Genomic DNA, 144,179 nt, shown 5'->3' with positions numbered 1-144,179 from the left:
TACACAGTAAACTGGCCTTGGATGTAGCTTTGCAAGAGGTTACAGTGCACTTCTCACTCCCTCTCAACCAGCCCCATTCTGACACCATAAGATAGAGCAACTTGGGGCGATTCTGAATTAGGCCAGTTGGAGGTAGCTTCTCTATAACTACACACTACTTGGGAATGATGTTACAGAGTTTGTACACTGTGATGCTCTTTAGGGCAAACCATAGCAGATCACTGCCAAAGGTGCCCATTCCTCCACTCCCTGCCAGCAGTGACTGCTTTTGGGCAACTCTGAAGTATCTTTTTGCTCTTCCAGTGGAGCAACATGGAAACAACGTAGGATGAACCATGTGCTCAGATGTTAACCCAAGATTTTATTAATCTCCACAGTTTGCTTAGAGACCCCTCAAACCTAAAAGCAGAACAACCAAAGGACTTTTGCTCACAGAGTTGTGCCAGGCAGCCTTGTGTGCATTACCAGAGTTGTTCCAGTTGTGCTTAGGTTAATAACAAGGAACTTGGTATATTTTCACAGTAGGACAGAGAACTGGACAGACTGCAGCTAACAGACAGTGCTTGCATTCATCACATAATGCTGAACACTAAAGAGTGCTATTACTTAATATGTGTGCTGGCTCTGTAGAAAATACTTCTCCTGCATAATATTCATCTCAAATGATTTCTACACTAAGCACTTACTTATAGATTCTCTAGCGTGATTCAGTAACTTGTTTACTCAGCCCCCAGACACTGCTATTTATAATTTCTAATTAAAATTTATTAATTATGAGTTCAATGTGCCATAGTTATTTTACAGAGTGTTATACCAAATATGGTATTTCAAGAAGATGATGAAAAGGAAAAAAAATCAGTTGATTTTGCTCATAATCTATCCCAGTTTGGTCATATGTGAGGGTACTAAGGATTTCTAATGTAAGAGGTTTCATAGCTAACCTTTTTCTTATCCTTATCCCTCTCTTTGGGCCCCATTCCTCTACACAAAACAATCCTCCACCCTGACAGAAAGTGTCCTTATGAATTCAAATGCCTGTGGACAACTTTTTGTTTTGCAGCTGTATAACATTATAGACTTACTAGCCGTGAAAGAGTTCTGCTTCCCGCAAACTGGAATTGAAGTGCATTAGGAAACCAAGAGAAACGTTGTTCTTGAATGTCACACTCAGTCAGGCAGCTTTAGAAAACCCCCAGAAGGAGAAAACCATTCACTTTTTCCCTGTACCATCAGTATCATCTGATTGACTGTTAATTGTACTGCTGAGGTTTTAAAGGCCTCTATTCAGATAAGTGCTGGCCTAAAAACCCAGCTCTCATTCATCAAAGCACAAGTACTTTCAAGAGTAGCCTGGTAACACAGAAAAGACTTGAAAATCCTCAAAATCCAGCCACCTACGGAGAGACCACGTGAAAATACGTCAAAGAATCACTGTTGTAAATGCTGAAGACAACTGCTACCGAGCTGTAAATACAAAATACTGTTTAATTGCAATTTTCAAAAATTCTTCCTGCTTTCAGTCTTTATATGTCTGTCCCTCTGATGGAAATGGGAATTCTTTCAGTTTTCAAGCCTGTGTTCTCCTTTCATTGCGATGAGGACCTGATTCAGAGCTTTAAACTGTGTTCTGCAATGCATAATTAATCTGGCTTCATAGAGACCTGGACAAAAGACCCCATTCAATCTTCAGCTCCTTCCTCCTGAGATATTGTTATTTCTAAAAACTCCTGCCAGCTGGGCAGAAGGGAAATCTCAGCACTGTGGGAGAATGAACAAACTACAGACCTCCGAGGGATTTGAAGTAACTATCTGACTAAACTGGATTAGAAAGTAAGGAAGGGGAGGGGCAGGAGAGCTTATTCTGAAGTCTACAAAAGCTGATAAAAAATTCTTAGAAGATTTTCATATGGTGAAGGGGGAGAGGAATATGCAAGCCTTTATAACAAAACAGAAGGAATTTTAAAACATGTGTGAGCCAATACACTTGGGGATGTTTGAAGGGATTACTGCTGGTATTATTTCAGGAAAACTGTTGTGTCTGCCTTAGAGCTTTGAAATGGCATTCCTCTGTGAAATCTGTGCTGCCCTGCAAACCAGAATAGTCATACTTTCCTTCCAGGTATTTGATACATCTCCCGTTTGAACCTATAATGCACTCTAACCAGAAGCTGCTTTAAATTCCCTCCTAAGAACGTCACAATTAAGAGCCTTTGCCCTGCAGGATTTCAAAAGGCTATGGAAAAACAAATTCAGTCTTGTTTGGAGAGCTAGCACCCTGCTCTCATTCCCTGTGAGCTCATTCTCCGATGTATGGTGGTGATGCTGCCCAGATAACCTGGCCACTTCTCACACATTGCTCTGTATTTTTAGCAGCCATGCACATACTCAGGGATATTGCCCCACTGCCATGGGGCTTTCTGGAAGAGCAAGTGGAAAAAACTCACATGCCTGTTGAACAAGTGGGTGACTGGGGAAAAAGATGTTGTGTGGGCTCTCTGCCTCCTCTGCCCCGCTCTGTCGGCCCCTACTGACATAAACCTGCTGCTCCCAGGCTCCCTGATCCTGCAACACTGATGCTGCAGTTGAATGAAGTTATGTGGGTATAGCCCTGGACAATATGTGACTCCCTAGATTTAGAAATATTTTCAGAAGCCAGATCTTTTACTCACCCCAATCTTATTTGGATGATGGGCATCCCTTATGACATCAACGATGATGGGCATCATGTTATGACAGGAGTGACCAGGACAGGCTGGTCTTAGGTTTTTACCTTTTACAGGAAGAAAGGCCAGCACCCTCATTTTTAGTCCTTCTGCTGGCACCGCTGGAAATTTAAAGGGCAATAACCACAATAAGATCCAGATAATGGGCCCAGTTTCCTCTCCTTCCCCCTGCCCATGCCTGCCCATTGTGGAGGTAAGGCTGCATGGGATGCTGAGCTGCCCAGGCTGTTGCTGGTGGGACCCCCTGCTAGAGCAAACAGTTAAAAGCACCTACACAATACAATGAAGTTCTCCACGGTAAAAAGGAATTAAAATACTCCCTAAAACTTGATCTACTTGGGACTTTCGTGTTGCTATGGAGTGAAAACTGGGGTAGGTCTGGCATGAGAGCAGCATGCACGATGAAAAATGCACCCTACTGGACAGTGCATCTGTGTAAAGATGGGCACCCAACAATTACAACCTGTCAGAGCAATCCCAGTCAAACATCCCATTTGTGCTCTGACCTCATCATTATTTGCCATTTCCAGAGCTATTATCACAAGAATGATTTTCTATAACCTCCCTTTGCCCTGGGAGGGAAGTTCATGGAGGGAAAGGGGGTGTAGGAAATAAAAGCAAGAGAGGGGAGAAAATAAGATTCAGCAAAAGCTTTCAGACCAGCAGAGGCTTTTAAGGGTATCATTTCATAAAGAAACACATGTAACTTAGCAACAGCAACAACAACAAAAGTACTGGTAGGTCATATTCCAGACAAACAGAGCAATGTTTAAAACATTAAGCTGGTATACAAAATCTATACAGCTCATTTCTAGTTCCTTTAATTCCTGGGGTGCAGGAAAAGCAAGCCAACACCACCACACTTTCTTTCATAACCAAAATAATGACCCACTTGTGACATTTATCCAAAGTCACTGGATGTTGTCAAATCTATGTTGAGGCGTCACATCAAAAATCATGACTTACAGCAGCTCTGGATAACCCTGTGGCATTTCCCAAAAGGGACACTAAATGTTTCACATCTGTGAGGGAGAAAACCTGGTAGAGGAAAACAAAATCAGTGTCATGACACTCAGCTAAACAGATCCTATTAATGCTGACACACTAGTAAAAGCTCTGACTTTTCCTAACTGAAGGAAAATCTCTACCGTCACTTAGTGGGTTTAACAGTGCAGTAAGAGTATTAGACACATCCTTTCTATTGAGAATACCTATTTCTAGGCACCCTACCTAAAGCTGGTGCAGAGACTGCAAGGAGCAAAGAACAGACAGTCTAACCCAAGGCAGCAAAAAATCAGTGTGAAACCCCATCCCCACAATCCAGACTTGGCATTGTGTTGCTGTAAGCATGAGACTGCACAAATAATCTTCTGGCAGATGACAGTTCTGCCACAGGCCTCTTAGCACTGGACTCTGCCATGGTCAGGACCTTTCCTAGCAATGCAGCCTTCCTCAAGTCTACCTTTGTCCCATCTCTTCCCTGCCACTCATGGCACTGGCACTGCATGAGGAGCCTCATCCTGGCTGTGCAGGAGTCCTGCAGCACACCTAGGGCAGAAGCAGAGTCAGAGCAGCCATTAAAGGGGTACAGGCAAAACCCATGTCTGCCACTTTAGGGAAGAAAAACCCCACTTGTTCTCCCTGCAAGGATGATGGAAGCCCTCCAGCTGCACTAGGCAAGTGATAGAGGAACTGGGGAGCCTGGCAAAGCTGCAGGTAAGGTTTCTGCAGAGGGTCTGCGGCTTGCTTCTGCTTCAAGGAAGGAAAAAGGAAAGGAAAACAGCAGAGACCAGGGTTTGCTGCTCCTACTGCTGTGTGAGGGATGGAGTTGGCATGGAGCAGAGCTGTCTGCCTCCTGAGGAGACAGGTTCATGCCACCATCCCTTCCACTGCATGGAGTGGGAGTGGGGGCACGGCTCAAAACTTTCATTCACACATCTCTAAGAGCATCACAAGAACGAGGATTTGTCCCATATTACAGAAAGGGTCAGGGAGGAACCTGAAAGTTTTGGACACAACTTCTTCATCCACATGCACTTGAGTAAAATTGGGAGGCAAAATCGACATACTGCTGTTCAGCCTGCACTCTGTCCTACGTGCTCCCAGACCTACTGCTCAGCACGCACCCTGTCCTACATGCTCCAAACCTAGAGATCAGCCCATACCCTGTCTTACCTGCTCCTAAACCTAGGGCTCAGCCCACACCCCAACTCTTCCAGCTGACCTGCTCTCCGTTGCTCTTTACCTGCTCCATGTTGTAAGCACACACCCTCATCTGTGCATACATATGAACCCAATAGCTGAAGTAGATCAGCCACACAACCACAACACAGTCTGACTCACTTTGAATGACATGAGTGAACCGCCCCAGCCCAGCCCCATGGGGCCAGCAGTGCTGTAGGCATGGTGGCTGCCTCCACCACCCCTGGCCACAGCCGGCTATCCCAAAGGCTCTCATCCAGCTGCATTTTCCCCCACAGCACTTGCACTTTAAAATCCTACCCTACATAAACATAAGGGGAAATTCTGTTTTCACTCTGTGTCAGCCACCAGATTGAGAATCTGCAAAAAACCTCCTAAAAATCACTGAGTGAATGTCAGAATTGGAAGCAGGGCTCTTCAGCAACAAGTTCATCTGCTATGGGACATCAGCGTTATTCCTTGGAATCTACAGTCTGCCTTGTCCCACAGAAATAGGTTATTAACTTTCTTTTTCTCAATGCTTGCTCCATCTTTAGAAGTATACTCAGTTAACTCTCAGACTTTTGAGTTGAGTTCCTTGGTTTTCCCCTCCTCCCTCAAAACCTTCAATTGACAGTAATCCCTAGGATAAACTAAAAGTACAACTCAAGATCAAGGAAAAAATGTGGAATAAATCAAAGACCAAATTTTCCTGACACTCATCTGATATCACCTTCCATTTACAGAGAAAAATAGTAAGAAACGTAACCATTCCATTCTCAAAAGGAGGCAGCAACTTGTCTGCCACACAGATCTGAAGAGCCAAAAAAAGGTCTATAGAGGGACTCCCACAGCATGAAATGCAGACCTGGTTATAGTCCCCAACTCTGTCCTCAGGCATACACTACTGAGCACACTTTCTGTGTAGCCCTTATTGTTTTAACTGTCTACTTCATAAATTACAAACTGCGCTATCCCACCTACACCATCGTGTCCTAATCCCTATGTTGAAATGTAATCCTGAAGAACTTCGAGTCTAGGAAACACAGTTATTCAGTGTTTTCAAGTGGGTTTAACACTGTTCATCAAAATCCCAAAATGTTGCTTAAATGGAATACAAAAAAATGAATATCAGACTTCTCATTCAGCTATACCATTTAATTGTGCACAAGAAATAAAGCTCTACAGAAAGCCAAACAAGAAGATAGTAGTGTAAATGTAACATTAGTTCCACTTTTGGGCAAAAGCATCCTTAAAAATTTGTCCTTTTTACAGGTGTATTCTTGTCCACTATTATAGTAATGGCAATTAGATCCAGAAGAAATATTTTGGCTTGTCAGCTTCAATAAAGATGACATCGCAGAGACTCTCAAGAGAGCACAGACCCAAGCACAGAGTCTTGGGTCAGTGAACCACACTGAGGTCAGTTTTCCATTTGCTTGGCTCTATTAGCCTAAGCAGAACAACCTGGAGCAGCAATGTTTTGTGCTCAGTCTAGGATGCCTCACATAGCCCATGACACACCAAAACCAAAGTAAAACATAGTAAGCCCTTCTATTATCAGAAGTGTATCTCTTTAAAAACTTTAGAGGAAGCATTTTAAATTACACAAGGAGAGGAGACAGAATCCAGTGCCAACTAATCTCTTTGATCAAACGTTGAACAAAAACATTAACGTCATCCAAATTCCTTTTTATCCCAGGACACATTCTTCAGATTACATCAATATATTACATCTACCTATATTTTGGCATGGATTATTGACAGATGACAGTCCTAAAATGCAGGATAGACCTTGTCTTCTTATGCTGTAAAAATACTGTGGTACCCATGATAGTATGGGTCTGTGGGCAGAGACATCCCTTGCCCTGCTGCTATCCAGGTACATTGCAGTCACTACAGCTTTGGTGAGCAGCTGATTCCAAGACCACCTCAGTTAAAACACACTTGCATGGACTGCTCAATGCACTTGTGCAAAGCACTGTAGGAATCCATGGTTTAATCACCACAGCTACACAGGCATCAACCTTTCTCCAAGCCATTTGTGTCACCTACAGCCACAGATACAGCAACCAAAATGCTTAAAGAAAAGCTGTAATGTAAATGGTGCCAATATATGCTGTTCCACAGATGTAGAAACTAAGTGGCAACTTTAAAAATGCCTTTTTCTAGCAGATATTGTTTTATCTAACTAACAGGTTTTATTTTAAATGCTGACTTGTAATCAGTGCTAAAAGCATACATCTTCCCCATTTCTTCACCAAGTCTGAGCTGAGGTACCAGAGCTACAAGAAACATCACCTCTGGTACCACAAAGCCACAGCACAAGTCTCCTCCCAGGAGACCAGATCAGCTTTATGGATGCCATGAAATAGCTAACTACAAGTGGAAGGGAAGTGTTTTCCTCAGACATTTTAAGAAAAAAAAAAGGAAACAAAAACAAGAAAAGAAAACCCCCTCTGCAACAAGTTTGTGAAGTTTATGAAGGTTTTGGGGGTCAGAAAGTCATGTAATGAATGCCACTTTAAAATAAAAAGCCATCTACATGATATTTTGAGTGCCTTGGTAGATTTAATTCCTTTTTCAAGCATCCTTAAAAAGCGGATTAGGAAATGGAGATTAGAGTGCTGTTGGCATAGGAAGAAACAAGAAAACAAAACAAAATCAACCACTCATCTGCTATTGAAACATCTAATCTAAACCTTTTTTTGGTTTAAAAATAGAAACTACTTATAAAACAATGTGTGCTTTAATCAGCATGCAAGAAACAAGCCAATAATTAAAAGTTCCAAATAAAGGTTTAAACTCATAGTTTTGTAACTGCAGTTATAGCCAGATTACAAAATTCCTTTCACACAATGCACATAGCATCCTTTGAGACTTCATGAAATTCTGCAGCTGCGGTAGTATGATCTGAGTTCTTTCTGTTCTGAGTTATTTACTTCTGCAAGAAAATTCCCCATGGCAACTGGCCAAAGGCACTTGTCTCCTTAGTCTGTGAAATGTGAACAGATACAAACTTGACACCATATTTCATACCTTCACCTTCCCTTATGTCTGCATTCCTAACTGTAAATTAAGGGGTGGCACTGACTGTTCTGTGGTGGCAGGAAGCAGCTTATTCAGAAAGATGGGAAGAGGAGGAGGGGAAAAAAAGTACTGCAATGCTTCAAGGCAGTTTCTGAAACTAGAGTGGGATTCTTCACACCCATAATCAAGACAAGCTGAGATCAGACAGCAACAGCTGACTCCCTTCTAAAAATGTATCATTTATTCTTTTTACTGACCTTTTAAACATGCACTTATCATCTAAACAGAAATCAGAGGAAATGTGTCAATATTTGATAATGCATGTCTATACTTGCAGCAGTGCCCTTGTCGTTTGCGGTCTCTTTTCAGGAATGCAAGTTGGTTTCTTTCTGTATGGAGGGTCCATGAAAACACAGAATCCTTCTGTAGCACCATCTGCCAAAGCCAATTATGAAAGAAGCAATTTGGAACACAGAGCCTCAAGCTGAGCTTCAGAAAACAAGAGGCACCTAGAAAATGATGTGAAACTCACTGAGACTCTGTCAAAACCAAAGTTCCCCCTAGGGAACCCCAGCCAAGGGTGAAGCAGTGACCTTAGATGTTTACCCTTCTTGGAGCTGATCGGCATAATGCATCTGCTATTTTAGCTAAGGGATACCATCAGTACACTCGCTTCCTTTTGCATCCTGGTTTTCGTTCCAGTTCCTGAGTGCAGTTGTGTGTGATTGTGACGCTGGCAAAACACACAAGACGTTAGTTAACAAGGTTCTTTTCCTGAGAAAGCCTGAAAGAGTCTCAAAATATTGCTATCAACTTCTGAGTCCACTCTGCAACATGCCATGGCTAGGGGCCTACGTCCAGCTATTGCATCCCATACACTATTTACACAAGTTCAGGCTTCAGGCTGCCCTGGGGAGAATCCTGTGATTCCTTCTGGGATTTGCTGCAGAGACACCCTTCAAATTTTATTTCTAGACCCCAAAAATGTAAATTCCATGGGGTGCAATAACATCTGAATTAATTTCACTTAAAATGAGGGGGTCTTACTTGAAGTTTCAAGCGATGAGACTGATAAAAATTCAGACAATCCAGCTACAGTTTGCTTCTTCCTATTTTTGATTAAAAACCCAGCAAGATCAAAGGCTTTTGCTCACTCCTGTGTGCTCTCCATAGATTGCAGAGTGAAGAGGACTCTTCCTGTCAGTGGGACCTCACAGCAGTAGCTGTGCTCACACTCTTGCTCCCCACCGGAGCTGGGGCCTTGTTCAGACTGGTTGCAAGGGGAGAGACATTCCAAGGCAGGGAAGCTGAGCAGGGTAAGTACACATCTGTGCATATCCACAGATCCCAACATGCAAAACACTCCCCAGGCTAGCCCAAGCAAGTGGGAACAGATTAGTCTGTACAAAAATCATGCCAGAAAAGCTGTCACTGTAATCAGCATTACTTGGAATATTTGCAAAACAAATCCTCATTTAAATAGATGGAAAAAAAGGCTGGAAGTTATGAAGGGAAACTCAGGAAACTGTTACCAACAGAAAGAATCAACAGGACAAACTGAAGATTTCCCTCTGTCTGTGAAAGGCCTGCTGCAGAAAACCTCCTTCTAACATCTGGGTGACAGCTACTGGGTCTGTGAGATGTAGCAATCAGACATGAGTGAGATTAAAGCCTGCTTGGCCAGGCTTTGTGACAGAAACAGAAATGCAAATGTCGAATAGTGAATGGCAAATTACAGCTCCCAGAATGATTTTTGTCATTTCGATAGTTCTCTGGAAAATGCAAAAACAAGTGATGTAAGCATGTTGAGAGGATCAAACTGTAAATTCTTCTGATACAGCCAGAGAAGATACAGTCCCTTAGGTTTCTAGGAGGATACTGCTGAAGTAACTGCTCACCAGTGAGAAGAAGGGTTAACTATCAGCTGACGAAAGAAAGAGATTTTAAGACTGCTCAGAGAGGAAGCTTTATGTGCAGTTTTATTCTGGAGAGGGAATGGAGATGGGTGAAGGAGAAGGCTTTTATAGCACCTTCTGAAATAGGTGGGAAGGAGGAAGGAGAGGGGAAAGATTATTTTCCCTTCTCTCTGGGAAAGATTATTTTCCCTTCTCTCTGGGAAGCCAAGCAGCAATGCAAAGGGTTGCAAGTGTAGAAGCATCACAAAACAGGACATTTGGTCCTGGCTATCTGAAGTTCCACCTCACCCCACACAGTAGCACTGCAGAAGTTGTCACGCACCATTTTGGTGTTGCCAGCAGTGCATCAAGGGTGTGCTACAAGACGTGCTTAATCTGAGGGGAGAAGAAGGACTGCAGCATTTTGTGCAGCCTGGTAGACATGCTATTCAGGGAGATGGTTACACATCTGGTCCTTCCTATCCTGTTTCATTCAAAAGACCAGATAATATAAGCAATTCAAATGTCGGTGTGTGCCAAAGCAGCTCATTTTGACTGAAATTGGTACGTGTGAATAGTATGAAGAGAAGCACGGCTAGCAGCACAGAGTAGTTTGTAGCCTTCAGTAGGGCTTAGTCATTACAACTGATGCAGGGTACAGAGGTGTTAAAACTCTTCAGCCACTTCAGTTGCTGCCATGAAAAGATCCGTGGGGCTATTCAGGGGTTATTTTAGCAAATATCACCCAGCCACACTGACTTCAGAACTGCACATCAGCTTAAACCGACCAGAGCACTATATAACTGCTGCTGGCTCTGAAACATTTCAAACCCAGACCCTCCTGCTTCCTTGGCAGGAAAGAGATTGCAGTAGTTACTTAATCACTTCACACCTAAGAAGGCTTTAACTGGCCAAGTGGGACCTGATTCTGATCCTTCGCAATAGCAAAAAGGTCAGAAGAGAGTAAAAAGAACCTGCTGGGAGGCTGGGATATAAGAGCAGAGGGTTATGTATGCAAAGGAGTCCTGCGTCAGTGCCTAAGCAGCATCTCTTGAAGGAACAGTTCAGAAAAGGACAGGCTTATAGGAATGTACATGATCTCACACGTGATCTGCAATAGTGAAAGAACGTTTTGGAAAAAAAAAAGAAAAAAAAGAAGAAAAAAAGAAAAGAAAGATGGAATTAAGGACAGGCAAATTGTTCATCAGTTCTAAACCAAGAATTTGACAATACGGAGTCATCTGTTTCATATCATTTCAAAATGGACAGTTCTGGTTTACTTTCTTCTTTGCAAAGATTCTGTTTTCCTCTCCCCAAGCACCATTACCCAGAAGAGATCCAAGAAGCTAACAAAGACAAAAAAAAAAAAATCAGCTGAGGATCAAAAGGCAATTACTGTATCAGAAAATTATTTTGGCTTTCTGTTGAGGGACCTGCTTTTACACAAATCCTGAGATGGCACACCTTGGTACTAATAGACTTGTGTCAAGAGAGCCACTTTGGCTCACTGTACCTGAAGATCTGTTCCAACTACTCTTAGGCTCAGGCTTTATGGGACCTGTGTCTCTAGCACTGAGATTAATCAGATACATTATTTTCAGATACTGAGCTTTTGAGAAGACTGATCACTAGCCAGCTTTTCCAAAACAGCTTTCTGGTTTTAAAGAGGTCTCTACTTGAGAGAAAGGGTGTGCTGGTTTTGTGTTTGTTTTTTTTTAATACAGGGAATATTCTAAGGGAAAGGGTAGCATGAGCTTACTGAAAAGCACCACCTGTAGATGCAGAGTCTGAAGAAAGTATCAGGTACCATAGAATATATGCTCAAATTTATTTAATACACAGGTTCATTTTTCTCTCTTTACATTACAAAGGTCTTTGAAAATAACGTGCAGTGACTAGGATTCCACAACTGACTGAAAACAACTCGGTGTACTGTGGGCGCTTGTCCCTGCGACTTATATGCAAATAAGCCTTAGCCCTGCCTAAGTTCACAACAGTGACTTTAACAGGCCATGTACAATCCCCCAGGTGCCACTTTCTGTCCCACGCTTCACTCCCATTCACCACTTCAGTCCATCCTTTGATTTCTTGACAGCCTGTGTTTCACATTTACTATAGTACTTAGATACGTGATGATGGTGGACAAAGCTGGTAATGGTCTCTAGGACAAGGAAGCCACTGTATTTTTCCAGGCAAGGCAGGAAAATGCCATTCCAGAGTGCTGAAGACTCAAATTTAAAGCAAACTTTTACAGCTTCCCATAGGCAGCAGGTGCCTACAAAGATGTCCCCTCAGAGGTGTCCTTTGGTGGACACATCTTTCAATAACTCCATTCAGGCTCACCACACTTTTGCACTCAGACACTACTACCTTTGGATGAGCCAAGCCCAACTGGACAAACAGGAACACCGAAGTTCTTATGACCTGCATAGCAAACAAAGTTTAAAAAAAACCTTTATCTTCAACAAAGATAAAAAGCTAAAGAACTTTCAGAAGACTCACCTCCATTCATTAAGCACAAAGAACCTACCAAACAAAGAATCTTGCCTTAATAAGACTTAATTTTTAAATTACAGGGAAAAAAACCCAAACCTCAGGTGCTACATATTCTTTACCCCAGTGTTCTGCTCCCAGGGAACAGAAGGTGGAATCATTTTTATGTCATTTTCACTCTTACTGATACTATCAATTGGCATTTATACCACTAAGACCTATGCTATCACCCATGAGCTTGGCACCTCAGCAACCCACCCCAGCAGAGCAAGTGGTCAAATCAGAGGTGAGACTCTTGTCTCAGCAGCATCCCATCAAAGAGCACACAGATGGGAGAAACATACAGAGATGCAGAAGGTGCAGGAGGTGCAGAAGATACAGACGGTGCAGGAGATGCAGACAGTGCAGAGATGCAGATGGTGCAGAGATGCAGAAGGGGGGGATCACTGACAGTCTCCCAGATTGAACATAGAGAAATGCACTGGAGTGTGGGCATTCCCCTTCTTCTCTGCTTCTGCTGTCATTTGTTGGACTTCTTTCAAACCAGTCTGACACATTTTACCCTGAGAAGGACACTATTATTGACAAGAGATCTTGAGCAATATCAAGTTGCTGAGATATCAGTAGAGATGTCTGTCTGCAGAGCAAGAGCTTCCTTCTCACATCTTTTTTGTAGTAGTCTAAAACTGTATTCAGCTGCTGTAATAGGATTTCAGAGCATTTCAATTCTCGTTCCCACATGTAGCACAGGAGTGGATGTAGAGCCAAAAGAATTTGGGCCAAAACACTAAGAGTTTTCCTCTTCGTTAATACATTCAACCACATACTGCTGGGCAAGGCATGTAGTCAGCACTGCTTGTATCAGTTTTCTGAAAAGACCACAGCCCTGTAGACTGTGAAGTTTCTTCCTGCACAGAATTTGGAAGGAAAAGAACTTATGCTGAGGATGTGCTGCGTATAATTTTATTGTTTTTTTTTTTTTTCCCCAAAAGCACAGTCTCCTTTTAATATAACATTGTCAGATGTATTCACTACCAAGGTCATTGAAGCACTTGCATTCCCCTTTTCTGTTATTTGTATCTTCCACCACAATCATTTTAGCAGTTGAGCAAACATCATTCCAGATTTGAGGATCAAGTTGAAAATGTTGTCTCTTGCTCAAAAAGATGTTCTGCTCTTTAGAACAAGACTGCGCTACAGCTCTCCAACACTTCATATCCACTGGTCACAAAGCACTTCTCAGAATGAGAGTATATGCAAGTTCACATCTTTCTTTCTGCATAGATAACCAGTTTTAGAGATGAGGAAGTATCTAGACTTATTTTCAACACTAGAAGCCTAGAGTTAGACTTCTAAACTTTTTTTTTTTCTTTTCCAGGTATAGAAAATTTCTATTATTCATTTCCAAAAATATATATTGAGCATCTCTGAATTTCAGCACTTTTTAGATATTAAAGTTCAGTTTGAAAACATTGACACTCAAACACTTCCAGATTAACTCAAAGTTCTCCAGCTAAATTAAAAGACAATTTAGCTACAAGTTTGTTATTTAGGCATAAGCAAAAATGTTTCACCTAAACATTTATTAATATGTACAGATACACATGTAATAGTTTGCACAAACAAGACAGAGACCAATGAACACCCTGTACAACTGAATGTTTGACAACAAGCATAAAAGGAAAGACACCCTAAAAGAAGCAAGATGACCCATAAACACATAGGCTTGTGCACACCCATTTTTCAGGAGAAGGACCAAGGACAATGGTACCTCCCTCCACTGCTCCCCCCACCCAGGTAATCCCAAAGATTGTTCTCCCTCACAAACCCTTTACTGAAGTTAATAACTTTCTGAGATTTATGAGAAAATACAGCATAACAATCTCATTCTGGGAATGTTCTTATTCTGAATAAAAGGAGTTTCATATAATTAAAATCTATCTTAAATTTCCCTTACAAAAGATGATTTCAAATGATTTCTCAGAAGTTTTCTTCATTTATCAGAGTAGCAACAATAATGTTACAATCCCAAGCCCACAAACGAAAAGTATCAGATCAACCCATAAACCCCACCTTTCATCTTATTGTTCCAATACGGACTGTTTCAGTTTGACTGCTTTCTGAACTTGGAAGAAATGAAGAGCTGAAAAACAGCCTGTGCATATGCAATGGACTTAATTTACGTTGTAAATACTGTGCTATGTCGGACCAGCTGGTTACAGAAGTTTAACACTATATTGGTAGACATAGCTGGATCTAGGATTTAGCTCAATGTATAGGAAGATTTTAACAGGAAAATAAACAGGAAAATAAACAGGATAGGGAGATAGGTAGTTTGCAGAAATGCACTGTAAATTTCTCCCAAGTCCACAGCATCTTCTGAGTCAGGTTTTGGTATGAGCCAGTATCCACAGGAAATGGAACACATTATGATTTTTTTTTCACATGATAAAGATCAGAAATTGCTGTGTTCATAGAAGCATTCATTGTCTCACTCTTCCAAGACCCCCATGATGGCTAGGAACTGACAAATCTAGGAAAATGTCTCAGCCTTCCATTGGGATCCTCCAATAATGCAAATCTATGCTTGCCATCTGCAAGGAGTCCACGTCTAAATGCCTCAACACACTGTACTCTTGTGAGAACTAGCAACAAGTTTCCTTTGCATACCTGGCTCTTTAAATGCTAGGTTATAAAACTAAAATCAAGACCAACATTTGTTTTCTGTTTTCTGATGGAAACTCTTCAATAATTTGCAATCTTAACTAGCACACAGGAGTATAGTAAAGTATTAGGAAATAAAAACCCCAACATAACAAAAGCAGGATGGGTGAAAAAATATAAACAACTTGATTCAGTAAGCATGCAAGTGACTGAGGCCTGTTTGTCACCAGATCTCCCCAGACTTCCCCCTGGAGTGAAACTCAAGAAGCGTGCATGGATGAAAGCATGTCAGGACTTGGTGGGGAAGCCAGCACAAGAATAGCTGCAGTAGAAAAAGTGTTCCACATTCGTGAAGGTCTTGGGTTACTGAGATAAATTCAGCTATGAGACTCACCCTTGTGCATTCTTAACAGCTTCACTACAGGATGCCCTCATACAGGGCAGCATGAGGGATGTGAAAAGAGAACTGGGCTATTTCTTCTGGCTGACAGTGATATATATGTTACTATCAGATTTAATCTTTTCAGAGGTTTAAAAAATCTCATTTAAGTGATAATGGGTATGGCTGTGACTATAAAGGCTTTTGCCATTAAACCATACTGATGTGATGAAGACAGCCTCATTTTCCTCAGATATTAAGGCATAAAACATGCTCATCCCAGTCTCCCCAAATGCAAAATTAAAATAAGTAAATATAAACTAGAAATGGTCAGTTATGCTACTGTTGAAGTATGCTACTGCTACTGGTCATTGTTGAAGGTTTTCACTTCCTTCAGCTAATAAATGGTACCATTTGAGATAAGGGGTTTCTTTTCCAGTTTCCAGATGCGAGACTAGCTGCAGTGCTAACAAACAGGCAGCTGTGATTTTCTTACCTTTCTGGATCATAATATTACAAAACTATTATACCAGGGTTTTGAGTTTTACACTAACTGGAACCTCTAATCTTCCTTTTCCATAACATATTAGTGCAAACAATACTGAGGAAAGAGCATTCCCTCACCAACATGTCTCATTAGAGTTCCTATTTTAAAAAGGTACTAAATTAGAACTTTTAATAAACTCTTGACTTTTTTTAAAAGAAAGGTTCAAAAGCTATTAAAGGCTCACATTTCAGCCATGTTTCTATCAAAATGCAACAGAAGCTTTCTCCATTCTTGCTTTGCTGGAATTTTGCTTTGTGATTGCTCAGTGAATATCAATGCCTCAACTTCAACATGGGGATACAAGAGTAGTTCTTTCCATGACAAGGGAACTATAGGAGTAAAGCCATGAATTTTGGTGTGATGAACGCACATTAAAAGGGGACATCTGAGAAACAAGACTATAAAACTCACAGTAAGTACTGAGACTTGTGGTCCACTGAGGAGACTACAGAATTAAGAGTCAGGTTCCTGCCAGGTAACTTGCAAGGAAAGCATTGAAAGCTCCTTTGTCTGAACTTGTGTCTTCTTAATAAAAGGGTAGGTGCTGGTGCATCTTCCTCCTGAACAGCTTTTCTAAGGCTGCAGAGGGAAAAGCCATGTTAATAAACTGAAAGCAGCACCATGTACATGAACTGTGAAGGCCATCGCAATCCTAGCAGCAATCAGTCCTTCCTCACTCAGATCCAAGCACTGCGATTGAATCCCAGTCTGAACTCTTCACCTCTCCAGGATGCTTCCTCTCTAAATATAAACTGCACTGCTGATGTGACTGCAGCTGGCATTAATCTTTTCAGATGCCTTCCATCCAGATGTTGTCCTTCATTTTGTTTACCGTGTTAAATCAAGGAAAATTCTGATTTAAGCAGCAAAGAAATAGCAAAAATATATGTAGATGAAAAGAAAAAATAGATTAAAAAAATCATAGGAACAAATGGGTTGGTGTTAGGAAAGCAGAAGGGATTCATAGAAAGTAAGTGACCTGATAAGCCTGAAGTAAACTCAGCTAGTAATGCTAATCTGAAACATTAGGTATCCAGCAAGTGTTGGAACCTATTTCATCTGTAATTCTAATAGGAACAAAACTGTACACTGCAAACAAACGTCTTTGTACCAAAGGTCTTTGAACTCTATTAAACATTAAGAAACTCTTCAAAGCTGAAGTTCCCCTGGTATTTGAGGCCCAGAGAAAGAACCTGCAAGAGAACACCACAGACAGCAACTGTCTGTAGCTTGTGTTATTCAGGGGACACATGCGAACTTACACTCAAGTCTCTGTACACAACTGTGGGACTACGTAGAGATTTCAAATCACGAAGTCTTTTTAAGAACTCACAGCAAATTGCAAGGCCAGTATGAGTAAAAGCAGGGAAGTGCTATGTACCATAACAAAGGAACTTCATCCCATGCTGTTAGATCTCTAGATTCTTCATGAAAACACAAGTAAAGTGATAGCAGTAAAAGGCTGCTTCTTTCCCTGTTGCAGCATAGTGAATGCTGCGATGGTATTCAGACAATCCAGGTGTGGTACAACAATCACAGTCATCTTGTGTGTCACTTCTGATTTTTACATGTCAATAAGAATGGCTAAGGTGTGAGGTTTGGAGGTGAGGCAGCAGGAACAGGGTTACGAGACAAAGACAGGGAAAACAGGGAAACGCTGCTAAAAATCCTAAACCAAACCCACAAAAAACATGCAAAAAATGCTGGTAGGAGCAGAACAGCAAACAGACCAAGCAGAGCTGGAAAATACCAGAGACTTACTTTCCCAATGTTATGAGCTGTCAGTAACTGCAGCCCTTCACAGAGAACAAGGGTCTGTACTTCAAGGGCAGTTTAGGAGGCAGTGTGCTTGTAGTGACACCCACTGCATGTCACAGTTCCACTCATGCCTGCATGATCAAGCTGGAGAGCAGATGGGTGTAAAGGCATAATCAGGTTCTCATTAAACAGCTATAGCCCAAATACATACACGCTCTACACGTATTTAGCCAGCATACTGTGGCCTGCTGTGGTTTTCTCCATGACTACCAGTAAACAAGTTTTCCATTAATGAATTTTCTTACATCTACCCCTTCTCTTAACATTATATGCCATTTAATTCACCTAAACACTTGCATATACATACAAGGATGGTGGATAAGAGTGCTGTTTCTGTTTAATGAAGTGTATAGAGTAAAATATTTCAGCAGAAGCTAGTGTACAAAAAAAAAAACGCATGTATCCCCGTCAAGCTCTAATAAGCATAAATATATGCATTTGTATGCTCTCATGTATTTGCTGTGTGCTCAAAATTAACTTTAAACCTTTATCACTATGATGCTTTCTGTTTCTCTTTGATCAGATGGACATTCATCTCAAGGACTAGCTATATTCATGGGAAAGACTTGGGACAGAGAAATGTCATTTAGCTGCAAGGACAAGGCAGGAAGAGGGATAACAAAATAATCCTAGCAAAACAAGAGTATTTGGTTGTTGTGCATTGGAAAACAAGAATAATGTCCATAAATTTCTAAAGGACCTTGTTCCAATGACACATGCCTGTAAACAAACACATACATGTACATTTGGGGTTTCAGACTATGCCAAGAAGAAAAAGGAAGCTTTTCCATGTGTTGGCTAAAATCTTAATATACAAACCATCAGTCAACCTCTAACTGCCCAAATTACTAAATGTGCCTTGCAAAATCACAGCAAACACTCTAACTAACGGCTAACATGGAGATATTACATGACAAATTAACGATAACTCTGCTACAGCATTAACATAGGAGACTTGAGAAAAATGAAAGATAAGATCATCCCAGAGAGCAGACAGGAACATGCACAGCTTTCTTGCACTGCCTACATGTTTGCAATGAAAACTGCACAAAATTTGCCTGAGTTCAGATTTCACTGGAAACATGAAACTGAGTTCAAGGGAAAGTTTGCTAATGTTTGCATAGCTATTCAGCCAGCTGGGACCCAGCCTCAAGCAGAGCTTTGTGATATAAAGAGCCATGAGAACTGTGCAGTTTCATATCAAAACTAGGTGAAATGTGGAAAAATTTGACAGTTTCATTTTGAATTGTGATGACCTTTTAAATGAAACTTCAGATGCAAATACAACACCACAGATCACACAGGCATAAATGATGAGGATAATATCCTGTGCAAAATAATACCAATCAAGAAAAGGTTTAACCTTGCTCTAACAAGCACTATCAGAGTAAAATCTGTTCTTATCCTCACAATACACTTAAGGGATGTCGGGCACGCTTAGTTCCATGTTGTAGGTGGGAAATTAAGGCACAGTAGTTACATGTGAGCAATAAAGCTTGACTGCAAGCTCAATTTCCCATTCAAATACCCTTCCTCTCATTCAGATTTACTTCTGCATACAAAGCCAACCACACATTAGTGGTCCATTAGCTCCTAAGACAAATCATGTCTCACCAGTCTCACTTTGCACAGACTCAGAGAATATCATTCAGTTACCATCCTTGCATCTTCCTATCAATGGCTGATGCCATTTATTTTCATGCAGTACTTCATAAAGCAGTTTTCATCCATGTTTTCTGCTTCTGTTATTGAATCATTCTGGGCTTTGAAATCACTGCAGTTGAATTCAGCCTGCCAGGGATCTTCAATGATGGAAACAATAATGGGCAATCACACTGGCCTATGAAATGATTGACAACCCCATAGGTGCCAAAAATCGTATGTTGCCGTATTGAGCATGTCTCTTTATACTGAGCCACTAAAACACTCTTCCACACCCTATACAATCAGAGGCTCTCCCTTAAGTAGTAAAATATATATTTTGTTAAGTCAAAATAGGATTTTACATTGTGATAAGTAACAGAGAAGAAACATTGCTTATTTTTATTTCAGTATGCATAATTACAGTCAGACATATAAGCTGTCATCACACTGCTGGGGAGGAGGGGAAGAATAGAAGGGGCCTTTTTTGGCAGAGAGAAAGGAGTGATTTTCTGGTAAGCTTTGGTTTTACAGTGAGCTGGTTATCTCTAGAACAATATTCTTATATAGGGAAATGAAATAAATTCCCCATTTTATGGTGAAAACATAGCTTTTATCCTTTACCATATGAAGGTAATGGTGGAAACGTGAACAGCCACTGTCCTTTGAGAGTAATTTATTCCTGGAATAGATCAGGCTCTGCCAGCAAGATTACATTCAAAAGTGAACAACATTAGAAAACCCCAGTAACAAAGACTATTTAGCAAATTGCACAGCTAAGAAATATTTTCTGATTCATTTATACCCCAAGTTAAAATCGTGTTAAAAGATTGAGCTCCCCAAACAGAAATACCAGTTGGCCCATATTACAAAATACTCCAGAGCTGCTCCTGGTTGTGTTGTAAGGTCTAAACCACATAGGAAAAGGAATACTATTTTTCAGAAGCATTTTAAAACGAACAGGGCAATAGCCATGCTGCAGCATAGAATGTCCGACATAGCACCAGCTCAGGCAGGGACCTCTGCACAGCCCAGCTGCACAGACAATTACACCCCAGAACCAGTAAAACTGCATTTGTACAGTGATTTAGCAGGTCCTGTGTGATCCATGACAGCATCACCAATCCAGCTATGTATTTTCCACCCCCAACACCACCTCTGCTAACTCAGGCATCTTTTCACTGCCTTCTTTTGCATGGTGTAGACCTGTGCTTTGCGCTCAGAAGTATAAAGCAGATCCAAAAGCAGACAGACTCTGGAGTCACTTGGACCTAGCAACTTTGATGCCTAAACTTCATTTAAAACTCTAGCCAGGGTCACCACCTGTCCTGATTCACTTCTCTATTGTATCAACCCAACAACAGCTGGTAGATGTGCTCTGAGTAGCTTGTCTCTTGGCATCTAGTGGGTAACTTTCCTTGTACAAGGACTTGTTCGTTCTTCCCTCTTTATTCTGTGCAGGGTCACCTAAACTGACAGAAATGTTAATATCTACAGAACAGAGAACCTGGTTCTGAAATGAGACAAAGTCTCAGTGACCTACCGTAATCCCATTTAGATCCCACCCTGAATCAAGGCCACATGATGTTGTGAATTGTGGTATGAAACAAAGAGGCACTGTCACTAACCATGCTTTTCTAAACAGTTTCAATAGGTCTTCAGAGTGTTTCCTTAAACTTCTAAGCATCTCAAAACCCCTGCTCAACTCCACACTTACAGTATGTCATAGACACAATTAAAATAACTCTTCCTTGAGATGACTGACACTTGGCAATACCACCTAGAGTTTGTCAAGGCAAGTTCAAGAACAGACAAGCTGAACAGACTGTTTGAGAGTCATAAGATAAAGATAAAAGTGAAGTGTTCAAAGGGAGCCAAAGCCCTGACATATAGAGTGCATCCAATTTTAATGAACAAGTTCAATCGCAAGCCCTGAAGATTCAGGATTCACCAAATAAACCCAGATTCCATGCCCCAGATGAGCACTCACCAGATATTTCAAAAAAACTTTAGTAAAGTCTTCTGGGCAGAACCTGGCCATCATTTTATCCTCTGTTTTATTTTGTGGTTGGGTGTTTTTTTTTTTTTTTTTTTTTTTTTCCTGGGGAATAAGTAAATCAAAAACACTGTTGTCCAGAATCCAATATGTCTTATATACATAAATGATCATAAGAAACAAAACACAGAAGGCCATTTTGCACTGGGGCAATTGCAACTGATAAACTCCAAAAGAATGGGATGTATGACACATAAGATAAATGTGCAAGCTTAAACAATTAACTTGTTGTGATCATCATAAGACATGCTCTAGGTCTTGCTGACAGCTAGAGCCATCAGCCAAGATCTACACAATTCTTCTAGCAACATACACGTAAGAACAGAAAACTCATCAAAATCCATCATTGCCTCTTTAAGGTACTTTAAGGTACATCGCCTTCAAGGTACTTTGGAAATGGCTGTAAGTCACCTGCCTGCCATAGCAGAGTCACCTCTCAGCCCTAACTACTGCTTCCATAATACAAAGTATCTAGAATGAGCATCTCTTTTCTATCATGTTGAGCTGGCATATCCCTGACTTCACCTCATAAAAGGGCCTCTCTTCACCCTGTCACTCCTTCCTTACCACAATACCAAGTAATTCTATTTTTAACACAGAGGGAAGTGTCAAAAGACACTGCCAAGAGTGGTGTACCACAAACTGACCTACCACAATATTACATACATTTAATGAAACAATTGTCTTCCCGGCTCTTTGTTTTCTCAAAATAGAAGACTATAGCCAGTGAGAAATCATTAATGAGAAACAGCACAATGGATAAAGTGAGAGAAATGCAGTTACTGGTGAGAAAGCAGATAGTGAGTTTGCTGCTGCCAAGAGGGGGCAAAAAAAATGCTGAAAAGTTGAGAGGTTTCTTTCTGTTATTATTTCTATGACATCTAAGTGAGAAATCCCTGTTTGCTTTATTTTAAACAGCCTGCTAGCAGCATTTCAAAGCTGCTGGCAAAGAGTTCAAACCCCATTTGAATAAAGCAATGCAGATTTAAATTTAGCCTTTTGTTGTTTTGATCCTGCCAATCTTTCTGTCGCAAATGCCTCTCCAGGATCACTCAGGTCTGCATCTGTGACTTTCCTCATTTATCTTGCTTTCAAATAAAGGAAAATCCAGTTTTGGAGAATGGGCAACTAAAACGTTGGATCCCTGATCTTGTAAAGAATGACACAGGCAACGCCACTGAAATTAACTGCATTGATCATGTCCATGAGTAAAATGCACAGGGAGAGACTGTGACCTCACATTCAAGAACTGAATTGAACGAAAAGCACAAGCAGGATCTTACCAAAGCAAGTCCTTTCCATGCTGCCCTAAGAGGACAAGGGCATGTATTATAGAAAGCCTCATAACCTTTTCCAGCTGTAATCCTATTGTCAAGGTTCCCAGCAGAAAGCACAAGAACTGGGCTGAGTCCTTGGTATCCCTGGATAGGGTCATTCAGCCACCTATCATTTATGGACTCCTGTAGACATCTTGGTGACAGCAAGTTTAAATGAAGAAGTTCCACAAAAGCATCATTACTACCTTGACATTGCTCAGGTTTCCTGAGCACATGAAGTTGAGAAATACTCCATGTAGTGTTTTCACATGGATAATTCAGAGGTTCTGGGTAAAAAGCAAACTGTTTCTTCAAGAGCACAATAGTTTCATGTTTGCCAGAGGCACAGAGGGGAAATTTATCCCCAAGCTCCCTATGTTTTGATCTCCAATACCCGTAGTTGTGCCGTCACACCTTCACTGTCCCAAAAGCTCTCCTGCTCCTACTTTGCCCTGCACCCTCAGTGTACAGGTATTGGAGAAGAGGAAATCAGATGCAGGACTCATTTTCGATTACTGCTGAAAAGTTGAGATACAGGAGAGATGCACAAACCTCATATTACTATATTTTATATTAGGTAAGAGCAAACAAAGCCCATGCTTTACTGGAGCAGCAGAGTAGCTGCAAACACATGACATGGCAGAGGCTTACACCACCACCTCCAGCTGTAACACAAGAAGCTGACAGAAACCTGGTAAATCCACACCTTCACAGAAAAGTAACTACAGAGGAGTCAGACTTACCAAAATTATTTTCATACTGTAATGTCAGCAACATACACCATGGCATGGCATGGCATGGCTAAACACCATCATTATGACACTTCAGGATCTTTCAAATACAGGGTGGGAAAGGCAGGCTTCCCACTCCAGCAAAACATTGGAATTGAAGCAGCTGTGTTGTTTCTTAGCTTGGCTGTGGGCAACATTTGAAAATGAAAGGATCAGAACTATAAATCTGGATGTCACAACAAAGTGTTCACCTATAAACAGCAGCCTGACAAATCTGAAAGACCAGTCTGGTAACTGTGGCAAACTGAGAAATGGAATCTCCATGCAGACTGTTTGCAGAACTGGCTGCATGAAGCTTATCTCAGTGGTGTCTGTATATGTTTATGTGCACGTGCATACATCACTGTAGATATGAAATCATTAACATACAAGTTTATCAACTTTATTCTCAACTGCAAGAATCCAGTGAGTGGTGATACATTTCAGATAAACCACTGGCAGTGCAGAGGCAAGTCACTTAAGTTTAAATAAAATGAAGGTGTTGCTGACTTTTCATTATGCTTCCCCAAATTTGGAGATAATTATTCCCAGCAAGAGAGGGATTTCTTTTTTACACTCTCCTTTTAATAAACAGAAAAGCCTGGATGACACTTAGAATCACAGAACAGTTAGGGTTAGAAAGGACCTTAAGATCATCTAGTTCCAACACCCCTGCCATGGGCAGGGACACCTCACACTAAACCATGTCACCCAAGGCTCTATCCAACCTGGCCTTGAGCACTGCCAAGAATGGAGCATTCACAGCTTCCCCAGGCAACCCATTCCAGTGCCTCACCACCCTTACAGTAAAGAACTTCCTCCTTATGTCCAATCTAAACTTCCCCTGTTTAAGTTTGAACCTGTTACCCCTTGTCCTATCACTACAGTTTCTAGTGAAGAGTCCCTCCACAGCATCCTTGTAGGCCCCCTTCAGATACTGGAAGGCTGCTATGAGGTCTTCACACAGCCTTCTCTTCTCCTGAAGGCTGAACAGCCCCTACTTTCTCAGCCTGTCTTCACACAGGAGGTGCTCTGCTCCAGTCCCCTGATCACCCTCATGGCCCTCCTCCGGACCTGTTCCAACAGTTCCATGTCCTTTTTATGTTGAGGACACCAGAACTGCACACAGTACTCCAAGTGAGGTCTCATAAGAGCAGAGTAGAGGGGCAGGATCACCTCCTTCGACCTGCTGGTCACACTCCTTTTGATGCAGCCCAGGATATGGTTGGCTTTCTGGGCTGTGAGCGCACACTGAAGCCAGCTCATGTTCATTTTCTCATTGACCAGCACCCCCAAGTCCTTCTCTGCAGGGCTGCTCTGAATCTCTTCTCTGCCCAACCTGTAGCTGTGCCTGGGATTGCCCCGACCCAGCTGTAGGACCTTGCACTTGGCATGGTTAAACTTCATGAGGTTGGCATCAGCCCACCTCACAAGTGTGTCAAGGTCCCTCTGGATGGCATTCCTTCCCTCCAGCGTATCAACTGAACCACACGGCTTGGTGTCACTGTCAAACTCGCTGACGGCACACTCAATTCCACCGTCCGTGTCACCGACAAAGATGTTGAACAAGAAGAACTTTGCATTGAATTATCTTTATATATACTGAAATCTTTATTTTCCATGCTCTAAACCTACAGTCTGTGAATCGTGCAACCTCAGAGTTATTCCAGCTTGCTGAATTCTCTGGTGTAAGTGGTGATGCTGGTATACTGAAGCTGTGCTGCCCTATCCTACAATAACAGCAGAGATAGCTTTAGTAGTTTCTGTGTCCTGCATCACGTCATAGCAACATCCACTCATGACTATTGCTATTATTGAAACGTAAAAACTTGAAGCAGTCAAAGCCCTCCCCACTGCAGACACAGCCATAGGTGCTTCAGTCTTCTACATTTACTCTGAAAAGACGTTTTAAGAATTGATGTTGGTCTATTTCTTAGCTTCAGGTAGTGCCTCTGCCCTTCTGATTCTCCTGTAGCAATTATAATAGCTTTCCAAACTACAAGTGAACCAACTGGTAAATACTGGGACAAAAATACAGCAGAGGAATAGTCCCATAGACATAAACGCCACATGAATGCTCATCTGTCTTCAAACCGATCAACATGAAGTCTCACAAGGTCTTGAAAGAAATGCTTCATTTTCACAGAAAATATCCCTAATTCTTTTCTTTCTCAGGACAGAATGGAAATGTGGGAGGAGGACAAAGGAAGAGGGATAGAGAGATGCTTTTTTGTTTGTTCCACTGAACATTCAGGACCTTCAGTTGGAGCTTAAAACATATCCATGTTTTTTTTTTCCAATTAGTTATTAATTATTCCTGACTACTGGCACCTACATAAAATTAGATAGCAAAAATAATAATTACATAACCATGATTTATTTGTGAGGCTTTAGATACAAATCCAATTCCTCACTTTGCCAGAAAAGCCACATACAGAATAAACAAAGCTCAACAACTCTAATCTGCAGCATTTTAAAGCCAGTTTTCATAAGATATTTGCAATATAGTCAGGTAGATCTCAAAATCTGCTGATCTCCATTTAGATTTCAGGAGTGCTTTACGTCAAGTACCTACTGAACAAGTTACAAAACTGTTCTTCTTTTTCCAACTCAATATTCAAAGTTCCTATCAGCTATGCACTACTGCACTATGACCATTAGAAATATGTTCCCACTTTATTTCCCCATATCACAATAGGGTACACAAACTTGCAATAGTTTCTGGTGCATCTGCCAAGGGCTCAGAATGCCACAGACCTATAAGGCAGAAAATATATACTGTGTATTGAAAATCTTGCTCAGGTATATTTATTATTGTTAGCTTCCACCCCCTTTGTGTGTTTTATTATGTAACAGAAGGTGCCAACATAAGTCTAATCCTGCAGTCTATCAAGTAAGCAAAATTCAGAGGAAGGCAATAAAGGCTGATATTCATAGAATCATAGACTCACAGAATGGTTTGGATTGGAAAGGGCCTTTAGATCATCCAGTTCCAGCCCCCTTGCATGCTCAGGGATACCTCACACTAGACCAGGTTGTTCCAAGCCCCGTCCAACCTAGCCCTTGAACACTGCCAGGGATGGAGCATTTACCACTTCTTTGGACATGATCTGCTCTTAGTGAAGCCATGTTAGCTTTCACCAGCCACCTTCTTGTTTTTATGTGCCCTAGCATGCTTCTGCCAGATCCTGCCAGGCACAGAGGTAAGACTGACTGGTTTGTAGCTGCCTAGGCCTTCCATTTTCCCCTTCTTGAAAATGGGGCTTATATTTTTCCAGTCATTGGGAACTTCACCCGACTGCCATGAGTTTTCAAATATGATGAACACTGGGCTCCTTAAGGACCTGCAGATGGATTTCATCAGATCCCATAGACTTGCGCACATTCAGGTTCTTAACATGATCTCGAACCGCATCCTCTCCTACAGCAGGCAGTATTAGATAATGAAAACAGTATAAGAACCACAGGGAACTTCCCCCTGAATTTCACGCCCTTTTGTCAAGTGTGCTAGGACTGAAGATAAAAACAGACTGGTTCACAAAGCTTTGAAGACCAGACTTTCAAACCCTTACTCAGCTCAACAGTCATAAGCTTTAACACTCAACTCAGGAGTATCTAAAAACCACTTCTCTGTTTGAAGAGATGTGTCCAAGTCTCACCCACATGCACGAGAAGGCAAAATGTAACAATGAAGTCGATTAGTGAAGAAAGAACAGAAATGATGGAAAGATCTGTGGATCTGAGGCTGGTGTAAAAGGCTGCTCCCCTCAGGCTTCCAGCAAATCATGACAGAGGCAGCCGCAGCCTGCGGATTTCAAGCAGGAGCACTGTGTAGAGGCAACATCTTTCTGATGCAGAAGCAGTGGTACAACCTCAATTCCCAGCTTTAGGAACCCAGTCACCGTTCCTCCAGCCATGCTGAGCTCAGTACACCCGAGTCTAGTACACCTGGAACCCGGTACACTCGAGCTCACTCTGCAGAAGCTTTGTGCCCTGCTGTCTCCCACTATTCAAGTGTTCCTGGTTCCCTGATGATGGTCTTGTTTCTTTCATCATATAGGAAATAGGCAGCTCACAGGGTCAGGCAGATGGATCACCCCTGAGGCAGAGCCTCTTACTGTTCTCCAGGGGAGTTTTGTTCAATCCCAAGTTTTATGACACCTATTCCAGAAAAAGTTGCCTTAATCACAAGGCCTGATTCTTCTTCTGTTTAGAGCTTTACAGTTATTTATGATGGTGAAGGGTGTTGTCCTTTAAACCATTTGTATGGCCATTTCTGTCTTCTAGAAGAAAGTCATCAGCTCTAATGGGTTTGGAGGGAAGGACAATGTACTGCAAATTTGTGACTATCTGAAAATGTCATTTCTCACCACCAGCATTACACACCATATGTCTTAACTCAGTGCAAGGCAGGAGACATAGCTTCAGACTGCAGTGAGTGCACAGCCTGTTTTTCAGCACTTCTAGCACTAGTGCACTCTAAACCATAGTTTCCTGCTACAAAACACTTATTTTCCCTAACTTGCAACAGACGGGAGCAAACAGACTCCAATGCAGGGGTCAGGAGACTGTCTGAAAAAATAAGGAAGGCCTCACCATGGTTTCCTGCAGCTGTCATTGCAAGAACAGACTCGCCTAGGAGAGGCAGCATGGTAACTATATGTTTCTTTTGAGGTCTAGTGATAGCAGTTTCTCATGTAACATTTTCAGACTCTTGCACCAGGCATATCAGGCATCTTTGCTATTTCAACAGCATCAGCACAAGCAATTTCCTATGTAGTCCTGCTCTGCTAGCTCTAAAAGATGATTTGTTTGCTCATTCAGACTCATTAAACTATCCTCATGTTGGCATTGACTTAGAAAACACTGTATAATTATTAGCCAGCCACAAAATAAATGATCAGGTTTGCATAAATCTGCCTGTATTCTGAAAAAGACATTGTGGTTTCTAGCATAAGGCCAGGGGGGATCTAGTGCAATGCAGCTTGCAATCTGAAGATAGATACTAGGATATGATCAGCCTATACAGTTTTGTTTTTCCTCCAAGTGTAGGGACCTAAATCACAGGGGAGAAAAGACATAGTGCATCTGAAAGGATTAAAACATCCTTCATTCTTCCTATAAATCTGCAGATATTTAAAAGATATCAAGAGATGAGGGTTTGTGTACCTTAAACCAGTATGGGAGAGGCCATGAAGAAGCAGCTGTATTCTAGCATCTCGATATCTCTTTTGTAGTGAGAGGCTGAGAACTGAATACAGGATTCAAGGTGCAGCCTCGCCAGTGCCAAGTAAAGGGGGGCAATCACTGCCCTGGTTCTGCTGCAACACTGGTGTTGATACAGACTAGGATGCTGCTGGCCTTTGTGGCCACCTAGGCACAAGTTGGCTCATACTCATAATCCCTTAAAAGTCCATTTTAATTCTTCTACCCAGCTGATATGTACCTGCATCCAAAATTTAAACCCAGGAGGGTAATATGAGATCAAGGGGTCATTTTACATAGCTTGCAAAGCTCTGTGCCTTTTTACACCCTTCCATAGCACCTTTTTTTTTTCTTGCAATTGCACTACACTCTTGGCTCTGGTTCAGCTACTTAACCATGACAGCACCAGACTCTCTTCCACCGAACAACTACTTAGATTATTCCCTGTCCTTCATCTGTACTTCTGCCTGTTCAAATCTTCTGAACTTGCTCCTACACAACTACATCCCATTTCTTCAGTTTTTTCAGTTTCTCTTCAAATTGTAGTCATTCCTCAGCAGGTTTAGTTTGGGGGTTAACTATAGTCTTAAAATGCACTGTGCAGATTATGTAAATTTTCATCAAAACAAAACACAAGAGAGACCTCCACAGAGCGCCACTCAGGGCACAATATTATGACAAAGGATCACTGATAATGTCCTCCCAGCTAGTCTCTGTCTGGAGTCATCTTATCTGTTTCCTTCACTTCCTTATGTGGGTCTCATGTAAACCAGAGTCATAACTCCAGCAAATTTGAAGTATTTTAAGTTATACAGTAACTTTCAGCAGTTTTTAGCCTTCCTTCCCATAGCCACCAAACTAGGAGAACCAGAGCTTCTGAAACTGGACTTGTAACCAGAAGCAGCAGGAACTTGAGTTTGTGGTTGCACTTTCAGCAACAATAGTGCACAAGTCATCTTAAACCACCTCTGCTCTTGGCCACTCATTCACACCTTCATACTGCTTACAGCCAACTGCGTGCATCGCATCACACTTGTGTGTGACAAACAGTATCTGAAAGCCTAACCACCTAAATGCCTGTGCAAGCACAGGGAAGAGGCAACATTATGGTTACTGCTGGGGGAAAGGAAGAGGAAAAAAAAAAAGGTTTCCTAAATTACACCAGTATTTTCATACCAACCTGAAAATCAAACCTAAACTTCTGAGACTGAAACTCTAGTGATCCAGCTCAGATATAGATCACAAGGAGAAATCCAGAATTGCTGATGTTGTCACTTGCCACTGAATTAAATGGTAGATCTTTAAATATGCTGTTGCATCTAACAGCAGTGACAGAGACATTCATTTGTCTTCTGCTATTTTGGACATGACAGCAACTATTTTATAATAAAGTTTCCATTCATAATTGGGCTTCTGACATGTGAGTTCAATATTCTCTATATGATTATTTGAATGGTCCCTTCTGTAAGCCAGCCAAGGCTACTATTACTTTTATTTCTCTGTGTGAAAAGGCAAAGACTCATGAAATAGCTTACATTCCTAGAGCCTGTTGTCTTTGGGCAGGAGTGCTCCAGATCACCAACACTAGCAACAATAGGCAGTACTGTAAAAATAGTGTGTACACATGCAGTACAACAGACTGGCTAGCCATCTTAGGACAAGAGAAATGCAGCTTACTCTTATGACCCCAGTAATAGTTGCCTGTGCCAGTTTAAATCTCCAGTAGAGAAACTGAATGAATGTTGATAACTGCCCAAATAGATCCTACCTTAAGTACTGGGGTGAATTATTCTTATTATTGTTTCTGTTTATAGTAAAGATGGAAGCTCTTTTTAAGTAACATACGGAAAACCATTATAGCCACAGTCCAAAAGTAACTGCCAGTGGACAGATTTACTTCCAGACTGCTGCTTCATCACTTCACCTATAACCTGAAGGAATAATTTCTCTTTCTGCAACAAAGCAGCACTTTAATTTCCACGCTCAGTATGTCTGGTGCCTCTTACAATTATAGTTCTCAGAAAATCTAAAAACCATAAAACATCTTAATGTATGGAAAATTCTATGTCCACCATGACCACATGGTACTGAGTTCTCAGTTTACGTTAGATTTGCTAAATGAAATGGTACAATACATTTGGCTTTTGGAAACAAATTTGGAAAATGGGGTAGTCCATTTGTTAGGAAAAAACCCAGAGAGAAAATCATACTGTATTGGCAGAAAAAGACACAGACAATATGATTAGAAAAACCAATACGCATAGTTCAACTTCACAAAGATGATCATGATAGCACCCTCCATGAAATGGGGCCAGCTTCAAAGTACATTTCCTGTGAAATAAAAAGCTGTGGGACATCTGAATCTGTGGGCTCAATTCAAAGCCACACTCTGAACTGTTAAATCTTTCACACTTGCAGCTTTTAAGATTTTACCGGGTGTCAGTTAGACACAGAAGAGGATGAGGCTTAGACCTGACCATCACCAGGCTGGCTGTTGCCCTCCTGCCTGTAGCATTCCCCAGGCAGTGCTGAATGGGATGGGCAATTTCAAGTTTAGAAGCTGGAGCAAAATCTGAAAGATCAAGTTTCATAAAAACCTGTGTCTGACAGATTTCATTTAGTGTTCTCCACTTGGGGAATAGCAAGAAGCAGCTAGCAGCAGCAGCAGATCTGGGCAGTCAACATACACCCATCTGAGTTAACATGGTGCAGCAGTCCCTTGATCACTTGGGGTTTCTAGAGGCATCTAGGGAGAAGGGAAGAGCAAAAGGTGTGAAAGGTTACCTATCTGTAGCAAATGCTGTTCCTTTTAACCCTATTATTTAGGAATCCAATTTGTTAGTGAGGCTATTAATTTAAAAGGTGGACAATCAGAGTCACATTCAAACACTATGGATGGGATGACTCTCAGAAACTCAACTTAAAATCAAGACTAGAAGATTTCTGCCTCTATTGTTTTTGAAAGACTTCCTCTAGTTCCAGACAGGAATAATCAAGGGAAGTCTTACATAAGAGACCTGATGAGGTGATTCCAGCAGTCCTCTCTGTCTTCAAAACCTATGAATCTGCTTCCAGACACAGCACAGAAATTAAGAAACTGAGCAACATAAAACTGATATTGAGGATACTTATATCAAATTAAAATGGGTTTGCATGTTTCTAAGTCAAAGCACATGCAGAAAAATGGTCACTATCAAACAACTGAGAAATTTTAATTAAAAGAAAATAAAAATTAGGGATAAGGAGATAAATTTAGGAGACTAGGGATAAACTTAGGAGATAAGTTCACATTCTGAAAGGACTGATGTATTGGTTTCCAGCACTTTACAAATAATCTTGGCTATCTTTACTTCAAACCAGGCTACCGTACTCCCTTGTTCCAGCATACCCCCACCTGTACCTGTCCCTTCCAGTGAATTTAATATTCACTTACAGCCTAATCTCTGGTGCAGGTACTAAGAAGGTCCACTGTGATCTGCATGTAAGTGTTCACACAGCATCTGTTATTTCAAAAGAGGAATAAATACTTTCTTCCCATTTAAATTCTGAATTCTGAGCAGAACCCGTAGTTACAGCAGCCATTTTTATTGAGAAGTGTAAGGTCAGAAATAGCACGCCTTGAAACTCCAGACAATGATGCAATGATTCAGTATAGCCACATACTGTTGTGTTACATGGAAGGAAAATATGTTGTGAATGAGTATGGATGTTACTAATGCATGGAAAAACATGAGACAGGAATAAAGCTTGTCCTTAGTATGCCTACTTGAGGAAAAAACAAAAGGTACTGTAAACATAAAGCTGAAGACACCATTACAGCTGAAGGTCTAGGAATTCTTCTTGGCAGTAATTTTGTATAACCCTGATACAGGTGCAAGGATCCACACCCACAATTGATTTTCTAATTGTTTTTCTTTTAAATTCTTCCTTGTCAAGCCATCTGACCTGTTTAGAACAGGAAAAAAGGCTTAAATAGCACAAGAGAATTTTAGCCTTCCTGAAGAAGCTTCTTCCAAATGTCATTCGTTATAGTGCTACATGAAATCATCTCTCTAGACACTCACTCCAGAATCCAGAACAGAGTGAACTTCAGCCACAGCCCACCACAGAGAAATGCTGCATTCCCTGGTCCAGCATAATGCATTCAATCCAAATTGATTTGTTCCTCAGCCAAGAAGCACAATGACATAATTTACTATTTCCCTTTTGAATATCCAATACAGAATAAATCTGATCTGCTAGGAGGTGTTTTGACAGTCTAGCCTGAAGGCATATCAACTGTTTCCCAGAGCTTCCTTCCAAAGATTCAGCAGTTAATTTTACACTATTGAATCCATGAAGTCTTCAAAAAAGTCAGGTGGGAGGGAAGGAATTAAATGTTTTCCAAAGCATGCATAAAAAGAAACCCCAAAAGTTCTGAAAATTGAGCCAAGAGTTTATATTTATTACCTTTTTGTTGCAAAACACCAGCAATGTTGCACCCCAAAAGGTAAGAATGCTGCTAGTTTGAAAATACCATTCTAGTACTTCTTTGTTAATTTTTATAACATCCCATCCAACTCTCTCACAGCGCTTTTTGATTTTCAAAATAAATCTCCACTTGTTAGAGGGAAGAAATGCACACTGATGATATGTCTAGCATTAACACAACTCATCATTCTCCAGCATCCTTTCCGTTTCCTTCAGGGGGGCAGTTCTTCTGTCTAGCCAAGACTCTACAGGCACTGTAATGTGATGAACTGTACACAAGAAAACATAACATTTAGGTTTGCATTGCCTACCTGTGGTCTTCCTCAACTCCTCCAAGACAGCCCTGTGTACATTACACATACTGGCATCACTTGAAAAAGCAAGAGTTTAAGTTTCCAAATGCTGCATGTAATGCATATCTGGCTAGTTCACCCCAGTGAATGCTTTTTACCATTAATAATGATTTCTTAGGGACAGACACCTATAAGCTGGGACATGTCCCTCCAGAATTAATGGCAAGGGTAACTCACCGTGGCATTTACGGGATATACAGGCAACATAGGGAGTTTCTAACTCTGAAGCCTATTCCTCTCCTCTTTCTTTGGATCCCTCTGTGACACCCACAGGTCCCCAAGACCTAGGACTGTGCGAGGTGACAGCAAAGTGACAGAACCCACTTATTACTGCACTCTGCCTTTTAGGATATTTCATTAAGACAATTCAGCATTCAGTGATGCTGCTTCTCCAGTCCACACTAGGGCTCTGATCCCCAGTGAAATTTATGTAAGAAGTTGGACATTTAATACCTTTTAGGATCTGCAACTAAGCTTTCAGTCCACTTGTAGACTAAAGACAAGTGACTAAAAACAAAAGACTGTGGTTTACAGAAAGGGATCAGTTTTCAACACAATTAAATGGGCCTAGACAGGAATAGTACAAAGAAGAAAAGTTCTCACATGGGTAACAAAACCAGTCATGATGAGGGCACTGTAACAATGGCAGGTCAACTGCACTTCATTTTTATTCAGCATGACTCAGTTACTCATGTCTGACATTCACAGCAGAGAGGTCTCATGTCACTAAGAAATGTCACAGGAAAAAAAAAACCCAAATGTCTTAATCAGAGTCATAGTAAAGATTTTGCCAGACAACTGTATTTCACTGTTTTTCTCCTTTGAGGGAAAGGGGGAGAAAACCAAGAGAGAATTATAATACTTAACTAGCATATACCCCAGGAAGAAGGTGCAGTACACAACAAATCCCTTCATTCACTGTGGACCTTCTCAGCCATTTATTTTATCCATCTTTAATATTATTCCACATCCATTGTCATTTATCCTTCATGTTATCTCAACTTTCTATTTCTTCCTCATTTCCTTTCTATAATTCCCTGTCCCTCTTCTATTTGTTTTAGTTTTCACATTTCAACAGGGTTGAGAAAATGGACTTTTAGCTTAAAACGTCTCTCACGTCTTACATTTTCAGTACATCCCTACATATTTGATGACAAATAGAGGAACAAGAAAACCTGGTACAAATATTGCCATCTGCCTACAAAAATCACCTGAAGATGCAATAAATGTCAAGAAATTGACTTCTGCTTCTTTTCTCTCTTATTGTGTTGCTTCTTTCAGTTGTTCTTACTTGTGGAACATAGGAGTGTGCCCCATGTATGTTACACTCAGTGTAACACCATCGTTTGTTATTCATAATCAAATTCTTAATGTGCACCCACGGGTAGGAAAAAAGAGGCCTTTCTCAATCAAGTTAGTAGACCCTTTTTGAAGCTCTCCATAATCCATACTTCACATGCCTGTCCACTGCCAAATCCTGTAAGTGGTGGTAAAGCTAACACCTACTAAATGGTCTCTCTCCGTACTCTCACTGCTTGAACAAAGTAAACAGCAGTGGCAAAAGGACTTTTCAGGCACCACCTCCTAATTGAAGTTTAACCAGCACAGGTCCGGGATATTTTTATTGCTGCTTTTGTTGTTGGCAAAGTTTGCAAGCACGTAAAACTCAGTAAAATTCTGGGAAGAAATAGTCATGAAAAGTAAACCCAGCTTAGCCCCAAAATAGAATTAAATAAAACTGTTGAGTACGTTATCATCCTGCAGCTGGGTAAGGGCTTTTTGGTTTTGTTTTTGAGTAGACATGAGGTTTTGCCAGTTCAAGTACATACATAGTGGAAACTACTTTTAGTCCAGTGAGGGTATAATTCTCCAGGCTGCCTGACTTAAAAGAGAGTGAGCTCATCCTCAGCCATATGCTTAAAAATCCATCGGTATCTAGTGAAATCCCAAATCCTAGAGTACATCAGAAGAAACTAACGTCAAAGATGGTGATTCAGACAAAAAGTGTGAGGCACGAAAGCACTCAAGTTATCCAAGAGGAAACGCTGAAAGGTGCTGAGCAAGATGATGATCTGTAAAGAGGTTTCACAGTACTGAAACACCTCCAGCCAGTAGGAAACTACACCTGCCTTTTGTCACAAACTACAGCTGATCCCACCATTACTACAGCCCAACAGAGGCTGAGCTTTCTTCCTCCCTACCACAAAGCGTTAACAGTGAAAATATGCTTATATCTGTTAAAATACTTGAAGGGAGAAGGAATCGCAGCAAGAACACCTTAAAATTATTTGGACAGGATTAATTCTATCCAGCGGAGACTGACTTCTCTTTAGAAAGCTTCAACAGTTTCAAATTTCTCCAAAAGCTCAAAAGATAAAGACTGCAAAGCCTGAAGGTGAGAAAATGTGGGAGAAGATCCAGGGAGCAGAAAACTAACAGTGCTGGAGGGCACCACAATGTATGACTTTTAGTGTCTGCATATCACACAGGTGATGAAGCAGCTTGTAAACAGTTTTACAACAGTCATTTCCCAAGTTCTGAACCGAAAAGGCCACCAAGAATCCTCAAAGTAATGTAATTGTACGTGTCAAACCATTTCAGAAAGTTTCATTTTCAGTCTCTCAGGCAGGAGGCTAACATGGACTGCTCCAAAACTGTTGTGGAGCAACCAGCAGGAGCCACATGCCTGAAAAGCACAATGGGGTAAGAAACATCGGCACAGTTTTACCAAGAAGAAATGAAGTAACATTAATCTAATTTCTTCTGTTGACTGAGTAATGTGATATATATTTACCCACTGTAGGGAGGATCAGGTCTGAGATCATCTAAAGAACCTGAGCATGCGCTTCATACATCTGACACCTCCAAGCTGAGTGTAAAGGTGGTGAGGTTCTACACTTGGGCATTTGCAAGAAGCGCAAATGAGAAGCACTCCAAGTCCTGCACAAATGCCTCTATGCTGAGCCTTTGGCCATTAGGTCCTCCTGGTCCAGAGGCTGAAGCATCCTTTTTTGGTGGTTTTGTTGGGGTCTTTTGTAAATCCTGCTTAAATGTTTATTGGATTCATGGCTACATGAGCTGTGCTTTCAAATGTCTGGGACATTGCTTGTAATGGGATCAAAGCTTTGTTTTAGGAGTAGATACTTGGTGACTACCCTGAAGCAGTTTCTGCAACAACTTAGGACCAACCAGTTTTATAGTGGTGAAAATATTCTGCAATCAGGTACTCTTTTTACTTTATTTCAAAGAACCACAGAAAGTTTACGCAGTTATTTCCAAATTAACATTTTACATCATGCTTTGGTGCTCCATGGCCTCAAAATTCTGTGCATAGGAAAAAAAAAGCAGAAAATGTATTGGTACTAAGAGTTATATTTAAACTTCTGCTATCCTGAATAAAGCTACAGATTATACTTGATTGCTATGCAGCACTGTGTACGTTATTATGGCAACTCATGAGCTATGGATACAGCGTTATTAACTATCAGCTGTCAGAGCTTTTGCAGATCCTTCTAAAATCCAGGAGTGCCTTCAGTTCCCTAGCTTTGTAAAAGAGAGCACATGCATCTGGCATTTTATGCACTGCATAGACGAAGTTCATGGCCAAGCCCAGCATTCTTTAAACAGGAAATTCCTAGAGGCCAAATCTCAAAGCTGTTGTTCAGCCCTATACTGTGCCAAGAGCTTTTTTCATTCCAGCACAGTCCTACAAAACAAAACAAGAGCTGTGTCTCATGAAATTCAGCGTTCAGCTCAATGGCTTAAGATTACTTTAAGTGAGGGCTGCTGCAGGACAAAGATGCTTAGCCACTTGAGGCTAATATAGTGAATGAACAAGAAAGTAAGTTAAACATGATCTTTGTCTTTCACTGTTTCACCATAAGTCTCAAGCAAACTGGTAAGCACAGCCTTGTGAGATCGAAGCACAAAGCAAATCAGAGAACTACGCTAGGAAGAAAATAGTACGTATATCTAAGATTGTAGCTTGGGGAAAAATTTTTTAACCCTACTATGCCATGAAGCTGACAATCAACCCAAACATACATTGACCGGTAACTCTGGTGTTCACCACTGTTTGGTGTGCTATGTCTCATACCTCCTCTATTATAGGTATTCTTTCTCTATAACTATTGGACAAGTTACTCACCAAGCTGGATGTCCAAGGGAAGAGAGTTGTGACTTCAAAATAAACTTTTATTTAGAGGTAGATGAAAACTTTCCAAGAAAATTCAAAATCTTCCATTTTACAACAGTCTATTGTACTTGGAGCTGACAGACTCTTCAAAAGCATTTATAGCAATCCAAGAGATATTACAATAGCAAAGACAACGTACTGATAACGAAGAATCCAAACTTGTACTGAAGGGACATGAAGCATGAATTATGATTTTCAAATCATGGAAAATGTTTCACAGACTTCAGAAAGAACCACTTCAGAAAGAACCTGAGTCAATGCTACAAAACAAATTCTGAATCAATCTTGCAGATTCTTTGCATATCCAGAAAAAAAAAAAAGCAATTTAATGAGTCACTCATTCTTTTATTTATTATGCTTAGAAAACAAGGGGCAGTGCCATTTCTTAAGTAGTTACAGAGAAGTTCCTAGACAGTAAAACTACGAAGCAAATATCCATTTCGATATATGCTTCATAAAATCCCCTACAGATTCACAGACCTGCATGGGGTATAATGTGGCAAAGACATGAGCAGCCACTCAAAACCTAAAATAAGCTGTAACAATGTAGTTGTCAAAGATTGATCATAAAGCTTATAGAAGAAATAATTCAGAAATGTTATTACTGACTCAAGAATTAGATAATGATTTTTATTTCTTCTGTCTTCCTAGAATGATATTATATAAAATTTAGAGGGCATTTATTGTTGTACAAGCATGAGTAGCTTTGTATTTAGCCACTAATCTCTGAAGAACTCCAGCAAAGTGCTAGGAATCTAGGTATTAGCAGTTGCATTCAGTGCAGCAAACCTGTCCACTGCTCGTTTCAGATACCTGAAGTGACACCCAGGGTAAACATGCCCAAAGAGCAGGGTGGCAGTACGAATAACTTTATTCCCTCTGCCTATTCCACCTCCACTTCCCCTACCCCCTTCCCAAAGAAAAAAAAAGAGAAATTGGGAAATCCAGTAACACACACAGAGGGGAATTCAGACCCTTTGAATGAATACAATGGACACCCCTCATCATAGAATCATAGAATAGTTAGGGTTGGAAAGGACATTAAGATCATCCAGTTCCAGCCCTGCAGCCATGGGCAGGGATGTCTTCCACTAGAGCAGGTTGCTCCAAGCCCCATCCAACCTGGCCTTGAACACTGCCAGGGATGGGGCAGCCACAGCTTCTCTGGGCACCCTGTGCCAGTGCCTTACCACCATCACAGGAAAGTACTTCTGCCTTACATCCAACCTGAACTTCCCCTGTCTTAGTTTGAGCCCAGCTACTTCCATTTGCAGGAAGGAGGAGCACAAACAACCTGAAGTGTAAAGAAAGCACAGTAAGAGGGGAGCAAAAACATAGAAAATAAGAAGGCTGCAACATCCTTCCCCCTCAGGAAAGATATAAGAGACAGACTACTTGTTGGCTGAACCCAAGACAGGTTTGGTTTTCTGTTGTCTGTCTTCACTGGATATTGTAAAGGCTTTGTACTCCAGTTTCAGGGTCCCTCTTCTCTGGCCCTCTTCTGCTCCACCCTGGCTTTATTCCACTCCATTCCCATCACCATTGTGGTTCTAAGTAAAAGGCCAACAATTCCTATTCTTTTTGTTTTCTTGACCTGCATTCCTCTAGCAGAGGATATTCACTTTCTCAGTTCTTGACAGAGCTCTGATTTATTGGAGCAGCAGCTGTTCTTTACTGCTTATATTAAATCAGAAAACACTAAAGACTCTACTTCAAAGCACAGGGTTCAAAGAATCTATTTTTGAGTCTAATGTACAAATTTTATGTATGAGGGTCCATGCTAGAAATTTAACTGTACTTCTATGCAATTATTTCTCTTTCTATAGTCTCAAAATCCCTTTCAAATATCCCCATACAAATATAGCAGTAATAAAATCAGTTCTCATTAGAAAGGCACTTAACTACTGGTACGCTACAGTACTGATGAATATACTTTAGTACAAACATCATTTTAGCTCCCATTTAACCAAACCTATCTAGATCTAGACCACTTTTAGATTTTATACTGAAGACAACTTCCATCTCAGAGGTCCAAATTCAAATACATGATGTTGGTCTGCCCGACACAAAGTTACAGCCTAAGACAGTGTAACAAAGTTAACTGGATTTCCAATAGGAAAGCTTTCTTATAGATGTACAGAAACATGCAAAGACTCATAAAAGCATTAAGTCTAGCTTTTTGCTTTCTGTCAGTTCCTCTAAACTCTGCTACAATATCATCCTTATAGTGAAATTTTATGTGTTTCCTTATCTATACAATTAAATCTCAGAGAATCTCTTATGTCATAATCATAATGGCATTTCTTTTGGGAAAAGTTTTTCTTGAAGTGTAGTATAAGACTTTAATCACTGTTTTACATGCAGTTCTTGGACTTTGCAGCACATGTTAAGGGAGAGGCTTGAAGCAACATTGCATTTTGTTGACGGGCAGATTAGAAGTGGCAGGAAGGTTTTCAATGACATGTTTGCAGAAAGAATCAGTGCCCTTAACTTAGGAGGTTCTAGTGTGCATATATTCTAACAAAGTGTTTTATTAGTTAGCAATATCATATTAGAAGCTACAAATTAAGTTTTTATACTGAATTTATATTTATACTAAATTGCAGGGACAGCCAATTCATCTCAGTTTGAGTTTGTCAGACTCCTGCCTATTCAAGGACCTAACATCTGCATAGAAAAGAAACAAATCCAATAGGCCCTGACAATCAAAAGGGACCTGACCCGAAAGCTGGTAGCCTTAGACCCAAACATGTCTACAAAAAAACATAAACCAGATCCCTAAAAATGTAATGCTGCGCAAAGAATGTAGCCTACCTAAATCCCTTCTTTTACTGTGGTTACTCTCCTGTGCTTCAGAGAAAGCTCATCAGATTAGAACTTATCATGGGGAATTTTTGCTTTTGCTTTCATTACCTCATGGACAACAAGTGAAATCCCCAGAGCATGGAATTACTAACCAAGCATACTTTGCTCTTTTTTTCTTCTTTAATAAGCACCAGCAGGAAACATCTTTGCCTTGGATGTGATAGGAAGTTGAGGTTCAAAGTCAGACCACTTTTCCATAGTGGAAAGCTATGAATGATGATTGATATTCTCAAAAGGAGCCAAATGATTGTTGGATGCCCTTCCATGAAGGATTGTAACACTGGAGTCATCATTAGTAACGAGACAAGTCCAGACTCCCAGTTGTACAAACTTGAATTAAAACTGTCTTTGTTCCAGGAACTCTACTACAAGAAACCTCATGAAACTCTGAAGAAGCTAGATTTCTGAGGTGGAAAGCAGTTGTCACCAAGCTCCAGTTTGATAAGTAATGGTAACAAGTCACCCTCATTTCTAATAATGTCTCTTCCAACATAGTCTGAAAGAATTGATTTTCAATTTTAATGATTTTAACGACTGTTATTGTTTGGAGATCTGTTCTCCAGACAAGATCTGATCTCTAAACAACTGTTTGGATATCCCATATGCAAAAGAGCAGTGAACAGTGAGAACAATTGCAATTAAGACCTATTTACTAAATTACCTAATGTATAACAAGCTTATTTGTAGAGCCTCAAATTCATCCCATATTCAAAGAGTGGATGTAACATTTTGGAATAAGTCTTTATAAATAAGAGTTGAATCCCTACATGAAATACAGAATTGAAATCAGTGCTAAGCAGAGATCTGAGATCAGCTGTCAATAACACAAGAGCAGGAGACTGTGGTTATCCTCATGTCTTCCAGAGTATTTTTGCAGATGCTTCATTGCATCAAACTGGAAAATCTGATTTTTTAACTGGATTTTCAATCGTAGAGATTGCTCTGGAGACAAAGTAATTTCTTGCTATAATTTTACAATAACAATATAGCAGCTCTAAAACTGTCAGTTCCTGCTTGTCAAACATTAGTAATTACACAGACAAATCATATTAGCCAGACATGCAGATCTCCAGCACTCTCAAGGCTCCTGTACAACTTAATTAGCTCAAAAGACACTTAAATCTGTACCAAAGCTGACAATGCTTCAAGCACTTCCTTAGCAGAGGGCAGTGTAAGTTCAGCTCTGTGAGGCCACAGCAGCTGCCTGGCACAGCAGCCCTACACTCCTTTGCTGTATAGAAAGCAGGTCAGAAATCAGAATTTGTTTTGCAAGGGGAAGGGGGAAAGAAAGAAAACGATAGTTTCAAGGTATAGGCTGAAGTTTTCAAGCTTTCTGGAAAGATCTGAATAAAATTAATTTATAGCCACAATAATGTAACCCAGTATTAAACATTTGCATTGTACATTACAACAGTAAGGTGTTAAAAATATTCTCTAACATATTAAATATAACGTCTAAATTAAGACATTTCAAAGGATGGCAAAGAACAAGTTTTCTCCAGTGAAAAAAAAACAGATTCTTATGACCTTTATATTCCTATGAAATACCACAAATTCAACAAAACATTCAACAAAAGAATCATCTTTTTCATCACTAGCTGCAATAATCCCTTACACAGTAACATCTCGGAGGTCCAGATGAAGGACCTTTGCAAAGATCATTGTACAACAAAAACAGCACTGCTCCTGAAAATACACTCTCAAGTTTCTACCCGAGTTTTGCCAAAACCCTCTGATGATCTTACATTTTACACACACAGCTACTTGAGCAGGAGCATTTTCCTAGCTACAGTATTCATGCCTTAAAACAAACAACATACAATAAATGGCAACCTACATCATTCAACGTAAACTGACCTTGGCCAAACAAGATGAGTCTGAGGCACTCAAGTGGGTGTTTGTGTTTCTATCACCCCTTTCTCTATGCTTTTCTGAAACAAGGAGCTTGAACATGCTGAACACATAGCTGTTTGTGACAATAAAACTACCCTGTCCTACTGCTAACTTTGGCACAAATTATTCTTCAACTCAGCTGCAGCTGTAACAGGAATTATTTACCTGTAGGTTTGTGTTCATTTGATCAGAGGCCTTAGTGCATCCATTCATACTGATGTTATTTAAAACAGTCTCAGCTGAGTCCTCTGAAGGACAAGGTGAGGCCCAAGCATTATATACAAAGAGTCTTGTTTGTCTTTGGCATCTGAACTAACCTGTTACTGGATTTGTTTAATTTCTGTTTTCAGTTCTATCTGCTGTCTCTATATAAGGCTCTCAGAGGCATTCAGCAGTGTTACATAGACCAAAGAACCAGTGCAGTGGATGTCTGCACTACCATTCTAATAGAGCACAGCCTGAGCTGGTAAAAGCATCCAAAAGGCAATGGGGACCACTTTCCTCCTCAGAAGGCTTTCATTTTAACATTATTTAAGGGTATTGGTAGTAAAGCAAAGAGGTCACTGCAGAAACAAAGAAGTCCATCATTGAATTCAAGCTTTTAAAATAGATGGATTCAAGCCCTATCACTTGAATTGTGACTCAAGCTTTTACAAAATTAAGGAGACAGATTCTGTAATGGGTTGTTCGGGGTTTTTTTCTCTCATTAAAGCAAAGAGGCTAGCCAAATTTTCAGCAGGCAGAGATGAAGTAGTTTCACTGTGGTCCTTTAATGAGCATCTCAGTTTGACACCATCTTACTGTTTCCAGTAAAATCATACCTGTGCAAGACATAGACCAAGAGAGAAGCAAGCTCTGGCATTTTGCTTTGGGACATTTTAGATCTAAGAGTGAACTGCAAAGCTCAAATCCAAGAGTCACATTTGATCAACACTTATTTCAGTTTTATTACTTCTCAAAGCTATTAAAAAGAAAAGGGGGGCTCCAATGCGTCCCATAAGCAAACAAGTCACAAGTTAGGCTAATTATATCACTCTTGCCCTTTGCTTAGTGCAGTTTTAATTCATCTCTAAATTCCAGTCATCTGTTTCTAATTTGAGTACACTTCAATTTCCTCACTCAATATGAGGAGCAACACCACCAGTGCCCACAGAGGGCCCTTGCCAGTGCAAGAAAGAGTCAGAAAAAATCCTGGTGCTCTGCAAAGCAAGCTGGCCTTGAGACAGGTTAGTTTTACCCTACTGATGATGCGTTGTTGCAATAGTAGTCCTGCTCAGTATGAGAGGAACCGCAGGTTCAGGCCCCTGGTGCATGTGCTTGGCTGAGGAGCCACTGGCGTGAGGCTACCATCTGCGGGCTTATGACTGAACACCTCTAAGTATACCGCCTAGACACTCGTTGTGCTATTGTGTCATCAGTTGCTTGTGATTGACCCTGGAAATGTTAATCTTGTTTAGAATGTGTGGGTGAAGGTCTTCCTGAATCTTCGTTAGCGAAGACAGGCCTTCCTCATAGGAGAAGGAAAGCTCCTATCTTCAAACCTGGGCTGATGGAGCTCGTCTAGCCTTGTATGGTCTTCCATCAAAAAGAAGAACACTCTTACAAAACCTACGACCTGTGGACTTTGCTGTCACCATCCTAGCTAGCTAGGCCATGGCAGTTAAACTGCAGGTGTAAAGGGTGGGGCCAGTTCTGCGCAAGCTGCGCTTCACCTAAAAAATCCACTGCACAGGCTGGAAGGGCTCACTCTCACTTGTCTGTAATGGACAGGCAAGGGTCGAAACAGTAGGTGACAAGGTGCATGGGTAGCTGCAGATCCAATCTTCCATACGGGTGGACCAGTGCATGAGTAGCTCGAGATTGCTCAGGAGATGACAGTCCTGGTCGGATGCTTCCTGATTGCCTAAGCACCCTTTTTTCCAACCAGATTTGCATATCCCACATGCCCTTGGTCATCGTGCTTGTAGTAAGCGTGGTTAAAGCCCTTCCTAAATCTTCGCTCGCGAAGCCAAGCCATCAATCGATCAATCAATCGACCTATCTTTATGAAAAGATTGTCCTCTCAAAAGAAAATGAGCGTTTAGTGCTTTGGGGGTGGAGGGGGAGGAAGTTTCCTCTCTCTTTTACCACTTCCTAAAGGAAGCAGAGGAATTAACTGATAGACATAGCATCTCCCACGCAAATTGATAGACAGAGAATCTCCATCACCTGTTGCCCCTCTCCGATTCACCTTTACTAGTAGAAAACTATTCTGAATCTGCTAAGCACAGGATGTTATGGAACTGGGGGTGGGAAGAGGAGCAGAGCTGCATAACTATCAATCTACATTACTATAACTCACATTGCACAACAGTTCCCTTTGTTTCAGGATAATAGGATAAAATGCAATGAAATTGAAAGGGGTTTTCTTTTTCTCCTTGGTAGAAAAAAAAAACAAACAACAAAAAAGTGAAAAACTGTATTTGTATTGTTTCTTTACAAAATAAAGCAGTGACAAACAATATTTCCCACTTCAAGAGTATGTTACTTACAACAGACCTTTGAATTTACTTCAAGAAGAATCAATTCACAAACAAAAAACATGATGCAGGTGAGGGAAAACTAATGTTTCTCAGACTTCCTCTTCTATGGAGTTGAAAAAAGACTGTTGCATATATAAGCCTGGGATGGACTTTCCTGATAGGGTATGTAGCTGCAAGAACAAAAAGGACAGTGTTCTCATTACAGTGGAAAACATTGGACAGTAAGAGATAAGGAAAGCTACTGATCTAGTCCAAATAATACTCTTTATGGTTATTAAAAAAAATCACTATTTCAAACAAATATCACCCAATTGCGATAGTTTAATAAAGTTTGTCAGGAGAAGCTTTGGTTGATTTTGCTTTTACTCACAGAACTCTTTGATTTGCTATATTGCATTCCAGTAAAAATCATGAACCAATTTCCTGATTTGGGGGTCCCCCTCAGATTTCTTTAATGCAATTTCTCAGTCAGAACTTCAGAATAGAAACATCTGCAGCAAGAAGGGCATGGAGGAAGCAGCAGAGGAGGCAGCATTTTCTGCATACTTCATCAGCTGTGTGATTCCCTAATCACCCGTAGGAATCAGTCACAACTTTGGCAATGAAAATCTGAAGTTTAAAACAACATTTTGTTGAAACATTGCTGCAGAGTTCTAACAAGGAACACTTGGGCAAAAATGAGCAAAGTCCAGTGCTCACATTTATTAATATCCTATAGCGTATCTATCCAATCTCTCAATCATCTGTAAACAGCTAAATCTCAGGTATTATTATTAACCACACTTCTCACAGAGATATTGAAATCCTAAATTGATATCCATGCATTTTTTTCGTAGATTAGTAGACATTCTATGGCACATACTTAAAATCAACTTCACACAAAATCAGAGCCACATGCAAAACCTGCCTAGCACAGAATTCTCAGCTTCTCTGAGTGGCAGCAGATGTGAAGCTCTGGCAGTACAGCCTCCAGTCAAAGTCTTAACTCACATTTGCTGCAGATTTAGATGAGTGGGCTACAGAAACTCCTCCAGTTGACTGCTGCCTCCCATCTGGCCGTCACTACAATGTCCCTACTGACAGCAGGCACAGATGGGTATGATATATACTCCTAAATCACTGTTTACTTCTGTCACAGTAACAAACAGAAATTAGGGGGTCTACCATTAGAGTGGTATAATATGTGTGCAGTTATCAGTATTCAAGTAATCTCTGCATTCCAAAAGGGGTTGGAAAGAGAAATGACTTCACCACTATTGCTTGCCTGAGCTCCCACAGAAGATCTCCACAAGAACAAGGCAGCCTTCTTTATGAGGCTGGACAATGTCCATACACATGGATTTGTAAGAGTACAGATAATGTTGACATCTAGGGACTCTTGCCATAGCAATATTGGCAGGATTTTTATTGGGCAATATCAAGTATCCTTAGCAGGTATAAGGTTTTCCTTAATCAGGGAGCACTAGTGTGTAAGTCTGAGGCTTACAAATCTTTATATACCACAGCCTGTTCTAGTAAGGACTATTCATTAAATAAAAAGATTTCAAATCATTTTAGGGTCTCTGTCTTTGCCTCTAGCTTCTAAAAAAGCAGTTACAACCCTTCTTCAGTCTGCTTATCATCAAGGTGATGACCCTTGGAAACCTACAACTCCTGGCACCAGGCTGTTATCTTGCACCACTTAGACTGCTGCAAAATAATAATGATTACATTTTTGTTAGATGGACTTTGCAAGGTGCAAATGGATTGAAAGAACATAATATATCCAGCAGCATTCTTGAAGCATGCAAGCAGAAATACCCTGCAGCTCTGCTTCATCTCCAGCACATCAGCCAGGCCTTGGTGAAGACATGCTACAGGACATTCCCCTCAGAATGACATAAAAATCTTAACCTGTCATCTAACCTGCTGCAGGTACAGTGCATCAAGACTGTGCCTTTCCTAATGTGATTGTGACAGAGCTGTGATCAAGCCTGAAGCATTCAGCAATCAACGTTTTTACCTGTACAACACAGAAGATGCTTCCTTTTTCCAGGCAATTGGGTGCAGAGCTCTCTGTAGAGATGATCTGAGGGAGATGCTATCTCAAGACATTGAGTTTGTTTAATGTGTTTTTTCTCTATTCAGTTTTCTCTAACTGGAAGAGTGGTAGCAGCTTCCCTTCAGTGGGCCCATACTAGACAATATCAGGAAAGCATTTAGTAGGAAAGCATGGCCACCACCACACACAGGAACAGGTAAAGTGTTATAATAGAAGTATGAAGGCTATATGTAGAAGAGGTGGTTGGGCTTGGTTGCAAATAAGTGAGGGGAGAGCAGAAACAGAAGTGAACAAAATTAGACCTTTAACAGAGGAAAAAATAAGAAGACAGGGAAGAGCCTCAAAGAGTAAGAAAGTGCACTGTTGGACAGCAAGAGGGAAAATGCAATTGTGAGTAGCCAGAAAACAAGCAAGGCAAGGATCCAAGAACAAAGAGCAGTTAAAATTAGTTCAGAACAGAGAAACACCTTTGACAGTTATGGAATTTGTTAATGCCCCACTACTGGGAGTGAAGCCAGAGGAACTGAACAATGCTACTTCATTCTGTGTCCCTCACACTGACAGCCAGCACTTACAGGTCTGGTTCACAGATCAGTCAATGGCACATGTACTGCAGACTCAGCTTGTGCTAAGTATGATTTTAACAAAGTAGTTTGGAACAGCCTCAAGTGCTTCAATTTTATTTCATCCTTGCACTTGAATAACTTCAGAAACATCAGTTGCATAACTTGGAAAATTGAAAAACCCTGACAATGCCTTCGTTTCAGCTGGTCCAGTTAAAACAACTCGCTGCCTTGGGAAATCAGCCTGGCCTTTTGTGTCAACTAGTATTGCCACTAGCCTCCAGCTCTCCATTAGCTTCTCTCATAAATTCCAAGATTTAATCTGTTATTCTCAGTGCAGTTTGTTTCACAATCTGTGATCACACCAGTGCTCTCACTCATATGCACACAAGCCTGGAAAGGTCAGAAGTCACAGATGTTTTACAAAAAAAATATAGGTTCTATGACTTGCATGAGATCTGTCTTACTCAGAAAGCAGAGAGAAGCATATACATCCTGCATATGGAATGCATCATGTTTAACTTGTTGAAAACATGATTCATATTTCATTTTTGCACAGCTCATCCCAGCTCTATAGTGGTTGCTATGGCACTGCTGACATCCAGCAAGCAGCACATCACTACAACATGCTGCTCCCCATAGATGAAACCTTGAAGGCGTGACCAATGAAGAACGTACCATTTCAGCATAGGAAAGACAGAACAATGCAGAACATTCATTTAGTGCTTGTATCATACATATATAAGGTGTTCCCAGAGCTCATTAATGGCTGCCAGCCATATAGATTTTTTTTCACTCTGCACTATATAAACAAGAACTGCTGTGTCAGAAGACTTGCAGCTTAATTCTCCTACAAATCCTTAGATCAATTCAGCTATAGCAAGTAACAATGACATATTCTGAAAGCAGAAATGGACTCCTGTAAAGTAAAGACATGAGAGAGTTTTAAAATATACATTGGTAGCCCTCAAAAAAAATCTACCAATTCCGAGGAAGTCTGACTACAGATTCTGATGAAGTCTGCCTTAGTCAGCTTCTGCAAAAAGGGTGGTTTCCTATCCATGGGTTGTTTACACTGCCATCTATAGAGACAAGACAGAGAGGCAGTCTAGGACAGCAACAGCCTACAGAAACACCACCACAACTTCCAACATCACAACAGCTCTCAATAGCGTTTTGGTTTTTTTCTCCCTCTTGGGTGAGGATTTAGATGGAATAATGGGATAAGTTAGACGGAGAGAGGTGGAAACAGCCACCAGAGTAAAACAAACTAGGTGGAGATGAAGAGAAAGTCTTTGGGACTTAGTGAGGTGGTTGGTTGTCTTTTAGACATACCATATGCCACTTACTCAACCACTGAGGGTGTCACCCAGACCACCTCTTCTGCTCCCTACAGCTAAGTATTATGGCCTGACTGGACAGATAATACGGAATAGTAAGTTGCAGCTGTAGTTTCTTCTTTCTTCTGCAAGGCAGCATATATAAAAAGCCCAGGAATCCATCATGCACAACATAAGGCTATGGGCCTGAGCTGCAGGAAATAGGGCAGCAGAAAGGCAGAGGAAACACGCAGTTTGAAGCTACCTTCCTCCCCCCTGTACAAAAGATAGCACGCAAAAGGTGATGTGCAGTGCCTGCAGCACGCAAACTTTTCTGCTGCCCAGTATAATGCCTTCTTCATGCATCAGGCATGAAGTGATAGCCACACTTGGACTTCATTTTGAGGGCAAGGACACTTGGGTGTACTTCGCCACTGAGGTGGAGCAATCGGGAAGGAAGTAATTCAGAAAGACTCAAACACTGGACACTGGAGGACAAGGGGAAAAGAAGGCATGGCAGACTTAAAAGATAACTGCCAAGGGGTGGTAAGAGACACATGCTATAAGACTTTCAAAACCCTTACTATCTGAAGGCTAAGAAGAGCACATGGCTTGTATTTCCTTTGATATGAGGGAGAGTGGTGCAGCTGCATCTGTAAGGAATCAGGTTACAAAATTTGTTCTCCAAATAGCTGAAGTTTAGTTAAATTTCAAGTATGTTGCAAGAGAGATCCCAAAGACAGCTCAGTGCAGAAACAGTTCTTCCCTCTTGATTATGAAGGGACTCTATGATGAGGTATTTGGCTGTCCCAGTAGCTGTAGCAGACATGCAAAGTAGTAGTCATAGGTCAGAATTATTATTTCTGATATACTCTTTAATCTTAAAACTCATTAGAATAAGGAAATAAGGAGGATTTTGATAGGAACAGAAAAAAAGAAAGGTCTGAAAACTGCATGAAGAAGGCCTCTATTAGGACAAACCAAATTAAAAATGCACTCTTGTAAAAGCATGTGCAGTATTTATATAGGGGCTTTCACAGCGGTCCTGGGAACAACGCAGCAAACTGAGGAGGAGAAAAAAAAAATGTGTACTGAGTAATAGGAAACCTTTTTTTGCTTGTTAGATCCATGACTCTACATGATGGTCTAAAATCAAGTACGCTGAGACACTTTTAAACTGTGCCAGATGAACAAGTGGGGAAAAGACTGTAGAAATTCATGCCTAAAGGATGACTTCTGTAAGTCTTCCAATGCTGGATGTGAGTACAAAGGGAAGGATTCTCACAAAAGCAAGAAAAATGTGGCTTTCCCCCCCCAACCTGCACTTCTGTTCAATGACCAAGAAAACCAGGAAGAAAGTCAGGAATGCCTATGCATGTGTCTTGCAGAGACCACGCATGCCAGACATTACCATAACACACATGGTCTGCTTGAGCCTTTTTTTCTCCATTGCAGTTCCCCTAAGTTTCATGAGGCTGTGCATATTTTATAGACAATTCATTCCTAAACCAACCAGAGCAAATGTTAGAGCAGCTTGCTAAGACTCATTAACCATGCCAAGTGCAAGGTCCTACACCTGGGTCAGGGCAATCCCAGGCACAGCTACAGGTTGGGCAGAAGAAATTCAGAGCATCCCTGCAGAGAAGGACTTAGGGGTGTTGGTTGATGAGAAAATGAACATGAGCCGGCAGCGCATGCTCACAGCCCAGAAAGTCAACCGTATCCTGGGCTGCATCAAAAGCAGCGTGACCAGCAGGTTGAAGGAGGTGATCCTGCCCCTCTACTCTGCTCTTGTGAGACCTCACTTGGAGTATTGTGTGCAGTTCTGGTGTCCTCAACATAAAAAGGACATGGAACTGTTGGAGCAAGCCCAGAGGAGGGCCACGAGGACAACCAGAGGACTGGAGCACCTCCCGTATGAAGGCTGAGAAAATTGGGGCTGTTCAGTCTGAAGAGAAGGCTGCGTGGAGACATCAGAGCAGCCTTCCAGTATCTGAAGGGGGTTATAAGGATGCTGGGGAGCGACTTTTCACTAGGGACTGCAGTGATAGGACAAGTGGTAACAGGTTCAAACTTAAACAGGGGAAGTTTAGATTGGACATAAGGAGGAAGTTCTTTACTGTAAGGGTGGTGAGGCACTGGAATGGGTTGCCCGGGGAAGTTGTGAATGCTCCGTTCTTGGCAGTGTTCAAGGCCAGGTTGGATAGAGCCTTGGGTGACATGGTTTAGTGTGAGGTGTCCCTGCCCATGGCAGGGGGGTTGGAACTGAATGATCTTAAGGTCCTTTCCAACCCTAACTATTCTATGATTCTATAACTCTATAATTCAGTCAAACCCTAATTAAAAAGAAAAGAGAACTTTGCAAACAGCATGTCTCCAAGAGGTGAAAGGTCCCTGTGCTACTCAGTGAGGAAACACCAGGGCCAGCTTTAGACTCTGGAGTTTCATGAGTGTCTTTGTCAGCAGCGGGTGTCTGTGTGCCGTGTTTTAATCAAGGCTCTGAGCTTGTCTGTGACAGACTCAAAACAGGAAATTAACACCCTGCAGTGTGGTGGCAAAGCCTCAGAGGAAGCAGAAGTGGGGTACGTGAGGCCGAGGATGAACAAAGACCCATAAACATAATATCACCCATAAAAGTCACACTTTAAGGCACAGGAAGGATGCTGAACAAACTTGGCTGCATTACATGCTTGCAGTAAAAAAACAGAAAGCCTCAGGTTGAGAGTCACAAGCTTCACATGTCAGTTATTTAATTATTTTTCTGACTACTTGCTACCCTTTCATATTTTGAGCAATGTCATTTAGAGCTAGGCATAGGAAATACCCAACAAGCTCTCATATGTTACATTTCCACTTGACACATGGCTCAGGGCTAAGATACTGCTTTTTATCTACCTCCCTGTTTATTTGGGTTATTTCTTATTCATAAGGGGTTCAACTTCTCTGCAGGCAGCTGGATGGATTTCTACTGTTACCAGGGTATTGCTGACCTTTAATATGGGGATGTTAACCTGACCTTTGCTTCCTTCTATTTCTACAAGGATGTTTCAGTGTAAATAGTTTGGAAGCCAAACAGCACCACAAGATTCCTCCTCTGAGATGGGAATGTAGCTAGTTCAGCAAGGAGAGGAACAGGGTAAAGAGCTGCAAGCTGGTAGCCAACAGCTAACAGCAATATAACATTAAAGAAGCATCTAGAACAGAGCTCTTTTCTGCAGCCAAGAGATATCTGGCAACCTGCTTCTATAATATTTGACACTACCTGTGAACTGCCCTATACTGAAAGGAAATGATAGGGGAGACCATACACAGTTAGAAGGGCCCAAGGGCAGACTGTAGGGCAGAAGATCTGCCAGTTGTTTGAGTTGAGTAACAGAGCCTTAGGATGAAGAAATAGCGGCAACATTGCCTAAGACAGCTCTTGTAACTCCTAGGGTTTTGAAAGCCTAAAATGTCACAAACAGGGAGGATGGTCACTTTTATGAAAAGCATACATTTTACAGCATGGCAATTACACCACCAGAAACAACCTAATTTACCATTAAAATAAATAAATAGAGGAACACCCACTTTTGTAGCCTTTATCTAATATATTCTTCACCTCAAGCAACTGTTAATATAGTTATATAAATTCACAATCTATTAGCTTAAATGAAAGGCAAGTCCAGACTTTTATGGAGTAATAGGAAATGCTACTGCAAATCAGACCAGTGTGCAGTCTACTGAACTGAGAGGAACTTTAAAAGCTTTCTGCCAGACTCCTCAGGCATGAAGTGATCTTTTGAACATGGTAACAGTGGCTAGAAGCTCCAGGAAAAGGTGTGCATTGGAGGAAGGGTTTTGTTCACAGTGGGAATTTCCTCTAATCCTGCACAGATTTAGAGTTAATTTTTCAAGGGAGACTGAGTAATACCCTAAACTCCATTAAAATTTGATAGGATTTATGTTCCTAACATCCTAAATCCTGCTGAAAATCTAAAATCTAAGGTTTTATGTTGGGCTTATGCTGCAGAGCAATGAGAAGGAGGTATTTCTTACACAAAGAGTGGGAGGTATTTCTTACACAACTCAAAAGAGTTCAGATTATGCACAAGTAATACAAACCACCTGTGGATCACTGCAGTCAACAATCTGTGGGTTTCTCCCAACAATCTGTGGGTTTCTCCCAGCTTCTTTGTTTAAAGTGGGCTAATACATTTCAGCTTCAGACACAAGACAAAAAGCACAACACTTGGGTGAGCTTCAGAACAGCCACAAAGCAACCTCAGCTCTCATGCCTGGTGGCTGGTCCCAAGAGGCTCCCTGTGAGCAGCTGCAGCTTGGCGCTCATACGCGAAGACAGCTACACAGAGAGAACACCAGCTGCAGACTCTCCTGCACCTGGGGAATCCCCAGCCAGGGAAATGTCACCTTTGAGCTTTCAGAGCAACACAGGGTGCTAGATCATCTTTGGGTATGTTGAGATGCCCCAGACTTTATACCCATTTGTAATGCAAAACACACTACAGAAGTAGAATAACTGCACTGACTTTGTGTGTGTTATCTAGAAGTGATTTGAGATGATAAAAAAAGGTAAAGTCAAATCACTAATGTAAAGCAATAGCATTTTCAGAGTGTGCTCCTTGTGGAGCTTTACAGCTGTTTTAAAAAAAAGCACATAACATTAAAACATCAGAGATGGGGCTACTCAAAACATCATCTGGACTCTGGCAGCCTGATCCTGTGGCTCCCCACATGCAGGTTTTAGAGGATACTCTGCTCTGACCAATACTAATGCAGAAAGTCAGTAAGAGGAAAGCATCAAAACGAGCGTAAAAGCCTTCCACTACCAAACAGGAAGCAAAGCACCACCAAGAAGCTATGCTGTTCACCAGGGATCTGTTCAAATCAGATGTTATTGGAGAGATTCAACCCAACTAGGGTGCTGTGAATTTTAAAAACCTGTCACAGGCTCAAGTGGAACCTAAAATTAGTACAGTGTTTTGTCTCTTCACTTTATATTCCTGCCCTACATAATGAGATCACATTGCTTAAGAGTCAAATGCTCTCTCTCACTGCTGTTGCTATGAGAGGCTAACAGGAGCTGCCAAGACCTCTAGCAAAGCTTTTAAATGAAAATCTTTATACATTCTATTCCCTGTCCTTTCAATCACCACACAATACTGTACAGTGTTAACATTCTGATATGGAAATTACTTCCCTAACAAAGAATAAAGCCATGCCTGATTTCACAACGTACAGCAGCGTATAGGCACATATAATGTTAGAAATACTTTGTTGACTAGAAAAAGCTGAGGTGGGAGTTGGCTGCTGGGGGCTTATATAAAAATTGAAATTGGAATAGGCTCAAAGGCCTCACTTGTCTCATTTTAACAAGTGACAATCCAAATGGTAAAAGCCAAAGGTAAAATCTAGTGTGCCTGGAGGCCAATGAAGTCACCTTCAGAAGTTCATTTTCACAGGAACAGGAAGTTCAGAAAAAGCCATTTGCAGCAAAACAAGGCAGTTGTCTGATCTGTTGTTTCAAACCCAGTAACAATCATCCTTGGATGAATGTTCCATAAATATGTTCACACAAGTGAAAAAAACCCTAAACAAATTTTGATGAGAATTTACTGTGAAAATGATATTTTTAACTAGCTGGCACTTGTCAATAGGCAGCTCGACTGTCAGAGCTCAGGCATTCGTATTCCTTAGGTATGCACAGAGACTGGAGTACAGACACAGCCACTCTGAATGCTACACAATTGACACTGGCATACATAACTCTACTGTTCCTTTAGTTTCTCAGGCCATTGTTTCTACAATGCTGTTGCTCTGATAATCTGGAATTACAGTACAGGATCTGGTGATCCAATCTATCTCCAATAAGGAGGCAGAACACAAGGTAACTGGGCACAGGCAAAGGAGGCAAGCTTAGCTGAGATCAAGGGTATAATGCAATAGAACTGGACTGCTTTTTTGGCTCAGATTACTGTTGCTGGCCCTAACAAACCTAGTGATCCTGCTTCAGAGTTTTTGAGATCTTTTTAATTGCTTCACCAGGCAGACTGATATATACCCAGTATATACTGTAGAAATCTCAGGGCAACTTTCCTTCTTCAGAGGAAAGTTGTAGCAATGCAAAGGACAATTCCTAGGCTTCATCTCAGCTTTCTAATTCCTCTGCTGATATAGTTGATAAAAAAAAGAGGGGATGAAAGAAAAAGTAAATGGAGTTCAGATAGATATAGACTAAAACATGTAAATCTGTGGGGAGTGAAGGCGATAAATTTTGCATGAAGAACTTTTTGGGAATGAGCTCTGAGGCCTTGGTGCTTTGACAAGCCCTGGGGCAATGACTTGGGGCGTGTAAGGCCAGAGGATGTGGGGGTTGTGAGAGGGTCTGCAACATTGTGATTGGACTATTTACCTGGAGAGTTTTACAGAGGCCAATGAGATTGAATGCTGTATGTATGTGCAGGTTGAGAAAGTACTGAACAGGGGAATAAAAAGGGCTTGGTTGTAATAAAGTTGGATTTGAGTCTCTGCATCAACTTGAGTCAGTGTCATGAAATCCCACATAAACCTAGTGATTTTTCACTTAGCTCGCAACATTTTCTTAAAACCATTCCACTCCCTTTGGTACATCTTAATCTCGAAGAGAAGGCCAACAATTGTAAGATAACTAAAAGATAGGAAAGGGGCAAGAGTTAAAGCTTTTCACCCAAGATCAAAGGCAATTTCTGTCAAAGCTGCAACTATAACTCAGATCTCTACAGTCCTGGATTTGCAGTTTCATTTCTGGGATATGTAGTATTCCAAATGAGCCTTTTTGACTTTCTCTGAATTACAACCAGAATAGCCTTTTCCATCTACAAGGAAACCTGATCTCTTATGTCATAAAGAAAATCAGGATCACATTTACTGAAATCAGAGGGACACAAAATTTGAAGTAGACATTGGGAGAACCAGGTATAGTGTCAGTTTTTCCTATTGAGGAGTCATTCCGCAAGATGACAGTCTTCTCAGATTTACTCCTGAGGGTTATTTTTAGTCTATTAGAGATAAAACTCATTTGGATTAATATAAAATGAACACTAGGGGTTATTTTTTAGATTGTCTACTGAAATAGAGTAGTACCTGGGTTCAATAACTCATAAATTTCACTTAAGCATCCATGCTTATGTAGCATGAGTCTTCAAAAATTGTTTAAACAGACTTACTCCTAGATCTAGAGAAGACATTTAGGGAAAATTTTCTCATTAATGGATTACATAACACTTTGTAAACCTTTTTCTTACCTAGCATCTTTGCCAAATAGCACATCACTGAAGTTCTTCAGCCTCACATCAAAAATATGAAGAACATGTCCAGCCACGAACAGCATTCGCATGAGGAGATTTTCATCATTTTATATATAAGCATCCTCTAAGAGGTCTAAACCACAAACTTTTACTGCAATATAAGAAGGGACTGTGCAGAACATTCTAAAAACATTTGTGCAGAGGTATGAAAAGTCACCTTGGGGAAACTCCCCCATATTAACAGAAGTTATTGCCCATGCTGTGCAAAGGCACAGAGGGAGTCATGACAAATATTCTTCTAAATTATTTCACTTGAGTGTAGTAGCTTTCAGAAAGACATCTCAATAAGGAAGAAAGTCAAAAAGCAAGCAGATAAAAACAGCAGCAGGGTTTACCAGTACAAACACTGGCAGTAAGGACTGTCCCTCTCCAACATACGTTTCTGCCCAAGGGGCTATCAGCATTCTACTCTCTACTCCCTGAGATGAAATTGACCCTTTCTCCTTAGGATTTGTAATTGAAGCAAGACCACTCCTTATTTTCATGGACTGTAATTAGCAAAGTATCAGCTCAGACCTTAAGGATATCTGAAAAATTTAGATTTAGGATAAAGAGAGAAAAAAATGCAATCATCAGTGTAAACCTATGGATTCTGATGTTAATGTGCCATTTCTCAACTGTGATCAACTGCAGCAGACTGCAACAGAAATCTTGTACTCCCCAAAAGCTTCAGCTATAGTGTCTTCTCTTGCTTCCAAAGGCTTCAGTTGTAACATCTTTTCTTGTCCTATTAGTGGCTCCAAAATAATGGAAAGGGATCATGAATGACTGATAGCCAACCCTCTTTTATGATGTCTCCGAAGCACCAGGTCTAAGAAAGGCAGTTTAACAGTAAGAAATACTTCAGTGAGCTGTTATTTATGCTTGTGTAAAGTTACTGTTACCAAAGTTCCTCCTGTGTTTCCTGAACACACATTCTCAGCTTTCTAGAAATTTGGCTAAAGTTTATCAGCACCAGGAAAGGAAGCAACGTGAGAAAGAGAAAACCTCAAAGAACAGAGTTTATGAAATATAATCTATTCTGTTTCATTTTTGGGAGAGCTGTTCACAATCAAACTTAATGCTGAAGGCAAGTTTTGTGCCATTAAATCTCTCAACAGTAAGGCCTTTTCCAGTTCTCAGGACTTCTCACATACAGCATGGGCTGCCTGGGGAAGAGAGGTCCAACTAGTTTTGACACTTCAGTTGCTGTTTATTGATGCTATCTTATGATCTGCTTAAATCTCACACAGAAGTTGGGGGGGGGGAACCCCAAACAAACAAAGAGTGACCTGCCAAGAAGCCTCTGCTTTCTTTAATCTTGCAGTTGTTCAAAACAATAACTTCTAAAGCCATTAGGTGCTTGATGGGTATATAAGTTTCTTACGTATATAAGTATATATGCATATACAAATGCCTCTCCATCCATCCAATCAGCAATCAAAAAATCAGGAAAATGGGACACAAGAAGCTTTGATTTTCTTTCGTTCTAGTTTTACTTAGCTTGGAAGATCAGAAGAGATACAACAGTGGAGAATACAGTCCTACCTTTATTATATCCAGGGACTTCTCTTTATAATGGCTTGAAAAGAAATGTCTGATTTTGTAAGACTAATGAGGCTGAAGTTTTTCCATGCCACGTGTTTGACTAAACCAAATTTGGAGGGGAAAGGGAAGAAGAAATTCAGTCAACAGCTCACCTATTTCTAAGAATGAAGGGCATCAAAAGTAACTTAATTGTTGCAAAGCTCAAATTCTATCGAACCTGTCTTTGAACATCCCTCAGATTTCTAGACCTTGGTGTAGGAATATTACATTTTACAGCAGAAAGTTTTTCATCAAGGATGGGCCTTTGTTGCTCCTGGGTACATTTACCTCAATTCTGCTGCACTGTGTGCTAGCAAATGAAAAACAAAAGAAAGTTCCCACTTGTACTTAGAGATGTTCTAGTAGTTAACATTTTCTAGTGTCTCTTCATTTAGCCAGCTGCCATTTTTCATCAGTTCAAGCTCTATATACCATTCAAACCAGGAAATTTTAACATGTCCCATACAGTTAGAGCTTCTGCCTGCAATTGCCACAGAATATCTGAATTCATTCCAGCCTGAGAAGAAGCAGATGAATATAGATTTATTTTTTTCAGTTTTTAATGTGCCATCTCTTTTCTCCTTTTGCTTGGGAAACTGACGGCAGGGACCTTGCCTGTTCTTGGCAAACCAATGAGTCCCTGAAGGGCTTTAATACATCTAAAAGCCATTCCTTTGAACTGAAAAAGGAGGGTGCTTGGCAGAAAGATGGGATGATCAAAGAAGGAGGATGTTCTGACCTGGAGAAAGGATGCCTTTTGGGTTTTAGTGTAGCACAGGAGTCCAGTGGTGAAGAGCAGGAGGGTCTGAGCACAATCTAAAGAACAAGGAGTCGCTGCAAGGACTGACACTTGAGTTTAAACTAGATTTTTCTTATCTTGCTACTGAAGAGAAATCTTGTGTCAAATAGTACAGAACAGTTTGGGCTCCCTGAATGAAGACTACTCTTCTCCAAAGCCTGAAATGGGACCCCTGGTACTCACATTCCTCCTTGTTTCCATATTCATCAATATTGATGGAGCTGACTAAAAAGGTTTAGATTGCATTCCATACTTGTACTTGGTTAGAGTAACAACTTATATGACTATTGGTTAGTCCAAGGTAGCTCCTAAGTCATGCTGGTGATTTATCCAAATTGTCTGCACTGAAAGGGTGTTATCATTATGAAGTAAAAGTTAATAAATGCAGGAAAATCTCTATCCACTGTGGATCTGGTGTATGGAATAAAATGGTACTCCCCTTTCAGATTACACCAATATCATACATTGGTGGCTATACTGCAATACAGCAGATTCCTGTAGGGAAGCTCTGCATCAGCCTGCCTTTAGAACAGGGACTGAATATTGTATGTAAAATAACAATGCTTTGAGCTTTAAGAACTGTCTCATGTAGCGTGAATGCAATTCATCCTATGTGCATTCCTCATTTACCAGGAACTGCATGCTTCCCCATGCAATTATGATTGTCCCTGGGTTTATTTTATTTTGGCAAGTTTATATTAACTTATATTAATTGTCCTGGGTTCAGAAGTAACAGTCATTTTTTCCCCTTCTTAGTAACTCGTGCAGTGCTCTGGTTCTGACTTTCAGCCTGGGAACAGCGCTGATAACAGTTTTTAGTTACTGCTCAAATGTTTAGTATGACCAAGGAATTTCTGAGCCTCATGCTCTTCCAGGGAGGAGGGGAAGCTGGAGGAAGCAGAGACAGGACACCTGACCCAAACTAGCAGAGGAAGGTATTCCATACCACAGCACGTCATGCCCAGGACGTAACTGGGAGTTACCTGGAAGGGCTAGTGCACTGCGGGGGTGCTCAGTCACGCTGGGTATTATCAGTTGGCAGATGGTATTGTATTCTCTTCCCTTGTTATTTCCCTTATCATTATTATTGGTGGTAGCAGTAGTGAGTTGTGTTATACCTTAGTTACTGGACTCAACCCATGGGAGTTACATTCTTTTCAATTCTCCTCCCCATCCCCCCAGGAGCAGGGGCAGGACAAGAAGGGGGGCAGTGAGAGAGAGACTGTGCAGCTGACTTGCCGACAGGGCTTAAACCACAACATCAATACATAAACATATTAATATATGGCATCTGAATACAATCAACCTCCAGTTTCCCACTGCCTGGAAGTAGGTGACAGTTACACAAGAAACAAAAACAAAGAAACCTGTGCCCACTTGGGCTGATGTCCTACATAAACTGAGAAGAATTAACCCAGTAAGTGCTGCAAGTCCTAAACATGGGACTAAAGTAAGTATATTTTATATACTTAATGATCTATATTAAGGCATCCAGCATGAAGGTCAAGATCTCAACTGATGGCAAAACCCCTACATCGTTATATAAGGGGTTTTTACACTGATTTCACACTTTTTATTTTAGTATGAACTCATCCAACTCGTTTTTTCTTACCAAAGTTCACCAATACCAATGAGCAGAAAGCCAGAGATGGTGAAAACTACTATAGGTGGAATATGTACCATGCATTTTTTTAAGTATTTAATTTTCTATTAACAAATAGTTCCAAAGGAATGGTTTCTGTGTGACCCAACAGACTTCTGGTGAGCAACATAAGCTTGATTCTACTTACGCTGTATGAAGGTTTTTTGAGGAGACTTTCTGCTTTGTTTCCTTATTGCTTGGATATTGAGGTTGAGTGCTTAAGAAGATTTAACCCCCCAACATGTCTACCTTACAGTGTTAGAGCAAGATTATAAATTATGATTTAAATATTCATTGGAATAGAAAACTTAAATCCTTTTATTTGAAAAAAACTCCTACTTAAGCTCAGTCCATTTTGCTCAGCAAAGAGTTCAAGGCTTGTCTACAGTTTTCAAGGGTGGAAACCCTTTTTACAGAGTTGCTCAAGGGAAAAAGTTTCACTTCTCTGCTGATAGTTGGATGGAGAAAGTTGCCACAGAGATACATGCTAAAAAAAAGGAACAAAAACAAAGGTCTGTTTAGACTCTAAGCTCAAGTCAGAAAACAGTACAAAAACAGAAAGGCACATTCTGAGCTTGGTACCCATTTAGTTTCCATATGTGGTTTCACACTTGTGAGGTAATGGACTATTGAACTATGATGTTCAATGGCTGTTGTGCCTTGCTGCTCATGGCACAGTAGCACTTGAGAGCTGTGAAGCATGCTGTAGATGCACACAGCAGTCTCTACCAGAACAGTGATAAAATTTAGAACTGTTCCAGTTGGTGATATGAATGGGGAAATACAGCAAAAGTAAAGTTTTCACTTAAATATTCACACACAGATGACAGGAAAAGAAATCAGAAACGGTGAAAATAGTATATATATATATATGATATATGAACACGGTGAGAAGCTAGAAGTTGCACGTTTTTTGCTGTGCTTTAGCAGTCAAACGTACTGTAGTCCATCCAGTGCTACTGCAAGTATCATTTTGACAAAAAGCTACTGGTTGATCCAGGCTTTTAAGTATTTCTACCCCTCAAAACCCCAGAAAATCAGGCAGGTGGAAGCAGCTGCTTTCCTTCAACTTATCCACTTGTCAAATGAGTGCTGAAGTTCTGAGCTGCCCAGGGTATAATCTGCTTTCTTAACATTTTTACAAGCACACAGCACACCAAAATCTCATCCTCTTGGGAATTTCCAGAAGTAGGTGACAAAAAAATTCAGATCATTAAGACAAGGATATAATTAGGACTAATATAGTCCATTAAGCAAAACATTTTCCATCAGCAACAGTAGAAGCAAGGACAGTTCTATTAGATGAAAACAGGTTGAAGACAACACCAGGGTGCATGGTCTCATTTTTTACTTCCTGTTCCTGTTTCTCTTCAACTGAGCTTTTGAAACATCCTAACTTTGTCTAAAAGAGTGAGAGATCGTGAACTTGCAGTTGGGTGCTTACAGACAGCAAAGCAGCTGCCAGCAAGCATAGTTACTGTTTATATAAAAAAAAGGATGACAACAGCAGACTCCTTTGCCCTCCCAAGGACTCTGTCAACACCCTCCTAAACAAGCCGAAGTCTGCCTTCCACAAGTCCAAGGCAGAAGTTCTGTTGAACCCTCTCTTTATTTCTCTAGGAATCAAAACCTTTCATCTTGTGATGGCTATGCCCAGTATGGCTTCCAACCATCACATCACTCACAAGTCCTTTTCTGTCCACAGAGAAGGTCCATGAAGGGTGCCTTCCCTACCTGGCTCACTCACCAGCTGTGTTAGGAAGTTATCTTCCACACACTCTAGGAACCTCCCAGAGAATTTCCTCTCTGTTGTATTTCCAGGAGATATCTGATAAATTGGATTTACCAGTGAGAGCAAGGGCTAGTGATACAGACAACAGATGAAAACTCTAGACAAAACAGTACACGTTGCACGTGCAGTCAGTTATGCTAAAAGGACATTTCTTTGTCCACACATGTTAAGCCAGTCATTATAATAAAAGATTACTAAAGAACTTCTAACAACACCTGAAACCTAGGCTTTTCCTCTGTTGTTTAGAACACCTATGGCAGGTTTCAGGCATGTCCCCTTCAAACACACAATCTACAAATCTGTGGAATAAAATTGTCTCAGCATCATTTTCCTGCTCAAAATCATACACAGAGAACCAACATAGCACTTTTGGGCAACACACCATCAGGAGCTCAACAAGAAAGAGCACACATTATTTGTGTGTGTTAGCAGTCCGGTCATGAGTACAAATAGCAATTTTATGGATATTAAGGGACCATAAAGCACCACAAAATAAAAATCAAACGTACCATGTAACCTAACACACATAACCCTACATTAACCAAATCTTGCAGCAAAACATTCTTTTCCAAAGTGGTTGCCTTAGTGTAAGTATAACTTAAAATACCGTAAGACAGATAAAGCAAAGCAGCATTTAAGCATCATATTGACTTGTTTTACTTCAAATCATTTCTGAGCAGAGCATTCTAACTAAAATATCATCATAGTAAGATAAGAAAAAGCACACTGTATTCAACATAACACTGTCATTCCAGAGGTGTATTAAGGCCTCGTAAGAGTTGAGAGGCAACCTCAGAATATACTTTTATCTTAAAATTATGTCAGTTTTGAAACACCAACTTGCAGAATGTGGAGAAAAGCTGGCATATATTTGGGAGTTCAGTGCCCAGTAACACAAGAGAAAGCATCTAGATATATGCAGTTTTAGTCTCAATAAGTGGCAACTGAGGACAGTAGAAAGCTTAAACTATACCATTTCTCAGTGGTTATCACTATGATCAATTCATTGTGTCATCTTACTCTCAGATAAGAGTCTTGAAGAAGGACAGTAGTACCCAACCCATAGATTTCCCCACCTTTCCTTTCATCCTGCAAAGCAGAAGTGCTGTGCATGTTTTCCCAGCTGCACCATCTTCTGCAGCACCATCTCTGAAATGTGTAACCTGCAATCAACACATTAAGCTTCTTCACCTCCCTCTGTCTCAAGCCCTCTTTACAAATAATCTCTCCACTTCTTTCAAGGGTGAGAGTGAGGTGATACTAGCAGAATAACATCTTACTCTCAAAGGCTATCTTTTCCTTCCATCGACTTAGCCTTCCTTGCAACATGGTCAGCAGATCGAGGGAGGCGATTCTCCCCCTCTGCTCCAGTCTCATGAGACCTATCTGTGTTCAGCTCTAGGGATCCCAGCACAAGAGGAATATGGAACTACACGAGTGATCCAAGGGCTGGAGCACCTCTGCTGTAAAGACAAGACTAAGAGAGCTGGGCTTATTCAGCCTGGAGAAGAGAAGGCTTTGGAGAGACTTTAAAGTGGATCTCAGTACCTAAAGGGGCTACAGGAAACCTGGAGAGGGGCTTTGGACAAGGCCTGGTAGGGACAGGATGAAGAACAATGTCTTTAAAGGAGATTTAGACAAAATCTGAAGAAGAAATTATTCAGCATAAGGGTGAGGCGCTGGCACAGGGTGCCCAGAGAAGCTGTGGTTGCCCCATCCCTGGCAGTGTTCAAGACCAGGTTGTATGGGGCTTGGAACAACCTGGTCTAATGTGACACGTCCCTGCCCGTGGCTGAGGGGGGATGAAATTAGGTTATCTTTAAGGTCCCTTCCAACCCAAACCATTCTATGATTCCTTTACCTTTTTCACCGAAGGTGTTGGAATGATGAGAGACACTGGGCATAAGTTGAAACAGGAGAAGTTCAGACTGGGTTCAAGGAGAAGCTCTCCATGCCATGAGGACAGCGAAGTGGGGTTCCCAAAGTGTCTGTGGAGGCTCTATCCATAGAGGTTTTGACTATCTGTCTAGATAAAACCCTAAGCAACCTTGTCTGACTTCAGAGCCATCCCTCCTTCCCCATGTCAAAAGATGCTAATATGTGCAAGATACCTGTAGCTGCTTTACAAAACAAAAACAATGCAAGGAATCTCTAATGTCTTTAAGCCAAATCCCTCAGAAGCAGAATATTCATCAGTAGGAAAAAGAAAATAAATTATCTTTTACTAAGTATTAACACCAGTTATTGATGCTCTTGATGGGGTTTAGACTTTCTTACTTGATGAAAGTTCCTGACAGCTGTCAAAAAGTAAACCTGGCTAGACTCTGCAAACTGATGTCTTTCAAGAAAGTCTTTTCAGACTGCCAGAACCATGTCAAAGACAAGGCAGGTCCCTCAATCTTACGCCAAGCCAGGTGCCTGGGGTGATAAAACATCCTCCCAAAGACAGCCTGACCTTGGCAGCCACACACATGCAGTTATCAATCAAGGTTTATGAATGAAAGACAAAGACAGCCCAGTGTCGGCATCCCAGGCAGACAGAATGGATGCCCTAGTGTCTGGATAGGTGGGTGCCAATTGCTTCACCCCCAGCACCTGCTGCTGGCCAGTCCAGAGCTGGAACTCTGGGCTGAGAGTGGAAGAGATACTAAAAAATAGGTGCCTGAAGTGCTATAGGACTGGCAAGGTGACAGATTGTACAGCTGGAGCAAGAACTAGAACAGAAATGGATCAGGTTGCAATTAGAATTTAAATGGTGTAGCTAGAAAGAGATGTAATCCATTAAGCATCTGCCTTAATTTCTCCTTTAGAAGAGCCAATTGGATTCCTGAAGTACTGCTGTAGGACTTATACAGGAATCTCAAGGTATGTTGTCTCTAAGGTTCAGGAAGAGGAAAAACGATGAAAGATCTAAGAGCTCTATTGACTTTATCTGTTTTAAGGCAGGTTTCCTAAACTGATCTAGAAGATTCTACATTTTGTATTTAAGGTGGGCAGCCAGGTAGAACAAAGAGGAGGGCTGAACTGGTTTGTTGTTTTTTCTTTTTAATCTGGTTTTAAAGGCAATTAACCTGGAGAAGTGACTTAGCAGTAGGGTTTTTTTGCATAACTGGGACATTCCCTTAAGGAAACAAGAACAATTCCTTGCAGACATTTTAATGGAAAAGCAGCAATGAGTTTACATACTGCAAGACACCCAGGAATCTGCACAGAAAGGAGACAGTTTATTAAAACACAAGGCACAAAAACTTTCCTAGCCATATTAACAGGAGAAAACCATTGGTCATCAGGCTTCACTAGTCCTAGCATTCCTAGGATTACATGTTTAAATGTAATCCCCCTGAATGAAGAAGAGACACAATAAGTGTACTGACACTAAAACCAAAACAGACCACCCAAAGCATTTTCAGGTGCTAAAACCATTTCCATATAACTAATCAGAACAATGGATAGGAGGAGTTTCAGTTCTGCAGCAGGTTTGGAAAGGAAGGCTTCTTTTGAGCTGGCAGAGTGCTAAGACTGGACACAAATGGAGATGTCACTAAAAAAGCTAAAGTACAAGCAACATTTTTCATTTGCCCCACATCAGAAAGGGATATTTCAGGCAAAACCAAACATTTCAAGAGTAATTGACAGAATAAATACAGATGTGTCTCCTGATATTGCAAAATTTGCTTGTAATTGAAAAATGGTCAAAGCAACATTTTTGGGGATCCATATCTATGATCTTAAAAGTATTTTACTCCAGCTCCTGTGATAATGAAGACTAATCTCTTTCAACAAGACTTAAGTGTCCAACGTTGTGATGACTATTAGAGGGGCCCTGCTTCCAGCCAGGTGGAGGTAGGGGACAATTGGATTTACCGGACTGTGTGGATCAGATAGCCTGGCACATCAGTCCCACAGAAGTATAAGGCTCTAGTAGATACCGATGCACAGTGTATTCTGATGCCATCAAGATGTCAAGGGGTAGAACCCATCTATATTTCTGGAGTGACAGGAGGATCCCAAGAGTTGACTGTGCTGGAGGCTGAAATCAGCCTGACTGGGAGGGAGTGGCAAAAGCACCCCATTGTGACTGGTCCAGAGGCTCCATGCATTCTCGGCATAGACTACCTCAAGAGAGGGTACTTCAAAGACCCAAAAGGGTACCGGTGGGCTTTTGGTATTGCTGCTTTGGAGACTGAGGAAATTGAGCAGCTGCCCACCTTGCCTGGTCTCTCAGAGGATCCTTCTGTTGTGGGGTTGCTGAAGGTCAAAGAGTGCCAATTGTGACCACAACAGTGCACCGGCAACAATATCTCACCAACCGAGACTCCCTGATTCCCATCCATCAGCTGATCCGTAGACTGGAGAGTCAGGGGGTGATCAGCAGGACCCGCTCACCCTTCAATAGCTCCATATGGCCAGTGAGAAAGTCTAACAGAGAGTGAAGACTGACAGTAGACTATCATGGCCTGAATGAAGTCACACCACCGTTGAGTGCTGCCATACCGGACATGCTAGAACTTCAGTATGAGCTAGAGTCAAAGGTAGCCAAGTGGTATGTCACTGATATTGCCAATGCATTTCTATTAATTCCTTTGGCAGCAGAGTGTAAGCCACAGTTTGCTTTTACTTGGAGGGGTGTCCAGTTCACTTGGAACCGACTGCCCCAGAGGTGGAAACACAGCCCTACCATCTGCCACGGACTGATCCAGACTGCACTGGAACAGGGGCAAGCTCCAGAACACCTGCAATACATTGATGACATTATTAGAGTGGTACAGCAGAAGAAGTCTTTGAGAAAGGGAGGAAAATAACCCAAATCCTGCTGAAAGCCGGTTTTGCCATAAAACAGAGTAAGATCAAGGGACCTGCACAGGAGATTCAATTTTGGGGAATAAAATGGCAAGATGGGGAAGCCTGATGTACACCTCAAGGGGATTTGATTTTAGGGGAAAACAGCCAATGAACTTAATTGTATGCTGTTGCCTGCTATGTAATACTTTTATAGCCCATCAACTGGATGCCTTCAGGTCACCAGTGACTGGCCCCGATTTCCCTCCAAACATCATCCCAACAGAGAATGAACTTTGATAGAACCAGACGAGTTCTGCGGTAAAGGAACAATCAGCATCAGCAGGCAACGATCCAACACTGCACACAGCCTTTTGTGCCCCGAAAGACTGTTACAAGAGATGGAACCTGACATCATGGACCGAACAGACTCAGCAGCATTATAGGGATTGGTCCATGCACTAAGAAATGATCTCTTTCTCTCTGTTTGTGTATGTGGATGTATATATTGAAGAGCGATGGTATATTGAAAATGTGGGATCTGAGCATGACATGAACAGTATGGAATAAGGGGTGGATACTGTCCTGGGTTTAGCAGTAACAGTCTTTTTTTTTATCCATCTTACTAGCTGGTGCAGCACTACATTTTTGACTTTCGGCCTGGGAACAGTGCTTAGCACCGATGTTTTTAGTTAGTGCTCAAATGTTTAGACTGGCCACAGGACTTTCTGAGCCTCATGCTCTGCGCCAGGGAGGAGGGGAAGCTGGGAGGAAGCAGAGACAGGACACCTGACCCAAACTAGCCAAAGAGGTATTCCATACCACAGCACATCATGCCCAGGATGTAACTGGGATTTACTCGGAAGATCACTCTCTGTTTGGTCAGGCTCGTTTTGGCAGGTGGTATCAGACTGTCCTCCCTTGTGATTTCTCTTATTATTGTTGGTGGTAGCAGCAGTGATTTGTGTTATACCTTAGTTACTGGACTGTTCTTATCTCAACCCATGGGAGTTACATTCTTTCGATTCTCTTCCCCATCCCTCCAGGAGCGGGGGGTGGCGGGGAGTATGGACTGTGTGGCTGACTCCTCAACAGGCTTTAAACCACAACAGTCAGTGACTTAATGAAGAGCTTATTCTGTGTCTTTTGCACATGTACATTGTATCAAAGGCAGACAAGTGCGTGCATACATACACATACCCATACACATCCAAGTGAACTACTCTGATTATGCACTGTTTTTCTATAGGACTCTGCCAAAAATAAACAATCCGCAGAAGATGTACATTAGTATGTGTTCACGCAAATATTCACATGTAAATACTGCACATCTCACTGGGCTTTGAAACCACTGGATTGGGGGACAGAACAGCAAGAACAGCACCAGAATTCAAATAATAATAATATTTACAGAGCAACCTTGAACTATTCACAAATGTTCTATTTAATATCTCACCTTTCAGTCTGCACAATGGGCATGTATATTAAAATGAAAATAAAATCTATTTACAAAGCAAAAATAGTACCTATGTTATTGTCACAAAGGGTTTATTGCAGATAGCTCATCGCAACCAGACATCACCAAGATAACCTGTTGTCCTGGGTTCAGCAGTAGCAGTCACATTTTTCCTTTGTGTTAACTGGTGCAGTGCTGTGTTTTGACTTCCAGCTTGAGAACTGTGTTGGTGAAGCCGATGTTTTCGGTTGTTGCTAAGTGATGTTTACCCTGACCAAGGACTCTGTGAGGCTCATGCTCTGCCAGGGAGGAGGGGAAGCTGTGAGGAAGCAGAGACGGGGCGCCTGACCCGGGCTAGCCGGGGAGGTATTCCATACCACAGCACGTCATGCCCGGGGTGAGGGGTGACTGGGAGTTACCTGGAAGGACAGGGGCTTCCGGGTGGAACTCGTTTTCTTGGCCGGTGGTATCGTATTCTCTTCCCTTGTTATTTTCCCTTATCATTGTTTTAGCTGATAGTAGCGGTGGTGATTTGTTGCTGGACTGTTCTTGTCTCAACCCGTAGGAGTTGCACTCTCTCGATCCTCCTCCCCGTTCCTCCGGGAGCGGGGAAGGGGAGAGCCCCGGTGTGGGGAGGCGGGGGGGGGGGAGACGGACACGGACCTCGGTTGTTGTCAGCTCGGCACCACTCACTGAGAGTGAGTGAACAAGCTACCTGACTGGGTTTAAACCACGACAGTTCTTTTTGGCGCCCAACGTGGGGCTCGAGGGGTTGAGATAAGAACAGATCTGACTGGATTGATAGTCACTCGTCACAATGCTGATTTATTGGCTCTCAAGGTTGTTCCTCTTGATCTCACAGTTTCAGTATATCATATCTTACGTCCATCTGGTACTTGCTGTATTAGTGTTTTTCAAGTGTGGGGCTTGGGCTAAGGTTTTTATCCCATTGTACTTTATGGTAATGACTTGTAATACAATAGAATCATTGATCATGAAACTGATCTGGCTTATGTTCCCAGTGTGGTCACCACCTTTATACTTTGGGAGGTATATGATGGAGGTGCTTAGCAATTACACATCTTTTTTCTCCTTCTCAGGTGCTCAACCTGGGAAGGAGACATCCTTTTACCCTCCTAGTCGTCCCCCCAGACCATTTACTTTTGAGAGTTTTGAATTTTTTGAATGGCCTTTTAATGCTGTTGAGACTTGTTTGCTGATGGTGATGGGAATCACCATGCTAACACGCATACAGAGTGTGTTTTACCCACTACTGATTTCAAGAGTTAAGCAGATTCAGGTTTGGGTCTTGTCTGGGGTCAAACGACGATGTAGGAGGACCGAGAGATTTTCCCTGAGGCTGGACAGCCATGAGTGGCAGGGTGTGTGGGATAGTATGGGCAAGTATCTAGGTCAGTGGGCCCCTCCAGTACTTTGGAATTTCACTACTGAACAACTGCAAAATCCAGAAGAATTAGTAAAACACTTAAATGAGGTGTGTGGTCATTCTGGCCATACCAGAGATGGACAAATCACGGCAACGTGCTGGGGCTTGGCCTATGCTTACAGGGCCTTGTTCAACACTATCCAGCACCTTCAAAAGGAAAAGAATCTCGGCGGATCTGAGGGCAAAGCGACAGTCGCTACTCAAACTTTGGCTGCAATGAACAGCACAGCTACCCCAGTGGCAAGTACAGCAGCTGCTCAAACTTCAACTGCAACAGACAGCGCGGTTACCCCAGCTCCAAGCACAGTAGCTACACCACCCCCAGCAACAAGTACAGTTGCTACTCAAACCACAGTGATAATCACTGCAGCCAAACCAGAGGACCAATTCGTACCAATATCAGTTGCCCCTGTACGCAAGAGAACAAGCAAAAAGGAGGCAAAAAGGGTGAAGCGAGATGAAGAACCAATGAATTCACCACCCGGTCCAGAATCTGATCAGGAGTCATCATCACATGACGAAGAAGAAGAAGAAGAGGTAACTTCTCGACCTCGGACCTCAACCGAGCTGCGGAATATGCAAAAAGATTTTACCCGTCAACCAGGGGAGCACATCATCACCTGGTTACTCCAATGCTGGGACAATGGGGCCGATGGTCACGAACTAGAAGGTACAGAAGCCAAGCAGCTGGGATCACTTGCTAGAGAAGGGGGAATTGACAAAGCAATTGCAAGAGAGAAAAAGTCCCTCAGCCTTTGGAGGAGGCTCTTGGCAGCTGTGAAAGAAAGGTTTCCGTACAAGGACGATGTTACGAGTCGTTCGGCCAAGTGGACTACTATAGACAAAGGCATCCAGTCTCTGAGGGAATCCGCCATCGTAGAGATGATCTATCACATCAAGCCGAATAACGGGGATACACCTATAGATCCAGATGAAGTTGAATGTACACGACCCATGTGGCGAAAACTTACACGGAATGCACCGTCATCATATGCCCATTCATTGGCAACAGTGACCTGGAATGACATAGTACCACTAACAGTGGATGAAATGGTTCATAAACTCCGAGAGTTCGAAGACAATCTCACCCCTTCCATCATCTCAGCTGTGAAAAAACTGTCCCAGGACCTCGAACAATTGAGGGACAATCTATCTGATTTATCCGGCTCCTCACGTGTACCAACACACGTCTCAGCTATTAACAAAAGGTGTCCTATTGTTCGAGAGAGGAGATACAGAAGGTATACGCCATGGGGTACCCTATGGTTTTACCTGCTGGATCACGGAGAAGACATGACAAAGTGGGATGGAAAACCTACTTCAGCTTTGGAGGAACGGGTGAGTAAACTGAAGAGGGGAGCAAGGGCCAAGACTGATCGTCCCATGAGAGCTACGGCTTCAGTCCCTGGTGATCAGTTTCCCAGATGGAGTGGAAGAGCTGATTTTACTCCAGCTCCTGTGATAACGAAGAATAATCCCTTTCAACACGACTTAAGTGTCCAACGCTGTGATGACCATTAGAGGGGCCCTGCCTCCAGCCAGGTGGAGGTAGGGGACAATCGGATTTACCAGACTCTGTGGATCAGATGGCCTGGCACATCAAGCCCACAGAAGTATAAGGCACTAGTAGATACTGGTGCACCGTGTACCCTGATGCCATCAAGCTGTCAAGGGGTGGAACCCATCTATATTTCTGGAGTGACAGGAGGATCCCAAGAGTTGACTGTGCTGGAGGCTGAAATCAGCCTGACTGGGAGGGAGTGGCAAAAGCACCCCATTGTGACTGGTCCAGAGGCTCCATGCATTCTCGGCATAGACTACCTCAAGAGAGGGTACTTCAAAGACCCAAAAGGGTACCGGTGGGCTTTTGGTATTGCTGCTTTGGAGACTGAGGAAATTGAGCAGCTGTCTACCTTGCCTGGCCTCTCAGAAGATCCCTCTGCTGTGGGGTTACTGAAAGTTGAAGAACAACAAGTGCCAATTGCGACCACAACAGTGCACCGGCGGCAATATCGCACCAACCGAGACTCCCTGATTCCCATCCATCAGCTGATCCGTAGACTGGAGAGTCAGGGGGTGATCAGCAGGACCCGCTCACCCTTCAATAGCCCCATATGGCCAGTGAGAAAGTCTAATGGAGAATGGAGACTAACAGTAGACTATCGTGGCCTGAATGAAGTCACACCACCGTTGAGTGCTGCCGTACCGGACATGCTAGAACTTCAGTATGAACTAGAGTCAAAGGCAGCCAAGTGGTATGCCACGATTGATATTGCCAATGCATTTTTCTCAATTCCTTTGGCAGCAGAGTGCAGGCCACAGTTTGCTTTTACTTGGAGGGGTGTCCAGTTCACTTGGAACTGACTGCCCCAGGGGTGGAAACACAGCCCTACCATTTGCCATGGACTGATCCAGAATGCACTGGAACAGGGGCAAGCTCCAGAACACCTGCAATACATTGATGACATTATTGTGTGGGGCGATACAGCGGAAGAAGTCTTTGAGAAAGGGAGGAAAATAATCCAAATCCTGCTGAAAGCCGGTTTTGCCATAAAACGGAGTAAGGTCAAGGGACCTGCACAGGAGATTCAATTTTTGGGAATAAAATGGCAAGATGGACGTAGACAGATCCCCACAGATGTGATCAACAAGATAACAGCAATGTCTCCACCAACTAATAAGAAAGAAACGCAAGCTTTCTTGGGTGCAGTGGGGTTCTGGAGAATGCACATCCCAAATTACAGTTCGATTGTAAGCCCTCTCTATCATGTGACCCGGAAGAAGAATGATTTTAAATGGGGCCCTGAGCAGCAACAAGCCTTTGAGCAAATTAAACGCGAGATAGTTCATGCAGTATCCCTTGGACCAGTCCGGACCGGACCAGATGTAAAAAATGTACTGTACACTGCAGCTGGGGAGAACGGTCCTACCTGGAGCCTCTGGCAGAAAGCTCCAGGGGAGACTCGAGGTCGACCCCTCGGCTTTTGGAGTCGGGGATATAAAGGATCTGAGGCCAGCTATACCCCAACTGAGAAAGAGATACTGGCAGCCTATGAAGGGGTTCGAGCTGCTTCGGAAGTGATTGGCACTGAAGCACAGCTCCTTCTGGCACCCCGGCTGCCCGTGCTGGGCTGGATGTTCAAAGGCAGGGTCTCCTCTACACATCATGCAATCGATGCTACATGGAGTAAATGGGCTGCACTAATTACACAACGAACTCGAATAGGAAATCCCAGTCGTCCAGGCATTCTAGAAGTCATCATGGACTGGCCAGAGGGCAAAGATTTCGGAATGTCACCAGAGGAGGAGGTGGTGCGCGCTGAAGAGGCCCCACCATATAATAAACTGTCAGAAAGTGAGAAGCAGTATGCCTTGTTTACTGATGGCTCTTGCCGTATTGTGGGAAAGCGTCGGAGATGGAAGGCAGCTGTATGGAGTCCTGGACGACAAGTTGCAGAAACTGCTGACGGAGAGGGTGAATCGAGTCAGTTTGCCGAGGTGAAAGCCATCCAGCTGGCCCTGGACATTGCTGAACGAGAAAAGTGGCCAGTACTTTATCTCTATACTGACTCATGGATGGTGGCAAATGCCCTGTGGGGGTGGTTGAAGCAATGGAAGCAGAGCAACTGGCAACGTAGAGGTAAACCCATCTGGGCTGCTTCACTGTGGCAAGATATTGCTGCCAGGGTGCAGAACCTGGTGGTGAAGGTACGTCATGTAGATGCCCATGTACCCAAGAGTCGGGCCACTGAGGAACACCAGAACAACCAACAAGTGGATAAAGCGGCTAAGATTGAAGTGGCTCAGATGGACTTAGATTGGCAACGTAAAGGTGAATTATTTTTGGCCCGGTGGGCCCATGCCACTTCAGGCCATCAGGGCAGAGATGCAACATATAGATGGGCCCGTGACCGAGGGGTGGACTTAACAATGGACACTATTGCCCAGGTTATTCATGAGTGTGAAACATGTGCTGCAATTAAACAAGCCAAGCGGTTAAAGCCTCTTTGGTATGGAGGACGATGGTTGAAGTATAAATATGGGGAGGCCTGGCAGATTGACTATATCACACTGCCACCAACCCGCCAAGGCAAGCGCCATGTGCTTACCATGGTGGAAGCAACCACCGGGTGGCTGGAAACATACGCCGTGCCCCATGCCACTGCCCGGAACACCATCCTGGGCCTTGAGAAACAGATTTTGTGGCGACACGGCACCCCAGAGAGAATTGAGTCAGACAATGGGACTCATTTCCGGAATAACCTTATAGATATTTGGGCCAAAGAGCATGGCATTGAGTGGGTATATCACATCCCCTACCATGCACCAGCCTCTGGGAAAATCGAACGGTACAATGGGCTGTTAAAAACTACACTGAGAGCAATGGGTGGGGGAACTTTCAAGCATTGGGATACACACTTACCAAAGGCCACCTGGTTGGTCAACACCAGAGGATCTGCCAACAGGGCTGGCCCAGCCCAGTCAGAACTGTTACATATTGTAGAGGGGGACAAAGTTCCCATGGTGCATATGAAGAATTTTCTGGGGAAGACAGTCTGGGTAATTCCTGCTTCAGGTAAAGGCAAACCCATTCGTGGGATTGCTTTTGCTCAGGGACCTGGATATACTTGGTGGGTAATGCGGGAAGATGGGGAAGTCCGATGTATACCTCAAGGGGATTTGATTTTAGGGGAAAACAGCCAGTGAACTCAATTGCATGCTGTTGCCTGCTGTGTAATGCTTTTATAGCCCATCAACTAGATGTCTCCAGGTCACCAGCGACTGGCCCTGACTTCCCCTTAGCCATCATCCCAACAGAGAATGAACTTTGAACATCATGGACCGAATGGACTTGGCAGCATTATAGGGATTGGTCCATGCACTAAGAAAATGATTTTTTCCTCTTGGTCTGTATGTATATGGATGTATATATGTGGGAGAGCGATGGTGTATTGAAAATGTGGGATCTGAGCACGACGTGAATGGTATGGAATAAGGGGTGGATAATGTCCTGGGTTCCGCAGTAGCAGTCATGTTTTTCCTTTGTGTTAACTGGTGCAGTGCTGTGTTTTGACTTCCAGCTTGAGAACAGTGTTGGTGAAGCCGATGTTTTCGGTTGTTGCTAAGTGATGTTTACCCTGACCAAGGACTCTGTGAGGCTCATGCTCTGCCAGGGAGGAGGGGAAGCTGTGAGGAAGCAGAGACGGGGCGCCTGACCCGGGCTAGCCGGGGAGGTATTCCATACCACAGCACGTCATGCCCGGGGTGAGGGGTGACTGGGAGTTACCTGGAAGGACAGGGGCTTCCGGGTGGAATTCGTTTTCTTGGCCGGTGGTATCGTATTCTCTTCCCTTGTTATTTTCCCTTATCATTGTTTTAGCTGATAGTAGCGGTGGTGATTTGTTGCTGGACTGTTCTTGTCTCAACCCGTAGGAGTTGCACTCTCTCGATCCTCCTCCCCGTTCCTCCGGGAGCGGGGAAGGGGAGAGCCCCGGTGTGGGGAGGCGGGGGGGGAGACGGACACAGACCTCGGTTGTTGTCAGCTCGGCACCACTCACTGGGAGTGAGTGAACAAGCTACCTGACTGGGTTTAAACCACGACACCTGTTCAGCACAACAGTTTTAAATGTAGATCCTTAAAAACCAGATAAGAACTTAGAGAGCCTACTTATTGAGGATAGTCACCTGATGAGATACTGAACTGCATCATTACATATTAAAACCTGTAACAAGTCTGCTTGGAAAAGCAGGCTAATCAAACTTCTCTAAATCCCATGGATGACGTGGGAAATCATTAATAGTTATAGCAAGTGCTTTGAACATGTCTTGTAAAGCCACTATTTAAGTTCTAATTAATCAGCAGGTCTAAGTTTGCTCAAAAATTCTTGAGCTCTTGAGCAACCTGATCTGAGTTTCATCTCTAAGAAAACTTGAAACCAGTTGGGATTTGCCTGGTCTCACATTTCACCGAGCAGTTAGCATAACTGATAATGGTCCTTTCTGATATACATTCCATTTCCTTGAGTCTTTTGGTTTATTATCTAATTCTGAGAAACATAAATGCGACACATGATTTGAAAGAGAAGTGTGCCCTAAGCAAGTTGCTCTCAATATCTTACACATTCATGTGTTTCATGCATTAAAAGCCTAGCTAACTCAGACAATTTTGATACTTAACATACAGCTTCATTAGGATGCCACTGTGCTGAGCAAAAAATCCTACATAAATATATACTCTGCTGTCCGAAACAGTCATAAAATGAATTGAGTTCATTTATGCTACAGGCACAAATCCTTTCACATCCTCATTTCATCTGTCTTCCGTAAAGGACTTTCATCCCTGAAGAGTCTTGGAGAATGTGGGGAAACTTTCTGCAGCTCATGGAATTCAACCTAGCTCTGGAGACCCAAAGCCAGCAGCATATTCCTATTGAGTCACTGTTTAGACTTTGTCACTCACCTGACTGCAAACAGCTACATACCCACAGCATCCCAGATGTGTTTCTGACTGTTCTGTTACAACTAGGATGCACATTTTGTAACCTGCCTTCCTCCATCTAAATCTAGCTCTGTTTAGGAGAGACATTCAGCCAGACACAATAACTAAGTAATCGCCAAAGCACAAAATGGGAACTTACATCTTAAAAGACCAAAACAAAAATACACATCTTTTCTGCAATAACAGCATCCAACCTAATCCTAGAAACCTTGTCATATCCAAAACACCTGGGGGCTGGAAAAATCCATTAGGATCCCTTTTTCTATTATCCCTTAAGGTAAATTTGCACCTTTCACTCTCAGTTTCAGTTCAGCATGTCACATTCACATCCAGTATCTTATAGAACCTGTGTATGAATGACTTAATATCCAAATATACTCTCAACATTATATCATTTTGAAGAAATATCAAGTACAAACATCTGGCAAGATTTTCATTCCATCTATACAGTAATGTTAATATTTTTCTATCAATTATAAATACCCAACGTGAGACAATCCAAAAACAACACAATATTTTGCACAGTAACACACAGGTATCTTTGACGCTTTTTTTCTATGCAGGGTGCCAATCTTCAATCTAGGCTTCCTTAGTCAAGCCTTCTCTTGCTAGAAGTTACCTTCCAGAGAGCCATAAAACCTCAACTCACAGCACACTTTTTGTCAAATACCCCTCTCTTCTTCCAAAACCTAATTTCCATTATCATTTTAGTAGGAGGTACTGACCTTCCTTCATCAGGTTAGTTCTCCTTACAAGTCTCCATACAATAACACCTTCCTGAAAACCTCATCCATGTGATAACGACTGCTTCTCCTCCTTATATGAGCCCCCCCTGAATGTTTATATTCCCTACAGCTGTGCTCCTTCCTGCAGCCTATTGTTTGCCTTCTACCTTCTCCTTGGCTGTGTGTTGGCTTTTTAACCCTTCCCCAATCAGGACAATTTGCCAGTACACAGAATTTATTCTTTTTCCTGTGATATTTATTTGCTTGTGTGATTTATTTCTCCTCTGACATCTCCAGAGTCCCTGAAGACATTAATAAAATTCTGTTGAAAAAGTTAATAGGAATGACCTGATTTGTACTTCTTCTAAAGCCAGGTTGATGTAAACTGGTTGTTGTTATCTGCCATCAAACAGACAGAAAACTCCACTGCCCCTGAAGCAGCTGAACAGAATGAGGAAATAATAAGTGTTATTAATTAGAACTAGCTGTGAAATGCTGCAGCTTTGGCTGTTGTTTTGGAGTGCATCAGTCTTTTCTGAAATGCTCAGTTTCTGAAGGGACGGGCAGACATAAAGAATAAATGCTCTTCATGAACCAGGGGCCTTTTGCTTCTAGTCCTCTATTAAAACTAGGGGCTTAACTTGTGACATCTGGAAGTTGCCCAATTCTCCTCTAAGTTCACTCATTCACCTCTAATAAAGTCACTGCCCTTATTGGTGTGACATTTTGGGGTACCTGAAACAGGAAAATCACACCTGATGGTCACTTTCAAATCTTTCTCCTATGAGAAATGACTATCTCAGGTCCTAATCCCACAGCCTCTGACAAACTCAAGTTTTGACTTTGTGGTCCCTAATAACCACAGCAGCTGTAGCTGAGATGATTCATAGATTTTCCAATTGTTAAGATAATGCAGTCTCTTTGGGTAGCACAACACTGAAGGTTTTACATGGTATTTTATGCAGCACAATAGATCATAAATCGTGCTATAATTTTACTATTTCTAGAACAAAAACTAATTAAGTGACTAAAACTGAAGGAAGTAAATGGTAGTTGTAAGGTGCACACACATAGAATTGTCTTTAAAAAGCATGTCCCTTGGCAATGGCTGAATTCCAGCATAGAAGTTCCTTCAAGATTATTTTTAAAAGTCATCTGACTCTGAATTATCATCTTTTCCTAACGTCAGATTTAAGCCTGCAGTCACGCTGGGGAAGGACAAACAGTTCAAGTTTATGCTCTCCTCGGAGCATATATGTTACATATCACAGACTGCACCTGATCTGTACAAGTCCTGTTACAGGAAAAAGAGTATTCAAGCAGGAGAGGAAAAATTTAGAGCTTTCAGCAGAGGGAGGTATTGACACAGCATATAACTCGAGAGGAGGGTATCCAAGACAGACTGTTTTGGTGTTTGGCTGCAGTTAGAGACAATATACCCCTCCTCCTCCTGCAGGTTTCAGTTTGTTTGTTTGTTTGCTTGCTTGCTTGCTTGCTTGTTTGTTTGCTTGCTTGCTTTAAGAACGGGAATAGCCTGACACAGTTTTGCTGGTGTTGTTTTCCTGTGTGCAGATGTTGAGTTGCATTTTATTATCAGTGGAAAAAGAAACAAATATGGGGGGGGGGGGGGGGGGGCAGGCGTGGCGGGGGGGGATGGAAATTGAGACATAGGTTTAAATAAAGAAGCCTTTGGTCACCGAAACTAGCTGGAGCAGATAGTGTAACCGAAACCTGCCTGTGCCTACGCTGTCAGCACAGAACACAGGGCAAACTTACATAATATTTTCCACATCCAATTCAAGCAGGGCAGCCTGCCAGCTCAATAGATTTCTAGAGATGGTGGGAGAGAGAGCGCAGTTTGATTCACAGACTGCTGTATTTACAGTTCACCCCACTGCCTTCCCCTCTCTGGGTAGTTACCTCTGCAGTTTGCCAGGCATCAGTGAGAGCATAGTCCTGGTTAAGTCATGCTTCAGAGTGTCTGAAGCACTGAAGCTGTACAAATTTGCTTTGGCTTTCTGTTGTTGAGGGTGCTGACATGCACTGATTTGTTGAAAGTTGTCCAAGTCCAGAAATCAGTGGTAGGAAAAGCACCTTGACAAAAAGATGGGAGAAGAGCTTTAGCTTCTGATCTTCACTGCCCTCCAAAAATGGAGTCTTTAGAAAGAAAAGGTTCCTGCAAAACTGTGGAAACAAAACTTAACCCATGGTGGGTTCCGGTTAGAAGTGGGTCTGAACCTCCAAAACAGACCTGAACTTTCTCAAAAGGCAGGGTTGCTCCGATCCAGTTCCTGGATGAAACTATTATCTCGTTTCCTGTGAAGAATTGCGAGGAAAGGTATAATTGTATGAAAAACTATTCATTAGGAACAGTCACACAAATAACTGAATAAACAGTTCTGTGTGATGTGTGGCAGGACAATCCATCAAGCAAAGCACTGGCCTGCATATTTCCTGCATTTATTCTATATTTTCTTTACATCTGGCAGGTTCTCCACTGGGACTTCTCGAATACCTCATTAAGATTTTGCTATTGCTGGCAAGCAATGACTCTGCAGTTTCCCATCAAAGAGAGACAAGGAAAAATGACAAACAAAAAAGTTTGTTTCCTGTGACCAACTTGAATGAAGGAAAAAAGGAGGTGAAAGGAAGGGAAAAAGTAGGACACTGATATCATTTTAAAAACCCCAGTATGTTGTCCATAAACCAGACTACAGAAAACAAAGGTTAAGACTATCCTTCCCTCTCCCATCTATAATGTATGCACAGGGCAATATATGACCCTGTATGGATATTTGAATGGGATCGCATAGAAAAATGAGCTGGGCCAATTCTCCCCAAACTGAAATGTACCTATACAGCATCAAAGTTGCTAATACATTTATGTAGAATATTAGTGCCAGTGTCATTAAATCAAACTATTCCTCCAAAGCAAGTTGCTCTCACCATGCTTTTTAAATGAACAAAAGGATGCCAGTGAAATGCCAACATGTTCATCAATCTAACCTGAAAAGAAGAGCTGTTTTGAGACCAGCACAGAGATAAAACAAAACCACAGTTCACGAAACAATGCAATGATGTCAAGTGAGGTGTAATATTTCCTCTTGCTAGTAACATCGTGTGTTTTGAAAGCTATGCCTTTGACCCTGAAATCATCCTCCAAAATAAACTCTTTCGTTTCAACATTTCTCTTATCAATAGTTTACAACTGGAGTTTACTGGCTTTGATTATAATCACCTCCCCCAAAAATGTAGGGCATAGAACATCTTTAAAGATGTTTTTTGTTTCTTATGACCATACTTAAAAGGAATCCCTCAATTTCTTTTCTATCTTGGATGACATTTTATCATTTCCATATTTTTTTCCAGTTCAAATTTGGAGAGTCTACATATTGGCAAAATCTATATATTTACCCAGAGAGAACTCAGTATCCTCTTCTTTCCCCCTGAAAAGGAGCCTGATTTTAATAACTGAAAATCAATAGCATTTGAACTTACAGGATCAATTGTGAGCCAAAAAAAAAAAAAGACATCCTAATATTGGAGAAAGGGGTAACCTAGTCTGAAACTGATAAACCAGAATAAATTGTCTTTAACACAATAAGCAATGAGGTTATGTAGCATCATCCAGCTGTGACACCTTTTTTCCACAATGTTATATTGCCATTCATTGAGTTTTTTGCATATTTAAAGTTTGAATAATGAAGAGTGGCAAGAAGAGAAAATTGAAGCAGAGGCAGAAGTTTGCTGGCGCAGAAGAACACAAAATCAGAAGAAAATGGAAAAATGGAAATGGGGATGTTTGAGCAAGCTGTATGATTTAGCTGGAGCCTCAACAAGCTAGTGGTGAAAGGGAACAAAAACCTTCCACCTCAGGGAAGGACTAGTTACGACTATGAGGCACAAAGTGTGTGTATGGTGACAGTGCTATGGGGTATATCAGGGACACTTGGTTCCAAACGATAGTTGAGGGACAAGATATGCACCGTTCTGCACCAGTCAGCAAGATCTCCTCAACATCAGTGTTACCACCCCAACATAAAATTATTACCAGACAGTAATCTACACTGCAATTGCAGTGCAAAGTTTGGGGTCATTATGTGATAGTTTTTTTAAATACCCACAGTAAGGTTTGCCAAAGCTCAGGTTTTGTAATTCTGCTGCAGAACCACACTAAATCATGTTTCTTTTCCTGGGACTTGAGCTAGTATACATTGCATACAACACTGGATTGCACTGGACACAGCTGGATAATGTCAATTGCATTTACTATTATTATTAATGTGGAACTTTCTATTTTAACTACAGAAATACTACTAGGCCAAAAAGTGATTACAAACTTAAATTCTAAACTTGAGGAAACTGTAAAAGCTTGCAGCTTTGAACCTTCTCACTAAGCATGGCCCAGTTACCCTCCCTTCTTCTGGCACAAGCTGAAGGATTTCATACATGTGTATCAAATGACTTTTTCACCTATAATCAATTTCCTTTTTCTCTTTGAGAGTCACCAAATTCCATCTGGAGAAACCTTTTTTGACAATCTGCTTAAATATAAATCACTTCTTTAAATTGATTTGAAAAGATTGTTTCTAATTAATTGTCATTTGTTTGCATTGTGCAAACAGTGTGTAGATCTAAATTCTGCTACTGCATTGTGAAATCCAAAGGAAAAGCAAAGAATTTCTTATGCAAATAATCATTCTTAAATGCTATCTTAATTATAGTATAATACATCTGAGTATGTAGGATATAAACTGGATCTAACTTGGAGACCAGAACTGGAGATTCTGCAGAAATGTGGCTAGATCAGAAAGTTGCAGTTAGTTCTTTTTACTCAGTTGTTCTACTATACATTTGAGATTTAAAAGGCACACATTGCCACACAGGTATAAGGGCATGAACTAAACACAGATTCTCCTGTTACTTACAGTTTGCAAATTAATTCAACCTCACAAGGAAAAGAGCTTTGTAACAAACCAATGTAACCACGAAAACTGAAAGGAGACTGAAACCAACAACATCCAGAGGATGTTACTACCAGCATTAGAAAGCATCAGAAGAAAGTACTGAAGAAATAGGCCCCCCTTTCTGCAACCTGTGAGTTTCCACTGCCTAGACTAATACAGCCTCATGCAGCTGAGGAGGTTTTCTGACTGCAAAGTTCAGGTTCAGTGGGCAGCAACAAGTCCTAGGTACCATCCTGAAGGAAATGGAAGTACAGGTTCCAACCAGACTCATTTCTCTTCTTGGTCCTGCAAAATTGAGATACAAGCCTGTAGGCCACTTCTGTTGTTCTTCCCACTTTGAGACTCTCAGATTCCTTAGGAACGTAAAAGCAAAACCCAGCAAATGCAGCAGCAGGTAAGTAGGACAGATCTGAACAAAACACATTTGCTATACAGTTTTCACCACCTCAACACCCTAAACTACGATCCTTTTCCAGACTGCTCTGTCTACAGAAAGCTGTCACAAAAGGTTCCCCTGGATTTATGTGTAAAATGAGTTCTGTGATCTTCTGCCTTTGGAGATGCTGTGAAGTGAGTGCTACCCCAGAGCCCCACGTACCCTGAGGCCAAACTATAACATCACGTTTCTTAAAACTGTTCATTCTAATTTGTCAAAGATTTACATTTCACAGATGAGGAATCCAAAGCAAAACCAGACTTTTAGGTACAGTCCTTTCATTCCTAAATCGAAACACATTCCCAGGGTGATGCATTTGCTCCAGAGAACATCTTCCTATAAATGCTAAAATAGGTGGAATAGGCACATCCACAATCACTGAGATAATACTGCTCACACCTCCTCTGGTAGAAAACCCACTAAAGGAACAGAAACATCCATCCATCTTCTGATTCCATGTAGTACAAGATGTATTTCCTATTGTTTGATCATGGAGGTTGTGATTTCTAAACTGTTCAGAGAAAAACCATAGCTTGGCAAATATTTAAATGCCCATCATTTGTAATCGTTGCATATGGTGGGGAGTGAAATCCTGCAGAGAGCACAACTTGTGAATGCAAACAGAAAAGAAGTAAATATACATCTGCTAGAGAATCATCATTGCCTGAGACTATTTCCTGGTTCAGTGGATCATACCTGCAAGGAAATGCTCATTACTTAGTGAAAATCTGAACAAAATAAATGCACTTTCAGTTGCATGCACCAAATTCAGAGTCAGCAACGAAGCAAAGAGAGAGGCTCACTGTGTAGCTTGAAGCATCTGAACCACAGAAATCAAGCCTCAGGTGCTACTGGAACATGTTGTGGCCTTTAGCCTCACATCACCTGCTGCTATTGGCTGACTCTAGGTATCAAATGGAAATATCATACTGCAGCTCACCCAAAACTTTACCCACTCCTTCATGGCAACAGATATTTGTGACTTGCAGTTTAAGTCATCTGTACCCCTAACAACTAGAGCCTGCAAATCTGTCTGCATTTGCAAAGTAACAAAACTGCCTCATCTCAAAGTGCATGCTTTGTCATGGCTCTTTCAATAAATTCTGTATTCTGGCACCATTTTGCACTTCATGTCAATGATAATATTCTTTTAGAGAGGGACCTCTTACAAGTGCATATAGTGATAGGACAAAGGGGAATGATTTTAAACTGAAAGAGGGTAGATTTAGATTAGACATTAGGCAGGAGCTCTTCCCTGTGAGGGTGGTGAGGTGCTGGCACAGGGTGCCCAGAGAAGCTGTGGCTGCGCCATCCCTGGCAGTGTTCAAGGCCAGGTTGTACGGGGCTTGGAGCAACTTGGTCTACTGTGACATGTCCCTGCCCAAGGCAGAGAGGGGGGTGAAATTAGATGATCCTAAAGGTCCCTTCCAAACCATTCTATGACTCTATGAGATGCCATTTTGTTCATAAAATTCTGCTTTAAAAAAATCTTACTGCTAAAAGAACTGGCAACAGTAGCATAGTGTTATCCCAGATGGCAATTCAATGAGTTGAGATATTTGGACTGTTTGTTTTGGCAATATTTGGCAACATACTGGAAAAATAACATCAGAAATCTGTAATTTCACTGCAAATCTGGACATCTTTAGGCCCTACATTGCACAGGTTTTTCTGAACTTTTTCTTCCACAGGTTTTGCCTTTTTGTTCTCATATTTGCTTTTCCAACAGACATTGGTTCAAAATTTTCCTCCACCTGAGAGGAACTGGAAATCTTTCTCTTCTGGGACAAATTACACTTTACAAGCATATTTTGTAAAGCCTGGCTTCATAGAAACACCATAATTTAGGTAACTGTTATGCAATATTATTTAAGAGGAAGTTACCAGATGAATAAAGTGGCAGAGGCAGCATACAGAAATCACCACCAAAAATAGTTTCAGGGTCACTTTTACATTGCATTCGCTGGGGAGGATGCTCCTGAGAAGTGAAGCCATGCGATGATTTTGTCTTTAGACACCAGATTTTCACAGTTACATGAGAAGCTACCACTGAAAATGTCATATTTACTACCAGAACTGCTGAGATCCAGCCTCTTTGAAAATCTGCCTAGAGTGACAGGGGAGCTGATTACCTAAAATGCACTCATAATTTTTTCTTGATGCCCACACTTTCATGTGAAATAAAGGAAGATACCTGACTATGGGGAATAGATCTGAGCTGAATCAGTTTGTTTCAGATAGCTATGTCATTCAGTTGTTAACTGGCTTTCATACAGCATCTTTGCATATCCTCTGCACGCTTCAAATAAACAAGGATCATATAGTGCTAGAAATGTTTAGAGTTCTAAAAAATTAAATATTGATGCTATACAGAACTAATTGCTATTATTAAAACAGAACTAATTATTATTATACTATTATATCTATTATTATTACAGAAATAATCTGATAGTAAACAAACTTTATTTCCAATGGAAAGCAATATATGTTTCAAAATCTTCAATATTTCTCTTATGACAGGTTTACACAGAAAACAGCATTTTGAGTATGCTTGATTTACTGAAATATTTGTGTCACAGTTCTTATTAGCAATTACTTCAGTCTCCCTTTTCCCTGATAAAATGTGCTATCTTTCCTAATCCTTCAGATTTGCAAAATAGTCTTAATCCTACTACTAGTCCAGATGTTTCTCTAGGCACTGGAATTCAATAATGCACATGGATTCAGAAAAAAAGTGGCTGCAGACCAAGGCTATATTAAGTTTACAATGTTAAAAGAGCCCAAGGGACACTGTTGTGAACAGTGTACAGTACAGGCATTCAAAGGCGCAAAATATGTTATCATATCACTGGATGGCAGAGGCAGGATATATGCACTGACACCCAAACCATTCTGGATGTAAGCTATTTACAGTACTAGTGGGAGTTGAAGACAGCAATCTCTCTGGCTGGTGGAGAACCAGTGAGGTTTGTGCGTGTTTTGCCGCAGAGCACCAGCAGATAAGAGGCCCCACCACCTTCTGGAAAGCTTTGACATCGACTGACTCGCACCCACAGTCCTGGCTCAGCCTTTGTCCTGCCATTGCCCCCCACTGCTCTGTGGAGAGCTGTGCAAGACCCAGAGGTCTTTGGCTCCTTAGCAGCTCAGAGAAAGCCAACCCAGTATTTTCTTTGCACCTTTGGCTCTCCAACCACTGGCCTCACACGCTGCAGACCGTGCTCATGTGTTTTGTGGAATGATCCATTCATTCACAGTACAGCCTAGAGCTATAAGTACATGATGCCATAGAAGGTTTGGGTGTAGGCCTTTCTCCTGGAAAGAAAATGTATTTTGAAGACGATTTGGCTGGTAAAAGTTTGGCAGTTTATTCTGTTACTCTAAGCAAACCACTGTGTGCTGAACCTGCAGAACAGCAAGGTGGAAGTCCTTTGGAAGACAGCAAGAATTACCCTTGATAAATGAGGAACAGAAAGCAGACTCAATTCATCTTTGTACCCAAGACATAAGTACGTATACAAACTAACAGTCTAGAAGTATCCAATAGATTTAAGTCTGTGATTTGAAGTGAGCAAGACCTGGCAAAACTTTATAGCTTGTTTCCAGGCTTTCTGAAAGAATTATGTATCCCTATCTAACAGCTTTGTGTAACAGCCTTCACACAACAACTTTCTCCAACTGGTATGGTGATGGTGTGAAGGACTAATATAGATAGTTTAATATTTTGATATTATACCATCCTCCTTGTAAATCCATTCCTTAATTCACCTTTGTGCCTTGAAACTGAAATTCTAACATTCAAATAGCTTTGTGAGGTGCTGAATATCTCCAGTGAAATGTTTGTGGCAGGCATGATTTGTGTTCAGTAATTATCATGACCCAACTTCTCCCTACTCTTGCTCATGCAGATCCATATTTAGGGCAATGGATGACTAACTACAGGGATTTGTTTCTGGTCTAGAGCTATTTTTTTTGATCCTTTTAACAAGGTATTTAAAGTATTAGTCTTCTACCATGCGATGAATGCCTGCCAGCAGCTCACTAGGAAATCTGAGTAGCATACAGCTTCTGTTCTTTCCCCTTAAATAAAAAGGCGCGTGTGTTAGAATACCCTGCCTGGATGTCTGGAATAACATCTCCCACTCCATACCTGCTACTGGAAGCCAGCTTTCTGGGCAATTAGGGAAGTCAAAGCAGAAGCAGATTGTCTTCCACTGAGCCTGGAAGTAAGTTTGCTCTGTCACAACCAGTCTCATGGATGTCTGGTGAGTGACCTGGAGTGACCTCCAGGAAAGCTCTGTCTCACCCTCCACAAAATAAAACCCAGAGTATCTGAGAGGTTGAACAGCAACTGCTATTGTCACTCCAGATCTTCCAGGTACTGGGCTCTGGCCATTGTAGAGCAGCTGCAGACTGGCAGGCAGACCCCTAACTGCTTTGCTGGGATCGTTTGCCAAGCAGTGTACAAGCTACATCTTCTTCATCGTGGCTCAAACACAAGCTACATGGGGAATTTGCATTTCTTTCCCTTTCTCTCATGCTGCAGCAAAAGTTACCAAATGCTCAGGATTTACATGCAAATAGCCTTGGTTGTTCTCTGGTTGCAGAGGAGAAGCAATGGGAGAAAGGGCTGCATAACTGGAGCTCATTGCCCTTTTTACCAGGCACAGTTCAGGCATGATGATGGTTAGATACACATCAGACTTTCAAACTGTGGTTTATATAGCTGTTAAAACACACTAAACCAGCACACACAGATTTCTTTCTGTCCTAACTACCCAAGAGCCCCTGACCAGAATCTGTTAATCCTAGGGTGCAAGATGTTTTTGTCCATCCTTGAGACAGTTTACACTGCAGTCCAGCACTGTGTAAGCCTCACAGAATCTGTTATGTAACATATCTCTTTCACAGTGTGGTGTGTATTTCACTTGGGCTTGCAGGGTGCATTGAAAACGCTGTCAGGCCGGGACCCACCAAAGATACTGAAGCAGAGAAATATGGAATAGGTAAAAAACCAAAACACGTCAGGCAGGAGGACTTTCTCCATGAGGTCACAGAAGATGGCATATTCCATATTTCCGTACACACCCCTGCGACACCATCTTATAATAGAAAACAGTCCATCCTTATTTATTTCCTCTGGAGCCAATAACTGCTAGAGAGCCTCTAACGCAGATACTCTGCCTTTTATCTCAATGCAAAACACAGTATAGAATCAAAGGTGATCAAGCCCACAGCACAGTTACAAAATCTCCTAGAATGTGAAAAGATTTAGTTCTATAGGTACGCCCAGAGTTACTGCCACAGGAAATTAGGCTCTAGACCAAGTATATATAAGTGCCTATGAAAATCCATTTGTTTTCTTGCTACTGTAGTTCACATTCTTTTCCTAGCAGTCTGGACACAGAACATACTTGTCACCTGAACACGATTCCTTCCTACCCTTGTGATATTGCACACAGGTCACCATTGGTAACTGCCTTGGAAAAGAAAATCATACAGCAGAAAACCACTCAGGATCATTATTAGAGCCCATGCAAATGTAGCAGCAGTGTGCTACTAAATTAGGAGTAGTTATATACACTTGTACAAACAGCACACATGGGAGGAGGAAATGGGGAGACTCGGCAGAGCAGCTGAGTTTGGACACAGCAGTGAATACGGAGGCTTCAGTGCTGACTCACTTTTTCCATTTTTTAAATAAAAACATTAGCAGAGATATTTTTAAGTGGTTACTGTGCTTTTCTGCTGCAAGCAAAGTCTTTTCATAAGTTTTAACTCTCCTCACCCCCCTCAGCAGTAACATACTTTAGTTATCCCTTGTATTTTATTAAATCCGTTTAACCATAAAGCCCAAGATAGTTTTAAGTGGAGCAGTCCTTAGTCCATAACTTATTGGTTTCTAAGGAAAAACTATTGTCTCAAGAAAGCGTAGGAGCCTGGGAGCCAGGATCTCTTGGCTCTACCCTTCATATTTCTGCTGACATGCTGTGTTATGGAAAAACAAAACAGTCATGGTTGCGAAATTACTGCCCGAGCTGTACAAGCAGATTTCTGTGCTCAGTGAAATTGACAGAGGCCCAGAAATTCAGCCATACATATCAAGATCCTTCAAACATAGCTGGTTTGTTTATGGTACATACCCAGCTCCACAGCATCAGAACAGCCGCGGTTGCAAAAACCCTGAGTCGAATCACATTTTAAAGGAAAAAGAAAATAAATAGCCCAGTTCTTCCACAATAAGGACAAACACACGACAGGGTAACACCATCAGACTCAGGCTGCTGAGCTGTGGAGTACTCTCCAGCTCAACTAAGAGGATTCTAGCAGCAGTACTCAGAAACTCACAGGTCAAGTCCTTGGGAAGAAAGCAAACCTGCAGGTGAAGCAGCAATGAAGCACATCAGTGATGTACAGCCTCAGACCAAATGGAACCTGGACAGTGTGAGAGAAGTTGAGTGGCATCTTTATTGACATGTGGGGAAGAGTTTTTCACATGCTCACAAGTGGTGCCTCATTAGGTAGCTAAAGAGAGCTCAGGCTTTTGAAGGCATCTGGTACCCAACAGCTTGCAGCCAGAGACCTGGGGATCCGTCTGTCGTAAAAGGTGCACTAAAAGATGTTGAAAGTTTGGCACATATCCAAGGATAATAGTGGGAGCAAAATTTTTTTGAAACCTGCCTTTTAGTTACATGGCTGTAGGCTCAGAATCAGCTCTTTCCCTTGAAAATAACAGCAAGTACAAAGCGACATCCTCAAAAATATAAATAGCTAAAAAAAACCCTTCCTATTTAGAGTTCAGTTGAGGAAGTCCCCACTTCGTAATCCCCATGGGTTTATGTTCCATGATAACAACTTGGTAAAATTACCTTCCATATAATTTTTAATTAAGTTTCAAGAAAACTCACAGATTAGAACAAGTATTCCTCCTGTAATCTTGACATTACCTGATTTTGAAATTTCTCTTGTTCTCTCTTTCCCCCTCTTCAGCTGCATTATTTGTCTCTGTATTCTTCATCATTAGACTTCTTGGTAATTTGAGAAATTCTCAGCTATTTTTTAAATAACATCCATTTCACAGAAGGGAAGTCTATTTTTCCTATTCCTCTCTTTCCTTCCACTCTCCACCCTCCCAGTTGTGCATTCCTGTGCACAAACAGATGCTGGAGTTTGTTTGTGGCGGTTTGACTAGCTATATTTTCCCCACAGTTCCCAAAAGAATACTGTATTCCTGTCTCCTATCCTGTCCCAAACTGCCTCTGTGGTTGCCATGTACTGTTTAACAGTTGCCACATTCTACCTAAGAAGTTGAAGAATTTTTCAAAACACTCAGCGATTTCATTTGTTCAATACTTCCCATGTGACTGCTTTACAAATACATGGGATGTAGTTCTGTGGTCGTTAGAATGATTAAGTTGCAGAAAATGTACACTTTCTTAAGCTCACTCACCCAGTATGTGGCGAAAGGCTCAAATCTGGCAGGAATTCAGGCACAAAATAGAAAAATGAAGACAAAAATGCAAATTTAGGCTAGTTTCTGTCCAAAGAGAAGCAGTTAAGGAAATTCAGAGTGTGTAAAGTCAGACTCAGCCTCATGAAAATCGCACTTTACCAATGGATTTAACTCTGAGGCAGCAAGTCTAGATTTCCACCTTTGAAGTAAACACACAACTACAGCTAGGACTCGGTTCCCAGAAAACAGTGCATGCCCTCTCCAAAACTCACATCTACTCAGCTTTGTAGCTGTAAGATCAGCTAACCTAGTCAAAGGGTGTACAGACCAGCACAATGCTCCTCTTTGAACTTGGCATGCCAGAGAGCCTAAGAATAACACTGAAGGCTGTATCTTAAGCTGCTAGATCCTGAGTGGGGCAGCTCCATTGACTTGGGAAGTGCTGTGCCAAACTAGATGAGGTTTTAAGCTGAAGTGTGAATAGGAAATGAGACTGTATAGGCAGAGCAGACAGAAAATCACTTCATTTCTGGCACACCAGTGGATGACTGCCCTGTAGATCAGAGAAAGGGAGAGAGAGAGGGGTTTCCCCTCCATCCCTCTGCTTTGAAAAAGCTTCCCTGGACCCTTTGAGAGATGATATCTTCACAGGGTGTGCAGGAAGCTCAGACCTGTAGAAGCAGAAGCAGAGGGTCTCTCAGTACTAATCCAACAACAGTAGTACTGGCATAGCAGCCACAGCTGTCTTACCTGGGTTCAAAGCCAGGATCTTTTCCCTTTATTCCAAACACACACACACACACATACTCACTGTATCTTTTGATAACAGAGAGGCTGACATCATCTCCTACACAGTTGTATTTCCACCTCTCTTTCAGGACCATAGAGGTACAAAACAAACACACTACATGAACTGCTGCTGAGGAGCGGGAAAAGAAGGCTCGGATATACCCCAGGTTGCCCAAATATCTTTTAGATCTTAAACCTTTAAATTCACAATATTCCATAATTGGACAATTTGTTTGGCACACAGATAAATCCATGTTTTCTTTTACACACTGAAAATTGCAATGTGTGTTACTGCTGTGAAGCTCTGATGAGTCCTATATTTGTGAGACAGATTAACTGAGCCTCTGTTTTATGATTAATTCTACAAAAGCTACTTCAGCTGCGCACCTTTACACCCCTATATGGCAGTGGAGAAACAGCAAGAAAAGAATGTCTGCAGCATGAGAATGGATATATTTTAAGAACTGAATCATAGAATAGTTTGGGTTGGAAGGGATCTTAAAGATCATCTAGTTCCAACCCTCTATCGGGTGATTATATTTCTTTGGACTTTCTATTTAGGAAAAAGCTTTTCCTTGTATCTATGTTTTCTACTGAAAATCACACCTGTTTGCTGACAATAAAAGTATGACTTCTGCGATGGTAATTCCCCATATGGAGATCCATACAGCAGCAAAAACATAAGGGTTACTAATGTGTTGGAAACCTTATAAGTGCCTGAGATTGCCACGTTAGGAATTAGGGCTTCTTCCCCCAGATAGATGGGAAGTGCAGCTCCACCTGTGAATGCAGCATGGGCAACAAACAGGCAGAACTGGAAACCATTGTGCAGCAGGAAAACTATAACATAGTTCTCATCACAGAAACATGGTATGCGACTTGCATAACTGGAGCGGTGCAATGGATAGCTATAGACTGTTCAGAAAGGACAGGCAAGGAAGGAGAGGAGGTGGGGTAGCCCTGTACATTAGGGGCTCTTTTGATTGTTTAGAGCTTAATAATAGTGATTATAGGATCAGAGTTTTTATAGGTAGGAATCAGGGGAAAGGCCAAAAAGGTGGCTATGATGGTGAGAGTCTGTTATAGACCATCCAGGCAGGGTGCACAGGCAGGTCACATATTCTAAGAGCAGTTGGGAGAGGTCTCACGGGTTGATCTGCTAAGGATGGAAAGGCTCTGCAGACCAATGTGGACAGCCTGGATCCACGGGCTGTGGCCAGTGGTATGAGGTTTAACAAGGCAAAGTGCCAGGTGCTGAACTTGGGTCTCAACAACCCCATGCAATGCTCCAGGCTTGGGGAAAAGTGCCTGGAGCTCATGAAAAAGGACCTGGGGGTGCTGATTGACAGAGCCAAGAAGCCACCAGCATCCTGGCCTGTATCAGCACCAGTGTGCCAGCAGGACCAAGGTAGTGATTGTCTGCCTGCACTGAGCACTGGTGAGGTTGAACCTCGAATCCTGTGTTCAGCCCTGGGTCCCTCACTGCAAGAGAGACATTGAGGTGCTGGAGCAGGGCCAAAGAAGAGCAGCAAAGCTGGTAAAGGCTCTAGAGCACCTGAGGGACGGGGGTTATTTAGGCTGGAGAAAAGGAGTCCAAACATTTTGATTTCAGATGACATCTGGCTTCTGGGGGAGCAACTGTAACACTGTTGATTCATTATTCTGGGCGTTGTTTTTTGGGTGGAGCAGATGAGCTATGGCTGATAGCATAAGTTGAAAACTGCTGGTGCAACAAGCATATTCTATAATGACTAGACATGTCACAAAAAACATTGAAGCAGACTAAGAGAAACCAGTCTATATTATAGTGAAATCACACTGGGGCATGTCCCTGGGATGAAATCTTCCTCTAAATATGCTAATACTTTCCTTTTTCCCAGCACCAGAACTGTTTCACAGCTTGTTGTAGCACAAACTTTCTCCTGACTTTCACCCCATCCCATATGTCAGTCTGATCTGTCAGAAGAGTGCATAACACACAACCAACATTTAAGATTTAGGCAGACAATTGTCATGAGTGAAAAGCAGTTATAAATTGCTCTACCTTCTGTCTCTTTCTTCCCCATTCCCCTCTATACAAAATGTCTGTAGAGTTTTTATGAGAAGATTAGGGTCATATTATGATTAAAATTCATAATAATTACAGCATTTTCAGGCAAAAGAAAATTACGGTATTCATAAAATGCAATCACATGTCCAACTCAGACTGCTTGTTGTGGCACTAAAACAAGTTAAATGCACATGAAGCCTCTTCATTGCTTTGTATAGTGAAGAAGGAAATTTCCTATATGTGAAGGCAAATGTCAGCTGCTTAAAATGTGCTTGCCATGGCAATAGCTAGCACTTTCCACTACAGGCCTCTCCTCTTTAGACCAGAAAATTGTTGTATATGGGTAAATATACCAAATATAGAGATGCAGATATCAGGACAGTCACATCAATTCTGATCACAGAGTAGCAAAGCATGGATAAGCAGTCACAGAGTTTCTTAAAAGCACATCTCAAAGTTGCTAAGATCTCAGTAACTGGTCTTATTTTTCAACATCAAAAATAGATTCAGATATTTTTCAGATCTATATTGATCCGACGGACAGTAAGTGACTCTGAATTACTACATCTATATTTAGAAATCTCTGTACAAAGAGTTTACTGCACCAAGAGTCACGCTCAGCTATTCATATATTTTTTTCAGAAGTGATGGGACGTACCAACTGCTGGGATTCATCATACAAAGTCACTGATGAAGTTTTTCACAGTTTGCTTCTTGCTGCTCTTAATAAGCAAGTCTCAGAACCCAAGATCCTTCTGATATTTTGGAAAGAAGAAATTAATACATCTGCAGATTATATACATACATATCCATAAAGAGATTATTTCATTTCTATATTTCTAAATCTAGAAACTTTCATCTTATTTTAATTATAATGATACTGAAGATAACTTGGGCGATCTGCAAGCAGCTTCCACTCCCAAGACCTGTCTGTGAAGTCTGTCTTACACAGACATCTTACAAATTCAGGGGAAAACCAAAATCAGTTGGAAAGAAGATGATCATAGGCTGAAGATCAGGGAATTACAGTGGGAAAATAAAGTCAGCTGAGTTTTCAAAAGTCAGAAAGTGCCCGAAATGAAATCAGTCAGAATGACTCTTATTTTAAGAACAATCCCTTATTTTACTTATGTCCTGTCTTTCTTTGTCTTTAAAGATCAAATCAAAATATAAACATAACCTGATTTTCAGTGTAGAATTTCACTCCAGGAATTCATTAACAAAGACTAACTAACATAATTTATCTGCATTAATACATCTGAAACAAAACACAGTTATCTAGTTTCATCATTCAGATTTTACTCTTTCAATCTTGATGTTACCCTAGAGTTCTACTGTTGTACATATATGTACAGAAACAGCATGTAAGGAGAAAAAACACTTCTGGAAATGCTTTCCTTCTTCCCTCACTCCCCATCAAGAACTGGGGTCTGAAATTCATTCAAACAAACTTGTTCTCCAAATTTGCACTTTTAGAGTACCTGAAGATCCAAATATTCAAAATTATTTTAGGAACTCATTTCAGAAATTCCACTGAAATGCAAGGGAGAAGCAGAGTGAGATAAATTCCCAGGATATAATTTTAGTCTGCCTTAAAAGCAGTTTAGCCAGGATTTTCCTGTATGCTTCATCAGTTAATGTTTGAAGAGTTATGCTGCATGCTTTCTGTGGAAAGATTCTGTATAGTGTCTAATGGCCCAACACACTGAAAATACAGAGCAAAGTGATCAAGATTAAAGGTTGGCTCTAACTGGGAATTTTTAGCGTATTGCATTCCTTTCACAGATCATGACAGACATTGTATTCCTTTCACAGACATGGTAGTGACTCTCATAATTACATCTCACTGACATCCAGTCCCTAAAAAGACAACTTGTTCTTTCCAGAGTGAGTTGGAAGACCATTTCACATAGCTCAATAAAGACAAATATTTGCCACAGGGCTGCAGCTTATGCAGAAGTGTCTCGGTTGTTCACAGCAGTGAACTCTTGGGTACAAGTATCAGAACAAAGTAAAAAAAAAAAAAAAATCAGTATAGGCTCCAAGAACAAAATTTCTTCTTCTTTCAAAAATGTTCAATTATATGAAAGAAAGAGAAGTACTACAAAAGCAATACAAATGTACCACAGTTTAGTCTTACAACACACAAACCACTTCATTGCAACAGTAAATTAAGTAATATAATCCTCCAAGTTTCAGCAGATTTTAAATTCTATACCCTATTAGAAGAAAGTTTATTATTCTGAGCATTGTATTAGCTCTGCCTTCAACAGTCTGTATAACTACAAAGATAGTGTAATAGAGCTTAACTTTCTGTTGTGACTGAGGTGTAAAGCTACTGAGATGTAGCTTTGAAAGCTGTGTATTGATACACGTCTGAAAAGTTTTAAAATGTGCCAAGGGTTTTTTACAATACCATCTGAACTTGGATGTCTTCTTGTCCTCACATTTACAGAGAATTAAAGAAATGAAGGCTAATTCTTAAAGAAGAGATAGGTAACCTACTTCCTTGATTTGATTTTAGACATTCTCAGCCATTGGTTTCATTTCCTTTCTGCAGCTTTTCCAAACACAGCTGATCTCCATCTCTTTTTCCCCTTAACACAGTCCCTGCACTTCAACCTGTGATTACTCTACACATTCCCAGAACCCCCTGGATTTTTTTGTCAGATCAAGCATTCCTTTAGTCATTGTTTGTGCCATTTATTGTCAACCAAAGCTAGACACTTTACGTTAATTATTTGATAAAAAAGAGCTGCTGTTTAAATACCAATAAAAAAAAAATAATCAGAACATTGAAAATTCAGATTTGAACTTTAGCAAATGACACTTCCACAGTATGATCCAGCAATTCTTTCTAACAAAGATGACTCTTCATGAAGTCACAAAACTAGGAGTGGAGGTCTGAAAATTAATAGACAAAAACAACTCATGTCAAAAGTCACACACGAAGTAATTATGTAGTGTTCACCTTAAAACCTTTGTTCTCTCAGTTTCTTACCACTTATGAAGTGATTGATGTCTTTCCCTGCCCAAATAGGACAGTGTAAAGACTATTTTTCTAATTTAAATAGATTTAGGCAGACCATAGAAATGTGCTGCATGTTGGTTAAGTTAGGAGTCAGCAACTGTAAACAATTCCACAGCACAACTTTAAAGACAAACTGAAATGTGTTGAGATTGACAAATACAATAACAACAGTTAATTATTGTTTCAGTATAACTATTCTTCAGTACATTCTATGACATTTTCAAAGGAAACTACTAACTAGCATGGCATACGTAACAACACCTCAATGTTCACCGCATCAGACCAAAAGAACAATGCCACTTAGCTCTCCAACAAATCCCAGCTAAGCAACACAGTTTAAAATTAGATTTTCCATGAGCAACCCACATAGCAATCTTTTTTTGCATCACAAATCTATTGGGGAGATTTTAATCTCCATGCAGATGCTTCACAATTGCAGTCACAAACCATGTCTGTAATAGTACCAACCAGATTCAAAAAAAAAGGTGGTGAGAAGACCTTTATTCAAATTGGGTCTCTCCGAACTATACACTTGCTTCTTACCCTCCCAAATCTCCCCTCCTCCTCTCCAAAAAAAAATCCCTTCAGATTTAACTAATTGATTAATCTGTTTGACTGAGTGCAAACACTACCAAAGCAGCAGTAATTCAAACCCCTCAGGTTTTAGGTCCAAATGTCAGCTGAAGTAGAGAGAAACTCAGATTTAAGTACCATCATTTCCACACATCACAGACAGGTGAGATGATAGAAGGCTGTGGTGGGGCAGCACTCAATTTGAGGTCACCTTCAGAAGCTACAGAATTTATCTTCCCATTTCAGGACTCCCAGAGCTGAAAAGCTTCAAAACCTGACTCCCAAGAAAACTCCTGTGTTTGTGTCATGGTTTAAATCCAGTAAGGGAACTTGTTCACTCACTTCCCCCTTTTTGCCCTCGCCGTACTCCTGGAGGGACAGAGAGGAGAATCGAAAAGAATGCAACTCCCATGGGTTGAGATAAGAACAGTTTAGTAACTAAGGTATAACACAAATCACTACTGCTACCACCAATAGTAATAATGATAAAGGAAATAACAAGGGAAGAGAATACAACACCTCAGCACCAGCCCCCCCAGCCCAACCAAGCACTGACCCATACCTGCTCCAACCCTGCAGACTCCCAGCCCTTCCAGCTAACTCCCAGTTACATCCTGGGAATGATGTGCTGTGGTATGGAACACCTCTTTGGCTACCTTGGGTCAGGTGTCCTGTCTCTGCTTCCTCCCAGTTTCCCCTCCTCCCTGGCAGAGCATGAGGCCCACAAAGTCCTTGGCCAAACCAAAACATCATTGTTATCAGCTCTGTTCCCAAGCCAAAAGTCAAAACACAGCACTGCACCAGCTACCAAGGAGAAAAATGACTGCTACTGCTGAACCCAGGACAGTTTGTCACTGGTTGAAGGTTAGGCCCTGAGAGTACTTGCAGCCCTACCTGCCCCTGCCCAGCCCAAGGCCATTAGCCACATTAGTGTGGTCGCACTGCCCAGGGTGTGCCAGGCTGGCATCTTCCTGGGCATCCTGACAGATGTGTCACTATTTAAGCTGCACCATCACCTCGCCAGGGCTTTTGAAACAAGCAGGCAGTATTTTTCCAGCAATACCCTTCCTCCCTGGTCTTTTGGACACTGAAATCTTTTTTTCTGACTCAGATTTATAAATGAGCATAACTCTATCTACTCTTGAAGGAATCTGACACCGCTGGTCATCATGTTCTCAAAGTGGTAAATATTACACATTCCAGAACTATGAATGAGAGGCCAAAAAAAGAGCATTTTGTTTTCTTCGGAGAGGTTGCATCATTCATCAGAAATGTATTGCAGATGGAGAAGGAGGAAAAACATTTGTGGTCTTTCCTTTCTCCCTTTCCCAAAATTAATATATTTACAGGTGCTGTTGAAATAGAACTCACATCTTTTTACCTCCATCGGTGTTATTTACAGGAGTTATGATAACACTTAAGCAATCATCTACTCCCATCCCCATGGAAACTGCCATCAAATTGCAAAAATGTGACTGAATGCTTTAAATTGATCACTTTTCAATGGAGGAAGACTTTTTTCCCTAGGGCAGCTTCCATGGGATCAAAAGTCGTTGTTAGTTGCCTAATTGTTTAGAATATCATCAAGTGCACAAGCAAGTGCTTGGCCTTTTTAAATGTGACTTTTTAAGCAGTCTTCTAAAGCAGAATTTATGAGCCTCATTCTTCTCCTATCTCATTGGTTGTCAGCCATCAAAACCTTGTGAACTCCAGTTTCACCAGTTTGAAAACAGCACGGAAGAAGTTCTGTCACTTAATTTTGGAAAAAAGTTGCCAGTGGGATGAAGGAGACAGAGAACATATATTATTTGCATTCCACAAAGTAGCTCAGAACCTTTGGGAAAGAAGAAATCCTGAGCTAGTCCTGCTGGCCAGCACAGGAACAGGCTATGCATCAGAAAACGGAGGCTATAGTCACAAAGGTCTTTCGACTTCCTTTATGAGTTTCTATTCTCACATATGCCACTTTTACATTCATTCTCTAATCTATTAAATAAGAAAAAATAGACTATCAGGTTCAATTGAGAAGTAAGAAGTAATACTAACAGGCAACTCTTGTGGCTGCTGTGAGTTCAGAAGGCATATATTGCTATATAGTTCCTTAAGTAAGTTCTGCAAGGCAAATCTCAGTTATTTGTGGGTTTATAGATGTCCTGGGTTCAGCAGCAGCAATTGTTTTTCTCCATCTTATTAGCTGGTGCAGTGCTGTGTTTTTGACTTTCAGCCTGGGAGCAATGCTGATAACACTGATGTTTTAGTTGTTGCTAAGCAATGTTTACTCTGACCATACAACAGCACATCATGCACAGTATATAAATGGGGAGAGTTACCTGGAAGGGCTAGATCACTGCTTGGGTCAGGCTGGGTATCGGTGGGTGGTGAGTGGTTATATTCTCTTCCCTTGTTATTTCCCTTATCATTGTTGGTGGTAGCAGTACTGGTTTTGTGTTATACCTTAGTAACTGGACCGTTCTTATCTTAACCCATGGGAGCTTCATTCTTTCCATTCTCTTTCCCATCCCTCCAGGAGTGAGTGGAGGAAAAAGAGGGGGAGTGAGCAAGTGGCTGCGTTGTTCTGAGTTACCAGCTGGGCTTAAACCACGGCAATAGATGAGCCCTGTGCTAGGAAATCTCCTTTGGTGTAAACAAGAGTTCTCACATACCACATTCTGAGTCCGGTTTTGGTGTTAATGGTAAAGAGCTAGATGTCAAAGCAATCTATTTAAATGATATACATAAGCCCATGAGAATGCATATGATTGGGTATGCCTCTACTCTGGTCAGAGCACTGGGTTCTGCAAAAACCCTGTATTTAAACTGCTAAAGGCACAGATTATCATTAATTCAGACAATCACACTGGCTAAACTGAGAAACACAAAACCACTTTCCAACTCTACCCCAGTGTTTTACAAAGAAAATATCCCAGGAAAAAAAAAATAATTATACAATAAAACTTTAAAAAGATGAAGTTATTTGGAATTTACAGTCCTGTATTCAGAATTATGACAAAGCATAGCACACCTATTAAAACATTTGATCACTTGTGAATCAATGTGTAGATATGCAGCCATCTACATGGTTCTCCCCTATCATAAGATTATCCTGTCTTTTATTTCAAACGCATGAGAAACAGGATTTGAAACTGCTAGGTATGTAACTAAGTAAATGTCAAGAGAAAAAAAGATAAAAACCATCCTCACCTCCTATCACTGTTGCAGCTCCACCCTGTATGTTCCTGGAAGGATGCAATAATCAGGGTCTCAATTTCTCAGAAGTACTAAATACCTCTTAGTTAGACAAGATGCAGTTATTAAGAAACTCAGCAGCTTATGGGGATGAAAAGAGGAATGAGAGCAAAGTGTCTAACATAAAGAAATCATTTAACTTAATGTATCTATGACGGTTTTGTTGAACAGAGCTTTAGTCTTGTTGTTTTGAGGCCTCTCTGCTGAGGTGCAGAAACGGGGTAATCAGGTTGAGAAATTTCCCTAGAGCACCTTATTTTGAGAGGTTAGTTGCATCCACTGAGCTTTACAACAGAACACAACCTTTTCTCTGGATCTTCTGAAACCTTTTCATTAAGTTTAAGACTAGCAATTAGCTCTGGCACACTACAGGTGCTATCCACACCAGAGAGCCAAAGGCCCTGGAACCAGCTGACTGTGAAAACTGTCTTCAGAATAGTTCAGCACATTCTTATTCATCCTGGTGAATTTAATTATTGGAGCAGCAGCTCAGTTAACAAAGCTCCTCTAGCCTTGGATTGTTCAGCAACAAAAATCAAATCCACTTCCCCACTGACCCTTTTATAACAAGGTTCATAAAGATTCTGTCTTCAGTAAAACCCCACAGTTTGTGGTGGTAAAGCAGTGTGAAGAGTTTATCAGATTAAAACACAAGAAACCCAAAGAAAGTCAGCCGTGCTTCCTTCAAATTGATGTTAAAACATACAATCCTAAAATCATAGAATGTTTTAGGGTGGAAAGGTTCCTTAAAGATCATCCAGAGGAAGGGCAGGGACACCTTCCACTAGAGCAGGTTGCTCCAAGCCCCATCCAACTTGGCCTTGAACACTGCTAGGGATGGGGCCGCCACAGCTTCCCAGGGCAACCTGTGCCAGCACCTCACCACCTTCATCGTAATTCTGGTATACGAACTGCACAACAAAGAGTAATGCCTTATGCTGCTCTCATAACATACCTGTAAAGTAAAAATAGACTAGTATTACAATCCCTTAGTCAGTATTAAGAGTGGGGTAAATACTATAAATCTTATTTTCAGTTATTCGATACTATTCCATATTTCTGTGATTCTGAAAAAGCTGATATTGGAGTAAATGAAAATTTAGCTCCAGAACTTGGTATCAGAAATTTTCCTCTTTATATTTCTTATTATTCATCCATCTCTTCCTGGCAAGAATACTACTATTGTTTGCAGAAGTAATTTTTCTGAGTCTCATCCCTATGGGTCTTGATATTGTTTCTATTGATTAGCCACCATTATGTATCAGCATCTTGCTCACTTTTTCCATCTAGGAGATAATTCCTGTCCTCAGATGCCACTGGTTTGAATAGGAGCCTCCTGCATACATCCAGCTTTTTTGTTCTTCCTCTGTGTGTGGGTTTCTGTTTTATTTTAGTATTTGAAAAATAATGAAAAGATAAAATTAAAAAAACACTCTGTAAAAATAAATCGCAAGAATGGAATGATGAAGTCTACCACCACAACCTCCCCCCCATCCAACTAGGTTATTCTGGGTCGCATTTAATTTTCACATCAAGAAAAAACTAGATGAATAGTGAATGGGAAAGCATAATAGGAATCCTGCTGGTTTATGCAGGCTTGCACATCTGGAACAGGGTGGGAAAAGAGAAATAGAAGAGTAGGAAAATCTGGGTTCATCTAAGTAGACAAAACCAGGGAGTCTGGAAAGCACATGTAGTCTGGTTTAAGTTACAGCGAAAGCACTCAGAAAATGTTCAGAAACAAGCCCTTCTTCTGAAATATCTCATGCGCAGAAGTGTTCCTGTTCTCTCTTTGAAGCTATATCTCAGCATCTCCATTATTTACTTTCAATGAATGTGTTGGCTATTCTCCTCTGCAGGCCCCAGTAAACACCCAACTGAGGTGACAAAATGATTCTTCTCCAGCCAGCTTCCTAGTTACAGATTAACCAGAACAGCTGTGGTACCGTACAGCAATTTAGGCAGGCAAACACATGCATTCATGTGACTGATAAAATGTGTTTGCTTTGTGTTAAAGAATCTATAAAAGCCTTTTCTAACACTGCTATTGAAAAAGTCATAGAGGTTTCTTTAGTGGTAAACAACTTCAGTGCCTTATCTGGGTCACTGTGGTGTTACACACATGGGTCTGTGCCCAATGGCCTTTACTGTTCTTTAGAGGCTTCATCTTGGACAGCCCCCAGGCAGGGAAAGGGCAGAGGCATGGCTAGTCTCTGTAACTGCGAAAACTACCACCCAGTCTCACAGATAAGAGGGGCAGCACATTGACCCCAAGATGCAGGTCTTCAGTCACTCCACAAATAGGATGAAATGCCATCTCCATCCCACCTCTCCAAAGAGCTCCAAACCATGCAGCCAAGCCCCTTATACACAAAAATCCAGAAGAGAGACAATGCATGCTCTCTGCTAAACATATGCTGCAAGAAAAAGCCACGGGGCTACATTAGTATTCAAAGACAGTGACAGCGTGGCGATGTACATTGCTAGGAAGTATCACGTAACCCAAGCACTATTATTTTTATTACCATTATTTTGTTATCTCCATCTTATTTAGCTCTCCACTTATCCTTTCCAATCCATCATACAGCATCATTACATTCAATGAATGAGCTCTCAAGTTACATACAAAAAGAAACTTGGAAGTTTCGCAACTGAGTCATAAGCAATTGAAAAGATCTCTGAATGCTTTGTTTAATTTTCTTGAATGGGAGAAGTCTTAGAAGCAGGTAGAAGTAATTTCCTTTGTGCAAGGGTCATGAAATTGTATCATAGCATATGAATAATGCATTGTCCATTTAAAACATCTAGAGCCAGCAGAGTCTGCTAAAAGCTGGACCTACTGGCGATATAAAGTAGGGGATTGAAATTCTGCAGATAACACAAATACAAGTAATGCATTACTGAGGAACCCTGGGATTGTCTTATCTGTCACACACAGGTGGCCTATAGAGGGGGGAACCTTGTCTTGTTCTAAGCACAAAAAGTTAGCTGGGGCATTATTAAAAATGCAACTTAATAAAACTAGTCTGCTTCATGTAGGGCACGTTGTTTGTGTCTCTCAACCACCTGACCATGAGAAAGGTTCAGATATGTCCCACTGAGAATAGAAACCTGGTGAAAAAAATACTTCTCTCAACTGCTAGTGTAGCAGAAACAGCATATTCATCATAGTCAACACTGCAGGATTTTATAACTAACCCATTTTATAACTAACCAGTAAGCCATTTTATGAATAACCCTCTCAGATCATAGAATCATAGAATGGTTAGGGTTGGAAAGGACCTTTAGATCCAGTTCCAGCCCCCATGCCATGAGGTCAGGGACACCTCACACTAGACTACGATTTTAGAACAGACAGAACTTCAAGTGTATTAATTCTGAAGCTGCAGTTCTGACTGCATGGCTCTACCACCCTTACATCACTTCATCTTTGCAGGTCTCAGGAATCCCTGACTAACAGGCTTAACTTAAATATACGGCCAAGAGACTGGGTGATTAGTGCAGAAGTGCATTTGGGACTGTAACTGGGTTTGGGATTATCTCTTATTTCTGAGAAGCAGTGTAGCTGTTAAAAAAAAATACAGCTACAAAAGCAAACGTTTGCATGACCAGAACTGACACTTTGGTATTTTTCTTCTCTGGTGAATCTCAGTGCCCTCTGCAAAAAAATATAAAGTAATTCTCCACAATTTCTATTTGCTATCTGGACAAAAGGTTCTTTGTGCACTACAGGACAAAAAGCATTATTACATGCAGTAAATATCTGACCTGAAGGTGTGCTACTGATAGGTTCATACCCACTATCATTATTTTATATTGTCCATGATGCTGGCTTGCATCCCACTTTGTGGCACAGTAAGATAAATGGCTGCTCAGAAATCTGTTGAGCAGGAACGAATCCGCTATGTAATATACAAACTGCAACAGATGATTGCTAGTTTAGACAATAAAAACATGATTATTTTTAATAGCTGGGAGGATGTAGGTTTCTTAGACTACACAGTATACTGTAATAACTCACAAGCTATTTTTTAATACTAGAACACCATCTTAATTTATTTCTGCTCATCCTGGAGAGGTCAATATATAAAAATATGACCACTTCTGCAAACAGAAGATTAAATTCTACCATGCTTATAGTGGGGATCATCTCATTTAGCCTTAACTAACTAAAAGGTGAACAAACTTTAAGTTAGTCAACTAGGTATTTCCACACTGGGATGAACTGCTTTTATAGAACACTTGTTACTTTGCCTCAGTTTTAAAAGTAGCCAAAGCAACTGCTTCAGACAAGTGCAACTTTTAGACAGCTAAACAATATGAGATCAGTTCAGTCCTTACTGGTGTTTCTGTTTCAGTTCTGAGTACCTTACTACATCTGGACTACAATACCATTGAAAATAAGAGCAGAAGATGGGCCTTTTTAAAGAGGAATTATTTCATGGTATAGGGACAAACAAGTTAAATTGAAGTTACTTCTGCCACCATTACTTGCCTAAATCCTCCTTTACTAGATGGATAGCCCTATTGAGGTATCAATGGTGTTAGCTGAAGAGGTATGTAGATAAAACTGGCAGAGTTGACAGAATGATATATCCCTCTATTCTTTTTTCATATACGTGAGTGCAATTTTTATCCTGTTCTTCTTCCAGTTAAATGCCAAAACCAAGCCAAAATGTCAAAATCCTCACTTGAATATATTACCAGTCTTCTATGCAGTGAATAAAAACTGAGCCATATGTATTAGATTATTTCAAGTTCCAAACAAAAAGCATGCTTGAATTTGTAGCATGGATTTAACTTAGAGAATTCCTGATAGATATCTTGGAATAATGTCATGCAATTTATTTCCCTCTTGTAGTCTCTGCAATTTCATAGACTTGGGGGTGTTGTTCAATAAGAAACTGAATGTGAGCCAGCAGTGTGCACTCACAGCCCAGAAGGCCAAACGTATGCTGGGCTGCATCAAAAGGACTGTCACCAGCAGGTCAAAGGAGGTGATCCTGCCTCTTTGCTCTGCTCTCGTGAGACCTCACTTGTAGCAGTGTGTGCAGGGCTGGTGTCCTCAGTATAAGAAGGATGTGGAACTCTTGGAGCAAGTCCAGAGGATGCCATGAGGATGATCAGGGGTCTGGAGTACCTCCCATATGGAGACAGGCTGAGAAAGTTGAGGCTGTTCAGCCTGGAGAAGAGAAGCTTCATGGAGCCCTCAGAGCAGCTTCCAGGGTCTGAAGGGGCCTACAAGGGTGCTAGAGAGAGACTCTTCATCAGGGACTGTAGCAATAGGACAAGAGGTGATGGATTCAAACTGAAACAAGAGAAGTTTAGGTTAGATATAAGGAAGAAGTTCTTTACTGTGAGGGTGATGAGGCAGTGAAATAGGTTGCCCAGGGAAGCTGTGAATGCTCCGTCCCTGGCAGTGTTCAAGGCCAGGCTGGACAGAGCCTTGAGTGACATGGTCGAGTGTGACATGTCTCTGGCCATGGCAGGGGGTTGGGACTGGATGATCTTAAGGTCCTTTCCAACCCAAACGATTCTATGATTCTATGATTTCTAAGAATATAAAAATATTTTCCTTCGTCTTTTTGTGCAAACACAAAAAGTTAGGGTTTTTTTTGAGTATTGGCCCTTGAAAGGCCCCTTGAAAGGGCCCTTGAAAGATGGGAACTTCCAGCTGCCTGCCCAATATATGCCTGAAAAATAATGTGCTCATGAGGCCCATAATTCACCCTTCTTCTACAAGATATGCCCAATGATTTAACAGAACCTTTGAATAAGAACAAATTTAAGAATTAAATTAAGAACACTTAATTTAAGGGCACAAACTAAAAGTACTGAAATGGACCCAAAAGCTTGGACCAGTGAATGTTGTCCTCTCTATTGATATTTCACTTGATCAGGTGGGTTGTTTTGTTTTTTTTTTCATTTTATATGGGGAGTTTTTCTGGAGGAAGAGAAGAAAAGCAGAGAAGGGGTAGAAGAGTTTTAGTTTTGTTGTGAGTTTTGGAATGGAAAGTTTTGAGCTAAGCTGCCATCTGGTTTTTAAACCACAAGCATAATTAACAAAAACAGGATAGAATTCTTTAATAAAAGCTGAAATAATTTTCAAGAGATGTATGATCCCACTAAAACAAAAGGTATTTGCTTCCACAAGAAATTGCATGGTAAAGTTCTGTGGTATATGTTGTCATGGGATCAGAGGGTGCTTGATGTTGGAGGGAACCTCAGACTGTCTCTAGTCCAACCTCCTGATCAAAGCAGACTCAGGACCATGATCAACTCGGTCTTGAAAACCTCCAAGGATTGAGATGACACAACCCCTATGGGCATTTGCTCCACTGCCTGACTTTCCTCATGGAGAAAAGTTTTCTCCCTGTGTACGCTTTCTCCTCTCTTGTCTCAGTATATGACTATTGGGTCCCATATTTCTACCACACACTGCGTAGCCTGGCCCCATCCCTCTTGATAACCTTCCTACAGGCACTGCGGGACTGCTTATGGCTGCCTCCATGACAGGCTGAACACCCATTATTTACTCGTAGCAAGTCCATGATCTGCAGTACAAATCCTCATAAATTCTCCTGCACTCAGGCAGCACAGAACTTCAGCTGATATTACTCCTAAAAGTGGCAGACAAAGAAAATTTGGCCCCTGACATGGAAGATCCAATGTGTTTACTTCCCTCAGAGGATTTCACTTTCTTTCACTGAAGCCTCCAGCAGCATGCTGTGAGGACCAATGACTTTCTTCTGCTGTATAAAAACATGGTGCAACTATGATGCATTATTATAGCTATAAGAATAGTTAGTTCATTGTACAACACAAACTGTCAAGTATCAGACTGCTTCACAGTTTCAGAAGGACATGCACCCAATAAGAGGAAAGGTGACACAGAAAGTCTGCTACAGTTCAGGTAAGTACCATGCAGAAATGATCTTTTACAATGAGTGTAGTATAATGCACAATTTCCTACCTTTCTACCCACCTTTGAAGTTTCTAGAGACACTTCAAAGGTCTAAAAACTCTGACATCTTTTGGAGGCTATGAGAAATGTAACGGTGAGTTTTCTAATGAGGACACATTTTTCTAGCCTATTGTACGATATCCTAGTATGTAATATAATGCAGCTGGTCTTGGTGAATGCTTTTGGACTTGCTCCACCACAATGGCAAACAGCTACACTTAGGTAACAATCTCCTTGCTAACTCTGACACAGGTGGCTTCTGCTCTGAAGCAGATGAGGAACTTTCTTGCATCCCATTCCACTGCCTGGTTCAGCGATATTGTAACAGGCTGCCAGGGATACAGCCACAATCTGAAATGGCCATAGCCACTTTTTGTACCATGACTATTTCATTATGATTCAAGTATAACCAAATAGGGATACACTTATGTACATAAGCACAAAGCAGCAGTGAAACAAAGGTAGTTCACATCCTGCTGTTAAGCTGCTGGTCTGAAAATTCAGGTTAACACCACATTTCACATGTTATAGCACGATCCTTCAGGAATCATTCAGTCTTTCCACGCATTTGATTCTTGCCTGCAAAGATTCTTTTTCTGTCCACTACTTGTTTGCCGCTGTTCTTTTTGTTTACTGTCAGCCTTTTGGGGAAAGTGTGGTCACTTTCTCCTTGTGAGAGCTACACAGTAAGTAAATCCAGTTCAAGTAGATGTTCATTTGAAGGGCATTAGATCCTCCACTTAGGCAGGATAACTGCATAGACTCAGCAGAAAGCAACTGCTTGAGTTTCCATCCCAGTTTTAGAGCAAGGTCTTAAGTCTGCTCTGAACAACACTTCTCATGCTCTGCAGCACTCAGCTTTGCATTCATACCTGTATGAGCTGCAGCCTCATATCCAGCCACGAAAAATTCCTGAAGTGAAACACAGAAGCCAAAAAGCTACTTGCAGAAACAACATAGTACGTCATGTAACAGCCTGATCTCATTTGAACCTCCAGATATTTTATGTACTTTGAGATCCTTAGCTGAAAACTTCAGCCAACTATCACAGTAATAGCACCAATAATGGTTAAAGTTGTAAAATCATTTGTTTTGGTTTCACACATTTATCCACTTTTGAAGCTTATTTTTTGTTTTTTATTATTTAGGGTAAAACCAAAACAAAACTCAACACCAGTACATCTTGCTAAAATGGGAGCAACTTCCCAACAGCTTTTGTGCTATGGAACAGTGGAACACAAATATACACACACACTTTTCCCATTGTAAGAAAATTCTAACTATACTTGTTTTAAATAGGACAACAGCAAAACCAGCTGAAGTTTGAAATGGGACACTCAGCACACACATTGTCCTTAATAAGAAGTACATGATGTGCTGTGTCTGAGGAAGACATAGGGCTTACTTCTTTTCCTTCAGTACTAATTGGCTAAAACCAAAATCCCTTCCCATTTTAACAGAACCTAAAGCTGTGCTTTTCTGACATCACAACAGTTACCTCTGCATAGATGGACAAGCTCAGTTTGTGTGAGGGAAATGTTCATACATAGATAACATCATACTGTCAGAGTCATAAAATGATAGAAACAGGTGTAGAATTGTCTAAAAGTGGCCACTGATCCATAACACAGACCAAAGATTGTCTCTGGCAGCTCAGATTTAACTCAGTCTGAATCTCAGATGAAGTCAGAACACCCATTTCTTCTGGAAAAATTTGTGATCATCTGTGTAATTTGCTGTGGCCTGAATTGCCTTTTGTACCCAGCTGGGAGTCATCCTTCCTATCCCCAGTCATGAAAGGGTTCAAAATTATTTCTCTGGATGTCACACTTCCTTTGCAAGTAAGTTCAAGATCCGATTCTTACCATTCCGTGTAGAGAGAAAATTGTTGTTTTTCACTGGATAATGCTGCTACCACCTTCAATCACCTACAGAATACAACTCTCCTACAAACAGAAAACAAGAGCTTCTACAGTACTGTTCCAATCTTTAACCAATTTATGGCCACATTTATGCTCTCATCTCTGTGACCACTATATGGGCACAGCTGGAGTGTATAAAGTCTGATTTCTCTCACTATGAGTGCGGTCCAAGGGGAACTTCCTTTTCCTTTGGATCAAGGATTTGGATGAGAGTAGCATGACTATATGGGCCATTTACATGCATTCTATGCTGTGTGGACGACCAGGATCCCAGGCCATTTTTGGACCAACCCACAGGCAGTGAAGATTACATGCAAGACAGCAAGTCAAAACAGTGCCATGCCTTAAAGGAGCTTGGTCATGCATAATACAGGAACATGGTCATATAAACCTCTCAATTGAAGGACACCTGCAGAAAGGTGGCTGGCATGGCAGTAATCCATGAACAGACAGAGTTATCAGAGCCCAATAGATGCCCAGGTTGTGGAGGGCCACAGATCCAGATATCTATAACCTACATAACTCTAGAGAGATCAAATGTAACTCAGATCCAAAGGCAGAAAAGAGCATTCACCCAGGCAGAAACAGGAAAGTGGACATATTTACAGGGTTAAGAGTGTGTATTATTCTTATTTAATGTTGCCTTTTAGTCATGGAAGCTACTCAAGCCTAGTGATGCTCCATAAACAGTTGTGACTTCCCTACCACCCTGCAGCTAGTCTAACACATTGCAAACTCTCTGTTTTGCCTGCTCCATGAGGCACTACAGTGAAACCTCAGCAGCACATGGTCTTTCACTCCCAGATCTTAGCTGGTTAAGTTTTCATTTTAGAAGATTCAGATTACTAATACTCATAATTTAACATTGCAACAAGCCAAACCCAGGTTCTAACCACAAAAACAGACACCTCATGCATGCTGCCTTAGCTTTCCAGCTCAAATAGTTGTCTGTGACTGCCAGCACAGGACACATGAGTAAGACACAGGCACTGAAGTGAGTGCTGCAAGATCAGTTATCAGGGTTTGGAAGCATTTCTCAGCAGGATTTCAGCAGAAACAAGCCTCTAACTTCATGAAGAAGAGACAGCTTTTCAGTCTTACATAAGTTGTCACATATATCATTACAGCAGTGCTGCCTGAGTATAACTGAAAAATGTTAGTGCCCAGTGCCTCTCACTTTCACTTCCACGTTTCCCATCATCTGGTCACTGACAACTTTAGCTGAACATAGCTACACTTTCTGCTGCCTCTTGGTTACCTTTGAAACTGTTTCTAAGAAGGTCATGTGCATCATTTGGCCTACAACAAAATCTGAGCAACTCTTTGCAGCCCTCAGTCTTTGAAGTGTGGTATTGCTGTGAGTGCAGGGTAGCAGGCCAAGTCCTGATCCTTATGCTGAAGTTTTCCAAATTAAGAGAAAAAAAGACAGTCTTCTTATCTGTATATCTTCCCAAGCCTTAAAAATGTAGGACTGCACGTCAGAAAAGGATCAGGACTCGAATCTCTCTAGGATAACTGTATTCTTCACCTGCTAAAACATGTAATTTGGTGCAGACCTGCAGAGACACATGAATGTTACAGAAATGACAAGAAGTATCTTATAACTCTTGTGTCTGCTTCTGCTGATGATAGTTACTACCTCTAACACGAACTGAAAACAGGGAAGCCTCAATTCAAATGTACTACATGATCTGCAGAAGGCATTAGTCTTTCCTCTTTGTGGTTCTTCTCTCGTGCTAACCCTGTAAACAGAAAACTGGGCTGAAGGGGCAATCACACTAAATAACTCCAAACTCATCAAGCAAAAGAATGCTCCTTCCACTTCAGCACTACTGAAGGTACCCGCTGCAGTACTGAGCCTCTTCAGTTTGGGAGTTGGACCTTTATCTTGCTTCTTAATACTAAAGTGCTCATCAAACTGTAGTTATGGAATCACATACAACAGGTTTCTCAGAGCCATGGAATCACCTGAGCCTTTTCAAACAAGTATGGCATGGTATCTTTTGTTTACAGTACATACATCCTCTCTCTGCTGAAAGGGAGTATTTTGATGAGGTCATCTTGGTAATTTTAAATGGAAACTTAGAGAATTGCTGAGGTGAGTAGCTCGAGAGAGGACGCCTTCAACACCTGAACGGGGGGAAGCTCAACATTCAGGAGCCTCAACTCAGAGCAGCAAGAGCCACCGAGGGAGCCTCAAGTCCTCCACAGCACTTGCCCAGGAGCTGGCAGCTCAGCTCACACGAGCAACTGATTCACAGGGGGCGGAGCCAGGAGGAGCGGCACCAGCCCTGAGTGGGCAAAAACCTGCTCCAGGGAGTGCGAGTGATCAGGGTGTGGTGCCTCAGTTTGTGCGGGCAGGTAAACTGGATGGTAAGCACTCGCCTTATGATCAGGGCCTGGTCTGGGAGCTCTGCTCTGGTCTGCCTGCACTGGTCTGTTGAGGCGAGGGTGCACAATGGGCAGGGCTGCTCCCTGGTGGAGGTCCTCCTGCAGCAGGTGGCTGAGCTGTGGGATGCTGTTAATATGCTGAAAGATATCAAGGAAGTTGAGAGGAAGCAGGACTGCCTGCTTCAGGCCCAAACTGTGCAGGGGCCTCAAGCGTCCCCTGTAGCTCATGGAGAAAAGAAAGAGTCCATTAACCCAGGAAGCTGGGAAGTAGTAACAAAAAAAAAAACAACACAAAAAGGAGGAAGAGGACAATTAAAAGCAAGGGGCTTCCTCCTAAATGTGTTGTCCCCACCCAGAACCACTTTGCAGTTCTGCAGGGGGCTGATGGGGAAACACACTCACACCAGAAAAAAAACAGCTGGTGCACTGGTAAAGATCACTACTGGTGCTGCCAGGAAAAAGCAGTGGGTTGTAGTGGTAGGGGACTCTGAAAGGCACAGAGGCACCCATCTGTCAGCCTGATGCAGTCTCAAGGGAGGTGTGTTGCCTACCAGGGGCATGGATCAGGGATGTTGCAGAGAGGCTGCCTGGTCTATTAAGTCCCATTGACTATTACTCAATTCTAGTGGTCCATGTGGGTGCTAGTGTTATAGAGAGCAGTAGCCCAGAGAACACAACGAAGGACTACAGAGCCCTGGGAGAAGTGGTTAGGGGCTCTGGAGCTCAGGTAGTCTTTTCATCAATACTCCAGAATAAAGGGGAGGACCTTAAAAAGGCTAGGCGGATTTGCCACGTTAATAAATGGTTAGAACAGTGGTGCCATAGTCAGGGGTTTGGATATTTAGAACATGGGACTCAATTTAGGAGGCCAGGTCTACTGAAGGCTGGTGGAGCTGAATTTTGGTAGGAGGCTTGCAAAGTTGGTAAAGAAAGCTTTAAATTAGATATATTGAGGGAGGGGGGCATCATTCCATCCCAATACACCCAGTCAGTTGCCAACAACTATAATAAATGCTCGGAGCAATGTAGAGATATTCCAGCCACTCCAGCGGTTTTAGAAAAGACAGGCCAGGCAGGCAGGGAGGGGGAGTTGCTATTTATGTTAGGGTTAGGCTGGGGAGTATGGAACTCTGTCTGGGGACAGGTGAGCAGTCAACAGAGTATGTGGGTCAGGGTTAAAGGGAGAACAGTGATAGGAGACATTACTGTGGGGATCTGCTGCAGACCGCCTGATCAAGAGGACTGTGGATGAAGCGTTCTATAGACAGATAGGAACAGCCTCATGCTCACAGGCCCTTGTTCTTATGGGGGACTTCAACCACCCTAATATCTGTTGAAGGGACAGTACAGCATGGCACAAGCAATTCAGCAGGTTCCTCAGTTGTGTGAGAGACAACTTCCTTCTGCAAGTGATAGAGGAGATGACAAGGAGAGGTGCCATGCTTGAACTCATGCTCATCGACAGGGAAGAGCTGGTTGGAAATGTGATGCTCCAGGGCACCCTTGGTTGTAGCGATCATGAGATGGTCGAGTTCGAGATTCCCAGGACAATGAGAAGAGCGTGCAGCAAGCTCACTGCCCTGGACTTCAAGAGAGCAGACTTCAGCCTCTTCAGGTACCTGCTTAGTAAAGTTCCATGGGATATAGCCCTAGAGGGCAGGGAGGCCCAAGACTGTTGGTTAATATTCAGGGATCACCTGCTACAAGCTCAGGAGTGTTGCATCCCGAACTAGAAGGAAGTGCAGCAGGAGGGCCAGGAGACCTCCTTGGATGGATAATGAGCTGCTGAGGAAAATTCAAAGGAAAAAAGAGGCTTATAAAATGTGGAAGCAAGGACAGGTGGCCTGGGAAGGATACAGCAATGCTGTCCGGGAAGCTAGGGACCAGGTTAGGAAAGATAAGGCCCAGTTAGAATTAAACTTGGCTAGGGATGTGAAAGATAACAGGAAGGGATTCTATAGGTACATTGCAAATAAAAGACAGACCAGTGACATCGTGGGCCCTCTCCAGAAGCTATCAGGAGAACTGGCTACACAGGATTTGGAGAAGGCTGAGGTTCTGAATTACTTCTTTGCCTCAGTCTTCACTGGCAAAGGCTCTGACCACATCACCCAAGTCTTGGAAGGCAGACGCAGGGACTGTGAGAATGAAGACCTTAGGCCCATTGTAAGAGAGGATCTGGTTCAAGACCATCTTAAGAACCTGAAAGTGCACAAGTCCATGGGACCTGACGAAATCCATCCGCGGGTCCTGAAGGAGCTGGCAAATGAAGTTGCTAAGCCACTGGCCATCATATTTGAAAAATCATGGCAGTAAGGTAAAGTTCCTGACAACTGGAAAAAGGGAAATATAACCCCCATTTTCAAGAAGGGGAAAATGGATGACCCAGGGAACTACAGACCAGTCAGTCTCACCTCTGTGCCTGACAAAATCTTACAGCAGATTCTCCTGGAAGGCATGCTAAGGCATATGAAAATCAACAAGGTGCTTGGTGACAGCCAGCACAGCTTCACTAAGGGGAAATCCTGTCTGACCAATTTGGTGGCCTTCTATGATGGGGCTATGAGCTGATGGACAGGGGTAGAGAAGTTAATGTCATCTACCTGGACTTGTGCAAAGTGTTCGACACTGTCCTGCATGACATCCTTGTCTCTAAAATGGAGAGACATCAATTTGATAGGTGGACCACTCAGTGGATAAAGAACTGGCTAGATGGCGGCACACAAAGACTTGTGGTCAATGGCTCAATGTCCAGCTGGAGACCAGTAACGAGTGGTGTCCCTCAGGGATCGGTGTTGGGACCAGTCTTGTTTAACATCTTTGTCGGTGACATGGACAGTGGGATTGAGTGTGCCCTCAGCAAGTTTGCCGATGGCACCAAGCTGTGTGGTTTGGTTGATACGCTGGAGGGAAGGAATGACATCCAGAGGGACCTTGATATGCTTGTGAGATGGGCTGATGCCAACCTCATGAAGTTTAACCAGGCCAAGTGTAAGGTCCTACAGCTGGGTCGGAGCAATCCCAGGCACAGCTCCAGGTTGGGCAGAGAAGAGATTTAGAGCAGCCCTGCAGAGAAGAGCTTGGGGGTGTTGGTTGATGAGAAAACGAACATGAGCCAAGAGTGTGCACTCACAGCCCAGCAGGCCGACCTTATGCTAGGCTGCATCAAAAGCAGCGTGACTAGCAGGTCGAAGGAAGTGATCCTGCCCCTCTACTCTTGTGAGACCTCAGTTGGAGTATTGTGTACAATTCTGGTGTCCTCAACATAAAAAGGACATGGAACTGTTGGAACAAGTCCAGAGGAGGGCTACGAGGATGATCAGGGGACTGGAGCACCTCCCGTATGAAGACAGGCTGAGAAAGTTGGGGCTGTTCAGCCTGGAGAAGAGAAGGCTGCGTGGAGACCTCATAGCAGCCTTCCAGTATCTGAAGGGGGCCTATAGGGATGCTGGGGAGGTACTCTTCATTAGGGACTGTAGTGATAGGACAAGGGGTAGTGGGTTAAAACTTAAAGATTGGAAGTTTAGATTGTATATAAGGAAGAAGTTCTTTGCTGCGAGGGTGGTGAGGCACTGGAATGAGTTGCCCAGGGAAGTCGTGAATAATCCATCCCTGGCGGTGTTCAAGGCCAGGTTTGACAGAGTCTTGGGTGAGATGGTTTAGTGTGAGGTGTCCCTGCCTATGGCAGAGCGGTTGGAACTATATAATCTTAAGGTCCTTTCCAACCCTAACTATTTTATGATTATATGATTCTAAAGACTAATTAAACTCTGGTGCTTGTTCTTGAACTTAATGGGGGACACAGGTGCTCACCACTTTGCAGATTTCCCTTTATTGTACTGACAGAGTTGAAGAACAGAAGTATGCTCACTATATGATTGTAAAACTTCATTGTTCCTTACAAAGTTTTAGCATAGCTTTGACAAAGGAGGATCGAGCAGAAGGCTGTTAGGCTTTGGCTGGAAAGCCGTATTTTAGAACAATACTAATCAAACTACTAATGACTGTCTCATGGATAAGCATGGCCAGCATTGTTCTTTGCAAGAAAATGTACCAGCATTGCAAAAAGACACTAAACCAGGATTCTTCTGGCTACAATTGATGGTGAAACGTTTTGGTCAGTAACACCATTCTGATGGGGAATGCCTAATGCTTTGGATATTTACCTGAATAACATTGGTGCCTCCTCCAACAAGGTTGCTTTTTGCCAGCCTTGCTTCCTTCCAAGAAAACATGACAAACTGCAAGAACAACTTTTCAGTGCTAGTTAGATGAGCAACAGGTCAGCTCAAAGTATAATAACTATAAGCTCTAATTATGATAATATAATAGGACATTTCTAAACACCCAGAAGATTGTGCTTCATGTATAAGCTGCTTTAAATGGTATTTAAACAAACTTTTCTACCACTAAAACCAATGTTGACATTGCCCTGGATTTATAATTCATTTTTAAAGGTCATTAATATTGTCATCACCAAATCTCCAGCATTCTTCAGAAAGCAGAGAATCTTTGTTTCTGATATTTGTTCTGATAGCATCAAAGTGAAATATGTCTGAAACCTCAGACATCCCACCAGGCATGACTCAGGTTTTTAAGCAATCTTCATCTACTGTAAATTCAAGCTACTTTGAATATTTCTAGGAAGACTTCTAAATGCAAGTAACTTGTGCTATCAGAACACTTGGTGGTATGGAAAGAGAATACCAAAATCAAAACACTCATCATTTTTCCATGTGCACTCTCTGTCATACTGGCATCATTCCTTCATTCTGTGGCATATTCAGCACACCGTTATCATAGCTGAGCACCAAAACAGTTCCTGGACTTCCCTTATTCACTCCAGGTACAACGGAAGGAACCATTATTTCTGCCATAGAGACCCCATCTTGATGTCCATAATGAACATCCTGGGTTTAGCAGTAGCAGTCAATTTTTCTCCTTCTTAGTAGCTGGTGCAGCATTGTGTTTTGACTTTCAGCCTGGGAACAGAGCTGATAACACCAATGTTTTTAGTTGTTGCTCAGTAATGCTTACTCTGACTAAGGACTTTGTGAGTCTCAGGCTCTCCCAGGGAGGAGGGGAGGCCGGGAGGAAGCAGAGACAGGACACCTGGCCCAAACTAGCCAAAGAGGTATTCCATACCACAGCACATCATGCCCAGGGAGGTATCTGGGAGTTACCCAGAAGGGCACTCGCTCTCTTCGGGGTCGGGCTCATTTCGGCGGGTGGTACCATACTCTCTTCCCTTGTTATTCCTCTTCTCATTACTATTATTGGTGGTAGCAGTAGTGGTTTCATTTTCTGGTGTTTTCCTTGGAATTAGGATGAAGTTGAAAATTAAATGCTCAATTGCTTTGCTCAGGAAAAGAAAGGTCTGTGGAACTTGAAGTCTAATGCATAAGATGTTCAATGAAGAGCTGTAACCAAGAGGCCCACTTGACCACAGACCTTTGACTCACTCAACCAGTACTGGAAAAGGTATTATAGAAGTTGCAGACTTGTACTTTGCAACTGTACATCCCATCCGCCCAACTTTGGAAACATCCCAAGTAAAAGAAAATAACAGTAGTAAAGGGACATCTCAGCTTTCTTATTTGTTTTTTCTGAAGTGTATCTTTTGTGTAACTCACGTGCTTTGCCCATAACATCCTTGGGAGCATTCAGGGTGGCTATAAGAATCACTGAATCTGTCTAGTGCTTGCCTTCATCCACTTGGCTGTCTCACAGGCAACCCAAGGCTTGACACATAGAATATGCATGTGAGAGTCTAATAAGCTCAAAAGGGCATATTTCAGCCATTACTGAAGCTGCTATTCTGGCAGCACAGCAGGTAAGGCAGGTTTTGGTAGTATGTAGCATAGAAATATATGTTATGTGTAATACAAAGCTGTTGTCATGTAGAAGCAGAGGTACTCAACTAAGCTTTCTTTATTGAGAAAAGTATCACAAGGCAAAAGAACAGGAAAGTACAGGACCACTTCAGCTAAAGCAAAAAGATAACACAAATCCTGAAGTAAAGCTCTAATCTAAAACACATCAGTTGGTGTCTAACGAGTATAACATACATCCTACTGTATTCTATACCAACTGGAATTTTCTTCATTCAGGAGCTCCTGCTTAGACACATGAATATAGCTCTACATGGTATTAACTGGGGAGGATCACACTTAAGTCAGAGGAACCCCACTGAGGCAGTGGTGTTACCCCAGTTGCATCGTGATATGAGAAAGGCATTGACAACAGGGTCAAGCCTTGTGTTTAAATCAGTCCCCCACAGAAAACCTTATGCATAAATAGCCAAGGGTATAGCACATTAAAACTACATTATGAAAAGAATAAAAATGCCATGCTTTATTTTGTAGTTATCATAACGTCTTTTTTGTCATTTGCCATGTGCAAGTCTGGAAGAGCCTCTTTGTTCAGGACAAAAAGGCTGACATGAGGACAGGGAGGTGCCTGGTTGCTAAATATGAGATCCCGTTACTATTACTGATTGACTATTCTTTAAAGAGATCCATCTGTTTATTTTTTGGCATATTCAGAATAGTAGCTTGTTACATTTTTACAAGAGTCTTAGTGATCCAAGAAAAGCAAAACCTCATGTAATGAAAGAAAAAGAGAATACTTATTAAGCAATCCCATCCATGCTGCACAACTTAAACATCCATCTACAAAATGGCTTCAGCCTCTTCAATTCACAGCTATCAAATTTCTTTGCTTCAGGGGGAAGGGGTAGGAGGCTACTTATTTCCCTGCAGTTTCCCAAAATATGCATAAAAGTAACATCTCTTAAGTCCAGAATAAATCTTCTGTTCTTGCAAGTCAGTATGAAATGCTGCCCTTTGTAGCTGTATTACAAACAGCAGGTTCCTTCAGTCAAACTCCTCAGCTGCCACTGCAAGAACTTTAACTGAAAGCAGGTGCTGAGGTATGAAGCCAGGTTAGGACCAGTCTATAATAGTAGGTATCTTTGGATAACAACAGTTCTGAGCTGAGTGTGGAAGTATAGAAGATGCACTACCAAAGGTCAAAAAGAAAGCCATGTCCCAACATAAAGACTGGGCCATTCTTCAAGTATTAAGTGTATGATTTCCCGACAACAGAAAGGGGCTTATTCAGCTTTTAGTGTATATATAGACACATATACATAAGCTTTTTCAAATGCATTAAATAGCCAGGAGCATAATTTCTTAGTGAAAGCATCATTTCTTAGTGAAACCAATATAAAGTTATACAGAATCCAGTGCTTCTGGTTTAATTTAACAAAGAACTAAACCTAACTAGTCACACAATCAGCATTGCCTCTTCTTATGGCTTAAATCAATATTACAAAAGATTATATGACTTACTGATTTATAAAGCCAACTCTATTCTCAATTTTAAGGATGTATATTATCCATTGACAACATCCATGCATAAATATTTATACAGTATCTAATATACTATTTAAATAATGCAATGACAGGATGAGGTTGCAACAAACAAACCTACTTCTGAATGAAGAGACAGTGTGAATTCACAGACATATGTATGATCAGAGTAAAAGTTTACTACTAAGATTAGGCTCCTGAGAGTTTATTTGATTTTTCAGAGGCAATATTATTTTCAACAAGATCTCCTATGGTACCTATGTCTCATTTTAGGCAGCTGTAGGTTCAATATACTACCCGTTTACAGCTGTAAGCAGGTCAAGTAGATAATGCAGTTAAATGCCATTACCATTTACTTCCAAATAATTGCCTTTTTTTAATTGCAATATGACTGCACAAATGAGAAGCACTTATATGGATAGGAACTTCTCATATAGTCATATAGAAAGGTATTACAACTGATGTCATATAAAAGCTGCTGAAATTTTCCTGTGTCTGCAGATGCTCCAAACGCACAATCAGCAAAATCAAATGATCCTCAGGATTCAGAAGCAAAAATTGCCATTAAAACAATTGATTTTAGCAGCAGAACACAAGCTGATGTGCTCACTTTTCAATTTCAAAATGAAAAAGCAGTCAGTCACTTTCACGGTTCTCAAGAGGTGCACAAACCCCAAATCTCCTCTGCCTTCAACTGCAAGTTGCTTGTGCCTGACAGAAAGCAGAGCACAATCCTGCCTCCCATCACAAGCCTCCACTCCTGCCTTCACTCCAAGCACAAAGGGCAGCACCACAAGCTCCCGTTGCTCCCTCTTCCACTGCCAAAATCTCTCCACTGATCTTCTACAATGCACTGGTGCTTTGTCAGTTCAGAAAAGCACTGGTGTTATGCTTCAAATTTAGGATTTGAAACAATACAAAATGTACTGGATAGCAAAAGAGTGCTACTGATTAGCAGACAGCAAGGAATGAAACTCTGAGTGCTCTATTACATGAAGGCTAGTACACAAGTAGGGCATTTAATTTTGGTGATCCATTTGGCTAATGGGATATTCCACTAGCTGCTCTTTGTGTGCTGCCAATTTGCAATATGGGTGGAAGGAGGTCTTGGCAAAGAAAACAGAGAAGAACTCTGGTTTCCTAGGCTGGAAGGGATGTATCTTTCAAAACTAACTTGGAAAAAGATGTATCATTCCTCTCTGGGACTACAGAGAAGTGCTGATGCTTTGCAGAGGCCACTGCTAATTTCTCTAGCTCAGAAAATTGCTCCTGATAATAGGCAGGATATAGAGACACACTGCAGTGGAGAAAATGTATTTCCCTTCAGCTGTCTAGCAATGAATCCCAGAGACAGTGTTCATCAGTCTTCAGACTATTATTTGCAATTATTTACAATTGCAAAACTACCTTTTTTTTTAAAAAAAAAAAAAGAAGGAGTAAAGATATACCTGAGAATGCAAATGTATCTTAAAGTGTATCCTTAATGCCATCGGAGCTTCAGAATGAATTGTGCTGGAACTTAATGTGCTGAAAAACTCTGTGAAGCCAGGCATCCCCACACAAGGCCATCACCATTTTTGACGGAAAAATTGTGATATAAACTATTATGTATAGCTGCATCAGTAAATCTCAGCTCTTCCTCAGATGGGCCTGAAACAACAGAGTAGAGCTGTTTGCAAGTATGAAAAACTGTAAACCTGTCACTGATTTTCGAAAGATGAGAAATAAAAATTTCAGTTGTGGTCCAGCTGCATTACTCCTAAACTACACTCCAGTCATGTGCTTCAAGGGAATACACTACAACTGAGATAGATATGCTTTCATCAGAAGTAGTATGCTTCATTCCTGAGAACAAAGGACAGCACCTCTACCATGAGATGTCCTTTCCTTCTTAGGCCAATGCTGTCTTACAAGAATATGTTGTTAGAAAAGGGTGCATCTGGATTAGAAATAACAGTACTTTTTTATTAACTAGTAGACATTGTACACTTGTGCTTGGTTGGACGAGGAGAGGGGAGAGCCTGCAAAGTACAAGGCCATTTTGGTTTCAGCCAGGAAGAAACCCCTGGTTGGTTATTAGATGACTTCCTTATTAAATACCTATGAACCAACCTCTCTTTACAGAGTTCTGAGCACCTCAACTTCTATTTCTCTTCTCACACAAGAATAAAACATAAGGACTTTTGCTGGAACAATTTGTCAGTATTTGTGCATATCTTACCCAACCCTTTGTGCTTCTGTTCCACTACTGGGGCTTCCTCCATCTGCAGCCTGTAGAGCAGCTCCTTTGGCTACAAGGCAACTGGTGCCTTAATTTCTTCCTAGCAGAATAGATGGTCCATTCAGTCAAGTCATGACAGGAACTGATTTCTAGGGCAATGCAAATATATACAAATATTACCATCAAAAGTAGGGAAAAAAGATTTCAGTGTTTGTTTCTAGTATAAGAGCCATCCAGACTTCTTAAAGTGGGGTTCATTAATAATGCTTCACCAATGACATCAAATTTTGTCCTGTCAACACAACCATGGTCATTAGTTATAGAAAAGTAAACTTTCCTGACATCTAATGGGAAAGATCACTCAGTATGTGAATAAAATCAATTTCTAGCACACATGTAATTCTTATCTATTTGTTAACAAACTGTTAACTGTTAATTGACATGAAACAGTATGTATGTGGAAGGCAGAAACACAAAACAGAACTATTTCAATCTCAAGTACCTGCAGAAGAATCACAATTAAGACCATCACAAAACTCTTGCTGCTCTCTTGCTGCTGCAGTGGATACAGATAGTTGTCTATAATCTATGTCTCTAATGCATCAGTAAGGCAACTAAAGAAGCCAAACCAAAGGAAAATCAGGTTTTGAAATTCTGGAAATTTGCCATTTTAACAATTTTAAACCAAATAAGTTTTGGGTTTGCAGTTAAAATAATTTTCTTCTGTTCTCCTGTTGAAAATTTATTTAGTAGTTCAAATATTTAGTGACTTCTTAGTCCCCTCCTCCTTCTTTTGTATTTTTATTACTATACTTTTTAGAACATAGCAACAGATAGCCTTTAGGGGACTAAAACTGAGGAGTTTCTTCAACCAAATCAACCCAAAATTGTTCTTGTAGGTTCATGAAATCAAAATCTTAAACATTTACACCTATACTTTACTATGGCCTTTGCATGTCAAATAGATTAGTCATTGGTGATGTTGAAACTGTTACAGCAAACTAAGTTGTTTGGTTTTTTTTTTATAGGATAATATATTTGAAAAGCTTAAGAGTAGTCAGAGGCAACTCCTTTGTTTCAGCATCCAGCTTTTCCAATTATCTTTTCTCAAGAGCACAAGACACAGTAGCAAGAGAAAGTTGAGGTTATTTGAATCAGCAAAGTTTTACATTTATCAAATTTAAAACCAGAAAAGACTGCTTGATAAAGTCATCTGAATGCCTATATATGACGAGCTATCAACTTTCCTCTGGGCTCTTTTATCGTGCTCCATTCATTGCAGCTAAGTGACATGATGTGTTTGGCTAAAGCACATCTTGCAGATGGCCCTACAGCTGAGGGACAGCCAAGATATTTATTTAGGCACAAATGATATATAGAAGTAAGCCATGAAGAAATCTTAAGACACACACAGAAACATAAGTAAGTAGTCATTTACTAAAATCTAAAAGCTAAAACTCCACCTTTGGACACAAAACCATCAGCTTTCCCTGAAACAGTTGAAAAACTATACCATGATGTTCAGATCTTCTACTGTTAGTTAGAACATCCCAACAATCCTAGCTATGCTGCCAAATCAGCTCTGTGGGTGGAAGACATACTAGCACAGGGGTAATTCTCTCTTATGATTAATGAGATGGTTTAATCATACAGAAGGAATACCGTTTGTGACCATTGTGGTGATTGTTGGCAACAGTATATGCCATACATAAAGCCCTTTGTAGTGTGGGCTACAGGCTTTTTATCAGAGAAACTGTTCAATGGAATTATAAAGATGATGGTTGAAAAACATCATGAAATAGCAAGGTCTTTCTTCCAAGCATGTAGGAAAGCAACACCATGCATGCTTACTTGTTTATATACTCTTCCATGAATGGAATTACATGAACTGAAGTACACTGAGGTCTTCGGAGGAAAATGGTCTGCTTAGTCCTCAAAAAGGGAATTCCAGTATTGTAAAATTGTGACATGACTTCTAGTTACAGAAACATGTAGAAACAGTACTACAGTCTGTAACTTTTTTTTAAATACTTTGCGATAATCTAGCCCAAATCAGGAGATGGATTCAGATTGGTGCTATGGTCATCCCTACTCCTAAAGAATTCTTTGTAATGGTAATTTTGAAATTATAGACTCTTAAGGCTAGAAAGGGCAACATAGAATATCTCATGTTCCCTTCTCTTTAGTACAACCATATAATTTCACTCAGTGAAATTAACTCAATGAGTCCCCATTGTTTGCTAAATCATACCATCCACTCTCACTTTGCAGACTTCAGGAACTAGTAAACTCACTGTTCCTCTTAGTGACTTGTTCCAGTGGCTTATAACTTTGTTAGCAACTGAGGAGTGCAACACTAATCTAGGTGACAACCAGAACTACTGGGAATAGCTCTATCTGTTTAAACAATGATACTGGAGATAATGAACACCCTCCTCAGCAGATCTGTTTATCATAAAAACAACAGGACTTTAAAAAGTATTCTTTTTTTTTAAAGCAGCTACTACTTTTGTGAACTTTTCACATTTATCTCTCATCATCTTTCTGTACTTTCCGTGCAGCCTTTCTTCATGATAGAATGGAAAACTTCTTCTCACAACGAAACTATTCCTACGACTCACTGCTGAAACTTCATGAGAACTCCTGCACATGCACAAAAAAAAAGGAATAAGAAATGTAAATACTCTTTGGAGTGCCACAAAACACATTTCCAGATAAAATAATAGCTTGCATTTTTGCAGACCTTTCCATCTTCAAAGCACTGGTCATGCATTCATCATCAGAAAAGATTACTGATACTAAATATCATAAAAACTGTTTTACTGAGGTTCTGCAGACACCATCCCTGTCAGATTTAGCTGCTGCAATTCAAGGGGTGGAATGATTGTCAGACTTAGCCTCTGTAATGCACTGAACTTTAACAAGTACATGGCCAGCAGAATCCTTGAAAATCTCACTCCCTGGAACAGGGTTAAGTTATGGAAAGAGTGTGTTGGACAAGGGCTGACTGCTACCACCTATTAAGACCAGGTGGTCTTACTGGGTGGGCTACAACCCTCTTATCTGCCCTTCCTCTGCAAATCTGTACTTTGAAGGTTTACTCTTATAAGTTCTGAGTCCTTTATTAGAAAGGTAAGGCTCAGCAGCGCAGAGGATTAACCTTTATTGTCTTGCTCCTGGCCAGGCCTGTTTGAAGGCCTTTTTTTCTGTAAGAGGTGCTTATTGAACACAGAAGTCCTGTGGAGGATAATTCCCAGAATACAACCCTACATGGCAACAGACCACAGTGCAGAGACTCCTGAACAAACCTGGCAGCTAAGATAGTCTCACAGCACACTGCAGCACTAGTCAGAGAAGCTGTTAAGGTCCCAGAAGCACCTGAGCCATGTTTTTATCACCTTGCACCCACCAGATCAGCCCTAGCTCTGACTCAAAGTCATCTTGATACAGCTGTACCACTTCAGTGCCCATTCCACCATGACTGCAGCACCTCCATAACAGTGACAAGGGGCTGGGAGCTGTCTGCTGCAGTGGACTGTTAGAGCAGTCAGTGCTTCAGAAATGAACACACAATAATGCTGAAAAGAAAGGAAGAAAATACTTTAAAGTTTTACATTTATCGTCTGTTACACTAACAGACAGGGAAGCCTAAGTTTGATTTGATCAAATTAAGCAATTCAAGCATCTTCTACCTGATTTTAGGCCAAGGAAAATTGCAGCAATTCAGAAGCATCTGATTAATCAAAAGCATAAAATTAGGAATTAAAGCTCATTTCAGGCCTTCCATCTTTATTATCCTTCTTTACATGCATATGGTAGGCGTTCAACGCTTTCCATGTCTGTATGATATTCCCCTGTGCTTCAGGGGTTGAAGGACTGTAGTTGTCTATAAAAGGCAACCTAACAGTTTCCTGTGACCAAGAGTTCAATATGTTATTTGTTGCCAGCTGGTTCATGGATAGATTGAGGCCAAGTCTTGGCTTTAAGTGATCAAATTTACTTTAAACCACTTGCTCACAGGGTGAATTCGTGTATAGAGAGAATTCTGGTACAATATTTTATTACTGACTTATGGCATATGAACCTTTTTTTTTTCTAAACCAGTATTAAAACCAGAACCTATAATACACCAAATGCAGACTGCATTTTTTAGAAAGCTGATACCAAACGTAACAGCAAATGAACCCTACAAAAGGTTAAAGTTGTTTTCATATAAAACATTTTCTACCAGGAAATGGAGGTAAAGTGTTGAACTAAGCATTTAACTTGAAAGAACTATGCACAGACTCCAATGGTTGCATTAGCCTTTAAAATAAAAAGAAAACCCAAAGGTTTTTATGAGCATACACAGCTCTAGTTTCATAAAAAGAGTATTATGGAGACAAGGTAAAATGAATTCCAGTGGTTCAGGTGCTTCTTTTAACCTTCTAACAGCTCCCTCCCTGTGCATCAGCCATTCTAGGGTGAGGTTTCACAGTATGGATGAATTCATCTAGTAGTGCTGCTCCCTCCACTTCCCCCTGTGCCCTTCCTTCCCTGGCATGCAGGCACATTCCCTCCTTTCCACTTTCTCTGATTTTCATGTGGTTACTTGGAGAACCCAATTGGGTTACTAAACCAACTATTCATGCTTTTATTTTGCTGAGTGAATTTTCCACCAGTTGGAAAAGTTAAACAGCTCTAGGGGTGATACAGAAATCAGAGCTAGTGGAGAAGAAACTATGACTGAGAACACTACTCCTAGATTTTCTTGGGAGACTTCAAACCCTTAAAGTACCCATTCTAAATAATGTGCTTGCCTCTTACAAATACACTTACCACTCGATTATGGACATGTTGCGCTATTTTCTGAAAAAAAAAATAATGAAAGTAAGCAAACCAAATAGACTTATCATTTACAGTGATGACAGATTAATGGCAAACTGACACACTGTAGAGTGATTACCCATTCTCAAAAGCAAATATCCTCTGCTTTGGTGGAGTGAAGAGGAAGCAAAAAGTCAACTTTATATGGTTTCACTGACTTTCATTGATTTTGATTCCTTCTTGGGGGGCAAGGAAGAAGCAGCCATTCTGATGAGCCTGACACACATAGCTGCTGTTGATTTGCCAGATTCCAGTGTCTTCAAGTGTGACACAGCATAATCACTCAGTGTCTGTATTTAAAAACAGAAATGATTTAATCTGGCTCACTGCCATCCCCCTTGCTGACTGTTGACACCATGTAAATAGTGCGTAGCTGTGTGATCACACTACTTTCGTGCCACATGCTGAGAGAAACAGACAACACCTGCTATTATTATAAGCCATATCTTAGATACCCTGGAAACATGCAAAATGAACATCAAAATCCATTCAAACTTGTTGTGATCTCCAGCTCTGAAGTTCTACATTGGGACTCAAAATGAACCTGCACGTTCACACTGTGATTAAAAACAGAGATTGCTGATTTACGTCTGACATCTTTTAGAAGTCACCCTGCTAAGACTGTTGATTGATAACTGATCTGTTAACTGACACAAGAATTTCCACTCACAAGACTTTTCTCTGTACAGTGCTGACTGAAAAGGCCACCAATTTAGAAGGTCAAAGAGCAACAAAAACCCAGTTCTAAGACTCCAAAATTCTAAGGATCTAATTACTATCAGACACTGCTCCCTGCTAACGTTAGCTGGTCTGCTCCTATTCTTCTGGTCATGCATGCTCATTAAACCAAAGTAAAATTGTGGCTTTCACTGGGGAACACTATAAAGCAAGGATAGCATATCTGATATGTCATCTGCTTCGTACATGACTGACTTTTAGCACCTAAATGCCATACAACCTCAGTCAGAGGCTGAAAGCAGACAATATATGCTGCTTTTCAAGGAGGATTTAACAGGATCGGAAATTATTGTCCCTATATCTAGTCCCCAAATATCATTACATATACTCACCTCTGTCAAGCAGAGAAAGCAACTGATTATATTTTTACTTTTCCATGGCATGGTATCATATGGCATGGCAACAGTAGAAAACTTGCTCCTCCATTTCATTGAGCCTATGCTGTCAGAACAGGACTATGATATGATTCTTCTTGTGAAGACACACAGAAATACCCGTTAAGTCAGGAGAAACAACAAAACAGAACAAATGATGAAAAATAAAAGTTGAGTTTTAGAAGATGATGGCTGTGTTGGTGTGGAGACCTCGCCTCAGTCCTCACTCTGTGGCAAGCACAAGAGAATTGTACCTATGCAGTTCTCTTTAGATTTAGGCTCCTGAAATAAAAGAGTATCTGTCTTCAAACCACTGAACTGTGCAACTAGATCCCAATTTCTCAGGGAAAATCAGATACACAGATCAAAATGCCTTGCCTAAAAGAATTCCTTTAGAAACTCTGGAAACCAGCAAACTTAAAAAAGAAAGGAATTCTTTTTTGTTCAGCTCCTATGAGACAGTCAGAGCACACAGAAATTTGGTTTCTTTCTGCTCGAGGATGAATACATTGGACAAAATTCTGAACTTGCTCATATTGTTCAAAAGAATCAGCAATTTGAGATTCCCAGACTGAGACCAATTTTTTCTGTTTTCTCCATTTAGAAGACTAAGAATCTTGTGGTCTCTTTTCAAAGGAATGTCTTTGTCCCGAAGCTTGCCTTAGAGATTTATTTGCACTACGTTATTTAGAACAGAAAGGAACACTGGAATGACTTCCTAATTTCTTTAGTAAATCTGTTCTCAATCTAATTTATTCCAAGCATTTTTATAAACAGTTTCTTAAATTATGTTCTACTCTGAAGCTCTGTAACTACACACACACACACACTGGTCAAACTTTCTCTTGACTAGAACAAATGTGCAGTAACTCCAGTAAATTGAGAGAAAGTGTTGGGAAAAGAGTAGGTTTCTGTTCTGAAGATATGGTTTCTGTTCTGAAAGCTGCTATAGGCAATGTAGGCACCTCTCCCACAGAAGTGAGAATGCCTGCCTTGTAGAGGTTTTGTACAGTTTTCCTTTTGCCTGGGGTTTGGATTTCACAAGGCTGACTACAGTGTCCTAGTCTAGGAAACCCTAGGGTTAAGCCAGATGGTGAGCAAATGTGCAAATTGTAAAGAGTGAAAACTGGGAAAGGGCAGTGGCTGAAAACAAGGGAATGAAACCCAGTTAACCAGACAAACGGCTGAAATATAAAAAGTTAAGAAGAAGTTATGAGGTGGCATGATGAGGATAATGAAATGTGCTCACCAGAGGCAAAAACCTGAGGGTTTTTGAGGGAAATGCCAATGTATTTGGACTTTTTTTTCTAAAGCTCATTCAAAGCTGATTTCAGCAAAGTTTTCTCTCTCCCTCCTCAATGGAAGTCTTGTGATAATTCCATTAATTTCAGAAAATTCCTCTAAATTCTAAATTCTTTAAATTCATTCCTGTATATGCAAGAGTAAATTAATTACTCCAAACAAGTCCAGAGCTGGACAAGTAGCAAATAAAAAGAGCACAACTTGCACATTCTTACTAAGAGCTAGCTCAGCAGTTAGCAGCATTGTCTGAATGGTCAGCTATAAGCTCCCATTGCATGATAACCTGATTTGACTGTTTCCAAATTTCCTCTTCTACTTAAGATGCACAGGTAAGTCTCATCTTTTGTGCAGCTGAAAGTGTGTCAACACCAAAAGTGCAAAAACTGGGTAAACGTGATCTACCGACTGCAGGGACAAGTCTTCTCATAGAATATTCTCTCAGAGATTCTGCCACATTCAAAGGAAAGTTCTTCCAATGGTGAAGATTTCTGGCATCTTATCTGATGTCCATATTGACAAACTTGAGCACATGTGGTTTTACAGAAACATTCAAAACAGGTGATGGAGGCGATGAGCAGCACACGCAGGACCTGTTTCCTGTGGTGGTTGAGAACCGTGTGCTGGGTGCTGGGGCAGCAGTGAGAGCTGTGGCACACAGTCAATGACACTGCTGGAGCTGTTGCAAGAAGGTGGGTGTGAGGTCACAGGATGTACATGAGCCCAATCAGAATCCAGCAGCAGTTCATTGCCTGGCTTATAAGTCATGTTGTTTGCAGACCAGTTTGAAGTGACACATAAAATAGCTTTTTTTTTAATACACAAAACAGTTATTGCCTCATCCATGCAGCATTTTGAACGTTTTCTGTGATGAACAGTGCCCAATGTGCTTTATTTTCTACTATCAGCATTTGAATTTTCACATCTAAAAAGCAAGCACAGTTCCACACAGAGGTGTAATCTCTGCCTGATTGTTTACAGTTCCAGTACTACACTCTTTATTATTTCTTCACTTTGGCTAATGTGGCTTGATGACTTCACCCTGTTTTCCCTTTTCAGCTGTATACATCAGATAGCAGATATTCATACTTCCCTTCCATCATGTGACACATTTTCATAATGTAGAGTAACAACATGGCAGACTTACATTTGTAAAGTTTTAGTTTTGATCTATCCCAGAGCATTTCTTAGAAACTAGCACTAATTTTATGGTTTAAGTTAAGGAATGCAAGGTCTAGATGGTCCTATGCTGCAAATGCTAAATTCTACATCTCTGCAGAAAATCAGTACTCCCTCAATCACTATAAAGATTCATCTGTTATTTAAGGCTAATCCTATTTCTAAAACAACCTCTTTAAAACAGTATTATCTGCTTCGTCTTTGTGCTAGCCTGCTATCTCTGATATGATTGATGCTTTGGAAGACATTGCTGTGAATGGAGATACGCTCGCAGCAGTGTACATGAAAGAAGGTGCTGGCATAAACAATGGGGAAATCAGAGGTTTATTAAGGCTGCATTAAAAAGTGGTTAATCAGAGTTTCATTTAAAATTTGTTGAAGGTGCTAGGCTGTCATTTTAAAGGTGTTCAGTGCTCCAGATAAATGCATACTGAGCTTTCTGTCAAAAACTTAGGCACCTCAGCTCCACTTATTCCAGCTCAGAGTGAGTGCTTTCAAACTCCTCAAAATTAGTAATAGGCAACTATTTGAATGTTAAAGGTCTAAATACCCTTAAAATTCTAAACCCTAATTCTTAACGAACTGTGGTCTTAAGACTGACAGCTCAATTCAGTCTTAAAACACTGTACTGTATGAGCGTTATTTACCTACTTGCTAGAACTAAGTCATTACAACCCATCTGAACAATAACTCAGAAGTAATGAGTGAGAAATAAACCTCTTGGACTGTACTTGAAGTTGTGACATAGAGGTAAAAAGCTAACTATACCATTATAATTATCCTGACCCTCCAGTCTTACCATCCTTCATACCTCTTATACAGCATGGTGTTTCCTCAGGGCTCTGAGCAATTTCATAACTTTTAGAAAATTGCTAGGTGAGGTGTTATGAAATAATTTTTCATTCTAAGAGCTATTTTTTATTTGAAAGAGGCACTTTTTTCTTTTCAATTTAAAGAAAACATAAAAGAATTATGAGCTAGGATCAATATGTCTGAAACTGCAGCAAAGCCTGCACACATCAGTTCAAAAAATCATTAGTTTTTTAAAGTTATTAGCAATACTTTTTCTAAAAGAGAGAAGAATTCGTCTTTTAAAATTATATCAGTGAAATATGCAGGAAGACATGCTTTCCTTTTCCATTCCAGCTAAATCATACACTATTTGGGGTAGAAATTTGGCAGGGAACTCTGTTGGATTATCCCTGCATTGTGGCTGGGCTGATTTCTTTATAATTTTTTGACAGATGGATGTCTAGCCGAGCCCTGAATATCTTCGGCGGTGCTGATTTCAGAGTTTCATTTGGCAGCTGGTTTCCTTGGTTATCAGTCCTTATGTTTATAAACTTTTCCCTCATATCTAATTCTAATTTTCCCCTCACAATGCTTAGGGCCAACTTTTCTTCCTCTTTCTTTCTTGTTAACTACTGAGAATAATCAAGTATCATCTCCTTTTCATTTCCTTTCTATTGTGGACAAAAGAGGTTGCTTTAAACTTCCTGGAACTAGTGTGATTAATTCTCTCAACTTACTGTCATCCCATGGGTCTTATTTTGCCCCTACCATCAGTTTTCTTACAGAGCTTAAGATTTAGCTGATTTCTTTTAAACGCAATATCTAAAAACAGTTACAGGACTTCAGCGCATGACCGTAAATTACCATAAACAAGACTAAAATTCTCATTTTGTATATTTTTATGGATTACGTTGTTTAAATGGTTACACTAGATAAATATCTAGTGTACCTTCAGCATCCACTAGATATTCATCAGACTAGATGAATGTAACAGTTTGTAGAGAAGAAAAATATCACTGCTCCAAAAAGAACAATGCTTATCATTGAGACAACAGTTGAGGAGACTACTTCTAATCAGCAAAAAGGTGAAATAGGAGATCAGTATCAGTTTTAATGCCTCTGAACTGGGAGGTTGGTATCTCTTTAACCACTGTAACAAGACAGTTAAGTTGGGTCAGAGAAGGAGAAGTTATTTCAGAGAGAATAAAGACAATGTGAGATAAAAAGCAGTGGGTTGCAAATAAGCACTTTGAAAAGCTGCAGAAAAGAAGACACTTTTATGACCTTAAAGAAGGGCCTAAAACTGGCAGCTTTTTGGGCAGAGTTTGGGGCAGCTGTTTGTATGAAGGGAAACTAAAGAAGACATTAACCATGCAGTGCCCAGCTGAATCACTCAAAAACAGTTTATGGCTGAGAACGATGGGAGGAAGAAGGCTGAACTGCATACTGAATGCAGAGAAAGGTAAAGTAAGCCAAGTCCAATCCTTCTTTCAAACAATTCTTATCTGCTAGCAGTTTCTTCCTCAGTATGTGCAGTTTTGCGCATTCCCATCCCAGGTGCCCAGGCGCAGTCCTTGGCACAGTACAGAACATCGTTTCTGGATAAGTTTCACTAGGTACATTAGAACACAGAAGTTCTTTGGTGGACCTAGCCCTGTGCTGGTTATTCATCATCATTATTTCAATTATCATTAAATCAAACGTAGTAAGTATCTGATAGCTTCTAGTAATTCCACTAAACAAATATTTGCCCTAAGTGTCTGCAAGCAACTGACTATAAGTGCCATTGCAGCTTCATGGATCAACCAACAGGATGTGTGAACACACATGGAAAGACGGATCACGATGGTGTGACTCTGGGAGTCGCTTCTATTAACAGGATGAGCACTTGGTTCAGAGTGTGTTTACTCAAGCTTCCGGACACATGTCATTCTCATCAAACATGCTCATATGACTAGCGGAATCTGTACCAGAGTGTTCCCCATGCAGTCATTAATCTAATTTGCCAAGGCATTCTCACACTCCTAACTTGGCAAACATCTTCCTCATTAGCATGTAATCTTTCACGCTTTGTCAGTAGTTACACAGCACCAAACATGCCAAGGCCATCCAAATATTTTTGAGCATCTCTTTAGTTTAGTTCCAACCATGAATAATAATAATAATAACAATAGTAATTCAGCCAATTCCAATTATAAAAGAACTGTTTCATCTGGGCATTCATTGCTTACAGTGACTACTAAATGAGTTGGTTTAGAGTAGGAGCGTTATGGCCACTGACTAGAAAACTGACAATAGCCTCAGTCCTGACCTTGTTTGCCAGATAGCTTTCAGCCACTTTAACATTTCCTCTGAGCTGTGAACTGTTTAACCCCTGCACGTGTATCTGGATCAGTGTATTCAAGGAACGTTTGTTTCTGCATCTGACCCTTACCATATTACCAAGCTCTTCCTTTCACTATAGGGCTGTCACTTTTAGGATGTGGGAAATGTGGTTGTTTTTTTTAAAATAAAGGAAGTCTGAGTAATTATGTAAAGTCCAAAAAGACCTAAGTCTGCACGTGCATTTATTCCAGCACCTTACACCATTTCAGCAATTGAAGTTCTGTTGTCCAAAATAACCTTATTAAAAATCACAGGGGCTTTTAAACAACCAAGTCCATCCAAGAGAATTGTTTTCCTAACACTGAGGACAAGATTCCAAAATCAGAGTACTGCATTTGGAACTTTCCTTGAGGCTATAAAAGTTTGTTGTGCCTCCCTCTCTCTGCTCAATAATTTGATACTAAGCATTACTACTGTAGACGTAATCATTCAGCAGCATTGTTTCCAGGCTGAAAAGCCAATAGATTCAATCTAACATTGACAAAAGGTCTGCCTTTCTTGAACTTCTATTTTTTAATTTAGATTTGCATCTTCTACTGAATGATACCTGTAGGATGCCAAATATCTATTTCGCTATCTGAAACCTGCAACTGCAGTCTTTCATGGAAGTAGACAGACAAGCCTGCTCTCTGGTGGAACCATTCCCATTCATGTGCAGTCTACAGGAATGCCAATTAGAAATCAGTCCTGCATAAAATATTTGAATGGACATTAGGACCTAGAAAGACATCAGGAGACCGGTTATCATTCAGGTTCTATCTGTTTTAGCCAGTACCAGAATACTGAAGCACAGCCCAGAGCAAGCTGACTGGAGTTCAACAAAAATAAAGTACGATAAACTTGAGGAAGTAACTGGGGACTGTCTGCATAGCTATGGCCAGCCCTCTGGTCATATGAGCTACCTACGCGAGTCTTCCAAAGCAATAGGGTGCCCACTACAAATGGGTACAAATGCTGAACTTGTTAGGTCCTTGGACAACCTGCCAGCATACATTTCAGCAGCAGAGACAGAATAGATACCATGCTGCTCCTTGCTTGCTGACCAGAACACCTTGCTGGGAGGCTTACAGTGCTCTTGAGAAGGGATAGTCACTGCTGTGGTCCTACTGAGTCAACAGCCTATTGTCTGGTATCTGAATAGTACTTGACCCTACTTCCATATCACATTTAAGGGCAGTAAGGATTTTCAAACTAGAATCCCTTATTAAACAAAGGGAATAGATATAACAAATATATAAAAAAATCAAACCTTAGTGCTTTCTGAGGTTCAGGAACACTGGGCCTTGCCATCCCCAGACTAAACCAGTTAAACATGGTGACATTTCAGGCATGAGCTGATTTTTTGACACAGCTTTGAGGATGGTGGAAAGTGTGTTTTCAGGTGGCTGAAAGGAGGCCAACTAAATTAATTGCCTGAATGCTTCCTGGTACAGCTCAGGAAAATCAAGTTCTAAACTGAATGAAGTGTCAGGGAGACTGGAAACCTTGTTAATATGAAAACCTACATACAGTTACTAACTTCAACTGCTGACAACAACAGTTTAAATTCACAAAGATGGGATTTTTACAGAGTTTAGTCTAAACCTAACTCTGACCATTTATGGCAAAATCTCACTGACACCCACAGAAGCAGGCAGAGACCTCATGGAGATCTTTTTCGTACACCTCAGAGGCTTCGTGCAGCTGGTGAGTGAGCTAAAACACACGAGGAAGAAATAATTTGTTCTAAGCCACAGAAAAACTGTGTGTCAGAGCTGGAGATTGGACTCAGAACTGTTGCTATTCTGTTCTTCTCTGTGGCATGGGAAAGTCTCACTGAGTTTTCAAGTCCACAGGGCAGAAATGGTACTGTCAGTGACTTAAAGCTGTTTGAGTTTTTTATGAAGAAAAACAGCCATGATGATACTTGTTGCTCTACAGTTTCCATTTCCCTATTACAAAAATGGAAGATAATTCTACTTTTAGAGCCTCAATTTCAGCTTAGTCAGGCTAAGTTTAAGTGCTTAATGCACTTGAAGTGGAGACCATAAGAACTGTAAAAAACCTAGAATGCTTTGTCAGATCCTATCAGCTGTAATGGTCAAATACTTAAGGAAAAAAAACCAAAACTCAATAGACATGACAGAAGCATGCAGAAAACTTCTGAACTTTCCTCACTGTTTTATATTACAAGAATCAGGAAGACAAACAGCTGCTTCTCCCTGAAATGCTCAACATTCTCTCTGGAAAAAAAGGCAAATTATATATAGGTATAGAGCTGATTTTCAGTGATCTCTGACAAATGTCAGTTCTGTGCGAAAAGGAGGAAACATACACTGTTTATATACTAAAATAATAGGAAAAAGAAAAGGAAAAGCAGACACTAGACAGTGACCAAATGGCACTGAGGAGGATTTCAGGAAATATGTTTTCTTTTCCAGTGTTACATTACAAGATATTTTTAAATCACAAATATTGAAACAGATTCCCATACAATTCTTAATCAGTTACACTAGCCACTGGGGTTAGTGGTTGCTAATATGTGGCAAAAAATATAATATTTCTAACTCAAGCCATGTCATGCTGGTATTTTACCCACATTCCTCATGCTATTGTTACAATTCCACCAATTTCACAGCATTTGATTCTTTCTGAATGTAACGACATAGTATCTCCCTTTTTGATATTAATAGCAAGCAGTATAATCATAATAACCATGGTTCTTTTCATCCCACTGTCTCAAGATAATTTGATCCTTTACCCCTGACTTTGTAGATGGAGAAACTCCCAACTCAAAATCACAAGGAGTCAGCCAAGGGTAAGCCTGCTGTAGGGCCTAGGATGGAAAAATCAGCAGAAAGTAGCACTTCCCAAACTTTATAGAGCTCATCTGGTCTCACACACAAAAGATGTACACTTCTTTTGGCTTCCCTCTAATTCTCACCACAACAATGCTGCTCTCATGCATCAGGGTGAGCATCGCTTCCTCACCCTAAGGTGGGATCCCAATTGGCCAAACACAGTGAGTACACAGCTCTCTTAGAGGAGATCCCTGAAGAGGGACAACTGTCACCCACAGAGGCTAGGGAGACAGATGCTTCACCATGATCACTCCACTGCCGCTTGAGATTGTGGCTCTGGAGAGAAAGGGGCACAAGACACAACCTGATGTGGGTGTTCCCACACACAAGCTGTCACCCACCATGTCTGACATGTGGCCCATGCCAGTTCTTACCCCTGTTGTTTCCATCAGATTCAGATGTTAGGCATCCATGTGCATTGGGGTGGCACATTAAGCCTTATTAAAAAAAAAAAAAATCATGAGAGACACATGATTATTTAGTGAAACTTAGTATTTATCTAAAACACATTGAGATAACTCATATTAACAAAACCTACCTGATTTCATAAGCAACTTGCAGCCAATATTTAATACTTTAAAACCCACAGAATACTTCATTTATCAATGGAGCAACCAGAAATCTCTTAGAGAAAAGCTGTAAAAAGAGACTTGAACTATTGAATGGCAACAGAAAGAGTTTCTGAAAGAGATCTTGAAAAGCTTGCTGCAAAGATGGATCAAAGTATTTAAGAGAAACCATTCCTCTTTAGCTAATATAAAACAAAGCAGTGCTACATAGAAAGTTTAAAACAAAAGTGCTGTCGTTAGTGCAGGATTTCAGAAGCTGCAAACTCTTGATGAGGTGCCATTTACAACACTGCATGGGTTTCCTCTTCTCCATCAACAGTGCTAAGAGTACAAGGTGGCAAATCACACATGTCCCAGAAAATGAAGTCTGGGGACAACCAAGCATGGTTATAAAATGGAACAGGAAATGTGGTGATGGGTGAGAGACGTGAAATCTGGAAAAGTGGAATAATTATATTCCAAAATTGACATACCATTTTTATTTCCCCTAAGTTAGAGGTAAAAAAAAACAAACTACAACCTGACTAACAGTGGGGAAAGTCTTATTCCAGGACACAGAGGGATGGTTATCTATCTCCTGCATAAAATACATCAGTGGCTAGCAAAGTACTGCTCACTTATCTGATGCAAGGCAAGTTAAACATTTTGACAAGACCTTCTTATGTTACAACAGTTATTAATGCACTTCAAATGCAAATCTGACTTTTCTTAACCTGCAGTAAGAGTTCCTGGAGAGCACGGTATGTACCTGCATTGAAAGTTGGCAGTTTTATTTCTATTAAAAACTGTAAATGCTAGATTTAAAAATAAACACTTAAGATGTCTGATACTTGACCAACTTCACAACCACTTTCACAAATACAATTACAAGGATTTGGCCTCTCTTTTCCATGTACTATTTATGAAATTTACTGAAATGAAACAAACATTAAACTAATGCACCTGTTTCCCTTCCAAGAACACTGATGTTCGAGCTCAGTGCATTTGTTTTCTTGCAAGGACGTCAGCAGTATATTTAGCACGAGGGTGGAAACAGGGGAGGTTAGACTACAAGACTCATATTACATATTCCTTATGTCTCGTATTCCACTCTTGGGCTGTTCCTGGATTTATGCCATGCTCATTTGGTGGTTTCTTTTGAAGCATTTTGACAGACAATTGTTTCTCTGCCTAGAATTCAAAACCAGCTTCAGTGTGATACAGAAGATACACAGGAGAAGCCTTCCCCAGAAAGTCATTGTTATTTTGCCAAAAGGAAGTGGTAGGGGATTTTTTTTGGTTGGTTGGCTTAAGTCACAACAGCAGATGAAGCAGCAAATGAAAGAGGAATTAACTGTACATACTATGAATGTGATCATTTTTGCTGCATGTATTCAACTGCAATACAGAGTTTGTCTGAGAGCAGTGAGGCCTTAGACTCATACAGAATTAAATATGGAAACGCTGTTGAGATACTAAAAGCTGAGTTATTGCTGCTGACCACAGAGAGCAAATTACAATTAAGTACACATCTTTCTGGGAAGTTTGCTGAGGAAAAAAACAGGAAGAGGTGGTTGTCACTGCTGCTTTACCCATGCTAGGGAAAAATGGACATCTGGTTGCTCTAACTCTTACTAACAGAGCAATTGCATTCAGGTTACAAAGCAAATTAGTGTTAACAAGGCAAATCAGGTACCTTGTTCTGCAAAGGAGTTCAAAGCACTGAAGATGAAATGCTTCAGCACTGACTGCATTATCAGCTTAGCACTGGGGCAATTGCACCACTGCTGGCTGTAGCTGTGGCACAGTGGTATTTTTTGCACAAAACCAACTCCACAAACTAAAGACAGAAAAGCACGGGAAAAAAAAACTTCACATGTAGAGCTCTAACTGTAGAAGAGAAAACAGGGAGCAAAACAACAGTTTGAGCGCACTTTGTCTTTGATAAGAGGGTACCAAGAAGAACCAAAACCATGGAGGTACAATGATAACAGCAGAGCACAATCAAGAATATTCACACAGAGTTGGATTTCTTCAGCTGGCATAGGAGAGAGGAAGGGAAGACCACTAGCTACAATGTGGCCCTTAATGGGAAAAAGATGAAAAGGATCTCAGCCTACCACCCCCTGTGTTGGACTCAAAATTGAAATTTATTATACCAGGGGACACAAATTGACAGGAAGGACAATGGTGGGTGCAGGAAATTGTCACATTCTACATTATGTCAGTACTTCTTTACTTCCTTACAGAGAAACTCTCTGATCCACAAACGGACTATTCTGGCTTTTCAGTCAGGCCAAGATATCTTTAGAAGATTTTTACCAGTCTTTGCTAGTAATACATGGTACTAATACTTCTGTCTTTGAGATTCAGAGAAGTGGCTGCCACCTGCAGCCTTAGCAGGGTCAGCAGTGTTGATGCATTTCTGCATCATAGTGGCATCTAATTAGAGGAGGGCTCTTCAGCCCTAGTTTCTCCTCTACCCTAGCAATCAATTTATTTTAGCAAATGCTTTTCTGGTTGGGTGGTTTTATTCTGGGCCCAATATTAACTCCAATTCTCCAGTTCTCCTCTCTATCATCCTGGTTTTTACAAGATCGCTCTTCTGTAACTTCTCATTATCTTTTCAACATGCAAAGTTCGTCATTTACCAAACTGTGAGATTTCTTTCTTCACAGTTCTTCAGTATGTCTTTATCTCTACCTCTGGATCAAAGAGCATTTACTTTTTATGCTGTGCGAGAAAAGTGTGTTTTGATGTGAAAAGAAAACACTGGGAGTTTCATCTCGCATAATTACCCGAGATCCTCATTGAGCAAAGAGCATTTATACTACTCTCTCTCAGCACCTCTCAACCTCTCTCAGGGCTGAGAATCCAGGCCAGACCCAATCATGGCTAATCCAAAGAGAATTTCACCAGGAACAAAACAGTACAGATGCAAAAGCCCAATTTCAAGAATCATATTTCTATATAAGTTATTAGTTCTCTCCTTTGTCATTTCTGGGGTGATGAGTTGGACTTACGGGTCTTTGCTTAGGAGATTTCACTCTCCTCTTCCACCCTGTACCAAAATGCTGATAGTGGCATTTCACAAGGGTCTCAGATGCAAATAAAGCAATGGCACAGGCATGCTACAGAAGCCAAGTTCACTCATTCATTAGTCCAAGATCTTCTTTTAACTCAAATACTGTTAAATTATAAAAAAAGTTTGGGAGCCAGAATTTACCTAACAACAACATAACCCAATCTTTCCATGCAGTTTCTATGAACTCTGAATCCAGGAACAGCATTCATGGGTTTAATTGCACAAACAGCAACATTACCAGCCTCTCACTCTTGATGACCTGTCTTAACAGTGAGTCTCAAATCACCTACAAAAACAATACCACAGTGAAAAAATAATCAGTCGTGACCTTTTGTGCACATTTGTCCCCACTGTATTATCACTGAGTTCGGAAATCTGAACCATCTCATAAATAAAGAAGGCATTAAAACCCTTCAAAAGAACCAGAAGTACATGAGGAAGCATGTGTTTTGCTGCTGTCTGGCAGTAACCTTTTTCACGAGTCCTTTGCCCACCTGAGTACTCACAAGGCTGCAGGACTGAAGCAAAAACTGATTAAAATACGCATTTATGTGTCTGCACACACATTTGTAAGTATGTGCTAAGGAAAGAAAGGGATGTAGGGAAAGCTTTAAAAAAGCTTTTATGCAAGGCAAGCTTACGGAAGTGGGGACAACTGCTCTCAGTAAACTGATCTGAGATTAAGAAAAAAAGGAAATGGTCCCCTTTTGATGAAGGAGATTAGAATAGGTACAGCTGCATTGTGCAGGAACAGGAACTTCATAATAAAAACACTCTGATGTGGCATTTACCCCAAAATATCATTGAGTAAAAATAAATACACATCCACAAGGCTATTCTGGTGCAGCTTAAATCACTTGAGAACATCACAAGATGATCTGGAGTGTGATGAACATTAGCCTTCTAGCAATTACTTAGGCTTGCTGCAACCACTTACTGTATGTTTATGTCTTTTAGGTAGCCAGGTATAACATAAGTGGGAGGCAGCAAAGTTCTGCATTAGGAACCACTGATTTAAGCAAGATTAGTACCCTGATCCAGGACCTGTATCACACACATTCTTTGTTGGGTTCATCTCATATGCTTATTAAGGCTGCTTGCACGAATTGCTGCTTTCCCAGAGTCACACAAACTGAAGTCCTCTTGTTCTCACTCATTTGAACTACTTTTTTCCTGTCCAGACAAACTGTCAGTCAGGGTGCAATCTGTTTGAGAACAACAAATGAGCCAGATGCATAGTTCAATGGCCAGACATTTCAAGTCATAACAAGCTAGTGAAGCAAGCTAATTTTGCTTGCAAAAGAGTTAGCCTTTATTAGCCACTAATATCACTTTTGCCCTGTGTAGCCTTTAACCAGCTGCAGCTCCTTTGGCATCACATTTTGGAAAGATTATTAGTGGCACTTCTGGTTACGGAAAGCTTGGAGGGCTTCCTAGAGCAGCTACCACTTCCTAGGATAGCAGAGGAACGAACTTCAGTTGCCACACTGTAAGAATTCATATGGGATAAATCAGGTCATTCAGACTAAAAATTCTGCAAGGCATTTTTGCCCATGTCTAGTTTTTATCATATGTTTATCACATTCATAGATATGTACTATAAGGCATGCATATTAGTAACTTAATGAATTGAGGTCAGAGCTGATGGAGAACATATACAGAAATGCATATATACATTTTTATACATATGTAGGTTGGATTTGCCTCCTTAGGGAATCGGAGTGACCTGTATAACCTTACTACTTTTAGGCTGTGAGCTTCAAGCCCTTGGAGAGAATCTTGGAGCAACCAGTCACAGGATGTAAAGCAATTTTACATAGGTCCAGGGAAAGATTGTGGAAACTCATAAGAAATAATTCCACTGTGGGCTCCTAAATACAGATCTGGTTAGGGAAGGGAGGCTAGGAAAGTATGCAAGGAGGAAACACAAACATCAAGTGAAGACAAATAACACTTCCTATCAGTGCAACACACCTACAACAAAGGGAAGCAGTAGAGAATGGCGGAAGACACACTGATACAATGCCCACAGCAAAGACTGGCCCTGAGAATACATTTGCTATGTACCACAGTCAAAATAAGTCTCACCTGCACCATGTGATGCTGCCAGGAATAATCACAGCCTCAGCAAGTTTCTGGATTTGATGCATCAGGCATTGGAGTTGCAATTGACCCATATGGAAAGGACAAACTGGAAAGGAGGGATTACAATTGGCACAGGCAACTTGGATTCAATTTGTACGATGGTAAAAATCAGGCTCAGATTTTTGCTTATATATCCTCTCCCTACCCGGCCTGAGCTCTTGTGATTAAATGGTGGGGAACAATGTCAGATCTCACACAGTGAGCATGGCATGAGATGGGGAGTCTATGCTAAAGCAATTTTATGGATATAGGCTCTCAAATGAAATCAAGACTGCCCTTGTACTGCAGCCCTTCTGCTCCCAAAGCTTTCTGAACTTCTGGGGGCTATTGGCAGTTACCTAAGGGCTTGTTTTAAGGGATAACTAGAAAATTGCAGTAGTTCAATCTGTTATAAGCAACCAGTCAGGGTCCTACATGGGACACTGCATACTGGGCACCCAGGCAGCCTGGAAGCACAGAGGCCCTGCAGCTGGGGCTGGAGCAACAAGTGGATTTTGCAGTCCCCTTCTCTCCCATGCAGTCATCTCCTGGCCACATAAAACACACAGTTGTGCTTAAACTGGGGGTTTACTTGCTGGGAGAGATTGCAGTTACACAAAATCACCATAGAGATCCCTGCCACCTCCCACAGGAAAGGAGTGTTTGGTGTTGTTTGTCCCTGGTCACACCAGGAAAGCAGCTTTGCTGTCAGTTGTGAGGGTGTGTGTGGGACTTATCAGATTGTAAAATACTGAAGTGTGATGATTATGCAGAAAGTGCCTTCTCCTCTTAGTCACCACAACACTCATCTGTGGCTTACCAGCCAGAAACTGAGTCATGAAAACAGAAGCTCTTGACTAGCAAGGCACATATGCTCACCACCACCCCCCCCCTTAACTACCTACCACAGCAGGGCTGGAGGGAGGCACTGGTGCATCTTAACTTCCAGTAGTGAGGGATATCAGCCATAGGCTCTTATATTGTGGTCATCATAGAATCACAGAATTATAGAATCAACTAGGTTGGAAAAGACCTTTAAGATCATCAAGTCAAAACATTACTCCAGGACTGCATAATGTATCATCTTGAGGCTCATGCTGTGTCTTTTGGGCCCTTTGTGTCTTTTGGGTTCCTTGAAACTATTAATAAAGTAGCCCTTCCTCCGGCTGTCAGAATAGACTTTGCAGCCTGTTTTAAAGCCATTGTTATTATTATTATTATTATTCAATGCCAGTATTTCTTTTAAATGAAGTTTGTTCTGCAACCCAAACAGTACTGCTCCGGATTAGCAAGAAAGAATTTGAGTTAACTCTAAGCCAACAGTCCTGACAGCACCCATGCTAGCAGAATCATAGAATAGTTAGGGTTGGAAAGGACCTTAAGATCACATAGTTCTAACCCCCCGTTCTTTTAAAAAGCTCATCATCTTGCTACCCCTTCATTGGCTAGATTCATCCATACTATGGACAAAAAGATGGAATAAATAGGTCATATAAATATATATGTTCTGTAGCTGTCACGTCTATTTCACGTATGCCACAGTCAGCGTGGATCTCACCACCATCTCAGTGGAAGACATTTAAATCTTAGGTAAAACCCTAAAACAATCAGGAGGTTATGGAAGAGAAGTGCAGAGTCAGGGTGCTGTCATACTGCTCAGCTTTGCCTTGCATTTCCTGGACCACAGCAGGGGATGTGTTACGGGTTCCAGCATAGCAGTACCCAATTTTTCTTGCTCAATTCAGCAAACTGAAGATCAGCCACTGAAAGATGAAGAGTGGACAAGAATTTTCATTGCATCTTTATAACTTTTTCCCATGCAGTATTGACACACCAGGCAGGCACCTGGGCTTTAGAAAACACATGCTCTGCACTCCTGTCAAGGTACCATACTCTAAAATGTCTCAGGTTTGGACCCTTAAAAAAAACAGAGGTGTTTAAAAGAAACAATCACTTTGAAAATGTTGGTCTATATTCCAGCAAGGAGTGAATCTAACCTACACAGCAACCTTCAAATGACACAAAAATTAAGCTTTAGAACAATAAAAAAAACAGGCAATATGGAAGCAAAGAACTCAGGATGATGTAGCAGCTAAGATCATGTAGCTTTCACTCAGCTATTTAAGTCGCACTTGATAACTACTCGGTTTGTTAGTACCTGCTATGAACCAGAGCCCCACTGAGTTTCTGTTACTTGAAAAGCCATCCAAACACAGTTTTTACTCCTTAAAGCTCAAAATATGTGCAGTCAGAGCAATACTCTCTGTTATGTTTTACATGTGCTCTTTCCTCTTCCTTACTGAATGCCTGAAGGGAAGAAGTCTCAAATTTCTCTTATTGACTGCTGCCATTCCTGTCTTTTTCCATATGACCCTAGCTCTCAGAGAAGTTTTTACTTTTGCATTTCTGGTATCATTTTTGATTTAATGAGAATGTAAAGCTGCACAAAGGGTACATGTGATTAATATTCTTCTTTTGCCTAAGCATACTCATTCACAAAATCAAAATGCATGGCCAGAACAATAAAACCTCTGAAAGAAAGTTTTACAAGCCAGCTCTATTCCACAGACCACAATGAAGAAGCTGTTAGGTTAAATTGTTTCCATTGTTTAACATGGAAAAAGGAATAAGAGAAAGAGAAAGAGAGAGAAGAGAGAGAGTGAAAGAGAAAGAAAGAGAGAAAAAGAGAGAAAGAGAGAAAAAGAGAGAGAAAGAGAAAGAGGAAGAGAGAAAGAGGGAGAGAGGAAGAGAAAGAAAGGAAAAGAAAGAAAGAAAAAGAGAGAAAGAGATGAAAGAAAAAGAGAGAAAGAGAAGAGAGAGTGAAAGAGAAAGAGAGAGAGAAAGAAAGAAAAAAGAAAAAGAAGGGAGGGAGGAAGGAAGGAAAGGAAGGAAAGGAAGGAAAGGAAGGAAAGGAAGGGAGTCCTTGTACATCATTGTAGTTTAGAACTGAGAAATAAGTAGGGCTGAAAAAAGGTGGAAATTTAATCATATGAAACAGTTTGGTATTCAGTGTTGCTTTTCTTAACCTGTGATGAATAAGTAAATATCAATTGGTTAATTTTGAAAAAAATTTCAAGTTTTAGTATTCGTGAACTGAAAAAATCTTGTTTCAATTAGCTGGGCTTTTTTCCAGTTGGATTTCTCATGAAAGCTGTAGGAATGACCATCTGCATCCCTCATCCTCTTCTAGGGGGGACCATGACTGCCATTCTAAGGGGGACCAAGCTGTTCATACAGAAGTTGGATTCTTCTGCTTGGTGGCAAACACCAGCTGGCAAGCAAGCAAGGAGACTCAGAGCAGTAGGCATGCAGCATACAAACTATAAGCTAACTAAAGAAATACACAAAAGGGAAATGCAGAATTGACTCAGAACTAAATACTCTCAAAATGGGAGGCTCCATTTCCTTTTCTGACAGAAATAAAACAGCAAAATGTTAAAAAATTAAAAAGTTTTTTTTTTCTCATAACATGTTAATCTTTCAGAAGTTGTGTTATGTCATCATGATGCTGGATTCCTGCCCTGCCCAGTTTTGTCCCTTTGAATC

Source organism: Pezoporus occidentalis, unplaced genomic scaffold (genome assembly GCF_034315485.1).
Source record: "Pezoporus occidentalis ecotype Australia unplaced genomic scaffold, CSIRO_AGI_Poc_V1 ctg247, whole genome shotgun sequence".
In the NCBI taxonomy this organism is placed as follows: Eukaryota; Metazoa; Chordata; class Aves; order Psittaciformes; family Psittacidae; genus Pezoporus; species Pezoporus occidentalis.
This window is presented reverse-complemented; position numbering follows the sequence as displayed.